Genomic DNA, 123063 nt, shown 5'->3' on the forward strand with positions numbered 1-123063 from the left:
AAACACCATCAGCGTTTCTCAGATGTGACTTGAACTGATGAGCTCAAATCCCCCATCACATCTGCGACAGTCTGCAGTGTAAGATACTGTGTTATTTATGGTTTGAACAGCTAATATTAACGCTAAACCAGTGATACTAGTTTGTAGAGAATAAGTGACACCTTTGGACGCCCTCTAGTGGAGTTCATTCAGAGATGGCCAAATCAAAACATGGGAACATCAAAACACTTATTTAGCTGACGCTTAATGTAAGAAGCTTTAACGACTCTTAATTGCTATTTATGTCAGAGGTCGCACAGCATTGGAGCAACCAGGGGTTAAGTTTCTTGCTCAGGGACACATTGTTGAATGTGTCGAACCCAGGTCTTCCATACCAAACACATACATCTTATCCACTGCACCATCACCACCCAGTGTACCCGCTAAATGAGCCATTCTTGGGCAGTATGAGGCACTGCCACTCAGTCTGGAGAAGATGGCCTCATCTGGGTCCTCTGAAACAACATTTGAGTGTTTCCCACACATAAGCTTTACTTGGGTGGGCAGGCCAGGTATATTAACAGCCTTCCAACTAAATTTGGCGACCCATTATTTTAAAATTGTTTTTGCACATAATCGCTCCGCACCTCCTCTATCTCTCTCTCTCAAATTGACAACGGACCCGTCTGTGAATAGTTAGTATCGTAAACACTGCTGCACAAATCTGTCCAACACAACGCTATCAATGTCACAGACCCACCTTCAAAAAAGTTATTAGAAAGCATGTAAAGGGCCTAGCTAATTAAGATAACTATGTTAACGTTAGAATACAGCTGGTAGTCAATAGGTGTGTTTGAGATGAATGTGACTGACTTTTGTCGACTTGATAGTCTAACGTGAGCTGCGGGCGACTGCAGGGGTATAAATAACAGCGCCATCGAGTTGGACACATTCTACCTCCGGTAGACTGCGTGAGGTTACAGTGAGCTTAGAACAATGATCGGGCAAAAGGTGGTTCCAACTTTGTGCAGCCAGAGAAAAGTCCCGCCTTGCTCCAGCCCAGTTGGCTGTGTTCATTTGGATGGTGTTTGATAACTTTTCCACCAAAGAAGAGGTTTTTCAGATTGCTTCCCCCGAAAACCACAAACAGATGAGTTGATATCCACAATGTTTTGAAGGATACTTTGTGGAAAAAGATGTGCCCATTAAAAACCTGGTGTCTAAAACAACAGACGGAGCCCCTGAAAGGACATAGGATTAATTGCTAATTGCAAGGCAGACCCAGACTTTCCTAAATTTGGTCTTTTTTTTCCTTAAATCAGTGCATCATTCATCAGCAAGTTATATGCTGTTAAGAGCATCATCTCCATTTGAGCAAAGGCAAAACAACACAGAAACTTCAAACTGTTTCTTGAGAAATTTTCTGCAATTGGCAGTCTTCTCTTCCACACAGAAGTCAGATGGCTGAACAGGGGTAAGATGCTACAGCACTTTCTTTCCTTACTGAAAGAAATCAAGGCTTTAATGGAATCAAGGGTTGCTGCTTAATCTTGCGTTCCTGACAGATGTCAGACTCTCAGGGGAGGCTCCGTTGATAGCCCATAGCTCTCCTAACGAGATCTCCCCTGGATCCTAGGCCTCTTCTCGTCCATCAGCGAGGTCAGGAAATCGAGGCCGCAGGCATGGTGCAGGAGTGGGCACCAACCCTGTCCTTGCCAGCAGCCTCTCTCTAGTACAGGCAACCGCTACTCTTCACAGCATGACGTCCCCTTCCCAGCAGCATGGCTGTCTTCACCTCCACAAACGGAGTCCGACATAAGAGACTGAACCGTCGCCCGCCTCCAACGATTCCTCAGAGGGAAAGACAAACAATCAAATAAGTTCCATCTCTACTAACAATACTCCAACAACAACAACCAGCGCTTCTGGCATCCCCGCCAGAACTGGCCACAGCCAAGGCGTCACAGGGCCCCCAAACCCCTGTGCACACACATCCTTTCATCCCATCATACATTCCTTCAGTCACCATACGTAAATCTAGTTGGTGATCCTCAGCTTTCTTCTTCATCTCCAACTTGTCTGTCCTTACCCCAAGCCTCCCAACCGTCCACCCCCCCCCCCTTTTCCATCACCCAAATGTTTTTTTGCTCCTTGTCTTAACTACTTTACTCTAGCCACAGCAACAACACCCACTCTGTCTATTCATAGAACTTCTCCCGTCTGTTCTGCATTACACCAGCAGATCCTCTCTGGCAATTATGCATATTTAGCCCAGCTTCTTCAGCCATCCATAATTGGCACTAGCCATCCCAAAGAGATGCAGACCACCCTCAGTTCAGTGCAGCTCCGTCACGCTTTCCCTTCCAGGTCAAGGGATTTAATTCCGGCAGAACTTGTTTTAGCCTCACTCTTCCGCAACATAATCTGCTCAGCCTTCCCTGCATGGAGGACTGAGCTTAACAATCACCTTTTCATTGCCCTGGACATGGCCTCACATTTCAAAGGGACAAGTATTTTACAGCTATCACATGCATTTTACAAACCAGGCAGCTGGCTGTATCCAGCAATTTAACCAGGAGACATACTGGGGCGCTCTCGACTCCGAACTCTAATGTTGCATCTTTGCAGCCCATACATCCCTCTCCTGCAAGTTACGCAGAGCCCCCTCTCACCCTGCCACAGCATACAGTGGGTACGGAAAGTATTCAGACCCCTTTAAATTTTTCACTCTTTGTTTCATTGCAGCCATTTTCCAAAAGTCAAAAAAGTTCATTTTATTTCTCAGTAATGTACACTCAGCACCCCATCTTGACAGAAAAAAACAGAAATGTAGAAATTTTTGCAAATTTATTAAAAAAGAAAAACTGAAATATCACATGGTCATAAGTATTCAGACCCTTTGCCGTGACACTCATATTTAACTCAGGTGCTGTCTATTTCTTCTGATCATCCTTGAGATGGTTCTACACCTTCATTTGAGTCCAGCTGTGTTTGATTATACTGATTGGACTTGATTAGGAAAGCCACACACCTGTCTATATAAGACCTTACAGCTCACAGTGCATGTCAGAGCAAATGAGAATCATGAGGTCAAAGGAACTGCATGAAGAGCTCAGAGACAGAATTGTGGCAAGGCACAGATCTGGCCAAGGTTACAAAAAAATTTCTGCTGCACTTAAGGTTCCTAAGAGCACAGTGGCCTCCATAATCCTCAAATGGAAGACGTTTGGGACGACCAGAACCCTTCCTAGAGCTGGCCGTCCGGCCAAACTGAGCTATCGGGGGAGAAGAGCCTTGGTGAGAGAGGTAAAGAAGAACCCAAAGGTCACTGTGGCTGAGCTCCAGAGATGCAGTCGGGAGATGGGAGAAAGTTGTAGTAAGTCAACCATCACTGCAGCAATCCCCCAGTCGGGACTTTACGGCAGAGTGGCCCGACGGAAGCCTCTCCTCAGTGCAAGACACATGAAAGCCCGCATGGAGTTTGCTAAAAAACACCTGAAGGACTCCAAGATGGTGATAAATAAGATCCTCTGGTCTGATGAGACCAAGATAGAACTTTTTGGCCTTAATTCTAAGCGGTATGTGTGGAGAAAACCAGGCACTGCTCATCACCTGTCCAATACAGTCTCAACAGTGAAGCATGGTGGTGGCAGCATCATGCTGTGGGGGTGTTTTTCAGCTGCAGGGACAGGACGACTGGTTGCAATCGAGGGAAAGATGAATGCGGCCAAGTACAGGGATATCCTGGACGAAAACCTTTTCCAGAGTGCTCTGGACCTCAGACTGGGCCGAAGGTTTACCTTCCAACAAGACAATGACCCTAAGCACACCGCTAAAATAACGAAGGAGTGGCTTCACAACAACTCCGTGGCTGTTCTTGAATGGCCCAGCCAGAGCCCTGACTTAAACCCAATTGAGCATCTCTGGAGAGACCTGAAAATGGCTGTCCACCAACGTTTACCATCCAACCTGACAGAACTGGAGAGGATCTGCAAGGAGGAATGGCAGAGGATACCCAAATCCAGATGTGAAAAACTTGTTGCATCTTTCCCAAAACAACTCATGGCTGTATTAGATCAAAAGGGTGCTTCTACTAAATACTGAGCAAAGGGTCTGAATACTTATGACCATGTGATATTTCAGTTTTTCTTTTTTAATAAATTTGCAAAAATTTCTACATTTCTGTTTTTTTCTGTCAAGATGGGGTGCTGAGTGTACATTACTGAGAAATAAAATGAACTTTTTTGACTTTTGGAAAATGGCTGCAATGAAACAAAGAGTGAAAAATTTAAAGGGGTCTGAATACTTTCCGTACCCACTGTACATAGCCTGCACTCTACTACCTCACTCATGTTCCCTTTTCCTCATGACACACCCCACCGTTCAACTGTTTACATACATCCTTCTGTTATTGTCCCCACGTTAAAGGTATTAACAAACAGGGTAGGCTAGTTTTCTATCAGGGGGGCAGGATGTTCTGCAATAATTTCACCTGGGCTGCACTCTTGCGAACGGCTGGCTCCTGCAGGTCTGCTCCTTCCGCGGAGGAGCTCACACCAGGAGCACATGTCCCCATAATCGAACCACACCAGCAGACTGACCAGCACTGCACCTCAGTAAAATCATTCAAGTATAGCAGTCCTTCCAGACATTCCTCACCAGTGCCACAACCACATTAGAGTTCAGACCTCTAGACATCGAGTCCAGCTTGCTTGGTCAGCACTCTCAAACTTTACCTTATTGTCATAGCCATCATTCTTTGGGGATATTAGGGTTCTAGCAAGTCCAGACACTTGGCCTCAGAATCGTATTTTCATCCCATACTAGTCTCATTTTCAGCCATATCATTTGATAAGCTCCACAGCTGAGAAACTTCTCTACGCTTCACAAGAAGCCATCCTCGACAGCCTCAGCGGGAGCTTCTCTCAGCCTGCATAACTGGCTGGAATCGCTTCAAGGCCTCATGTCACCTTGCAGTCATCATTGTCCTCTCAGGTCCTCATGTCCAACCACAATTTCAGCATAAAACCCTTTTTCAGTCCAAATCCGTTCCTCCACTATAACATGCCAACCAAGGCTCGAGGAAACTTAAACCTGATCTTAATCTGGGGGCTTGAAATAAGCTCGGGTGAAAACACTTCCGAGACGGAACCCCCACACTGAAGCTGATGATACACAGGGCAACTTTTTGAGCAGTGTTGTTGGGCAATGTTGCTGGGCAATGTTGCTGGTGGCAAGTCCGACTATGTTTTGAACGGATAGCGGCGGTGCAGGGAGGGTGGCGGAGTGGCGGGGGAAGGGGATTACAGTAGTGATCTTTACTCATTACCATTAACAGTAACATTCCCAGCACCATTGCTCTAAAAGTTGCTCCGTGGATCATCAGCTTTAGACTCCTCCGCCTGGTCTTCTGTACACCCTCCCAGACCAGCCTATCAGACGACATCCTTCTTCCACCATCACCCTTCCGCTCTAAATGGATTAATCCGTCCTCTATAATCTGTACATTTGGCCAAGGCTTTCTTCATAGCCTGTCCTATGTGTGCCCAGAATAAGGAGTCTAGTCAGCCTAGTTCTGGTCTATTGCATCCCCTGCCCATCACCTTCCACCCTTCATCATATCTGGCATTGACTTTGTGACAGGACTCCTTTCTTCAGATGGTTAGACGGTCATTTTCATAGTAGTTGACTGTTTCAGCAAATCTGTCCACACCCCTGTCCAAGTTAACTTCTGCTAGGGAGATGGTGGATACTAGTGAGAGATGTGTTCTGCATCCATGGTCTTCCTGTGGACGTCGTCTCAGACTGTGGACTCTTGGTGGTTTGGAAGGACTTCTGTAGGGTTTTACATACATATTGTAACCAAGGTTATTATCCATCCAGCCATCGTCAACCGCTTATCCTGCGTACAGGGTCGCGGGGAGCTGGAGCCAATCCCAGCTGACATCGGGCAAAAGGTGGAATCTAAGTGGATACAATAAGAAATAGTGAATGCACTTATCACACACATGTTGACCATAAAATGATACTAAGCTTTTGATGTGTGAATGGAGGTGCTGTGAGAAAAAGAAAAAGTTTAAGAGAAAAGTAGAAAATAATGTTTCTACGACTTTGACGTGAACATAAGATGTTTTAAAAGCTTGACACGTTGGAATTTGAAGCGTGGATACAGAACATACATTTGTCATTCTATCGGTGTGAAATGAAGATGTTCTCAAAATGTGAGCTTTGGATATTGGTATTTTGATATACTGTAAGTACAAAAAAAGTAGCTTAAGTCAGCTGGTTAATTTGAGTGTTTTGATATGTTATGTGAATAAATGTAATAAGAAATTAGTGGCTCGCCATTTGATCAAAGTAGCTCTTTTAAAAAAAGGTTGAAGACCCCCTGGTTTAGACAGAGCAACAATATGAGAGCAGTTAATCTCCCCGAAAAATCAAAGAATACAAAAATTGCTCCTACGCCCCTGCACTGAGAGGAGGAGCAACAGCGAAAGAGGACGCCATAGTCAATCCCCACTTAGTCTGGAAACCTCCGCTCCCTCCCCAACCATCTGTTTTACTCTTTTAGAAATAAACCTGCTTGTGTTTCTGACATCTGTCTTGTGTCCGCTTTTGAATCCTCTAGTGAAAACCGAAAAACAGTATGCTGAGGAACAATGTTTCAATATTTTTGATAATAGTTCCATTATTATACCTGAGTTTTGGTGCTGATACCAAAATTAATCAGATTCAAAGAAATATAAACCAGTTTTATTTCAACAAAAGAAGACAAAGTTCCCAAAGGGTAAAATCTAACAAAAGACACAGAGAATAAAGGGAGGAGCAACAGCGAAAGAGGAGAGCTGCAACGTCACGTTTCCTCAAATGAAGGTAAACGCTTGTCTGAGCAACAGTAGAGCTGCAGTCCAGACAGGTCTCTCTGTTTCTCTCTGAAGAAACATTCAACTGAATCCGTCAGGTTTTTCTCAACAAAAGCGCAGAATCTCTGCCAAACAGGTAAAAACCAAACCACAGTGACTGCACTCCGGTCAATAGCCTATGGGTTAGACAGGATGTAATCAGCTAACATTAGCTTGAGCTAATTTACATTTTTTTTCCCTGATCCATTTCCTGGAGATAAATCCACAGTCTTTCAGTAACTCAGACTGAATACATGCAGATTGCAGCCGCAAATTCATTGACAACTACATCTCATATTTGTGTTGCTCCATTTCCTTAGTAAATTTTTCTCAGAACTCAGAATGACTCTCCTGATATTCCACTAATCATTGTTTGATTTTATGAAACAAGAGATGTGATTGCAGTTTTGTTTTTCACACTTCTTGTCCTCAGAGTGTGGATCTGTCTGCTGCCAGCTGTCTGCTGACTGAAGATCAGTTTCTGTGCTCCATCTGTCTGGATGTGTTCACTGATCCAGTCAGCACACCATGTGGACACAACTTCTGTAAAACCTGCATCACTGACAGAGACAGAGAAACAGGCTGAAGGCTTCATCAAAGAGCTGGAACAGGAAATCTCTGAGCTGAAGAAGAGAAGCTCTGAGGTGGAGCAGCTCTCACGCTCTGAAGACCACCTCCACCTCCTCCAAAGCCTCCCGTCCCTGAACGCTGCTCCACCCACCAAGGACTGGACAGAAGTCAGCGTCCGTCCACCTTCATATGAGGGGACTGTGAGGAGAGCTGTGAATCAGCTGGAGGAGACGCTCAGTAAACAGATGAAGAAGCTGCTTGAGCTGAAGAGGGTCCAGCAGTATGCAGTGGATGTGACACTCGATCCTGATACAGCACATCCTAAACTCATCCTGTCTGATGATGGAAAACAAGTTAAACATGGTGATGTAAAGAAGAATCTCTCAGACAACCCAGAGAGATTTGATCATGGTGTTGTTATCTTAGCAAAGCAGAGTTTCTCTTCAGGAAGATTTTACTATTCAATTCAATTCAATTCAAGTTTATTTATATAGCGCCAAATCACAACAACAGTTATCTCACAGCGCTTTTCATAAAAGAGCAGGTCTAGACCGTACTCTATGATGCTATTTACAGAAGCCCAACAGTTCCCACCAAGAGCAAGCACTAGGCGACAGAGGCAAGGAAAAACTTCCTTTTAAGAGGCAGAAACCTCGAGCAGAACCATGACTCAGGGTGGGCGGCCATCTGCCTCGACCGGTTGGGGGTGAAGGAGAGAGAGAGAGAGAGAGACAGATGTAAGGAGAGAGAGAGGGGAGGGAGGCAGCCTACACAATATACACACAGAGGTACAGACAGTGAAGGTGAAACTCATCCTGTCTGATGATGGAAAACAAGTTAAACATGGTGATATAAAGAAATATCTCCCAGACAATCCAGAGAGATTTGATTATTGTGTTTATGTCTTAGCAAAGCAGAGTTTCTCTTCAGGAAGATTTTACTATGAGGTTCAGGTTAAAGGGAAGACTGGCTGGGATTTAGGAGTGGCCAGAGAGTCGATCAACAAATCACAGCGAGTCCTCAGGATGGTTACTGGACGATATGTTTGAGGAATAAAAAATAAGTACAAAGCTTGGACTGACCCTCCAGTCCGTCTCTCTCTGAAGTCTCAGCCTGAGAAGGTGGGGGTGTTTGTGGATTATGAGGAGGGTCTGGTCTCCTTTTGTGACGTTGATGCTGCAGCTCTTATCTACTCCTTTACTGGCTGCTGCTTCACTGAGAAACTCTACCCATTCTTTAGTCCTTGTAATAACGATGGTGGTGAAAACTCTGCCCCTCTGATCATCTCTCCTGTCAATCACAAAACAACCATTTGATTTTCTACATTTAATGTAACAAGTACATTTGTTGCTGATGTAATACATTGTTGTTTTTCAGATTCTAATCAATTTGGATTTATTCTGTAAATGTTTTTTCTTTGTGTCACGTTGCTACTTGCTACTACAACACATCAATTTTACCACTCTGATTGATTTGATCTAATTAATTTTAATAACTGCATTACCTGTCTTCAACACTGTTAAACCATCAGAAAACAATGTCCTCAGAAAGAAGAGGCATTTAAATGTTCCTTAAATTTCTGGGTGCCTAATTCTAAACTTTTAATTTTCTGATCATTGTTTCTATAAGAAGTGTTGCATACTGGCACAAATTACTGAAGAGAAGTTCATAAATGAGACAAAAGTATTTTGCTTTTCTGTCTTTTTCTTTTTCAATGAACAAAATTAAATTAAATTTATTATAATGTCTGATTAAGTTATTTTGTTTTTGATTGATATCAAAACTGAAAAACAGCTGATGGTATTTCTAATGACACCAAATCAATGGATAAAAAACACCATCTGCTGTTCTCAGACGTGATTCGATTATGCTTCTACTGTTGTCTTGGGCCCAAAAACCCATTTCCTGTGTCAGCACTGTGGCTCAAATTAAAAACTAAACTTTAGATTAAATCAAGATTCAGTTTTATTGCCAGTAAGTATCACAACACTGAAATGCAGCTTAACATCTAAATAGAAAGACAAAACTGTAGCAAGGTGCATAATGTATACATTTAAGAGTTATTCCTTAGTCAGAACATGTGTAGAGTATAAATTAATGTCTATGAAGATTTTCAGTCATCCAGGTCATAGTTATCCAACAAAGGTTAAAGTCAAGTGCAACTGGACTTGGTTGAAGATACTGGAAGACGTTTCGTCCCTCATCCAAAGGACTTCTTCAGTTCTGACTGACTGGCAGGGAAACTCAGCTATTTAACCTCAGTGGGGTCGTTATCCCGGGTCATCGATACTGCTGGTTCGTTAGTTTTCCCGGTTGCTGTAACGACAGTCGTTACAGTCGTTAGGACTACAGGTGGCCAAGATTGAATGACCATCGTTGGTATCTTCACCTGAGGCCAAGAGGTTACGTTTGTTGAGTTTCCTGGGAAGAGATGAAAGGACAGCATTGTAAGTGGGGGATAAGTGGTGGCGTAGACCCCCTCCCCTGTTCAATGACGGCTTCTCGACCCTGGTGTAGATGCTTCCTTGATACCTCTTTCAAACCATCCATCTTCTCTGTCTAAAATGTGCACCTGGTGGTCCTCAAAAGAGTGTCCTCTGTCTTTCAGATGTAAGTAGACTGCAGAGTCTAATATAAATTAATGTAACTTTGTTGACTATGTTCAGAGTAAAAACAACCCACTTAAAAGGGTCAGAGCTACACTAATAAACTAATAATACAGTGTCGTGAAGCTGAACTTGGTTCGGACACACACATTTTTAAATCCTGTGATTTGAGCCTGAACGCTGGTGGATAGCTGACTGTAGATACTTTACTGAAAAATTTCTAGAATTCTGTTTAAGGATGAATTTTCCCTGCAATTCTTATCAAAAACAAATACCTTGATAAACTTGAAGGTTTCGTGGTTTGACCATAAATGGGGCTGCAGGTGTGTATTTTATTCAGAAATACTTAATAGTCCACAATCATGCTAGTAGCTCTGTGAGGCTGCACTTGCTAAATGCTAACATTAGCAAGCTAACATGCTCATAATGACAATGCTAGCATGTTGGTGAGTACACGGCCCTACAAAGCCAAAATGCTCTGACTCAGTATTTGGTCAAAGTTTAGTTTAAACCAGAATCTGAGTTTTTTACATCTGTTTATACTATTCAATTCAATTCAATTCAAGTTTATTTATATAGCGCCAAATCACAACAACAGTTATCTCACAGCATTTTTCATAAAAGGGCAGGTCTAGACCGTACTCTATGATGCTATTTACAGAAGCCCAACAGTTCCCACCAAGAGCAAGCACTAGGCGACAGAGGCAAGGAAAAACTTCCTTTTAAGAGGCAGAAACCTCGAGCAGAACCATGGCTCAGGGTGGGCGGCCATCTGCCTCGACCGGTACTAGATAAAAGATATGCCATAGAATTGTGTTGGTTTCCATTAAAAATGCATGTAATCTGCAAAACAAAGGTAAACACCAAACCACAGTAACTGCACCCTGGTTGCCAGTATTGACTAAAAACCTGAGGTCTACTCAGACAGGAAATTCCTCTCAGGGCCGTAGCCATTTTTAATTAAAGGGACTATATGTAGTTTTTCTACTAAAATGAATCCTTTTTTTATTGCCTGTGTGTGAAGGGATTGTAATCTGACAGTAAAATGATCCACTTGCCGGGTTTGGCTATTAACTCTGAAGGCAAGTATTCCTATGCCTATTTGAAGGCTCCCGGTCGGATTTTCCGCGAAATCCAGTGACTGAAACCTGCATATGCGCTCTGCCTCTGCTTTGTTTTGGGTATAAAAACAGACCCAGAGTTGGCTTTCATCCTATTGGACAGGTAAGCTAACATTACTACTTACATTCAGACCGCAAAGAGGCTCAACTCCCACCAGGCACGTTGGGCTTTATTTTTTGTCCGATTCAACTTCACGCTTACCTACAGGCCAGGCTCAAGGAACATGAAACCCGACACCCTCTCCAGGATGCACCACTCACCTGCGGATGCCCCCGACCCGGACACCATCCTCCCTCCTAGTGGTGTGTTGGCGGCCATTTCTTGGGAAATCAAATCTGTCATACGGGAGGCTCAAAGAACCCATCCAGACCCAGGTAACCCTAACCGTTTGTTTGTTACTGACCCTGTCCGCTCTCAGGTCCTGCAGTGGGTCCATAGCTCACGTTTCGCCTGTCACCCTGGCTACTGGAGAACCCTGTCCCTGCTCAAAAGTGTTTCTGGTGGTCCAATATGGAGGCCAACACACAGGATCGTGTCAGCCTGCACGGTCTGCCCTCGGGGAAAATCGTCACATCGCCTGGCCGACCCTGGTCTCACATAGCTTTGGTCTACGTGACCAGTCTGCCCCCGTCCCAAGGTAATGGCACTATACTCACTATTGTAGACTGTTTTTCCAAGTCTGTCCATTTCATTGCTCTGCTCAAGTTGCCCACAGCCTGTGAGACCGCTGACCTCCTCGTCCAGCATGTGTTCTGCCTCCATTCCTCAGGATATTGGGTCTGACAGAGGCCTGCAGTTTATTTCTAAGGTGTGGAGTGAGCTTTCCCAGTCTCTCCGTTAGCCTTTCAACAGGTTTCCATCTCCAGACCAACGGACAAGTGGAGAGGGCTAACCAAGATCTGGAGGCGGCCCTCCGGTGCATCGCTGCCCAGAAACCTAATTCTTGGAGCAGCCACCTGGCTTGGGTTGAGTACGCCCACAACTCCCTCACCAGCGCCACTACTGGCTTGTCACCGTTCAAAGCCTCCCTGGGCTACCAACCGCCCGTGCTCCCTGCTCAAGAGAGTGACCTCACTGTGCCGTTGGTCCAGCACCATCTCCGCCGCTGTCGCAAGGTCTGGAGGGATACCCGGGCCGCACTCCTCAAGTCGGTGGAGAACAACCGTCGCCTAGCAGACCGACATAGAGTTCCCTACCCCTGAGTATAAGCAAGGTCAGAAAGTTTGGTTATCTACCAAAAATATTCCCCTAAGGGTGGAATCCAGAAAAATGTCACCCGGTTTATTGGCCCCTTTGCTATCGAAAAAAGTCATTAACCCTTTAGCTGTCAAACTTCAGTTGCCCCAGTCCATGAGGATTCACCCTACTTTCCATGTCTCCCAGTTAAAGCCAGTGGTTCCCAGTCCCTTGTGCCCTCCTTCCACACCTCCTTCTCCCGCCCGGGTCATCAACGACCATCCTGCCTACTCACACCTGTGGCTCATCAAGCAATCAACCCATACTACTAATACTCCGGTTCAGCTTCCACTCTTCGCCAGTTCGTCAGTTTACCTCCCATGGTACAATTGCTCCGGCTTACTCTTAGAATTACAATTTTGTTGAGTGTTTTTGAAACCTGTGCTTTTTGTCTACCTCAGTTACCACCTGAGTGTTGAGACGCTGCCCGCCTGCCTACCTGTCTGCCTGCCTACCAGTCAGTCTGCCCAGAACTGAGCTGAAGGACGCCATAGTCAAGCCCAACTTAGTCTGGAAACCTCCGCTCCCTCCCCAACCATCTGTTTTACGTTGTGCTCTTTTAGGAATAAACCTGCTTGTGTTTCTGACATCTGTATTGTGTCCGCTTTTGAATCCTCTAGTGAAAACCGAAAAACAGTATGCTGAGGAACAATGTTTCAATATTTTTGATAATAGTTCCAATATTATACCTGAGTTTTGGTGCTGATACCAAGATTAATCTGATTCAAAGAAATATAAACCAGTTTTATTTCAACAAAAGAAGACAAAGTTCCCAAAGGGTAAAATCTAACAAAAGAGACAGAGAATAAAGGGAGGAGCAACAGTGAAAGAGGAGAGCTGCAACGTCACGCTTCCTTAAATGAATGTGAAAGTTTGTCTGAGCAACAGCAGAGCTGCAGTCGAGACAAGTCTCTCTGTTTCTCTCTAAAGAAACATTCAACTGAATCCATCAGGTTTTTCTCAACAAAACAGCAGAATCTCTGCCAAACCCTGGTGAGTACACGGCCCTACAAAGCCAAAAATGCTCTGACTCAGTATTTGGTCAAAGTTTAGTTCAAACCAGAATCTGACTGTTTTACATTTGTTTTAACAGATAAAAGATATGATGTCAGAGATTTATGTTAATGTTGAAACACAGTAAACATTATCAGCTGTACTTGTTTGACAAAGACTCTGCTGTGTTGTTAAGTCAGCTTAACTTTTCTTTTAGTGAGAAACAGACTTGTCTCGACTGCAGGTCTGCTGACACTCAGACTAACTTTCACTTTCATTTTTTGGAATGTAACATTTAAACTGTCGTGCTTTTCCAGTGCTGCTCTACCTCTTTCTGCTCTGCAGGTGAGGTTTTGCTGCCCTTCAGGTTTGGATCTGATTAGTTATTCTTTTGGCACAAGGTGAATTTAGTTTGGAAGAAAGCACTGAAGAATTGTAAGGGCACCTTGTTGTGACAGGAGACTTTTATTTTTATTTTTCTTATATTGGAGTCTACAGCATGCTCTAACAGTCAAACAACAGAATAAAAGAGGTCAATGCAACACATGTAAGAACATCCTGTATCTATGGCTCAGTGGGCTACAAAACTCCCGTTACAGTAAAATTCACTTTTCAACCTTTTCACACCACATGTAACCTACAGAATGAGTTTCTATAAAGGACACAATAACTCTTTGGTCAAAGTTTAAGATAGTTCAAGTATCTTCAACAAAGTCCAGTTGGCCTTGATTTTAACTGTTCATTTTTTTTCACACTTCTTGTCCTCAGAGTGTGGATATGTCTGCTGCCAGCTGTCTGCTGACTGAAGATCAGTTTCTGTGCTCCATCTGTCTGGATGTGTTCACTGATCCAGTCAGCACACCATGTGGACACAACTTCTGTAAAACCTGCATCACTCAACACTGGAATATTAATGTCCCGTGTCAGTGTCCCAACTGTAAAAAGGTTTTCAACACAAAACCTGAGCTGCAGGTCAACACTTTCATCTCTGAGATGGCTGCTCAGTTCAGACAGTCAGCTCAACAGAAAGCCAGCAGCAGTAGCTCAGAGCAACAAGCTGCCAAACCAGGAGAAGTTCCCTGTGACGTCTGCACTGGAACCAAACTGAAGGCCCTGAAGTCCTGCCTGGTGTGTCTGGCCTCCTACTGTGAGACTCACCTGGAGCCTCATCTGACAATGGCAGGCCTGAAAAGACATCAGCTGATCGACCCTGTGGAGAACCTGGAAGGCAGGATGTGTACGAAGCACGATAAACTGCTGGAGCTGTTCTGTAAGACCGACCAGATGTGTGTCTGCATGCTCTGCACTGTTTCAGACCACAAGACACATGATGTTGTTCCTCTGAAAGAAGGATATGAAGGAAAGAAGGCCGAGCTGGGGAAGACAGAGGCTGAAACTCAGCAGATGATCCAGAAGAGACGTCTGAAGATTCAGGAGATCAAACGCTCAGTGGAGCTCAGTAAGGAAGATGCAGACAGAGAGATAGCAGGTGGTGTTCAGGTCTTCAGCGCTCTGAAGGAGTCTGTTGAGAGAAGCCAGGCCGAGCTCATCGACACGATCAAAGAGAAGCAGAGAGAGACAGAGAAACAGGCTGAAGGCTTCATCAAAGAGCTGGAACAGGAAATCTCTGAGCTGAAGAAGAGAAGCTCTGAGGTGGAGCAGCTCTCACGCTGTGAAGACCACCTCCACCTCCTCCAAAGACTCCTGTCCCTGAACGCTGCTCCACCCACCAAGGACTGGACAGAAGTCAGCGTCCGTCCACCTTCATATGAGGGGACTGTGAGGAGAGCTGTGAATCAGCTGGAGGAGACGCTCAGTAAACAGATGAAGAAGCTGCTTGAGGCCGAGCTGAAGAGGGTCCAGCAGTATGCAGTGGATGTGACACTCGATCCTGATACAGCACATCCTGAACTCATCCTGTCTGATGATGAAAAACAAGTTAAACATGGTGATGTAAAGAAGAATCTCCCAGACAACCCAGAGAGATTTTTTCCTTATCCTTGTGTCTTAGGAAAGCAGAGATTCTCTTCAGGAAGATTTTACTACAAGGTTCAGGTTAAAGGGAAGACTGACTGGGATTTAGGAGTGGCCAGAGAGTCGATCAACAGGAAGGGAAAATTCACAATGAGTCCTAAGGATGGTTACTGGAGGTTATGTTTGAGGAATGAAAATGAGTACACAACTGACCCTGCAGCCAATGCTTGTACTGACACTTCAGTCCATGTCTCTCTGAAGTCTCAGCCTGAGAAGGTGGGGGTGTTTGTGGATTATGAGGAGGGTCTGGTCTCTTTTTATGACGTTGATACTGCAGCTCTTATCTACTCCATTACTGGCTGCTGCTTCACTGCGAAACTCTACCCATACTTTAGTCCCAGTCCTAACTATGATGGTAAAAACTCTGCCCCTCTGATCATCTCTCCTGTCAATCACACTGAGTAGAACAACCATTTGAATAGCAACATTTATGCAATTAATTTGTTGCGGATGTACTGTGTATATATATAAAAATGTTATTTTTTTGTAATGTTTTTCTTTGGTGTGTCATGTTGCTACTTACTACTACAACACACCAAATTAACTGCTGTGATTAATTTGATCCAGTGTCGTCTAATTTATTCTAATTGCATTACCTGCCTTTAAGATTGTGAGCTCTTACTAGTATTTATTGCTGCTCTTACTAGTATGTATTTTCAGTTGTAGATCTGTAGTTGATGCTCTGTTGATGCTTGTATGTTGTTCCTCAAATGTAAGTCGCTTTGGATAAAAGCGTCTGCCAAATGAGTAAATGTAATGTAAATGTTAAAGATGGCAAATCATCAGAATCCTCAGAAATAATAAGCATTTGCACGTTCCTTAAATGTTTGGACCAAATTCTGAACTTTTCATTGTCTGATCATTGTTTCTATAAGAAGTGCTGCATACTGGCACAAATTACTGAAGAGCAGTTTATAAATAAGACAAAAATATCTTGCTTTTCCCCGACACATTTCTGACAGATCGCAGAGGCCTGCCAGATATGTAGTATGCCAAATGTCTGGAGGAGTCGACATAAGCTCTGTGGTTCCAGAAACGGTGAACCCCTTACAGTTTACCTACCGTGGACGAGTCGGTGGCTCTGACGCTTCACTCTACACTTGGACACTTACAGAACATCTGCACATATTCTCTTTTTGGATTACAGTTCTCCAAATATTAATCAAACAGATTAGACATATTTTAGGCTACTCATGAACCTGTGATTGTAAAGTGATAGTCCGACTCAGTAGGCCTATGCCTATTAATGATTTTTTGGCAGTGGAAAATGTGTCTAGGTTCAAACCGAATGTGAAGTTTTAGACGTCTATGTTACATTAATAAAATCTTGCTCATTTCGGATTTCATGAAATGCTGTCAAAACACATTCAGACTATCAGCAGATAATGACAAACTCACTTTTATACTACATCATTTGTTTCAGCTGCACCACAGTCATCCTCACTCAGAAATATTCACATCATATCCAGTTGATTACTACGATAGGAATGTAATTACAGTGCAATCACAATATGAAAGGTTACTGTTCATTGATCAGATTAGTTTAAACAGTAGGCTAAACTGCAGCAATGTTGCGCACAGTAAGTGTTTTTGTGCAACTGTTGCCAACCTGACAGCTGCCCCGCGGGGTCGCTCTGTGATTCTCATGAGAACACCGAGACAAGCGCTCCGCGAATAAACGGAAGGCGGTCAATAGATAGTAACCACGGCAACGGCTTCTGTGCGCCACACTATTCCTTCATAGCCTAGCTTGAAGTAAAACTATAAGTAGGCTAATGTTAGTTGATAGGCTATGTTATATATATTATTCGTATTCAAATAGCTGATAAATCTAGTCATGCAATCGCCCTCCGGTTAATGTCCCGGTAATTGTTCACTGAACAAATATATTTCAGGGAAGTCACAGACGGCGAGGTCTCTCATCCATCTTCTTTTTGTGTTGCACGTTGCGTAGGCTACAAAAAGTTCAAGTCAATTCAACTTTGGCAAGGTGTGTGCGTGAGACGAGCACGACCGTTACAGTTTCACGGAAACACGCCTGCTTGTCGCTATGCTTGTCACAATGCCTCCCTTCCGACGTGCTCGCCTCTCATTGAAAATGAATTACGAGGCGCGTAAATCGCTTCCTGTGTGAAAAGGCCTTTAATGTCTAAAAAGTCACTGTGTTATAAAGGACAGTGTAGCTTGTAGATTTTATTCTGTGCTGAGGATAAATTTATGTCGTCCAAAGATAACTCTCTGTCCATACATTGATGACAGATTGATCATAAAAGCGTTCAAGATCATGTTTGGGTAAAAAAAACAAAAACGAATAGCCTATTTAACCGCAATTTCGATGTTTCTAAAAACATAATTGCGTTCCAATATGTGCTTTGATATGGACAGTCTGAATGAGGAAATGTCAGACAGCCGCTTCAGGCTCCGCAGGAGGAGAGAAACTCAGCGTTAGTTGAAGTTTTTGGGATTCGCAAACTTCTACCGCAGATTTATCAGAGACTACAGTAAGATAGCAAGCCCTTCAACTCAGTTGACCTCAACTAAGTCACTTTTCTCCTGGTCCCCTAAAGTCCAAGCGACCTTTGACAAGTTAAAATCCCTGTTCACATAAGCTCCCATCCTAGTCCATCCAGATCCCCCCAAACAATTCTTCGTTGAGGTTGATGCTTCAGACAGTGGGGTGGGGGCTGTGTTATCCCAGCGTTCTGGCCCTGATCAAAAGATGCACCCCTGCGCCTTTTTCTCACGAGAGGAATTATGATGTGGGGAATAGGCAACTCTTAGCGGTTAAGTTGGCATTAGAGAAGTGGCGGCATTGGCTTGAGGGCACAGAGCAACCCTTTATTGTTTGGAAAGATCATAAAAACCATGCTTACATTCAGACTGCAAAGAGGCTCAACTCCCACCAGGCACGTTATTTTTTGTCCGATTCAACTTCACGCTTACCTACAGGCCAGGCTCAAGGAACATGAAACCCGACACCCTCTCCAGGATGCACCACTCACCTGCGGATGCCCCCGACCCGGACACCATCCTCCCTCCTAGTGGTGTGTTGGTGGCCATTTCTTGGGAAATCAAATCTGTCATACGGGAGGCTCAAAGAACCCATCCAAACCCAGGTAACCCTAACCGTTTGTTTGTTACTGACCCTGTCCGCTCTGAGGACCCCTTCAGTGGGTCCATAGCTCACGTTTCGCCTGTCACCCTGGCTACTGGAGAACCCTGTCCCTGCTCAAAAGTGTTTCTGGTGGTCCAATATGGAGGCCAACACACAGGATCGTGTCAGCCTGCACGGTCTGCCCTCGGGGAAAATCGTCACATCGCCTGGCCGACCCTGGTCTCACATAGCCCTGGACTACGTGACCGGTCTGCCCCCGTCCCAAGGTAATGGCACTATACTCACTATTGTAGACTGTTTCCAAGTCTGTCCATTTCATTGCTCTGCCCAAGTTGCCCACAGCCTGTGAGACCGCTGACCTCCTCGTCCAGTATGTGTTCTGCCTCCATTCCTCAGGATATTGGGTCTGACAGAGGCCTGCAGTTTATTTCTAAGGTGTGGAGTGAGTTTTCCCACTCTCTCCGTTAGCCTCTCAACAGGTTTCCATCTCCAGACCAACGGACAAGCGGAGAGGGCCAACCAAGATCTGGAGGCGGCCCTCCGGTGCATCGCTGCCCAGAAACCTAATTCTTGGAGCAGCCACCTGGCTTGGGTTGAGTACGCCCACAACTCCCTCACCAGCGCCACTACTGGCTTGTCACCGTTCAAAGCCTCCCTGGGCTACCAACCGCCCGTGCTCCCTGCTCAAGAGAGTGACCTCACTGTGCCGTTGGTCCAGCACCATCTCCGCCGCTGTCGCAAGGTCTGGAGGGATACCCAGGCCGCACTCCTCAAGTCGGTGGAGAACAACCGTCGCCTGGCAGACCGACATAGAGTTCCCTACCCCTGAGTATAAGCAAGGTCAGAAAGTTTGGTTATCTACCAAAAATATTCCCCTGAGGGTGGAATCCAGAAAACTGTGACCCGGTTTATTGGCCCCTTTGCTATCGAAAAAAGTCATTAACCCTTTAGCTGTCAAACTTCAGTTGCCCCAGTCCATGAGGATTCACCCTACTTTCCATGTCTCCCAGTTAAAGCCAGTGGTTCCCAGTCCCTTGTGCCCTCCTTCCACACCTCCTTCTCCCGCCCGGTTCATCAACGACCATCCTGTTTTTGAAACCTGTGCTTAACATCCTGTTTTTTGTCTACCTCAGTTACCACCTTAGTGTCGAGACGTTGCCCGCCTGCCTACCTGTTTGCCTGCCTGTCTGCCTGCCTACCAGTCAGTCTGCCCAGAACTGAGCTGAAGGACGCCATAGTCAAGCCCCACTTATTCTGGAAACCTCCGCTCCCTCCCCAACCATCTGTTTTGTGCTCTTTTAGGAATAAACCTGCTTGTGTTTCTGACATCTGTCTTGTGTCCGCTTTTGAATCCTCTAGTGAAAACCGAAAAACAGTGTGATCTGCTGCTGTCACTGTTGTTTTAGTCATCCGCTGAGTCCAAAATCATTAACAGTTCACTTCATCATGTGTTCATCATTTCATATTGTTGTTTGAATGTCTGCTGACAGTCGGAGAACTAAGCACTGACCTTTGCGTGGTAGGAGTGGCACGACTCCGGCCGCCGCTGCACCTTCCGGGATTTCATCCTGTTGCACTTCACCGTGGCGTTATGTTCACTACCATTAAGGAAAACGGACCACTCGCTGCTGAGGAACAATGTTTCAACATTTTTGATAATAGTTCCAATATTATACCTGAGTTTTGGTGCTGATACCAAAATTAATCAGATTCAAAGAAATATAAACCAGTTTTATTTCAACAAAAGAAATCTAACAAAATAGACAGAAAACGAAGGGATGAGCAACAGTGAAAGAGGAGAGCTGCAACGTCACATTTCCTCAAATCAAAGTGAAAGTTTGTCTGAGTGGATTCAAGTCTGTTTCTCTCTAAAGAAACATTCAACTGAATCCATCAGGTTTTTCTCAACAAAACAGCAGAATCTCTGCCAAACCCTGGTGAGTACACGGCCCTACAAAGCCAAAATGCTCTGACTCAGTATTTGGTCAAAGTTTAGTTCAAACCAGAATCTGACTGTTTTACATTTGTTTTAACAGATAAAAGATATGATGTCAGAGATTTATGTTAATGTTGAAACACAGTAAACATTATCAGCTGTACTTGTTTGACAGAGACTCTGCTGTGTTGTTAAGTCAGCTTAACTTTTCTTTTGGTGAGAAAAAGACTTGTCTCGACTGCAGGTCTGCTGACACTCAGACTAACTTTCACTTTCATTTTTAGGAATATGTAACATTTAAACTATTGTGCTTTTCCAGTGCTGCTCTACCTCTTTCTGCTCTGCAGGTGAGGTTTTGCTGCCCTTCAGGTTTGGGTCTGATTAGTTATTCTTTTGGCACAAGGCGAATTTAGTTTGGAAGAAAGCACTGAAGGATTGTAAGGGCACCTTGTTGTGACAGGAGACTTTTATTTTTATTTTTCTTATATTGGAGTCTACAGCATGCTCTAACAGTCAAACAACAGAACAAAAGAGGTCAATGCAACACATGTAAGAACATCCTGTATCTATGGCTCAGTGGGCTACAAAACTCCCGTTACAGTAAAATTCACTTTTCAACCTTTTCACACCACATGTAACCTACAGAATGAGTTTCTATAAAGGACACAATTGCTTTGTGGTCAAATTTTAAGACACTTCAAGTATCTTCAACAAAGTCCAGTTGGCCTTGATTTTAACTGTTCATTTTTTTTCTCACTTCTTGTCCTCAGAGTGTGGATATGTCTGCTGCCAGCTGTCTGCTGACTGAAGATCAGTTTCTGTGCTCCATCTGTCTGGATGTGTTCACTGATCCAGTCAGCACACCATGTGGACACAACTTCTGTAAAACCTGCATCACTGAACACTGGAATATTAATGTACCGTGTCAGTGTCCCAACTGTAAAAAGGTTTTCTACTCAAAACCTGAGCTGCAGGTCAACACTTTCATCTCTGAGATGGCTGCTCAGTTCAGACAGTCAGCTCAACAGAAAGCCAGCAGCAGCAGCTCAGAGCAACAAGCTGCCAAACCAGGAGAAGTTCCCTGTGACGTCTGCACTGGAACCAAACTGAAGGCCCTGAAGTCCTGCCTGGTGTGTCTGGCCTCCTACTGTGTGACTCACCTGGAGCCTCATCTGACAATGGCAGGCCTGAAAAAACATCAGCTGATTGACCCTGTGGAGAACCTGGAAGGCAGGATGTGTACGAAGCACGATAAACTGCTGGAGCTGTTCTGTAAGACCGACCAGATGTGTGTCTGCATGCTCTGCACTGTTTTAGACCACAAGACACATGATGTTGTTCCTCTGAAAGAAGAATATGAAGGAAAGAAGGCCGAGCTGGGGAAGACAGAGGCTGAAACTCAACAGATGATCCAGAAGAGACGACTGAAGATTCAGGAGATCAAACGCTCAGTGGAGCTCAGTAAGGAAGATGCAGACAGAGAGATAGCAGGTGGTGTTCAGGTCTTCAGCGCTCTGAAGGAGTCTGTTGAGAGAAGCCAGGCCGAGCTCATCGACACGATCAAAGAGAAGCAGAGAGAGACAGAGAAACAGGCTGAAGGCTTCATCAAAGAGCTGGAACAGGAAATCTCTGAGCTGAAGAAGAGAAGCTCTGAGGTGGAGCAGCTCTCACGCTCTGAAGACCACCTCCACCTCCTCCAAAGCCTCCCGTCCCTGAACGCTGCTCCACCCACCAAGGACTGGACAGAAGTCAGCGTCCGTCCACCTTCATATGAGGGGACTGTGAGGAGAGCTGTGAATCAGCTGGAGGAGACGCTCAGTAAACAGATGAAGAAGCTGCTTGAGGCCGAGCTGAAGAGGGTCCAGCAGTATGCAGTGGATGTGACACTCGATCCTGATACAGCACAGCCTTGGCTCCTCTTGTCTAATGATGGAAAACAAGTTAAACATGGTGATGTAAAGAAGAATCTCCCAGACAACCCAGAGAGATTTTTTCCTTATCCTTGTGTCTTAGCAAAGCAGAGATTCTCTTCAGGAAGATTTTACTACGAGGTTCAGGTTAAAGGGAAGACTGACTGGGATTTAGGAGTGGCCAGAGAGTCGATCAACAGGAAGGGAAAATTCACAATGAGTCCTAAGGATGGTTACTGGAGGTTATGTTTGAGGAATGAAAATGAGTACTCTGTTCTTGCTGACCCTCCAGTCCGTCTCTTTCTGAAGTCTCAGCCTGAGAAGGTGGGGGTGTTTGTGGATTACGAGGAGGGTCTGGTCTCCTTTTATGACGTTGATACTGCAGCTCTTATCTACTCCATTGCTGGCTGCTGCTTCACTGCGAAACTCTACCCATACTTTAGTCCCAGTCCTAACTTTGGTGGTACAAACTCTGCCCCTCTGATCATCTCTCCTGTCAATCAGAGTAGAACAACCATGTGATTTTCTACATTTCAAGTTATAAATGTAGAAAATGAGTGTATGTATCTGATGTGTCATGTTGCTACTTTCTACTACAACACACAAATGTTAACTCTAATTGATTTTATGAAAAAAAAATTCTGTCGACATAGCAGCACAAAGGAATATAAAAGAAAATATGCAGTATTGTAGAAGTATTAACGTATTACTTACACTATGCAATTGATAATTATTTTCATCCTTCTCTGTCCTTTCCTGTAGAGGACCTCTGTGTTGTAATAACGGCATTTTGTTCCTTCAACACTGTAAAATCATCAGAAAACAATGTCCTCTGAAATAAGAAGCATTTGCATGTTCTTTAAATGTCTGGCTGCCAAATTCTAAACTGTTTATATTCTGATCATTGTTTCTATAAGAAGTGTTGCATACTGGCACAAATTACTAAAGAGCAGTTTGAAATTGGGTAGTAGTATTTTTTCTTTTTAGATAAACAAAAGTAAAGTGAAGTTTTTCTTGTGTCTGATTAAGTTATTTTGTTTTTATTGGTATCAAAGCTGAAAAACACTTGATGGTGACACCAAATCATGTGATTAAAAACACCATCAGCTGTTCTCAGACGTGACTCGAGCTGACGAGCTCCAATCCCCCATCACATCTGAGACAGTCTGCAGTGGAAGATAATGTGGTGTTATTTAAGGTTTGAGTTGTGTTTGAGCAGCTGATATGAACACTAAACCAGAGCTACTAGTTTGTAGACAATAATTGACACCTGAGGACGCCCTCTAGTGGAGTTCATAACAAACTGCAGCCTGTGGCCATATGAATATATATTGCTGTGGTGATAAAGTGCTACACGTACACAAACATACAGTCAACATAAATAAATGTAGAAATATATAAATATGGAATGGAAGAACAACGTTGCAGATAAATACATGTGCATTATTCTGGGTCTGTGCAGAAGTAACGCAGCAATGAGAATATTGTGTACATATAAAAATATAAACTGATAACATAAAAATATACAACAACAAAGATCAACAATCAACAACAAATATGTGCAACGTGCCAGGTCTGTGCCCGACATGAAATGAAACGGTATTTACATGGTCAGAGACATTTGTATCATTTGCAAGGGGGGAGTGTCAGTGGGGGACCTGGGCCTTGTTGATGAGGCTGCAGATGGGAAGAAACTGTTTTTGTGGCGAGAGGTTTTGGTCCTGATGGACCGCAGCCTCCTGCCAGAGGGGAGAGTCTGAAACAGTTTGTGTTGGTGGTGGGAGGAGTCAGCTGCAATCTTTCCTGCTCGCCTCAGAGTCCTGGAGGCGTACAGGTCATGAAGAGAAGGAAGATTGCAGCCAATCACCTTCTCAGCAGAGCGAATGATGCGCTGCAGCCTGCCCTTGTCCCTGGCAGTGGCAGCAGCGTACCAGATGGTGATGGAGGAGGTGAGGATGGACTCAATGATGGCGGTGTAGAAGTGCACCATCATTGTCTTTAGTAGGCTGAACTTCTTCAGCTGCCGCAGGAAGTACATCCTCTGCTGGGCCATCTTGGTGAGGGAGGTGATGTTCAGCTCCCACTTGAGGTCCTGGGAGATGATGGTGCCCAGGAAGCGGAAGGAGTCCACAGTGGTGACTGGGGAGTCACACAGGATGATGGGGGAGGGTGGGGCTGGGCTCTTCCTGAAGTCCACGACCATCTCCACGGTCTTCAGAGTGTTGAGCTCCAGACTGTTCTGGCTGCACCAGGTCACCAGATGGCTGATCTCCCACCTGTAGGCGGACTCATCTCCACCAGAGATGAGCCCAATGAGGGTGGTGTCATCCGCAAACTTCAGGAGCTTGACAGACTCGAAGTGCAGCTGTTGGTGTACAGGGAGAAGAGAAGGGGGGAAAGAATGCAGCCTGGAGGGGAACCGGTGCTGATGGTCCTGGAATCAGAGACATGTTTTCGCAGCTTCACGTGCTGCTTCCTGTCCGTCAGGAAGTCTGTGATCCACCTGCAGGTGGAGTCAGGCACGTTCAGCTGGGACAGCTTGTCCTGCCGAAGGCCCGGGATGATGGTGTTAAAAGCAGAGCCGAAATCCACAAACAGGATCTTGGCGTAGGTTCCTGGGGAGTCCTGGTGCTGGAGGATGTAGTGAAAGGCCATGTTTACTGCATCATCTACAGACCTGCTGGCTCTGTAGGCGAACTGCAGGGGGTCCAGGAGTGGGTCTGTGATGGATGTTAGGTGGGACAACACAAGGCGTTCAAAGGCATATGAGGATGGGCTCTGAATAAATAACTACACAGTCTGATGCTGCAGCAGATTACATTTAGTTCAATTCAATTCAATTTTATTTATATAGCGCCAAATCACAACAACAGTTATCTCACAGCGCTTTTCATAAAAGAGCAGGTGTAGACCATACACTGTGATGTTATTTACAAAAGCCCAACAATTCCCACCAAGAGCCAATACTAGGCGACAGAGGCAAGGAAAAACTTCCTTTTAAGAGGCAGAAACCTCGAGCAGAACCATGGCTCAGGGTGGGCGGCCATCTGCCTCGACCAATTGGGGGTGAAGGAGAGAGAGAGAGAGAGAGAGAGACAGAGAGAGGGATGGAAGAAAGGAGAGAGAGGGGAGGGAGGCAGCCTACACAATATACACACAGAGGTACAGACAGTAAAGGTGATATTCAGCCTTCCAGCCTAGAAGTAACAAATGAATGGACTAGTTTTTCTGCATCATTTTTAGACAGGATATTCCTGATTTTCGCAATATTACGTGGGTGAAAAAAGGTGGTCCTTGAAATTTGCTTAATGTGAGACTTAAACGACATGTCTTGATCAAAGATAACTCCAAGATTCCTCAATGGTGCTGGGCCCCAGAACAATAACTTCAGTTTTATCTGAGTTTAACATAAAAAAAATGACAGGTCATCCAGGTTTTAACATCCTGAAGGCACATTTGAAGTTTAGCTAACTGATTAGTATCATCTGCATAAAAATGAAAGTTTCCTGATAATATTGCCTAAAGGAAGCATATATAATGTGAACAGGATTGGTCCGAGGATAGATCCTTGAGGAACTCCATGACTAACTTTGGCATGCATGGAGGACTCATCGTTAACATGTACAAACTGAAATCGATCTGATAAATAGGACTTAAACCAGCTTAGAGCGGTTCCTTTAGTGCCAATGAAATGTTCCAGTCTCTGTAATAGGATCTGATGGTCAATAGTATCAAATGCAGTACTAAGATTTTGTAAAACCAGTATAGAGACAAGTCCTTGTCCTGTCTGATGCAATAAGGAGGTCGTAATTTTCACCAGTGCTGTCTCTGTGCTATGATGAACTCTAAATCCTGACTGAAAATCCTCAAATAAACAATTGCTCTGTAGAAAGTCACACAGCTGTTTAGCACGAGAGGGAGAACCAGAGCGGACAGTACGTAGTCTCTTGAGACGCAAGCAGGTCCACCGCTACTGGGCCGAACCTTCGCACAACCACCTCGTGGTGAAGTCTCCATTCCCCGGGCCTCAGCCCCTGTCGCAACAGCAGGTCTGCTCCCTGAATCTGGGTCCCAGGGATATACATCGCTCTGAGGGACAGCAGTCTCTGCTGGGACCACAGGAGGATGTGATGCGCCAGCTTGCATAATGGGCACGAGCGCAGACCCTCCTGGTGATTCAAATAGGCCACCACTGCCATATTGCCGGTCCTGACAAGGATGTGGCGGAGGGCGGGCAGAAAGATCCTCAGAGCTCTGAACACCGCCAACATTTCCAGGCAATTTATGTGCCAAGAGAAATTATGCTCCTCCCAGGAGCCTCTCGCAAAGCAGCCGTCCATGACCACGCCCCATCCCGTGAGTGAGGCGTCTGTCGAATAATTGTTTGGCGACATGACGCTCCCAACCCGGGACCGTGGGACAGGAACCAAGATTTCCTTCATACTGACAGGGAATGAAGGCACCTGCTCGTAACCTTTATCAGACGAGCGGATTTCCCCTAGGGGAGAATCCCTTGGATTTCAACCCCCACTGCAGGGCTCTCATTGTGCAGCAGGCCAGAAGGTACGCTGGATGCTGATGCCAGGAGACCCTCTGAAAGTGTTTTACAGTGATGATGCGGCCTAACTGCACTCACTGTGGACAAAATGGACCCGACTCGTGCAGGCGACAGGTGGGCACGCATAGCCGTCGAGTCCCACACCACCCCTTGGAACGTAGTTCGTTGGGCAGGCGTCAGCACGCTCTTCTTCGCGTTGAGCCGCAGCCCCAAATGCTGAAGGTGTGCGGGGACATCTCGATGCCGAACCGCTAACTCCCGAGACTGAGCCAAGTCGATGTAGTTCAGTATGCCCCTCGGGGCTGGTGTTTGGTGTTATGCGTAGGTCCCCGGTGGCACCCCGAAGCGGAGGACCGCTCCGGAACACCAAGATGGCGGGAAAAACAGCGCCTGTTGCCTGAGCCGCCACAATGGAGGGGACCTTGGTCAGCCTCTCGGGGGGCTGTGGGGCAGAGCGCCGCCTCGCGTCCCAGGTTTGTTGAGAGTGACTAAGGGAAGCGAAGCTTCACTTGTGGCTCCTGCGGTAGGAGCTAGATGAGGGCTGAGCTCGTCTCTCTTCAGCCATCGCTGAAGCTCAGTCAGGTCCTCCTCAGAGGGACCTCCCCCTAGGTCACAGTCTTGGGAAGATCAGCCTGGTACGCCTGCAAGATGGCCAAGGTGTGCAGGCTTGCACCAGCTCGACCCGCTGCCATGTAGGCCTCGCCAACCAATGCGGATGTCGTCTGACACGGCTTGGTGGGGAAGCGCCAGCGTCTGAAGGAATGAAGCGAGGGTGGGAGAAAGATAGCTCGCAAGATAGAGCGCTTCCTCCACCCGAGGCATCGTTCCATAGCCGTGCTGCTTAGTTTCTGTCATGCTGCTGTAGTCCAGCAGAGGGGACGCAGTCAGCAGTGCAGAGCAGCTTTTTTTCTCTTCAGTCTGTTCCATGATTTACACAACTCATTGTGTAAATCAGGAAAGAATGGCAAGGATCGACGCGGGGGTGGCGCTCGGGCTGCAGAAAAGCTCATTGAGGTTACTGCCGGCCTGCGGCTCCTGCCCCGCCTCTCATAGCTGGGCGCGGACTGATGGCGTCGACCCAGCCTCTCCACACAGGAAAAGAGAGCCGCACGGGACCTCAGCACCCTCAGGGGCAGGGCCTCGCAATGGCTGCAAGCAACCCCCTCGGGCATGCGGCATCCCCAGACAGGAAACACACAGGGCATGAGTGTCCCCAGCCGTGATGTAGCGCGGGCATGGGAAAACACACTGCCTGAACTGCTCACCAGCTATCTCCTCTGCCAGACTTCCTTCCAGGTAAAAAAACTTCCTCTCGTGGTTGCTTTTAGTAGTAGTCTCGAACATGCCAGAGTGCCTGCTGAATAGAAAAAAGCTAATGTGTCCGGTGTGCCGGCGTGCTTATATACGCCTCCAGTTACGCCGTCATACACTACCGTTCTAGCAACGCCAATAGGATTGGAGTAGTTTCATTCATGATTTCAGCCCTGCAACGCCAAGAGGCGTTCCCATAGTGTCGTCACCGACGCAGTTCGAGTTCCCTTGAAGGGGAACAGATACATACTGACATGGTTACAGTTAGAACGACACACTGGCAGAGGCAGGAAGTAACTAAATACTTTTACTGACGTACAAAAATCAGGTTGCTATACCTCTGATTTTTCCACCACTACATCTAAGAGGAAATATTTAACTTTTTACTGCATCACATCTGTCTAACAGCTGGATTTGCTGGTTACTTTGCAGATTCACATTTTACATTCAACAGGAAATAAACTGGTATCACTGTTTGTTAATCTTTTTACTTACTTTGTTTCGGGTAACTGTAGGCCTTTATTTTTTAGAAAAGTTAATTCTAAACCCGTAAAGGGACTTTATGTTATTCATCATATCATCTGATGATGTCGTCCCCAAAAAAATTGCAGTTGCAAACTTTCTAATAAACAGTTGTATCATGATGATGATGATGATGATGCACTCACATAAAAACTGCTCATTAACCATCTACTCCTCTCCTGCTGCTGCAGCGACTGACTGAGAAAGCAGACACTTCTGATTTTGTCCACTAGGTGTCACTGCCGGCCTTTCCAACACATACAGTTGATCAATAACTAATATCTAACCAACTCACCAAATAAATAAATAAATCGATCAATATCCATCTTGTTGTGTGAAGTGTGAACGAAATAATGACACTGATGTCAGAGAGAAGCTATTAGTGATGTGAGCAAAAGTCATTAGTTGGCTAGTTTTCATGATGTTGATAATTGGAAGTCTGTTTAACATCTGTGGTGTGTATTCAGAGGTCTGCATAGAGCTGAACTCTCATTCACGTTTGATATTTATGACTGCAGAAATATGATTCCTCCACAAAGCAATAACAAAGAAAAAGAAAAATAAGAGGATTCAGGGAGACAAATGTCCTGCTGTTTTTCAACAGCTTAGTGCTTTCTTGGCACTAAATAACTGTTTTGATGTCTTCCAGTCAGGTTTTTGACCACACCACAGCACTGAGACGGCTCTTGTTAAGGTCTTCAATGACATCCATTTAAACACTGACAGTGTCAGAATTTCAGTCTTAGTATTATTGGACCTCAGTGCTGCATTCGACATGGTCGACCACAACATATTACTAGACAGACTTGAAAACTGGGTTGGACTTTCTGGCACAGTACTAAACTGGTTTGAATCCTACCTAAAGGACAGGGACTACTTTGTGTCTATAGGTAATTACACATCTGAGCTGACAAAATTGACATGTGGAGTTCCCCAAGGCTCCATTCTGGGACCTCTTTTGTTTAACATTTACATGCTTCCACTGGCTCAGATTATGAAAAACAACAAAATATGTTACCATAATTATGCTGATGACTCACAGATTTACATAACCATTTCACCAGGGGACTATGAGTGAGTAACTGTATTGAACAGGTCAACGATTGGATGTGCCAGAATTTTCTTCAGTTAAACAAAGATGAAACTGAAGTTATTGTTTTTGGAGCCAGGAAGGAACGATTGAAAGTCAGTGCTCGACTTCAATCTGTAATGTTAAGAACCATAAATCAAGCCATAAATCTTGGTGTGGTCATGGACTCAGACTTGAATTTCAGGAGCCATATTAACACAATTACGAAGTCAGCCTACTATCACCTGAAGAATATATCAAGGATTAAAGGATTTATGTCTCAGCAGGACCTGGAAAAGCTTATCCATGCATTTATCTTCAGTTGACTTGACTACTGTAACGGTGTCCTTACATGGCTCCCTAAGAAATCCATCAGACAGCTGCAGCTGATTCAGAACGCTGCTGCTCGAGTCCTCACTAAGACCAAAAAGTGGATCACATCACTCCAGTTCTGAGGTCTTTACATTGGCTTCCTGTATGTCATAGAATTGCTTTCAAAATCCTGCTGTTAGTTTACAAAGCACTAAATGGTTTAGGGCCAAAATACATTTCCGATCTTCTGCTTCGTTATGAACCATCCAGACCTCTCAGCTCGTCTAAACAAGGAACAAACTCCCAGATAACTACAGGTCTGCTGAAACAGTCAGTTCTTTTAAATTAAGACTGAAGACTTTTCTTTTTACCATTGCTTTTAATTAAATATTTAAGATTTTTCTTTTTACCACTGCCTTTCACTAGTAGATTGATAACTTACACTGCACTGTAACTTTTACTGTCCTGTTTTCTTTGTCTTTGTTTTTAGCTTTTTACCATTGCTTTTAATTAAATATTTACACAGTGGGAAATGAGTAGGTAATTGAGTTCGGGGATTATGGGAGTAAGATTGAAGAAGGAAGTGGTCTTAAATCTTGCGCCCGAGTGATTTGTAGGAACCTCTTTCCACCTGTAAACGCGCAGGTGGGTCTAGACTATAACTGGATCAAAGTGGCCTGCGGACAGACATGTCCTGGTTTCTCTGTAGTGTCCGAGGGTTTTTGGAGTTTCAGTGGACCCAAAAATTGCTATGGACCCGAGTACAGACTAGCTAGAGAGAGTAGATTAAGTGTACTTCTCTGTTTATTCTCTTTTCAAAATAATTGTAACCCAATTATTTGCTCAACCCCTCAGCCTGTTTTATTTTCCATTTAATTGTTTTAACCCTGATTGTAACACTGTAACTTTTATTATATTTTATCTTTTCTTCTTCTTTTCTTTTTAAACTTTTTTATATTTCCCTGTTGCTTTTAGGTTTTATGTAAAGCACTTTGAATTACCTTACCAAATAAACTTGCCTTGCCTTGCCAGTCAAAGATGCATCCACAGTCATTCAACCAGCTCTGTGAGGCTGCACTTGTTCAAGGCTAACATCAGCATGCTACCATGCATCGGTTCAACAACCTGGCTGTGATGAGTTAACGGTACACTGGTGTTAAACAAACAAACAAAAATACTGAAATAAATCCTTCAGCTGCATGGCTGCAGTGTCTCATGTCCCTGTAACATCCTGGATCCAAACCAGCCTGTTTACTTTTAGTTTCCCGTCACTCTCCACTGATAAACTGATGAAAAACAGCAGTTCACACATGAGAAGAACCATCCATCTCCATAAAACGGCTGCAGGAGAAAAAGGAAAACAAGGAGTTAATAGAAGAACTGCTAAAAAAGTATTGACAGACAATAAATATTTTCCACAGTTTGCGAAAATGAGCTTCTCTGGGACCTACTGACACATTTTTACCTCTCCCTCTCAGGCTGAGCCACCCGCTCTGTAGGCTACTTACAAATCCTCATATGGATCCTCTTTTTGTCGATGTTATCTGTTTATGAGGCTATAACAGGGTGCGGTTCGTAAAAAAAAAAAAAAAAAACAACTGATAGGGGGATATTTTGAAATGTTTGGGGTTTTTTGGCATGAAAATAACGCCCACCTCCCTCCGCACGGTTCGGCATGCAGGTGAAATGTGGATTGATTGCAAAGTTTAACCATCACAGTATGAGAATGGTTTTACTTTCTATTATTTGCAATGTGTAACCAACAGGGGTGGACTGGGACAAAAATTCAGCCCTGGCCCACACCAGCCCACCTTACCACGTATCCCCACAAACACATTTTCACTATTTTAGGCTTTTTGTTTACAGATGATGAAATCATATAAGCAGTTGGCCGACTGTATGTAACAGCAAGGGCGTCACTTTGTGTTGAAAAGAGCTGGTGACATAAGGTCTAAAAATAGGGGTGTGATGAAATACTTTGGTCACGAGAACAAGATATTTTAACACTATTTTGTATTCGATGATAAAATGTATGAGTGGGGGATCTGGGGGTCCTCCCCCAGAAGATTTTGAGCATTAAACAGTTCATTTCCTGCATTCTGGAGACATTTTCTGCACCAATTTGTAAATGTCTTTATTTATATGAATGGCAGCACAAAATTCAGCAGGTGACAATTCAAAATATAACAATAAAATGGAATATAATGCAGTAAAATCAGTGGCTTTTTTTGTTGCTTAATTATTAATTATTTTTGTTGCTTAATTATTAAATCATCAGAAAACAATGTCCTCAGAAATAAGAAGCATTTACACGTTCCTTAAATTCTAAACTTTTTATTGTCTGACCTAGATACACTTCTAGGTTAAGACATTGGTTCAATAGTCTGTACATCCTAGGCTAATATGGAATTTTTATGTATGTATTTTTTTATGTATACTTGTATTGTGTACTGTATGATGTGTTATATGGACCTGTGTCTGCAATAAAGTTATTACATTGTTTCTATAAGAAGTGTTGCATACTGGCACAAATTACTGAAGAGCAGTTTATAAATGAGACAAAAGTCTTTTGTTTTTCTCTCTTTTTCTTTTTAAATAAACAAAAGCAAAATAAAGTTTTTATTGTGTCTAATTAAGTTATTTTGTTTTTGATTGGTATCAAAGTTGAAAAACAGCTGATGGTGTTTCTAATGACACCAAATCATGTGATTAAAAACAACATCAGCTGTTCTCAGACGTGACTCGAGCTGACGAGCTCCAATCCCCCATCACATCTGAGACAGTCTGCAGTGGAAGATAATGTGGTGTTATTTAAGGTCTCCTGCTCCTGGAACTTTTGTGTGTGCCGTTTAATTATTCTAAAATTCAAGTGGATTTGTATCAATTTTTTCCATCTTGTTACACAAAGAAATTCAAATAAGAAAAGTTCCAGAGAAGAAGGAGAGGATAGGATGATTCATTAAATGTTGTGGAAGGCTGTTTTATCTTTGAAGTGGAAAAAGACAAGCAATCTTCTGCACTCGATGTTTGAATGCTGCTCTTCGCTCTGATTGGTTGGATGAAGGTCTGCAGGTCTGATAAAGCCAGTTATTCTAAAAACTATTAACAAGCTAAAACTGAGAGCTGACATTTTAGTATGAAAGGTTGTTTCATGCAGCCGAGAAGCAGATCGAGCCAGGAGAGAGGAGAGATGACCACATTTGACACTTTAATACAAACACACCTGTCGTCATGAAGAAACTGCAGTCTGTGTTTTATTAAAGCGTCTCTTTTATCAACAGACGCTGGTGATTCTTCTTTCTGTGAATGAAGTAGTTCAAACTAGCTCCACCTCGACCAATGACAACATTAAAGTACCGCTTACATATTAATATATCAATAATAATGATCAATACTATAATAGTAAAACACTGACAGTAGCCACTCTGCATTAGTACTTTTACTTTTGATACTTTAAATACATTCTGTGTACTTTTACTTGGACGCAGGACTTTTACCTGTAATGGAGTATTTTTATACTGTGGTACTGCTACTTTTAATTCAGTATATGAGTTGAATCCTTCTTCCATCGCTGGTTACTGCCTGTAAATATTTAGTGAACACATTTCTACAAAGGAGCAGCTGGTTGGAGGAATGTGTTCATTTAGTGACGCATAAACCTGCAGGAGGATGAGTGTGATCAGCTGCTGCAACTGGCTGCTGTCACTGTTGTTTTAACTTTTCACTCTGAAGCCGTTTAACAGTCGTTCGCTGCTTCAGAGTCCAAAATCATCAACAGTTCACTTCATCATGTGTTCATCAGTTCATATTGTTGTCTGAATGTCTGCTGACAGTCGGAGAACTCAGCACTGACCTTTGGCTGGTAGGAGTGGCACGACTCCCGCCGCCGCTGCACCTTCCGGGATTTCATCCTATTGCACTTCACTGTGGCGTTATGTTCACTGCCATTAAGGAGGCCGCTCGCTGCTGAAGACCATTGTTTCAAGATTTTTATAGTAGTTCCAATATTATACCTGAGTTTTGGTGCTGATACCAAAATTACTTTTTATAAACCTGAATTCAAGGAATATAAGCAGTATGATTTGATAAAAAGTTATACCTTACTTTTACACTGAGAAGAGGAGCAACAGTGAAAGAGGAGAGCTGCAACGTCACATTTCCTCAAATCAAAGTTTGTCTGAGCAACAGCAGAGCTGCAGTGGATTCAAGTCTCTCTGTTTCTCTCTAAAGAAACTTTCAACTGAATCCATCAGGTTTTTCTCAACAAAACAGCAGAATCTCTGCCAAACCCTGGTGAGTACACGGCCCTACAAAGCCAAAATGCTCTGACCCAGTATTTGGTCAAAGTTTAGTTCAAACCAGAATCTGACTGTTTTACATCTGTTTTACCAGATAAAAGATATGATGTCAAAGATCTGTGTTAGTGTTGAAACAGTAAATATTATCAGCTGTACTTGTTTGGCAGAGACTCTGCTGTGTTGTTAAGATTCAGACTTTTCTTTTCCTGAGAAACAGACTTGTCTCGACTGCAGGTCTGCTGACACTCAGACTAAAGTTTAATTTTGAGGAAATGTGAGACTTAAACTGTCGTGCTTTTCCAGTGCTGCTCCACCTCTTTCTGCTCTGCAGGTGAGGTTTTGTTGCCCTTCAGGTTTGACTTGATTAGTGATGTTTTTCTTTTGGTAGAAGATGAATTTAGTTTGGAAGAAAGCACTGAAGGCTTTAAAGGGCAAGTTGTGGTTACTAGAGACTTTTCACAGAGTTTTTATTTCTTATTTTTGAGTCTACAGCATGCTCTAACAGTTAAACAGAACAAAAAGGGTCAATCCAACACTTGTAAGAACATCCTATATCTATGGCTCAGTGGGCTACAACACTCCTGTTACAGTCTTTCATCAAGCCCACAACATCAAGTCAATGTTAACCTTCACTTTTCAACCTTTTCACATCACATATAACCTACAGAATGAGTTTCCACAAAGGACACAATGACTCTTTGGTCAAGGTTTAAGATAGTTCAAGTATCTTCAACAAAGTGCAGTTGCCTTAATTTTAACTGTCCATTTTTTCCCACTTCTTGTCCTCAGAGTGTGGATATGTCTACTGCCAGCTGTCTGCTGACTGAAGATCAGTTTCTGTGCTCCATCTGTCTGGATGTGTTCACTGATCCAGTCAGCACACCATGTGGACACAACTTCTGTAAAACCTGCATCACTGAACACTGGAATATTAATGTCCTGTGTCAGTGTCCCAACTGTAAAAAGGTTTTCAACACAAAACCTGAGCTGCAGGTCAACACTTTCATCTCTGAGATGGCTGCTCAGTTCAGACAGTCAGCTCAACAGAAAGCCAGCAGCAGCAGCTCAGAGCAACAAGCTGCCAAACCAGGAGAAGTTCCCTGTGACGTCTGCACTGGAACCAAACTGAAGGCCCTGAAGTCCTGCCTGGTGTGTCTGGCCTCCTACTGTGAGACTCACCTGGAGCCTCATCTGACAGCTTCACGCCTGAAAAGACATCAGCTGATCGACCCTGTGGAGAACCTGGAAGGCAGGATGTGTACGAAGCACGATAAACTGCTGGAGCTGTTCTGTAAGACCGACCAGATGTGTGTCTGCATGCCCTGCACTGTTTTAGACCACAAGACACATGATGTTGTTCCTCTGAAAGAAGAATATGAAGGAAAGAAGGCCGAGCTGGGGAAGACAGAGGCTGAAACTCAGCAGATGATCCAGAAGAGACGACTGAAGATTCAGGAGATCAAACGCTCAGTGGAGCTCAGTAAGGAAGATGCAGACAGAGAGATAGCAGGTGGTGTTCAGGTCTTCAGCGCTCTGAAGGAGTCTGTTGAGAGAAGCCAGGCCGAGCTCATCGACACGATCAAAGAGAAGCAGAGAGAGACAGAGAAACAGGCTGAAGGCTTCATCAAAGAGCTGGAACAGGAAATCTCTGAGCTGAAGAAGAGAAGCTCTGAGGTGGAGCAGCTCTTACGCTCTGAAGACCACCTCCACCTCCTCCAAAGACTCCCGTCCCTGAACGCTGCTCCACCCACCAAGGACTGGACAGAAGTCAGCGTCCGTCCACCTTCATATGAGGGGACTGTGAGGAGAGCTGTGAATCAGCTGGAGGAGACGCTCAGTAAACAGATGAAGAAGCTGCTTGAGGCCGAGCTGAAGAGGGTCCAGCAGTATGCAGTGGATGTGACACTCGATCCTGATACAGCACATCCCAACCTCATCCTGTCTGATGATGGAAAACAAGTAAACTGTGGAGATGTAAAGAAGAATCTCCCGGACAATCCAGAGAGATTTGATTATTGTCCCTGTGTCTTAGTAAAGCAGAGTTTCTCTTCAGGAAGATTTTACTACGAGGTTCAGGTTAAAGGGAAGACTAAGTGGGATTTAGGAGTGGCCAGAGAGTCGATCAACAGGAAGGGAAAAATCACAGCGAGTCCTCAGAAAGGTTACTGGATGATATGTTTGAGGAATGAAAACAAGTACCAAGCTTTTGCTGGCCCTGCAGTCCGTCTCTCTCTGAAGTCTCAGCCTGAGAAGGTGGGGGTGTTTGTGGATTATGAGGAGGGTCTGGTCTCCTTTTATGACGTTGATGCTGCAGCTCTTATCTACTCCTTTACTGGCTGCTGCTTCACTGAGAAACTCTACCCATTCTTTAGTCCTTGTAATAACGATGGTGGTAAAAACTCTGCCCCTCTGATCATCTCTCCTGTCAATCACACTGAGTAAAACAACCATTTGATTTTCTGCGTTTAATGTAATAATTATAATAATTTATAATTTATTATAATAATTAATAATTTATTGATGATTTACATTGATAGTTTTTCAGATTCTGACCAATGTATTTTTTCCCCTTTTTTTCTTTAAATGTTTTTCTTTAATTTGTCAAGTTGCTACTTACAGTTCTGATTGATTTGATCTAATTTATTCTAATAACTGCATTACCTACCTTAAACACTGTTAAATCATCAGAAAACAATGTCCTCAGAAATAAGAAGCATTTACACGTTCCTTAAATGTTTGGACAATAAACTTTTTATTGTCTGATCATTGTTTCTATAAGAAGTGTTGCATACTGGCACAAATTACTGGAGAGCAGTTGATAAATATAATAAATGAGACAAAAGTATTTTGCTTTTCTCTCTTTTTCTTTTTAAATAAGATTTTCTACATTTAATGTAATAAATGTATATTTTTTCTGATGTATGGTGTATACATAAATGTGTTTTTTTCTGTAAAACAATTTCTTACTACTTACTACTACAACACACCAATTTTAGCACTCTGATTGATTTTATAATGTCGTCTAATAACTGCATTACCTCCCTTCAATACCTTTAAATCATGAGAGAAGTATGTCCTCAGAAATAAGAAGTATTTGCACATTCCTGGAGTGTTGCATTCTGGCACAAGATTAGTTAAAGAAATGAGACAAAAGTCTTTTGTTTTTCTCTCTTTTTCTTTTTAAATAAACAAAAGCAAAATAAAGTCTGATTAAGTTATTTTGTTTTTGATTGGTATCAAAGCTGAAAAACAGCTGATGGTGTTTCTAATGACACCAAATCATGTGATTAAAAACACCATCAGCTGTTCTCAGACGTGACTCGAGCTGACGAGCTCCAATCCCCCATCACATCTGAGACAGTCTGCAGTGGAAGATAATGTGGTGTTGTATATAGACATTTTTTACGTTATAACAAAATATGTTTCATTTTTTTTTTGTAATTTCACAAAGCCAACATATTTCATTTAAACAATCTTTTAACTTTATAACGTGATATGTCAGTATGTTCATACAACAAGGAGTGCAAAGCGGAAGCATTTTTCCAGCTACACGTAGCACAACAACAAAAAGATACGTATAGACCTAAAGACATTTCACAGTGATTTGATTATTGCACAGAGTAACAGAAATGTAAACTTGACACTATTAATATTAATAAAGTTTAAGAGACAGTTTCTGCCTCTTAAAGGGAAGTTTTTCCTTGCCTCTGTCGCCTAGTGCTGCGCGTGGGAATTGTTGGGTTTCTGTATATAACATCACAGAGTACGGTCTAGACCTGCTCTTTTCTGAAAAGCGCTCTGAGATAACTGTTGTTGTGATTTGGCGCTACATAAATAAAATTGAATGGAATTGAATTGAATAAAGTGCTCAAGCGATAATGCAATGCATTTCACATATTCTTTTTTTTTTAGTTTCTTGTCAATTTAATATTATATACATTTATATATTTTATCTTTATTGTTATGCACAGTTTCAAAGGCTAAATGAAGAGCCGCTTGGGAGCAGAAAGAGCCGGTTCTTGGAAAGCAATGAAACCAAAAGATCCGGCTCCCTCCAAAGCGCAGTAATTCCTATCACTAATAGTTTTTAATCTTTTCTTGTATTGCACTGACTGGTGACCTGTCCACAGGTGTGCCCAACCAGGTCGTCCTGGCAAGCAGATGAAGAAGCTGCTTGAGGCCGAGCTGGAGGGTCCAGCAGTGTGCAGCGGATGTGACTTGATCCTGATACAGCAAATCCTGATCTCATCCTGTCTGATGGTGGAAGTTAAACATGGTGATTTATTTACACGTACAGGTGAGACTGGTGCAGCAACGGTTAATTGAGCTGTTGAAATAAACATTCAGAGAGGATTAAGATGGATGCTGCAAGCAGATTCTTGGACATTGTGGACATATGACACACTGAGGGAAGGATTTGCAGCAACTCTGACAAGGTTTTGAAAACTTTGGTTGGACACTGTACATTTATTTATGTGCACTGGGAAACTGTTTGATCCAGAAGGTGGCGGTAATGCAACATTTCTGGGTGTCAACCGCCATTAACACCCAATGAAGAAGAAGAAGAAGAAGAAGCGTGGTTCTGCGTTTGCGCAATGACAGGAGTCCTTGGCTGGTCGGCCTGCTGTAGGTTACAGATCCTGTGAGGGGACACAGACAAAATGCAGAGCTGGACGCAGATATACCGCTCTCTGGCCACGGTAAGAGAGGCTTTTATTAACCTGCTAACCAGCATGTGTTGTCCGGAAAGCTTTCTAACTGGTCTCACTGGTTCCTGCTCCTGTTGATACTGGTGTTTTCACACCTGCGGCCCTGCAGCGGCTAGCGGTGTCAGCTAAACCGCTCCGGTCCGATGAAGTCGTACGTGGAGAACATTACGCCAGACTCCACTCGGAAAACGTACAATCCAGAGTTATTGTGCTTATAAGTGCGAAAAATATGTCTCTCAGTATGTATATTATATGTTATCCAGTTTTATATGCTTCTCTTTTTAATTCGGCATCAACAAAATTAACACAAGTGTCCATATTTAACCGAAATTTCGACTTTTTGTTTTTTTGGTTAGCTGTTGAATCACACTTTGTAAAGAGGTAACGTTAACGTTATAATGTCATTTCGTGTGCAAATTGTACACGTTACGTGACATACGTAAGCTAAGGATAAACTTTCAATAGATGTAACGTTAACATTAATACACTCACAGATGACAGCTCTCTCTAAGCCATGTTAACATGCTAAGGTTAGTTAGCAGTGGTTACCTAACTCTTACTGTAGTTTATGTTAGAGGTTCGGCAGCTTATGGCATGTCGTCTCACAGCTTCACATGCTAAATAACATATTGTTCCTAGTTGTTCCTCTTATTTGAGAAGCTGTAGTCACATTATCGTCTGTAGATCACATATTTTGTCAGCTGGTGGTATGAAAACGTGTGTTTTAAAGAGTTGCTGTGTCGCTACGCAGCACTGACAGATGAATGTGTCCGAGCTGAGAGCCACTTTACTGGGCTGAACATCAGCTGAGCGCCTCTGAGCAAGACAGTGTACTTTATACTTTCTTTAGGGGCTCAAAAGATTTTATTCTGTGTTAAAAGTAAAGAAAGCAACGTGTAAAAACTCATTTCATCTGACGGTGACTTCTGTTCTGCAGTAATATTTTAAATCAGCTTTTAACTTTCATAACTGGGATGCTGACAGTGTTATGGTCGATTCTGCATCTTCTCATAAAATCTGCAATTTACTTACTAACAGTGGTTGCAGCGTCTGGTTTGTACCCTGGACTGAATTCAAGGCAAGGTGCTGCAAAATGTCAGCGTGTTTAGTTTTAGTAGATTGTTTGACTGTGTGGCTGTATTATAGTTTTTTAATATACTTGTATTTGTTTGCCTTTCAGCGGAGCCACCACCTTCCTTGCAAACTGCACGGCGCTGCAGCTCTGTCCGTCAGAACCTACGCTGACAAAGCAGCGAGTAAGACCACTGCATGTCTTCTGCCTTCAGTAACAGTTAGAACTTTAGCCAGACGTGTGACGGTTGTTTCCCCTTTCAGCAGACTCCTTAAAAGACAACCTGTCATATATTTTGTCTTGGGTACAAAGAAAATTCACAACTGGTCCAAATCTTTTCACTCTTGAGTGACATTTTTGTGAATAAAACTTGATTTTACTAATGATGAAATGTCACTAATGCTGAATTTGACTTTAATCAAAGAAAAGAAATGAAGATTTAAATTTGTGTGGATTGATTTAAAACTCAAGTCTGCCATTGTTGTTTCGCTTTTCATTATTTACTAGTGTTTAAAGTATTTTGGGGGTCTTTTATTACTGTTTGCCTGCGGTAGGGAGGTGAGGAATAACCTGCAACAAAGGTCCCGAGCTGAGCACAGAGGCCACCAGGGCGCCACCTCTTCTTCTTCATGATCAATCAATGTTCTGCTTATCCTTTTAACTACATAATAATTGTCTAACTTATAAAGAAATGTTATAAATAATCATTAATTACCATCCCAACTTATGTTAGAATAGTAAATGTAGTCTGGCAATCAATGTCAAAACCTGTAATGACATCAGTGAGTTAAAAATTGTCATATTCAGAAACTTCCTGAAGAAAAGCTTCTCTTCCTGTGGGTCCCGCTGATCTCACCAGACTTTTCGCTCGTTCTACAGATACAGACTTTTATTTTTGCTGTAGTTATACTGAGTGAGGGTTTAAATGTCTCCAGCGTCTCTCTTACTTGAGCTGCTGTTGTGAATTCATGTTAAACGTTGCTGTGTTGCCTCTCTGCAGTTGATGCAGACATCACGGTCGTAGGCTCCGGCCCAGGCGGCTACGTCGCTGCCATCAAAGCCGCACAGCTCGGCTTCAAGGTAAGCTGCCTTCAGGATGTCATTTTATATTCATATTCTACATACATATTGTATTTCCTGGAAAGTAACTAATGAAAGTGGTACTTTGGTGTAAAAGTTCTTGATGGCTGAAATATTTTATTTTATTTATTCATTTGATGCTGAAAAAGTTGATAATTGTTTTTAAGGATTCATTTAGAATAAGAGATTTCTTCAGTGTGCAACTGATCTCAGGTCTCTTGACATTTTAAAATCATTTTAATCAACAATGTGGTCTTCAAATTGTTCAACCCTCGCTGCATTGAAAGGTTATAATTATTGGCAACACCTGGGCCGTTATTTATCAAGATTCTCAAAGAGCAATTTTAGTCTTAAGTGCTGAGAATTCATGAAATGTACTCCTACTTTTAAACTTGGGAATAAAAGCAAGTTATCAAATGTCTTAATGCTAAGAATCACTCTTACTCTCCCAGTTATTTAAGCTCGAGAGGTCTCTCAAGTGGTTAGGAGCTGCCAGTAGGGCTTGTGATGGCGTTGTGGAGACAGAGACATGCACAAATCTTTCAGAAGAGGAAAACTGTTGAATTGAATTATTTGACGTGCAGTTAATAAGACGGGTTCGGACAGCGCGGGACGTCATCTCACCACTGACTTTACGCAGTAATGCGTTTTCAGTTAAACTGAAGGTGGTGACATTTTGTTTCTCTGCGTCAGGACGAATGCAGCAATGCTGATGATTTTGGCTCGTCACAACCGTCAAAAAGCCGAATAGTCACGGAAACAATTATGGCACTTCTGTTAGAGCTCCACACACTCCTCGAAGTCATCGACTTCCCAACAACACGCCCCCCCCTGTAATGCGACAGAAGCAAACACAGTTGATGCAAATAGCCGGCTTCCCAGGAGTAGTAGGCGCATTGATGGTGCTCATATAAAGATAAACTTTTTCTTTATCTTTCATTTATTAATGTTTAGGCCTATATCATAATGTATTCTCTTGAAAATTCTTTAGTGTTAAATGTGTGTTGAATATAAACTCTTTTGAGGAATTTCACCATTCAATGTGAAATTGTCTGAGAATATTCTTAAATATGACATCTCTTCAGTGCTTGGTGACATCATCATCCAAAATCCTGTTTGCGGCACAGCAAAGTGTCGTAAATCAGCACTAAGACTGACACTTAAGATTAAGTCCTACACTTTAATGAAATTAGGAATATGATGCTTGATAACTAACTTTTAAGCACAGCTTTGAGCCAAGACTTTTTTTAGTCTTAAGTCAGTTTTTAGCAGAGTTGTTATGAGTAATTCTGAGAAGTTTGATAGATAAATACGGGCCCTGAGCTAAGATCTGTGCAAGACCCAGTTTGAATTTCCACTTTCACGTAACTTTCTTTTTTTTAATAAATGAGCATCTCTACAACTTTAAAACTCCAGTTATGGTTCATGTCACCACATCTATGATACATTAAAACTTGATAAATATACTTCACATAGTGCAAAAAAAAAATTCTTTGACATGGATTTTATTAATAAATTTTTATGGCTGGAAACGTTTCATCCTGGATAAAGTCTGCAGACAGCAGGATATATTGCTGTAAAGAGCTGTAACAACGATTATAATAAACATTTAAATGATCTTACTTTAGTTAACTACCTCTTTTTCATCTTTATAATTGGTCGGTTTGACGTGAGCTGATAGAAAAGCATCTTAATCACATTTTAATGTATAGTGGGTAATGCAGGTCACCTTTTGAAGGGCTAAACATATTAAGGTGGACCTCTCTTCTGTACATCTTTCCTTTGACAGACGGTGTGTGTGGAGAAAAATGCCAGTCTGGGTGGGACCTGTCTGAACGTCGGCTGTATCCCCTCAAAGGTAAGAAATTCTAACTAATCAACATGTTCTGTAGTTTCAGCAGTGGAAGAGACGGTTGTGAAAACATTAACACTGATATTTCTGTGATTAAGAGCAACTCAATAATAATAATAATCATCAGTGTGGTGAATGTCTGCAGTCCTAATGGTTCATCCATTAGTTAAACTATCCTGTAAAGCAGATTGTTCTGGAGTTCTTCTTTAACTCGTGTTTCATAAACTAGAACAAGCTCAGACTAATATTTAAACTGGATTAATTGCAGATCAGTGTCATTTTAGGGACATTTGCACTTGGTAAACATGAAACACACAAAGAGAACAGAAAATACATGAAACAAGAAAAACAAAAACAGTGAAAATACATGAAAACTTTTATTAAATGTATTAAAAAAAAAAAAAAATTCCTCCAGCTGTGTAAATTAATATTTTATCTGTGCAGGCTCTGCTGAACAACTCCTACTTGTACCACATGGCTCACGGCAAGGAATTTGAGAGCAGAGGCATCGAAAGTAAGAGTCTTCATTGGACTTTAAAGGGACATTTTGTGTAGCTCAGTTGGTCGGCTGTCAAGCAGAACAACGTTTTCTGGCTCCAGCCTCTCAAATGTGAGGATTTTTTATCAGTGCCGTCATTTGTCCTTGCAGCTGTTATAAGCCATTGTAGAAAATGACCGTAATTCTGTAGTGTTTTTCTTATATTTATATATATTTTTATTTACCAACTTTCTAGTATTATTTCAATCCCTTTATGCCTTTATGTTCAATGTGGCCAATCTGGGGTCCAAGTCAGGGAACTGAATTTCTTCAGAATTGCTTTCCCTGCCTTTTAATTACATTTATAGTTTTAAACAAAAGTACAAATGATAACTAGCCAATACAAATAGTTATTCATTCAATGATTATTGATCAAAGATGATGACTGAAGTGTGTCTCTCTCAGTTTCAGGCCTCTCGTTGAACCTGGAGAAGATGATGGCTCAGAAGAGCGGAGCGGTCAAAGCGCTGACCGGAGGAATCGCGCATCTATTCAAACAGAACAAAGTCAGAACCTCTTTCTCTCTCGTTTCACTCGTCGTTCTCTCGCATCACCATTAGGAATCTGAACCGCTGACTATGGCGTTCACGGTGTGACATCACTCTCCTCAGGTGACCCATGTTAACGGTTTTGGGAGGATAACTGGCAAAAACCAGGTGACGGCCATAGCAGAAGACGGCAGCGAGCAGGTCATCAACACTAAGAACATCCTCATCGCCACAGGCTCCGAGGTCACGCCCTTCCCCGGGATCCAGGTACAGCGCCATTTCACTGTGTGCTGGCAAAACAACTACAGTCGCTTAGCTTTTTAGCCCAGGGGTTCACACTGTCTCCACCCTGCACTGTGAATGTTTACACGGTGTGTTCAATAAAAACATGGAAATGTTTGTGTGGTATTAGTTTCAGCAGACTGTGTTTGTCTGTTGTTTTGACTTCACATTTTATGACCAAGTTATGCAGAAATCCAGGTAATTCTTGGGTTGACATATTTTTTTGCTACCACCGTGTGTAGTTCAAGGTCTTTTAGAAAATGTATGGAAAAACCACAGAAGTAGTATTTGTAAAAATGGAAATAGAGGAAGGATTTTGCTGTTGGTACACGTGCAAGCGCAGAGACGTGTCAAAGTTTAAGTCAACATGCATTTGTAAAGAATATATAAAGACCTTCTCATCAACGGACTTGATTTAAAATAAATGTGTAGCTGTGTTTAAACGTGTTACCAGTCTCAAATGTTTTTCTTTTGTTTGTTTTTTAGATTGATGAGGACTCTGTCGTGTCGTCAACAGGAGCTTTGTCCCTGAAGAAAGTTCCAGAAGAGATGATTGTGATCGGAGCCGGAGTCATCGGAGTGGAGCTGGTCAGCATCAATTCAGTCCGGTTCAGTGTAGAAGCCGCCCAGTAGCCGTTAAATTAAGCCCAATATTTATATCCCATATTTAGGCAAACTTCAAACCACGGTTACAATGATGAGAATGTTTTTAAAATAAAAGTCAGCTGGAATAATGTTGCGTGGCTCAACAGACTTCTGTCTTTGGTATGAGCTCCTTGTGTTTAGCTTGCACGGTCTGAGTCCGATAGACGTTTTTCTATCATCAAACAGATATAAATGGTCACATCGCAGCCCTACATTGAATGCTTACTAACTGTCTGATTCAAGATGTCTTTCGTTTTGTTTTGGAGCTCTTGAATCTGTCCTCTTGCTCTGCGTTCAGACATGCAGATAAAAAAAAATAAAAAAGTAGTCTGCGGTCTCTGGCCTCACATGAAGCTGCAGCTTTCACAATGAATGCATCATGTCGCTGTCCCGGCTTTTGACTCCATAGGTGTGAACAGCCTGTAAGTGTTTGTCCTCGCTTCCTGCAGGGGTCAGTGTGGCAACGTCTGGGCTCTAAAGTCACAGCGGTGGAGTTCCTGGGCCACGTGGGCGGCATGGGCATCGACATGGAGATCTCCAAGAACTTCCAGCGCATCCTGCAGAAGCAGGGCCTCAAATTCAAGCTCGGCACCAAAGTCTTGGGAGCCACCAAGAGGCCTGACGGCAAGATCGACGTGGCGTGAGTACAGCGCCGCCGAATCTTCAGATCCTGTTTAGATATCAGGGTCTGGATTAGAGTTCGTGAAATATAAATGATGTCAGCCGTTTGTAACCCTGCGTGTGTGTTTCAGAGTGGAGGCGGCGGCCGGAGGGAAGAACGAGACGCTGACGTGTGACGTGCTGCTGGTCTGTATCGGCAGACGACCTTTCACCCAGAACCTGGGTCTGGACTCTGTCGGCATCGAGCTGGACAACAGGGGCCGCATCCCCGTCAACAACCGCTTCGAGACCAAAGTGCCCAGGTACCACAGAGCTCGGGCTGCCTGATATAAACTGACCTGTCAGCATCTCTGAAGCTAGATTTTTAAAGCTTCTACAGCTTATTGATTATCTAAAACGGTGCAGACCGATGTTCTCATACAGACTGAGGAGGAGCTGCTGGACCACCATGTTCTAATAGCCGCTAAATAAGACCAGCAGTCTACCATGACAGTTGGAGGTCGAGTTCAAGAGGTCAAGAGAAGTTGTTAGTCATGTTTTTTACATCCAGCTGTAGAAGGAACGTGTATTAACAGAAGCAGGTGTAATTACTATAATTTATCATGTTGTTCTTCCTCCATACATGACGCATGTTTTTCCACAAATGTAATGTAAACACTGAATATAAAATAATTTTTACCATTCATTCTTATTTAATACGACATATAATTATTAATTGACTGAATAGAAGCTGTAAAAGGATCCACTCCTTGAAACTTTGGTTCTCCCCCCCCCCCCCCCCTCAGCATTTTTGCGATCGGTGACGTGATCGCGGGGCCGATGTTGGCTCACAAGGCCGAGGACGAGGGCATCATCTGTGTGGAGGGCATGGCAGGAGGCGCCGTGCACATCGACTACAACTGTGTTCCCTCCGTCATCTACACGCACCCCGAGGTGGCCTGGGTGGGCAAGACAGAGGAGCAGCTCAAAGAGGAGGTGAGAGTCGAGGCCGGGGTCGGGGGGGGGGGGGGGTATAACAGGAGGTGGTTTGATTACAACCCACTAGAGTTTCAGTATCATCAGGGCTGCGACTAACATCCATTTTCATAATTCTTTCAATCATTTAGTTAATCAAATGTCAGAAAATGTCCATCACAAGTTCCCAGTTGATGTCTGTCAAATGTCTTGTTTGTTCACAATAATCATATTATGTAGAATTTGAGAAGCTGGAATCAGGATTTTTTGGGGGGAAATTTTTTTGCTTGATAAATTATTTGAACGATAAAATGATTACCGATATAGTTTTCATTTTCTGTTCAACTGTTGTGTTGTTTTTGAAAAAAGGGACTGGGACAGAATTTTGAGGTGCTGCTCTGAGGACAGAGGTTAATCTGACATTATCTATCGACTACCAGTGAATGTCAGAACAACTCTTTAGTAATCTGAAAGGAACAAATGGTCGAATTCATCTGACTCTGGCTTTTCTCCAAAGGGCGTCCCGTACAGAGTGGGCAAGTTCCCCTTCGCAGCCAACAGCCGAGCCAAAACCAACGCCGACACTGACGGCATGGTGAAGATCCTCGGCCACAAGGAGACCGACAGGATGCTGGGAGCTCACATCCTCGGAACTGTAAGAGGAACATCAGTATCTTAGCTTGAATGTTAACAATGAAATGTGCTTATAGTATTCAAGCTTACAGTGTTTATTTTGGGTCTTTTCATACATGACAAGTTATGGGAAAAAAATCTGAAAATGTTTGTTTTCAAACTCTGGTACTAGTTCAGTATTGATAACCTGTATTTTATTTATTGGCTTCTTTAAAAATGTAGAAATGCATTGAAACCAGCACAGAGCTGTAGCTCAGCAGCCTATCTGCACTACGGACGTTACTGTATTTGTAAACCGCACAATACTTTTTTAGGCTACAGCCCAATTATAATTTGAACTACAGTAAACTATATTTTATATGCAGTACTGCAGTATTTATACACAGTACAGTTTAGTTAATTTGTACTGTAATTTGAAAAGCATTTAGAAACAGGTGCACAGGTAATAAAATTCAGTACATTTACATTTAGTGCATTTAGCAGACGCGTTTGTCCAAAGTGACTTTACAATAAGTACATTTGTCATAAGAAAGTGAAACAGTAAGGATGTCAATACAACAAGTTTCAAGCGCTCATAATTGCTGGGTTAGTTAATAGTGAAGCTGTCCTCTTCTTTATTTTATGTTCATGTAATAAATCTACAAACGTCAGATCCATTAGAAGCTGTTGGTTTGTGTGTTTCCCTGCAGGGGGCAGGAGAGATGATCAATGAAGCTGCTTTGGCCATGGAGTACGGCGCTTCCTGTGAGGACATCGCCAGAGTCTGCCACGCCCATCCTGTATGTCCTGCTGCAACACACACACACACACTCCTAAACTAGTGCATCATAATATAACAGTAACCCACATCAGTAAAATAAAAAGATGCCTACTAGGGACGCGACGATTACAGATTTTGTTGGTACGATTATTGTCAGAGAAATAATCACGGTTTCACGATTATTATGCATTAATTAATTTCACAACACCAGTAATGACTTAAGTTGATTTTTAATATTTAATTACATCAACAATTATATTTCTATAATATAAGTATTATTAATATAAGAGGAATGTTTATCAACCAGGGGAAAGTGTTATAAAGGAGGGGAATAAACTGACCTGTTCATCCGTACATGTGTTTTAGTGAAAATGATAGAAAGAAATTGAGTGCAGTGTTAACTGAATTGCAGTTAATTGGTAGCCTACAGTCCTGAAAGCCTATAAGCTCCTGACGTATGTTAGTGTTTTACACCTGGCAACATTTTCACAGCACAGACAGGAGGAGGCAACATAATATAATGTTAAATGTTCAGTGACTGAAGGTCTGCAGAGGATTACGTTCTGTCTTCCATAAAGGCCCTTTCAGGAAAATTATATTATTCAATATAATGTATTAGGCCTAACTTTATTTCACGTGCAAAGCTGGGTGGTGCAAGTTTAATGTAATTATTTTATATATATATATATATATATATATATATACCCGAAATGCTCCCACACACTGCCGACTTCAGCCGTTTCTTTGGTGGAAATAAAGCTTCAAAGTTTGGTCCCTCTACAATAGTTTAGCCAGTGTACAGCAGCCTCTGATAAGCACGACACTTAAGCTGGTGCACCGCTCCTGTAACTTTGTTTTATGCAAGTTGCCACAGTTTCGTTCCGTGCAACAGAAACACTCGGTGTAGCGGAGCCTTTACGATGAATTAACCGTGACGTTTTAAAGCGCGGTTAATAGTGAAATCCGGTAATCGCTGCATCCCTAAGCCTTCTCCCTGATTTTTGGTGTTTTAAGATATCAAAAGTTTGAAAATATTTATATTCCCCTCAAATTCACATATATTAAATGTTTATTTGTTCCTTATAAATACTAAACTGTTAAAGTAACAGTGGAAAAATAAAGGTTCATAGTCTGCAGAAAATATCAGAAATAAGTTAAAATTCAAGCTGAACTCTGCTGCTGCTTCGTGATGTTTTTCACTCTCCTCCTCCTGCAGACGGTGTCTGAGGCCTTCAGAGAAGCAAACCTGGCCGCTTCATTTGGCAAAGCCATCAACTTCTGATCATCCAGCCGCTGTCGCACCTTCAGTGTACATAAGAGGAGAAACGGGATGCTGTGTCTGCGTCACAACCTTCATCCACCCCGCCGGTTTCCTCTGTGTACATCCAATCTGTACCACATTTAGTTCTAATGTTATTTAAATGTTCTCAATAAAATGATAAATATGGGGGTTTTGGGGCAGTAAATAAAAACTGACTGCAGATCAGTCTTTTTGCTTTTCGAAACGCAAAGATCCCGGCAGAGCATACTAGTCATTATTCATCCACAATACAGAGAGAGAGATAAATATTATTTTGGCTGCGGGAGAATGAAGTGTTTTTGTTTCTCGTTTTTTTTTTTTAAAGTGTGAAAGATTTTAACAACACGACGACGATGTGTAACCAGAGCAGGGAACTTTAGCTGCTCACAGTTCCACAGTTTTGACTTTTAAAGGTTAAATTCACTCTTGCAGTTCAAAACATTTGGGTGAGTCCCACCTCTGTCCAAGATGGCCGCATAAAAGGTTGTAGACAAAACAAAATCATTCGTACGTGGAAAGTTTTTATATACTAGCTTCATGTTAGAACAACCAAACAAAATCCATTTGCTGAGATGTGGTTGAAGCTCTGAAAAAAGCTACTAGTGTCTGTTGCAAGTTTGTGGAGGACAAATGGAGGGAAGGTGACGATTTGAGGACACAAATTGAGGAAAATAAAGAAAATCTACCTGCAGATTGTGAGCTCGCATTACCCTGATGTAACTTCTAAAAATTTTATTTAACACAGCATTTGACAACTTTAAGGTTCTAGTAGCACTATGGAGATATTTGTCTGTGAGCTGGTCCTTAATTTTGTGCACATGCAGGTGATGCAATGCACAGATCCCCTGATCAACAGGTTGAAGTAACACTGAGAAATGTAGCAAAGCACCAACAAAGGCAGAGAAGAAGACTGCCGGCTGCTAAACATGGATGTAAACAGTGCGGCGTTTTAGGAGAAAGGACGAGAATACACGACTTAAGAGTTTGGGAGAGCACTGTGACAGCACTTATTGGTTCAAAACCAGCTGGTCAACTTACTGAAACGTTTGTGCCAACAGAGCACGAGAGCAGCAGCAGTTGCCTATAAATCTTCAGTGTTTATTTACCCTTTAAAAGTCAATATAAATTTAGTTTCGCAGAAGCGCTTTTGATAATGGCCAGGAATCTGTTTCCTGCTCTGATTACTTACTGTGATTGGCTCTGGCCTTCTCTCACCATTTAAACCCAATAAATGCAGTAAAACTAGAACAAGACTCCGGTGTCTAACTTTACATTTACTGACATCCACGATGATTATTTATCATTTACAATAACTTTCAGTGAAGCCCTCAGTATGCTTCAAACAAAACCACATCTGAAGTGTGTTCCAACCTTTTAAAATGTTATTCCCTTCTCTCTATGGCACACGCTCCATAAGATACTGTATCTCTGTACAGATATTACAGTAGTAGTATACAGTAGTGTTAATGATTATAATAACAATAGGACTAGCAACAATAGTCGTTGCAGCAGAGGGTGTCGAGCAGGAACACGGGGGCAACAGGTGACCCGCAACCACAGATCCAGACTCCACAGCTCCAGAGCCAGAAAACCTGCAGGAAGTGATAGGAGGAGAGAGCAGAGGGAGAGAAAGTAGAGGAGAGAGGAGCTCAGTGCATCATGGGAAATCCCCCGGCAGTCTAGGCCTATAGCAGCATAACTAAGGGATGGTTCAGGACTACCTGAGCCAGCCCTAACTATAAGCTTTATCAAAGAGGAAAGTCTTAAGCCTACTCTTAAATGTGGAGATGGTGTCTGCCTCCTGAACCCAAACTGGAACCTGGTTCCACAGGAGAGGAGCTTGATAGCTGAACGCTCTGGCTCCTAGTCTACTTTTGGAGACTCTAGGAACCACAGGTGCATTCTGGGAGCGCAGTGCTCTGGTGGGGTAGTAAGGTACTATGAGCTCTTTAAGATAAGATGGTGCCTGACCATTAAGAGCTTTGTAGGTAAGAAGAATGATTTTAAATTCTATTCTGGATTTTACTGGAAGCCAATGCAGAGAAGCTAAAACAGGAGAAATGTGACTAATGTCTAACATTAAGAAAGACGAAGGAAAACAATTGATATGTGAGGTAGAAGGCATCCGACTGCAGCAAAGTCACATCATGCGTAAAGGTGGCAGTGTGCTTCATCAGAACTGCTGCTGTCCATCCATTTCTGTAACTTTAACAAGCCAACAGTCGTTTTTAAAATCACACCCGCTCAAGCTGTGATTGATCACCTGTGTGAAGGGACAGGAATCGCAGTGTGAACTTTTCTCTCTAGCTCTTCCCCAAAAACAACATGTAGGAGTGTCAGCAAGTACCTGTCCAGTGACAGACTTTTAGGAGCTTAAATACATTACATAAGTCACGTGACCTAAGTTATATGAAGTTTAACACGTGATAAACATGTAGTTAGGTTTAGGCAACAAAACCACTTGGTAAGGTTTATTAAAAGATCATAGTTTGGATTAAAATAAGTACATTATGAAAGTCACCTACGAAACGTAAAACTTTTCTCTTTCATTACATGGAGTTTCTTACTTATACTACATCACCTGACTTCTCCCTTTGCTCCTGACATACAGCCACTAGAGGCTAACAATATAATAAGTATAAATATGAGTCGTAGTTATCTGCTGCATAATCGACCTGTAGGCTACAGTGTTTTTTCTCATGTCTCACCTGGAAACTGTCGCCACAGTTGTTTATGTATAAAGTGACAGATATAGAGAGAGAAGTTCAAACCCTGCCTTCTTTCTCACCCCCACACAGCTGACAAATCAATGCATAAAGGGTTGGAGTATCAAGTAAAGGCTTGAACATCAGAATGCTAATTACTAAACGCTGTTTAGCTAATTTAGTAATTAGCACTAAATAGAAGCTGATCAGTACTGAGGCTGGTGACTTTTGCAGGTATTCAGTCATAAACCAAAGTAGGCCTATTGGACACCTGATGGTGGCGCTACAGGAAAAGTAGGGAATTGCCAAAGCTCTTAGGATTCAACTTCTTGGGATCATGAATATCTGTACATATATTCATCTGAATCCACCCAGGAGTTGTTGAGATATTTCAGTCTGGAACGACCGACTGACATTTCCCTCCATGAAGCCGCTAACAAGACCACAAACTAGAAAATTACGAGTGAATAAATTTGGAAGATACAAACATGGATGGATTAAATGGTAAAAAAACATAAAACAACATCAAAAGATCTGTAGTCTAATAAGGAACGCTATCAACCTGCTTAATCTTTGCATCAAAAGTACTCCTTAATTAAAGGAGGTCCTTTATTCCCTTTAATGGCCGCAGCAAACACACTTAATTCTTGTTTCAGTAGCTCTAGTTCTGTTCGATGACACATATTTGAATAAGTCCTATTTTAGCAGCAGCGACTCCACCTCTGTTTGAATACTGACTGCGTAGGTAACTGAGTGTGTGTGTTCAGCAGGTGTGGTGGCTGCAGGTACAAGTAGACAGACTTGAAGAGAGGTGAAGATGGCCGACTGAAGTTCAGCAGGACAGAAAAACAACATTTAACAGCCGACTGAACAAAAGGAGAAGAAATGAGATTTAAATGAAAGAAAATAAAACTTCTGGACAGAAACTCTCATCGTTACACTCAGGTACAGTCGGGGGAATCCATTTAATGTTGTTTTCTTGTTTAATAATGTCATATTGACAGATAAAGTGTGTAAAAGTATATGATACACAGTAACAATACCTAGTTAATACTACAGTTTATACATGTGTCTGATGTGGAAACTGGCTCATGTTGTGTTGTTTGTGGTTAAATCCCCAAAAACACAACAAACAGTAACTTTTTCAGTAACTAACTTTCTTTATTGCTTTTTCTGTCATCTCTTCTTGCCTCATGTTCATCCTTCTCTTAAATTTGTTATGTTTCTTATGAGTCCTTTTTTGTTTCCTTCCCTATTTCCTTACTTTCCTTTCTTACCTTCTTATTTTTGTTTCAAATGCAGCTTTTCTGGCTGTTATTTACTCTTTTACTTTACATTTCTATTTTCCTTTAATGGACTGATTAACTGTAACATCCACACAACACGATAGGACCTTATATAACACTAAACTACGACTAAGATCAGCCTGATGGTCTGTTCCACAAATTGAACTAGAAAACATTTCAAAAGAAGCCATCTACAACAGAACTAATCCACGGTGTTATCTTTAAATCTACAAATGCTTTGTCAGTGTGTGCAATGTGTAAACAGCTTTTAGCTGTTTGTGGACTTCCAGCGAAGGGAACTTGTTTTTCAGCCACATTTACGTTTCATCTGTGTGATGATAAAACTCTTTGAACCTTTAACGAACTGCAGTGAAACTCTACAGTTTAGAGTTTCTCTTCTTGTCATGAAGCAGCAGCAGTGGAAATTATTACTTACTTATTTATTTGAGTTCTTCAGTACATTTCTGAAGTTCTTGCACTTTATTATTTCCACTTCATGGGTCTTCATACAGCCGTGAAACCACTGAGGTTTCTTTACTAAAGATAAAGAGACCTTCAGATGACATTTGTAATAAAACATATTGAGTGGCTCTTTACATGTTGATGCGTGGGACCGAGATCCTACACAGAAAATCAGTGTTTCACTGCCCTCTCTAGTTGAACCTGAAGTTAAACCCAACAGTGCTGTCACTGTGCACTGATACACGTCTACATCAAGATGAGACGTTAAACCACAGGAGCACAAAGAAGACTTGCAGCGGCTGTTACCTTTTAAGTTAGTAAGGCAATGCTTTTTTAATAAATGTCACTGAAGCATCTCCATTCTTTGCCATGTTTCAGTATAAGATGTAAGATAAGATGTAACTTTATTTTAAACATTAAACATTTTTTAAAAATGATGCACACGCTGCCTTAATTATTGGGCGTAGGATGATGGTGTTCATACCTGATACGGTCACACTGGAAGCTCATGGAGTGTGCACATTTTCCCACATGTCGCACGTGTCTCCTACATGCATTATTTTGTTCACATGAAAAGTGACAGAAATCGTTGATGAGCTAGAGTGGAAGTTCCACTCAGAAAAAGAAAATTCACACCGCTGGTGGGTTTACGATTGTTACACTTTACCCGTGTTCTGCCTTTAGAAACTGAAACTGTTTGTTTTTTTATTTACAGTAGATCCCCATTAGCAGTGGCGGTTTTAGACCAGTTTTATTGAGGGGGCCAGGCGGGGCCCAGTTGTTTTGTCAGAGGGGCCACATTCAATCCGTGACAAAAGAGACAATGGCAATGTTCAAGCTTTCAAAATGTCTTGTTATATAGTATATAATGTGATGTTTTAGTATGTTTCAGTAACTTACAGTTATTGTTTCAGTAACAGGATCTTTTCAGTGACTTAGTTATAGTTTTATTAAATTACAATTATACAAAAAAAAGATGCAACACTTCTTTGTAAGGCTTAATGAACAGTATAAGCTCTAGTGTACTAGACATCCTCTGGATCCCCGTTTGTATTTTGTATCCCACTATAATTTTTGTTAGGAAAATAGAGACTTCTCCATATTCACCCCTGTTATTAGTCCTGATGGGAAGTATGAACAAAACAAAATACTTGACAGTAGGCCATCATCTGTGCAGTATGGAGGGGGATACATAGTTTGGCAGACTGCATGTCCAGCCTGGTAGGACCAGTAGGCTACTGTTATGGCTTTCTGTGTATGAAAAGTGCAGTTTAAATGCATTATTAAATTGTTATGATAATAATTTACCCTTTAAGGAGGAGGACAAAATATTGTCAACAATGCTGCATTCAGTTTAATGTACATTTTGAGTCCAGTAGATGTAACGTTGAGGCGAGCAATGGGTTAAACTGATTAACGTACAGTGATGGCGTAGATATTTGTAGGAGCAGCTTACTTGAAAAATGTGACAGTCTGGATGCCAAACAGTAACATGGATGACTAAGTGATCAATTACGTGGTCAGTTATAACATCGCCATCGTCGCTTGCTGATAGGGAAGACCTATGAATTCCGTAAAGATCGCCATCTTTCGGGTTCATAGACTTGAAGGCTGCCTTTGACACCGTCTGCCACACTTCACTGTGGAGTATCCTACACGCCCTTGGAGCACCACCCAAGATCATTACCCTGTTTAAGTTGCTTTATAGTAACGCAGAGAGCTGTGTCCGTATTAACGGCAGAGACTCAGACTGGTTTCCCATCTTCAGCGGCATTCGACAGGGCTGTGTGGCTGCTCCTGACCTTTTCAACTGCATCATTGACCGTCTGATGTCTAGGGTTTGTGAGCGGGTCCCCGGAGTGGCCTTCGGCAGTTATTATCTGACTCACCTGGAATACGCTGACGACACCATCCTGCTCAGCACGTCCCTCAGCCAGCTGAGAGGAGCTCTGGGCATATACAGTGAAGAGGCTGAGAAGCTTGGCCTCCAGGTAAGCTGGACAAAAACCAAGTTCATGTATGTTGGTGACGGACCGTATCCAACTCCCCTGCGGTTTGGCAACGATACAGTAGAACCCGTCAGCAATTTTGTGTATCTGGGATCCCTAGTGACAAACAACGGGGACCTAAAACCAGAGATTACCCGCAAAAGAGCCCTGACTGCGTCAGCTCTGCAGTCTCTCTGGAAACCACTCTGGCGGCACCATACCATCTCACGCAGGACGAAGCTCCGGATTTATAACTTAGCATACTCCCCATCCTGCTCTATGGCTCCGAGACCTGGCCTTTAAATAAGACACTGGCTGCAAGACTAGATGGCTTTGACAGCAGGGCCCTCAGGACCATAGAGAACATCAGGTGGCCCCAGCGGGTTTCCTATCAAGTGCAGCCAGCCCAGAGCATCTGGCCGCACAACGCCGCACCCGCTGGTTTGGCCATGTCCTCCGCCTCCCTCTTGACCATCCAACGAGAGCCATTCTCCAGTTTGATCCGAGAGCTGCAGGCTGGAGACGACCACGAGGTAAACCCCGCACCCGATGGCTCGACGTCCTCGCGGGCGACTTCCAACAACACGGAGTTGCTGTGGAGGATGCAGAGCAGCTGGCTCAAGATCGTCAGCACTGGAAAAAAACGGTTCATCTGGTCGGCTCAACGCACAGGGATGGGACGTCCCCATACCCATTGCGGGAGCCAAAATAAAAAATAAACATAACATCGTCCGACTATCTTGCTTTACGAGGGAAACTGAAACTGCTCTTTTTGTTTAGACATTCTCAATTCAGTGCAATGAATAATACAAAGTTCAGTAACACATAATGCTCCTCCCACAGCAGGGGGAACACTTTCTATCAGGGATAACTACCTTGGTACGACAGTGGCGGCGTAACGTCATAAAGGATCCGACTAGTTGAGACACAGTTGTTCCACCTTTCGCATCAGCGCCATATCATCGCAAGGAAGATATATTACTATGATTATTGTAGACTTTTTGTTTAGAGGGGGGCCATAGGGAGGTCCAAGGTCTGTGTAACCGGGGTACTGGCACCTGTTGGCGCCCCCCCAAAACCGCCACAGCCCACTAGTTACTATAACAATAACAGTAGCTGCTGTTCCACAACAGAGGACTTTCAGCGGGGTCCCTGTGAAACAAAGTCAACGTTGACTTATTTAAAGTTTTGTCACTTATGTCATGTGACTTCCAACTACATAACCAAGTAGTTTTGTTGCGTAAGCCTAACCAAACTTCTAAGTTACAGTACGTCAGGTGATTTCTTACGTTAAGTAGTTTCTGAAGGCATCCTGTACGGATGCTTAAGGGCACCTTATGCGTCTGCATAGGTGTGACAAAACAATGGTGTTTGACGACCTGGCTATACTCCGATTACAAATCAACCAGGATGTACAGCTCTGTCCATCAATATTCTACATTTCTGGTGTATATAAATACAATCTAAACATTTTGTTAAAGTGTGTTACTGTCTGAATTTTGAAAGTGGGCAGGGCCACTCTTTGTTTACATTTTGAATCTTTAAGTAAAGATTTGGACTCTAGTTTCTCTGCTTCAGAACAGGAAGTGAACTTGTTTTGTCAACGACCACTTTCACCGTTTACAGACAAAAAAACGGACTCCTGCTGAAGCCTGATGGAGTGTTGATTATGTGTTTTCCTGCTGATTACAGCAGATGGAGATGGAGGGAGGAGATGTTTCCTCCTTATGATCAAACAGTTTGAAGGTTGTTTTTAGGAAAAGTGCAGGCCAGTCTCTCTGTTGGACGTCACCTCCTTCCTCTTCACTCGTTCTCCAACACGGCTCCTTTTTATTCTGAGCAGCACAGACCAGGAACACTTTAGCCCTAGCCAGTCCCCCGGTGGAGCGAATAGGGATGTCGACGTTTCTGTAACATCATTAGTAAGTAAAATATTTCACTTACAGCTTTTATCTATAAGACACTTGTTTATCTTGTAGGTTTGGACTTCACCAGGCGAGTGGTTGGTATTGGCTGTGCATTTAGTAGTAAAGACACTAGATGTAGACTGGGATTAATGGCTAATAACAGATGAAAATAGCCACATCATGGCAGGGAGGATGGAAATGCATCTTTTGTTCATTATGTTTAAAAAATTTTTATATATATTATTATGTGGGGTTGGTAGTGGAGGATCTTCCTGCAGGTGTACAGGTGTTATTGTTTTCTGTTGATTGGTGATCACATGTCCTTTAAAAAGAGAGCTCACTGCTGTCATACCAGCACTTTCTTATTCCCAGAGTATCATTGTCATGTCCTTCGGCGTCTAATACCAACGTACATTGCAACCTTTAGCGTCACAGTTCAACGTACGGGGGGGAAGCCCTATAGCATCTTTATTAAACAGTAAAAGTAGGCCTATTAGAGCTAACAGAAAGGTCTGAGTAAGGAGGTGGATGGGGTGGACGGGTGGATCGGAAACCGGACTTCCACCCAGAGACGGGTGTTTCTTTTCCTGTGTGAAACAAAAAGTCAACTTTGATTGTTTTTAGTTACGTGACTTAACTCACGTAAGTTAAGTCACATAAACCACGATCTTTTCCTGACCCAAACTTAGTAGTTGCCTAAACCAAACCTCAATGTGAAGTTTCACGACATTAACCACTAGCTCTATTTAGAAAGTCTAACCAGACGTTGTATATTTATTCTTGCTAACTTGACCGCATAGCCCTACATATAGAAAAACGATGCTAAAGAGTACCAGGTTGTCAAAAGGCAACACTAAGTGGTCTTGACCAAGTGTCCATATGTGACACCCTGGGATGAGAACAGGTTGGTCATACATGCTTTAACCCCGGTCTCTGCCTCTCATGTATACCCTTTATTTCTCTAAAACATAATTTGTTGGCAATGAAAACCCCAGAAAGTCATCCAAAAAACAAAAAAAGCGAGGTAAAAACTGTTCCACAAAAGAGCAATGGTTTGCAGACAGTTCCGAGACAGGAGTCGACAAACGTATTTATCTTATTTTCCCATTAGATTCTTTCCCCCTCATCAATAACTTTTGTTTCTAGCAAAAATGTCAGGGGGAAGTAAAAGAAAGTGGAGAGAAGCTATGGGAGCTATTGTGACTGAGCTAATGGTTAGCTCGCCAGCGACAGCCGTTCCCCACTAACCCCGCGAGTAGACACGACGTCATGAAGTTCGCAGCAACCGCTTACTTCATGTGAACGAACGACCGCCACTTTAGGCTTGAGAATTAAAATATATGACTGGGGCATGGAGCTGAGGGGATTTAACATGCAGGCAGGAAACAGTCATTAAGAGATGTCGTTAGTTGCATTATGGGAAATGTAGGAACCAAAGATTTTTTTCTTAGGCTTGACCCATTGTGACAATTGTTGTTTTAATCTGCCTCTTGTGAGTACCCTGACTTTATGAAAGTGTAATACTACATCACTGTGGTACTCCTTTAAAACACGTGACTCACTTAAAACTATGCAAACTATATGTTGTTATTGTAAAAATAATTGATTAACAAACTTTAATTTAATCAGAAACACTTTATGCTGGCTGCACACTAGAGGATTGGGCCTATCACGGGTCAGCTTCACCTCCTGACAATCGTGAGGTGTTTAACGAGCCGAGGCTGGCTGGAATTGATTATCGGCCCAAATGATGCTGTAGTTACGGGGGACTGACTGGCCTCCATTTAAAATATTAAACAATGGTAAATTCTGTCGTTAAGATTTCCTGTAGTGTGCACCAGCCATTAGCAGAGTTTAGGAGAAAAACATCTCACAGTACTTTTGAAACCAATGTAGATTTTTTTCCTGTAGTTAAAGTATGTTTTGTGTTCATGTTTACGTGTAGTCTTGAATATCTACATTGGAGAGGACCAATAAAAATGTTTGAACAGTGAGGATTGCTTTTGGAAAGTTTTTTTTAGAAAGGGAGGACATTTGGAAAGAGGGGACAGTCCACACTTTTTAGTTTGAGTGTTCAGACTTGGTTTTACAATCAGGATTAGATAGGGCTAGGTAGCAGAAGCAGCAGTACAGGTACAGTTATGTGTGTGTGTTTTGCCTCCAGGCCCGTTGATTTGTTAAAATGGATTCCTCAGGCGGGCGACACAGGAACAGTGTTGAAGCATTGTGAGGAGAGTTGTTATCAGAGTTTGAATCAGACTGTGAGTTAATGTGCTGCTACTGTTTGTTCATGGTGGAGGCTCTGATGTTTGTTTGATTTTGTATGTCACTGTTGTTGGGAAACCTCAAGTTCAGGAGTTTTCACGGTCCAACTCCTTCACTGCACAAACAAAGCGCGACAGTGAAAGGTTTTACAACATTTATAGCGGTATTTTCTTCTTCTTCATCTATGTCAGTGCTCGGTGACCTTCATCCTTCATCTTCTTCCTCCTTGCTCATGTGTGAAAGTGAAAGGAGTCTCTGTACTAGAGGGGCGTCTCTGGTGACTCGTCTCTAAGAAAAATATATATTGAATCATTTGTAGACATCATTTGTTTCCCTTCGGTATAAAAGGTGAACGTCAGCTCACCTGTGTTTTGTACCTGAAACGTTGCCGTTAGCGTTAGCTGTATCTGGGGCGTCATTGTAGCTGGGAGAGCGCGACACGTTGAACACTGTGCGTTCCTTCAGATTCACGCCATGTTGACGTAAACGCTTCGTCGTGTTGGAGCTGCATTTTTTAGTTAAGCTAAGCCGAACTTGGCCTTGGTCCAGGAATGCAAACAGAAGGAGGCTCTTCTTCATGCTTTATGGACTGTAAAATGCTCACTGCAGTTCAGTCGAGAGCACGACAATATTCGAGAAGTGGGGAAAGAACCGATGAGCAGAATCAAAATGCATGTGTCTTATCGAATCCACCACACTTGGAAGTTTGGTTTTAACATGGAACTGATTCCTTATACCCAAACCTAGCAATGGCTGGAGAAGCACCTTTGCAACTGACTCTAACATCATATTAACCCTGACTGTGTGTTTCAACAATTATACATGGTTGAAAAACATAACACCGCAGATTTATCATTGTGTGAGAGAAAAACAGGGCCAGATGCCTTCAGGTCGTCTCACACACGTCATAATTCGTTTCAGTGAGTCCAGTAGAGTTTAATGCAACATGAGTTTACTGAAAATCCAATATAGATAGTTCCCTTAGTGTGAAATGTTTTAAATAAACATGCAGTTTGTTGAGTTAAATGATTGGAGGTATGTTAACTTGACACAAACACAAATCCAGTGGGATGAGGATGCTGCTCTGTGTCTGCAGATAACCAGAGCAACTTCACAAAGTGATTATACAATCAAAGTTGTATTAGATTTTTTTGCATCACGTAAAACCAGGCAATAAAACAGCAACAAAGTTTTTTCAAAACTGAAGAATAAACTTCCAAATCACCGAGTTAAAAAACATACAAGGCAGCAGGTAAGACTTGTGACAACACCTCACGGTTTCTGTAGAGATTCAGCACACTTTCAGGTGTTTTCCAGGAGCAAAGTCAGAAAAAACACTGATAAACCTCAGACTTCAACACAGACTAAGACGACCAAAATCCAGACTGAGCACTACTCCAAGAACTATCTGTCACACCTTGATGCTGCAGCTTTATATTATTTATTTATATCATTTCAGTCACTTACTGCTGATGTCAGTTTATATTTATCATATTTTATCACAAGCTAAAACTCTCTTCTCTTTCTTTCAGAGCTCCTCTCCTCCTCTTCCTCCTCCTCATCATGCCTACCATCCACCCACATCTAAATTCCTCTCATCCATTACCTCATGCATCAGGATCTCATCCTACTGCTCACCCCACCTCTGCCCACACTAACACCACCGCCAACCCGGTCGCCGTCGCCGCAGTCCACTTCTTCAACGACCTGCTGGACAAGATCCCCTGTAAGTCACAAAACAGCAGCTTCACCTGAACCCTCCTCCACCTCCAAACTATCCACGCCACCCAAGTAAAAGCCATGCATTTAAAAGCCTACGTATACAGAAGGTGCCCTGTGTCAGAATAATATATAACTGGGTTATAATTATCGATGCCTTAATGTGTCCATCACTTTATGTTGCAGCTGGTCAATGTGGAGCTAATTTCAATTACTTTATAAACTGCTGGGTAACCCCCCCCCCCCCCCCCCCTCCGGCTCGCAATCGCAGAATGAGGGCAGTTAGTACCGGATGAACTGGAAGAATAATTACAACAAGAAAAAGCAGTTTCAGTACTCAAGTGGGATCCTGTCCTTTTAAGAGGCCATGTAATGCTTTTTGGCCTTTTTCCTTTCCTTTATTGTGTTATTTATTGTATATGTGTATGTAATAGTTTTGCTAATCCTCCCCAAAGGGAGTTACCATCTCCCACTCCTGAAATGCCTGATTACAGCTCAATTGTGGTCCAGCTTTTACTTCCGTAAACTATCTGCGTCACTTTGTAACATGCATCATAATGCTTGCCTAGCGGTTAGTGGGGAACACCATCAAACCAGGCTAGTTAGAGCGGAGGTCCGAAGCGTTCAGCTAGTGGTATCTGTGGTAGGAGACGCTGTATTCGTTGGTGTGAGGGAGAATTTCCTCTGTGTTGAGGAGTCAGTGGGTAAAATTTAGGAGCAGTATAGTGGAAGTATGAGTAGTGGAGTATGAAATTTAAATAATGTTAGCTACCCTGGACATAAAGTTGTTATTGTGATGTAGAGACAGAGCTCAGGCAAAACATTAGGTATGAAAAATAAATTTGTTTTGGAATTAATAACTTCCCACTCTGAAACGTCCTGCTCCAGTCTAGGTTAAGAAGCCGGTTCGGGTTGTTCTGCCTGTGTTTCAGGATCATGTACAGCTGGACTGAAGCCATACTGCACAATTGCAGCTACCAAAAAAGATCTTTTAGAAGTGAGATGCTTCACTCCGTAGCTAAAACAGAGCGTTCAACACACAGGGTGAAAAGAAGTGCTGCAGCAAAGTGCAGTGTGACAAAAATATGGTGTTTTTTGAAAATTACAACCATGTAAACCTACTCTATCCTAACCTATTCAACCCCTAAATAAAAGCTGCATAATGAGCACAATTCGACCACTTTAATGTTTTGGTGTCTTATAAGTGCCTGTGGGCTGGACACTTGAATGTGCATGACACAATAAATAACGTATCTTGTCTCCTGCAGTGCCTCGATGGGCGATTTACACCATCTTTGTGGCCGGTGCTCTGCTGATTCTGCTCTGCTGTCTGTGTATCTGCTGCAAGTGCTGCTGCAAAGGAAAGAAGAAGAAGCAGAACAAGAAGAATGAGAAGATCAATCTGGATGGAGTGAACGGAAAAACCACCACAGCTCTGGTGAGTGACATCGCCCTCTGCCAAGCTGATGCAGGGCTCCAGACAAACTTTTTTCCACCTCCGTCCGGGAACCGTCCAGAAAAATTATTTGAACCGTCCTTTACTTTATTATCCTCTATAGTTGTTAGTGACATAATAAATGATAATTATATAAAATAAATAATATTTTCTTTACTTGATTCAAACAAAAATATTTAAAAACAAACTGAAACGTTATCTGTTTGGGGCACCTTTTTACCTCAATGATGAATGATTTAATTTTAATTCAGTTAGAAACTCCTGCACTTTAATAGCTTCACACACTGTAGTAACAGCATGAGGTGTCCCACAGAATATTTCTCTTCATCCCAAACATATTTTCTATCGTCCCCAGGACGACAGGACGCCATTAGTCTCGAGCCCTGGTCTGATGATATGTACAGTTTAGTTGTTAGTGAATCATTCATTTAGCTTGGACTAACACAAACATAAACAGAGAGACTCAATCCTGCATGAAGATGAATGATTTATTGTATCTCTGCATGAAAAGTATTGCAATTCTATATCAATCAATTATTGTATAATAACAATCACTATGTGAACCGGTTGGAAAGGTCTAAACTGATGTGTTCCCTGTGCTCTGATAGGTTCAGCCAGGTGTGGGGGACGTGGACTATGGATCGGCCAAACAGCAAAGGGGACAGCTGCTCTACTCTCTGGAATACAACGGCGCTCAGTCTGAGGTGATTAAACCTGGAATCAGTTGTTAACAGTTCAGCATGTCTTACCACAGAGCCTCCACCGGTTTAGCACTGCACTCCTGTAACATTGTCCGTCACACGAAGGACAGTTTTTAAATCTGAATCGATGCAGCAGAAGCAGAGATACGTTTTTCTTCCTTGTGAAATTCTGTTGCCTGCATTACCGACACTGCAACTTGACCACCGACAGTTTGGTCAAAGATTTAGGTGTGTTATCTAGTAGCTAATGTACCCTGAAGAATGTAGCCTGCAGCCGAAGCCTGGTGATCTCACTTCTTTCTAACTGTTGGTGAAGGTTCTCATTCATCCAGCTCACAGTTATCCAAGGATGGTTAAAACCAAGGGCAACTGGACTCGGTTGAGTCCTCAGAGGTTTTGTCTCTCATCCAAGAGATCTTGCTGACTGGTGGGGAAACTCAGCGACCTCTGTGGGGTCATTGTCAAGATGACTGATTTCGGTGGTTTGTTAGTTCTTCTTTTTTTTTGTCTCTACAGCTCACTGTGGGGATCAAACAAGCCAAAAGTCTGAAGGCCATGGACCTGGGAGGAAGCTCGGACCCGTACGTCAAAGTCTACATCTGCCCAGACAAAAACAAAACCTGCGAGACCAAAGTGTTCAAACACACGCTTAGCCCCGTGTTCAACGAACAATTCAACTTCACGGTAGGTACTAAAACTGCTCCCAAGCTTTTCCTCTGATACAGATAAGCCACGGTCCGACTGATGTTTGACCAGTATTTACAATTTGTTCCTTTTCACAAATAATCTTCTTTTGACCAGCAAACACTGTGAAAAACTGAAATAAAATGATTACAAACACAATCGTTTTCAGTATGAAGTATAATATAAACAAAAAGTATTATCTGTTCAAAATAAAATATGCGCCTTCTCCACAGAAATTTAGGAGCTGTTACAATCCTCTAATGTCGCAATATAGTCTTCTGGAACTCTCTTTTCTTCTTTTAACGATCAGTTAATCTTAATTGATCATGTGAGGTCCTTAATTTGGTTGGATGAAGTAGCTAAGAATTTAAAAACAGCACAAAATGCAGATGCCAAGGCGGGTCTGGTACAGTTTATAGTGTTTGTTAATCAGTTCAACGCAAAATGAACAAGCTTACAATTGGGTGAGGCAGGCCAAGGTCCATAATCATGCAGACAGTCCAAACAAAGGGCAAACAAATCCAGAATGGCATAGGTAATAATCCAAATCCAACAGGCAACACAGGAAAGACACAAGGAACAGGGTTGGAACGCTTGACATAAACAATAGGTATGACTTGACAAAAGACAAGGGGGAAACACTGACTTTTACATGGAGACGGGTGATGATAACAAGGGACAGGTGAAACTAATCAGGACAGAAGTAAATAATCAACACAAGAAGGAAAGACAGAGACCGGAAGTGAAGAGAACAGAAAGGAGAAGAAAGTAAAATAAGAGAGTCTTCTAACCTGAATGATCTTTTCCCAGATATCGAAGTCTTCCCTCCAAAAGTCGACGTTGGTGATGCAGGTGTATGACTTCAACAGATTCTCCAAACACAACATCATCGGTGAGCTGAGGCTGCAGCTCTGCGACGTCGACTGGAACCACGTTATCGAGGAGTGGCAGGACCTCGCAGAGCCCGCCAAGTTTGAGGTTTCCTCCATCCCCTTTTCACACTCTGTACATTTCACTTAGCGAGTGATGGTGGCTGGCGAGGTGTTCAGCAGTCCTTTTTCTGCAACCAACATCTTGTGTTTGGTAGTGTGGGCGAGCCTTCCTATAAGTTACTGTACTCATCGACGCCTTTGCTGAGATCATTACATTTAATCAGGAGACCTACAGTTTTTTTTCCTGAAAGACAAACAGGTCTTCTTTCCAAAACCCTTCCAGCAGAAGACTTACAGCTTTCCATTCTGAAAGTATTTCCAGAATCTGTATTAATTAATCTGATCTTGCAACTCGATTTCCTTACTCATCTCCATGTGTCATGTTGTGCTATCAAGTACATTTACCTTTATCGGTTACTTATTTTACTTAAATTGTTTGCTGATCTTTTTTTTGTCTTTGCCGATTGTCTCGTCTGTGCGACGCAGGATGAAAACCTGGGGGAGATCTGCTTCTCCCTGCGTTACGTTCCCACTGCCGGCAAACTGACTGTGGTGATCCTGGAGGCCAAAGACCTGAAGAGCATGGACATCGGAGGAAGCTCAGGTCAGACTGAGACAAGATCTCCTACCGAAATCATTCAGTTCTCAGATGATTAGATTAGCTTAGAGTTACCGTCAGTGGCTTCCGGTCAAAAGAGGGCGCTGCACAACACCAGCCACAAAGCTTCACTCAGACTCAATAAATTATTATTAAATATTTCAAATGAGCAAATTAATTAGTTTTTACCATTTCAGCATTTTAACATTACTTAATTAAGTAATTTTTATTCTCTCCCAGCTACAATATATATACACACACTAATAATTCCTGACCCTGACACCTTCTAATACAAGTGGACGGCTGTAAAAAGAAACAATAAAACAATGAGACAGTGAGTGATGGTCTGTGCAGCTTATCGTTAGAGAAGCAGAGAGACTTTTAGACGCTCTTATTCCACTGAGAAATAAATAATTGAGGGGGACACACAGTACTTTCAGCTCGTACATTATTTAAATTCTTCCTGTTTACATCTAGCTGTCCAACAGTAGCCCCTGTAGGACCCACAACAGTCAGAACCACAATATTAGCCCTTTCCAGCTCTACTGGTCCAGCGGTAGGGTTGGGTATCAGGTATCTGATTTTAATTCCAATATTGTTTATTATACTGTTATACAATAAAAAATGTTTAGATTACAGTATATCTTTATTCTTAAGCTTTACCTTGACTTTTATTGTTTCATTAAAATAAGTAAATTCAAAGTATTTTTAACTGAACATTCACGAAGTAAAAATATACAATAAAAACGTCAGTCCATATGTTTTGTTGTGGATGCTGTGGTTTTTGACACTCTTCAGCTTTCTTTTTAGTAATTTCTCCCTTTATTGCCAAATAAAAAGGCTAGGAGGCCACAAGGCATCAAACACTCCTTCACATCGACGCCGTGCTGTCTTATATGTTTGCTCAAGTTTAATGTGAAACCAGACGTGCGGCTGATGAGCTTCCCACATGCACTGCACTTTGCTTTGTTTTCTTTAATGAAATGAAACCACACTTTTGAGCGGTCCTTGCTGTGAGCCATGCATGCTTGTATAAACCTGTTTTCGGTTCCCAACCTTATCAGCAGATGGCAACAAAGCGACAACAAAGAAACGGTCAATAAAAAGATGGCTGATCTGCTAAACTAAAGTCTGTTGACATTATGTGAACGATTGCATATTTGCATTTTTGTAACTATTACTGGCAGAGAAGTAGAATATGACAACAAATCAAGAAAATATTATAATATATATAATAAAAACAGGAATGAGTTACAGCCAGCATTTATGTTTAAAATTAAATTATTGTTTCTCTGATACAAGGTTTGTTTTGTTTTGTAGAGGATCTTTCTAATTTGTTTAGTGAATGTAACATTTACCTATTTAGTTTAGTGCACCGAGCTAGATAACATTGTTAGTGTGTAAGCAGAAGCCCTCAGTGCCTGAAGCCCAAATAAATCACCAGCTGCACAACAATTTAAATTAAATTCAAATTATTTCTTAACATTGTGAGTTGTTTAATCATTAATTAATAATATGTATTTTTTGGGGTTTTTTGCGCATGAATTTAACCTCCACTTGGTATTTGCAGATCCTTATGTGAAGGTGCAGTTGGCTCTGGACAAGAGAAAGTGGAAGAAAAGGAAGACGTCTGTTAAAAAGAAGACGTTGAACCCTTATTTCAACGAGTCCTTCACCTTCGACGTGTCGTTTGAACAAATCCAGGTGAGTGTCATGAGATAATAAATAGAGAGGATGTTTTAGACTGATATCGATAATAATATTTATTTTAAACCTAAACATATTGTGTACATATATGCAGTATATCTGAGGATGAAAGCAGTAATCTCAGAGACAAATAAAACCCAAACTTTCTGACTGGATTGAAACTACTAGAGTGAAATGAGAAAATGGTTTAAGTTGTAATTTTTATGAATTCTGTCCTGACTGATAAAATACAGAAATAGAACAGAAGAGCAGCGGGTGCATCTGTTTACTGTGAAGCCAAACTATCTCAGGTTGTTTAAATAAAAAGTCAGTCAATAATATGCTTTTTCCATCATGACATGAACAATCGTGATCTGATTTCATGCAGTAACAGTAAAAGGAGTTGGTGAGCTCGCTGTGGCTGCTCCCGACTCTTCGTTTAATCCCTGACAGAGTTACAACTCATCCGCTGTTGAAAAAATTACCAAAATTGCCATTTTTGATGAAATATTGCAGTTAGCACCAACCTCGGTGACAAAACATTACATTTGCTTAATGTCACTTTTAATGGGAAGCAGCAGAAGCAGGAAATGTTGTGTTAGCATTAGTAATAACATAATCCAGCTCTGATACAGCACAGGACAGTGAACAGCGAGGCTGATATTCCTGAGGTACAGTTACAAACAGTAACCCTCTCTGCATCATTTCCTGTCAATCCCATGTGTGTAAAAAATTTATATCCAGCGTAGGGATGGTGGGCTCTGCCAGTAAATATAAAAACTACGAAAAACAGAGATAATTCATCATAACAAACTGATTTATTGTGGACATATTGTGATCAGCTAAAAGAGAAGACGTCTCACTCTGTTGTATTTGTTGGACCTACAAAAAAACTTGGGGTTGTTCCTTCACAAATAATCTTTGTTGGAGTACAGACCCCGGCTGCAGGGAGCACTATAACGAGAAAACAGCGAGAAACATTTGATATTGGCTACACATAAACACTCGCTTTCACCTTTGACATGAGAGCAAGGTGGTGCCCTCCAGCTCTGTGCAAGAGTAACCACTTTCACACAGAAATCCTGCAGTAAACGCAGAAAAAATATTAAACCCGCAACCGTAACACTGTTAAAACAGACTTAAAAGTAACCATTTAACTACGTAGCCTACTTAATCATAGTAGAAGCACTAAAGCAAGCACTACTACAAGTACTACCAAATAAACAAAATCTAAACATGTCAGCAAAACTGGGCAGGCAAAATGCTCTGATTCTGAAATGCTCCCTGTGGATATGCAGCCTGCAGGCGACGGAACAAAACACGCTCACGGAGATCTGTGAAGAAGCTAGTAGAAGCACAAAAATGACAAATAAACAACAGGTCAATGCTGAGACACTTCCAGTGGACGTTGATGGGGACCTAACAAAACAGTGGACTTTCAGTATTAGAACGTGACCGCGACTTGAAACATAACAGTGTTGAAGCGTCACTCTTGTTTCAGCCTGCCGACCGTGGCTTTTCACACAGACATTGTTCCGCCTCTGTTACTACCAACATTGCCGGCTGAAAGGCGGATCAAATCGGACCCCCCTTTCCGGTGTGACACCAAAATGTGTGACCTATCAGATTCTGTGACCCCAATGGGAAGTTAAGCGCCAGAGGCTTTGTTGACGATGTGAAGCGGTGGCTGTTTGGTTGGGTTGGGCATTATTTGCTAAAAATACTCAAGTAAAGTACAACTACGGGAAAAAACTACTTAAGTACAGTAGCAAAGTATTTGAACTTTGTTTCTTTCCACCTCTGATTATGAGTATAATTAGGAGTTAGGAGCAAATCTGTGTATTTTGTTTTGTGGGTGTCAGAATAATGTCACTTTTCATTCACCTATTTTGCAGCGAAATGCTCGCATTGTAGAGCGCTGCTAGCATGGAGAGCAACACCAGCAGACTGAGGTGGGCAAACCACCAGATAAGTGAATTAGTTGAGTGAAATGAGACTAAAGACTTTGTCCTGTTGTCCGCAGAAGGTGAACCTGGTGATCTCTGTGTGGGACCACGACACCATGACGCGGAACGACGCCATAGGGAAGATCTTCCTGGGCTGCAACGCGTCGGGGAACCAGCTGAAGCACTGGGCCGACATGTTGTCCAACCCACGGCGGCCGATCGCTCAGTGGCACAACCTGCTGTCGGCCGAGCAGGTCAACTCCGAACTGACCCTGAAAAAGAAGATACCCCTCGTCAACAAATTACCCTTCTGAGCGGTGGTCCTGTCAAACATGGAAATATTTCAAATACACCAGTACAAGGACATTTAAATAGGCCTACTGTGTAAAGATCATTTGTCAGATGCTCTTCTGGGACAGAAATTGTTAAATTTATCTGATTACATTTTAGAATTATATTTTGGTATTAAATTTAAGTTATGAATCGTATTTTGATTTCTAACCTGAGGACTTTTTCTGTATGAATTGTTTCATACAAAACAAATTTAATCCCACAAATTTATGAAAGTAAAGTTTGCTGTAATACATATTAAACATATGTTATCTCATGTAATCACATCTGTGTGTTGAAGATCAGGTTATCTTCTGTCTGTAAGTTATTTCTTTGAGGGGACTATTTTATCTGTAGAATTTGAAAACACTTTAATGTAGCGCCATCTGTTGGTCGGGTTGCTTGCTAATCAAGAATAACACTTGGCAGACATCAGTAGAATTTGTGTTTAATCCAATGACCTTTCATCACATCATCTATCGTCTAGTTATGACATCACGTACGCGACTTTTGGTCTTGCATATTTTCACAGTCTTTACAACAAACTCTGACCTTCTTGACTTGCAATATCTTCTTTTAAATATACAAACAGCATGTCACAGTTAGTGGAATCAGGCAACAGAGGGGAGAGGACACAAATGCAGAAACACACACTCACAAAGAAGGCAAGCAGTTAGAGGGAAGGCACATTTACTGAAGGCAACGGTCAGAAACGGCAACGGGATGGCAGTCTGAACGAGAGGGCATGTGTGGTGAGCAGGTTAGGAACAGGCAATAGGTGGCTGGATGCGAACGCTGAGAGCAACATGGCGGATCTGGCCAGGAGCAGGCGGACGTTAAGATAACTACTGTAGGGAAACAGGTGCATGTAGGTGTCAGGTGACTGAAATCTGAGGGCATCTGATGGACAAGTGGAGGATGGCGATGATTGCAAAGCTTCATGGAGATGCAGGGTCCTGGGGGAAGTGGGGATGTAAACAATAGAATAACCTGATACCTACATAAGTAAAATATTTTCATCATGAAAGCTGGAAACACACAGAACGATTTCCTTTGTGTCCTTTGGAGAAAGATTTCCTCGCATTTCTGTGGACAATAGAATAAATAATTGGACTTGGGTCATTTTTAATATTGACTTTTACCAATTTTCAATCCATAAAGATGAAGGCAAGTAAATGTGAAACTCTCGGGCTTCCTCAACATGCACTTCTGAGGTGCCTTTTATCTGTGAAGGTTCTCAGTCATCCAGGTCATAGTTATCCAAAGAAAATTGAAGTCAAGGGCAACTGGACTTGGTCGACGATACTAGAAGACATTTCGTCCCTCATCCAAGAGACTTCTTCACTTCTGACTGACTGACTGGGAGGGACACTCAGCTATTTAACCTCGATCCCGCTGGTTTGTTGTTGCTGGATTGTTGGACAGATACTGGTACACCCCAAACACAAGAAAAGCAATCTAGTGTATGCGGTCCAATGCAGTGAGGAATGCACAGACCTGTATATTGGGGAGACTAAACAACCACGACACAAACGCATGGCTCAACACAGAAGGGCCAACTCCTCAGGTCAAGACTCTGTAGTCTACTTACATCTGAAGGACAGAGGACACTCGTTTGAGGACCACCAGGTGCACATTTTAGACAGAGAAGATGGATGGTTTGAAAGAGGTGTCAAGGAAGCCATCTACACCCAGGCTGAGAAGCTGTCGCTTAACAGAGGAGGGGGTCTACGCCACCACTTATCCCCCACTTAGGAGGTGCCTTTTAGCAAGGCACTGGATCCCCAGCTGCTGATTCGTTAGCAGGTTCTGAGTTTGGAGCTGCGCGCTGCGTTTACTCATCTTTCCCCAGATAGATGAAGGTTTAAAATGAGACTTGAAATCAATCAAGCTGAGGTCTGCAGGTGTGTCTTCCTGCTGTTTCAGACCTCCAGAGACCAGACTCCTCTTCATTACACAGTCCCTGAGCTCTGCACTCAAACAAACCAGGAGGAACCTGAGGGCTTTGGTTTCTACTCTGTAGGCACCTGATGCGATCACAGTTTACCTGGAGGAGAGAATAACCATGTAACCAAGGGACACACTCAGAAAAAAATTTAATTAAATCAAGACAATCTCCAGAGGTGATCAGTTTTGTTGTTTAGTGCTTTTGCAGAATTAACCCAAGTGCTCTTTTCTTCATCTGTTCAGCGACGATGGCTGCTGTTGCAGGGATGAAGGAGTCAGAGTCAGAACGGAACAGAAAATAGAAAAGGTTTCATGAACCTAATCAGACTGATCTCACAAGAAACAAACGCTATAAAATACAAAATCTGTGTATCAAGCAAACTCAGGAGACCGAGGTTCCAATCCAATATTAAGAGTTGACATGTTTTAAGTTCAGTAACAATTTGTAGATGACAATTGAGGATTTACAAAAAACAAGTTTTGTAGGTTTCTTTAAAGTCAATTCCCAAATTAGAGGCCTGGTCTGGTTTTTATAGAAGTTCTCCGGATGTATAAAACCTCTTAAAGCCCACCTGGTTTCCAGCTTGAGGAAGTTATAATGACTAAAAAAAATGTTGTTAAATTGTTTTCATTTTATATTATTAATCTGAATCTGCAAAGAAAATGTGGAGTAAAAAGTACAATATTTCCCTCTAAAATGTAGTGAAGTATAAAGCAGCAGAAAATGAAAATATAGGATAAACTCTTCTTCCCTCTGGCGCCACCTTCAGGACTTCCTCTCTTGTTATGCTCTTTAACAGGTTTTGCTGTTTTCTGCTGTTTAGTGCATGTTACACTTTCTGGTTTGGTGATGCTCCTGTTAACTCAGGCAGGTGTTATTAATATCACAGGGGGGATTCAAGGAGGCGGCAGGTCACTGAAGGTCCAACGCTGATGAACTAAAGAGCTCAGGGAGTCTCTTTGAAATGCAAATATCCCGCCCACCCATGCAGCTCTGAACACATCCAGTTCTGACATGCTATACACCGTAAGATGTGTTTTTAGGCTTGATGTCTTTCACAGCTAATGTACATCAATCAGCATCGCCTTATCCACAACTTGTGCCAAAAACCTAGTAGCTAGCAGCGTTCCACAAACAGCCAAGTGATCGAAGAGAAGACTACCAGACTTAGTCCATTCTGAATGTACCCTAAACCCTGATCCCTTCATTAAAAAAAACCCTTCATTAACAACTAAGAAGATTCTAACGGGTACATGACCTCCCCTTTAATTTACACATTCATTTTAAAAATGACAGATTCATTGGTTATCAGTCTAAGATTGTATTTGGCGTCCATACCTCTACACATTAAATGACATAAGAAGTTTATTTTAAGGGTGTGTGAATATTTAAATTATTGTGTGTCAGTCAGGGCCATTTCAATTGAAACAGGTGAAAAACAGCTAAGGCCGCCAATGATCCCCACAGCATGATTGGCTGGCCTACTTACCTGCACACACTCAGCTCGTGCACTCACACAAAGTCTAGCTGCCTCTTGCTAGTTTCTCCAAAGTTGCCTACCCCAGCTTTAAATGTGTTACAATCCGAAGATTTATTCATTGAACAATATCGACTTAAAATACCTTATTAACACTGTTAATAGTGTGTCTGTAGGGAAGGAAGATTGGGAAAAAATTAAAAGAACTCTGGTCTACAGTAAAGTATCTTATCAAGTCTATAAAAACACACCAGCATCGTCCTGTTTTTGCTTTAACTAAAGGGAATCTGACAAAACTAAAAACATATATGTAATTTTTGTAAAAGTAGAAAGAAAATACGTTGAGGTAATGACACTGTAATCTGTGATAATAACCTGAGACTGAGAAGCTGAGTGTGTCCCCGGCACCTTAAATCACATCATGACCAGACGTGGCCTTCATTGTCGCTCTTATCTCCTGTGAATTTTCCTGCCTGGTTATTGACAAAGGCAGCTAGATACACTCACACTTCATTATGGAGAGCAGTGACATCAGCAGGTCGGTGGGTTACCAGGATACCTGGAGAGAGGCGCAGCCATCCAATTAAACACAAGAAGAAGAAACAGAAGAGAAAAAAAACCCCTCACCGTTCTCCAGATCAGCTTCCAGATAATTGTTTTCTGCCGCTGCTTCAGTCGGTCTGCTGACACACAGCCGAACAACCAGCTCCACACACACACACACACACACGGTGAGTGCATTTAAAAAAACTGTGATGCTTTGACATGTTGTGAGTTATATTTTGAGCTTTAGACATAAATATGTGACTTAATTGCTGGTCAAATTGTTCTTTAAAGATTAAAAGCATATATTGAAACTGTTAATGATGTAAAGCAAAATGGATTTTCTCTCGAGGGGTGAGAGGGGAAAATGGAAAATAATACTAAAAAATAACGCTAGATGTATAATGTTCCATGTTACAGCTGTTTTGAACAGGTGGAGAACACATCTAATGGTCATTATATCAGAGTTATTCTTTGTTTTTGTACAGATTTAAGTTAATATGCATGTCCAGTTATTATACTGTTCTCTCACATGGCTGAGCTTTACATGTAATCTAGCTACATTGTTCTGATGCAGTTTGGCAAATAATCAAGTATCAACTATTTCTAGTTACAGTTTCAAACTCTGAAGTAAATGTCAATCTCTCTAGCTTCCTCAACATTAGGTATAAAAATACCAAACATTTATTGATTTTGTTTCTCATATGTGTTCCTGCTTTTATTCATTTCACTGTAATGTGAATTTGAGTTTTGTGACAGATTAAGTATTTCCTGGCTGGATGTAACAAACTAGTCCATTACAACTTAAAGTCCTGCATTTAATATTGTACTAATAAGAAATATCGGGCCCCTCCAAAGGGTTACCAGATAAATCTGAGGGGTCTTGAGATGATTAATGGGAAAGGAGAGACGGAAACCAAAGTTCTGATGCACAAATGTGGCTGGTTTTTCAAACATTCACTTATCTTTGTAATCTGAAATGTAACTATAAGTGTGTGTAGTGCAGAACAATGCAGAATATTTCCCTCACTACAGCTGTAAAGTAAAGTACAAGTACCTCAAAGGTGTACTTCAGTAGGCCTACAGTGCTTGAGTAAATATAAGCCTACTTATTTCCACCACTGCAAACATCCATAAAACTAGTGACTGCACCGAAGTTTTGGTTGACAGTAAAGTAGACTTTGTTTGAGAGGTGCCGGTGTTTTTCTCAAGCGATCCCCAGAATCACAATCAGAAGGAGCTTTATTGCCAAGTAGTGTTCTACACATAAGAGGAATTTGTTTTTTTAGTGATAAGGTGCTACACGCAGACAAACATACAGTTGACATAAATAAATGTAGAAATAAGTATGGAATAAACAAATGCATGTTATATAAGAAAAATAAAAGAATAGAGAAAAATAATACAACAATTTGCAGAGAAGGAACATATTTACATGTGCAATACTCCGGTTTGTATTGAGCAGACATATTGCAAGTATTGACAACAGACTCCTTAGCAGTTCTCCTCTGAAAAAATCCTGCCTCACAAGCTATAACCTTCAAATAACCTTCATCTCATTTTATGAATTCATTACCTGCACGTTTTGGTTGATATAGAGGAGGTTTAACCATAGACTGTATCTTAACCTGGAAGGCGCTGCTCAGGGAATAAAAGTCCTCCGCACTCAGACCGCATTAGAGACCGCGCGGCAGGGGGTCGGGCTCGCGCTGATGCTGCTGCTCGGCTCGGCTCGGCTCGGCTGTTTGGTAGCCAGCCAGCTAGTCAGTCACTGCAGCTCCGCGTTAATGATCACATTTGTGATGTAGGTCGTGTTGTGTGGCGGCTGACGACCACAAGACGCCGCGGTAGTGGATGTTTATGCGCAATGAGCCGCAGACAGTAACGTTAGTTAACGCTAACTAGCGGCGGTTAGCTCGCTAACGTTCAGCAGCGTTTTGCTTTATTTTATTTTTTATTAGCGATAACCACTTCCGTCGTCATGTTAGCCCTGCTTTCCAGTGTGGATGCTTTAGTTTGTTGCGGACTTACTTCCCCCCTCGGGGCAGAAATAACCGACGGTTAGCGCCATGACTCACACACACTGAGCTAGCAGGCTGATTGGCTAAGTTAGCCTGCCGTTAGCAGCTAACTTAGCTGGCGATGCTAGTAGCGCCACGCCGGTAGGCTGCTGAAGCAATGTCCGTCCGAAGGAGCTGAAGTGTTGCCCGGCTTGCCGAAGATGACGGGTCACCTGTGCCGGGTTTTTGTGCCTCTATGTCAGCAGGAGGCGGAACATGGAAGCCGAGGAAGAGTGGAACAAAGACCTGAGTGCGCACAAACTACTGGATAAAAAGGTGCTCTGCAAGCAGAATGGAAGGATCGGTAAGACCGGTGTTATTTCAAGTCCTCTCCAAAGCTGTGCATGGTAAATATTTTGTCAAGCTTACTGCAAGGTGACCTCTCATCTACAGGTATAGTGAGGACTCTTCACAGCCTGTTGAAACCTCAGAACACACTGCAGATTCAGTCCATCACCCGCTCAGAATGTGCTGGTAGGTGAAATGAACAGCTGTAAACTGCATTTTGTCCTCTGGAAGGGTTATTACATCCTATGGTTACCTTTTTAGCTAGGACTGAGACTGTAGGGATGAAGCTGTTTGGTGCAGCATCAGCTGAGGCCTCTCAATTCAAAATGCTTTACTATGACAGATCATGAAAGAATGATTATGAAGGACATGTCACCTTTCTGGATTGTACCTCATGTGTAGCAGTAACAGAGCATCTGTTTTTCTGAAAGAGACCTAGATATTTCCAAAATCCAGAAATATTCTTCTAACCATTTCAATGGGAAAAGTGTTTTCTTGGACCTTGAGTAAAAATGTTTTTCTCAAACTGTTGTTTACAAGGTCACGGAATAACTTTCATAAGTATAAGTGGGTTTTTCTAATACTGTAAAACTTCCAATTAATAGCCCAGGCTTTTATTTGCTTCAATCACTCAACTCACCCTGCCTGTATTTGGGTCTTTAATTCCTTTAACACAAAACTTATGCTCAGCAAAAATGGGAAATAGGCTCTATTGACAGAAATGCAATAAAAGATCCATAACTATGTTTTCAGTGGTGTATAAAGACCTTACATAATGAACCGTTATGTTTTTACTACCTTTTAGAATGAGACATTTCTATCTACATACAGGTACCTTTACATGGAAGTCCCCATGTTGCGCCACCATGTTTAGGGTTTCCCATACATTGATTTATTTTGTGGCAGCCCACCACAATGTCAACACTGACTGCCACATATTGATTATCATTTTTATATTATTTATTTTTTTAGTAGGCGTATTTAAAATTGTATTTCATAGCAGAGCTGCGCTGCACAAATCTCTCCAACACAGCGCTGTCAATGTTGGCGACCCACCTTCATAAAAGTCATTAGCAAGCATGTAAGGAGCCTAGCAAATAAGGAGAGCTATATTAATGTTAGAGTAAAGCTGGGTTGTCGAGGTTAGTACGCTGTATAAGCTGGAAGTCAAATTGACTACACGCAGTCTGATTTTTCATATTAGATTGTGAGATTTTATCAGCTTTACCACACATGATTTAGGTATAAGCTATTGTTTCTGAATGTGCAGTAAGAGTTTGTAAAGGCAGGTCCAGCCAAGTGCCGTTGTAAATGACACATTATCAGGATTTGTTAACAAAAAATCAACCATGTATGCACATTTTTACAGCTCTTTTCCAGGTTTTTGCAAAACTTATTTTCCTCCCTAACAAGCTAGGTTTATATACCGCATGTAACTAAGACAATTAAATCTGATCAACCAGTGTGAAGATGTTTTGTTAAAATGCTGTTGATCTCTGACATGTGTGACCCAGGCTCCTGTCCAAATCTGATGATGAGTAGGAGCGAGCACGCCGATGCAAGGGCCGTCCCCGTGGCCCTCACCCCCCAGCTCCCCCCCAGAGCTCACCGGCCCCTCTGCATGTCGGTCTCCTCCGACAGCAGCGGACGCTTCAAAGCTCTGGAGACGCAGGAGTGGAAAAACAACCTCAAAGCTCAGGTGCTTCCAAACATACATCTGCTGCTGAGCTCCGTCTTCATGATGTAGGACCAAGCAAAACAAGTTACTGAAATTAAAAGACGTTTACAGAAAGGTTTACAATCTTAGTACGTTTGTGTTTACCTTGCTGACTAGAAGGTCTTCTTGCTTCAGGTGAAGAGTTGTGGCAGAATTACATAGGTAGGGTTAGGGATGCACCGAAAAGAGAATTTCTGGCCGAAGCTGAAACCGAATATAATGAAAAAATTTTTCCAAATTACATTTTTGCCATATTTTGTTTACCACTGCATAAATTAGTCAAAATGTGCTTTTTGTTAAGTGTTTCCCACAGGATTTGGAGAGACTATGGTGGGTGGGTCAGAGGCCCAAGAGGTAAAGTAAATTGCATGTGTCCATTTACATGCCTGTTAGCTCTCACTGGTCTGTTTCAGTGGATTTACCATAAAGGCTTGAACACGTGTGCACTCCAAATGTAGGTGCCGCTAGCTTAATCGCCTTCTCACAAACGAGTGACAGGAACAATCAAAGCAGACTGTTTGTTGGAGTGGATGTGCTGGGAGACGATTAAGCCGAACAGTATCCACAAATGGCGATTTTTGAGTCTTTTTCGGACACTTTAAAATGCTTCCACACTGCCGACATGTCAGCGTAATTGTTCGGTAAAATTTATTCGGTCTTTTGACTTATTAGGCCGAACACCGAAAGTGTTTGTTTTTTTTGTTTGTTTTTTTTTTTGCTATTTTCAGCCGATTTAATTTAGGTGGCAGAACATTCGGTGCATCCCTAGATGGGGTCATAGGAGACTTTTAAAAACTACACAATCATTATTTCTCGTGGGGAGGTGGGGTGATAAAAATAATGGGGCAATAAAACAATAATGATGATTATCACAATAATAATTTTCCTCAACATCAATAAAACAAATGTTCAAAAAATGTAAATCATAAAAGAATTAGTACTTATTGTTTTTTACACGTGCATATTTGTTGAAATGTTTTTTTTATTATAATTGATTACCTCAGATTTATAGTTGTGGTCCACTGTTTGTCATGTTCTTTCACTCAGCCTTTAGCTTGAATGGTAAATATCAAATCATATGAAAATCTTTACCGCAACAACATTTATGGCCAGCCCTAGTGGTGTGATGGTAATAATACATGCCCATGTCATTTATTTAAATTATTATTTGAGCTTATTTGAGCATGTACTTTGTGTGTTAGATCCTCATTCCCTATATCAGTTATAATTACTTAGGAGCTCGCTTCATGCTCCTAAAAGTATACAAAAGTGGGTCATATTCAGATTCACAAAAGAACTTGACATCTTGACTCCTTGGTCATTTAAAAAGTCAGTCGATCACGTGTGTGTGTGTTGCAGATGGAGCAGGCACACAGTGCAGGAGCTGCAAGCAGCACAGGTTCTCTGGAGCGAGCGTCTTTATTCTGCGCCTCGGCTTCCACCGCGGCGTCCACCTCCGCCCTGTCCAGCCCAGTGGAGATCCTCAACAAGAGCAAATCCTCCAGCCGCTTCTCTCTCTTCTCTCCGCCCTGGAACAGCAGCTCTGAGTCCGACTCCAACCCTCCATCCCGCTCGGGCTCCAAGAAGCTGCGTAACTACAGCAGGAGAGCCGCCACAGGGCCGGCCGGTGCCAGGGGCCCAGATACGCCTGAGCCCAAACCCAGTGGCCCTGAACACTTCCAATATTCTGAACCCGTCATCTCTAAGGTGACAGACTACATCTATGTTGGCAACCTGAATGCAGCGTATAACGGGCGCACCCTGTGCCGCAACAACATCGACAGCATCATCGACATGAGCAGTGTGCCGGGAGAACCGGGCCCAAGCCTCAACCTCATACCGTGCACCTGCTCTCGTGGCACCCGCCACAGCTGGTCCCGCCTCAAGGTGGACATCGGAGACGTGCCGGACGCTCTGGGCGACGGCCCGGCCCTGAAACAGCGCTGCTTCGAGGACATCAACGAGTGCATCAACGCCTCCACCGAGAAGAGGAAGCGCGTCTTGGTCCACTGTCGGGACGGTTTCTCGCTGGCGCCGACGTGTATCATCCAGTACTTGATGGTGAAACAGAACATGAGGCTAATCGCCGCCTACGAAATACTGAGGGCCAAATACCCGGTCAACATCAGAGAATGCCACCAAAACGTGCTGGTGAGCCTGGAAAGGGCTCTGCGGCCCGGAGGCAACGTCGACCCAGAGTGCTTCAAACAGGCCATCTCGCGCAAAGTGGCGTGGACCTGACTCGGTTTCCCAACATGCTTGGCTTCTGCTCAAGGCTCTCTTTATTCCTCCATCCTCCCGTGGTATTACATATTTTCCTAAAGACAACCAAGGGCAGCTGTACTTTCCCCTGTAGACTGGTCAACTGGATATTATTGTCTCCTCTTGAGTTCAGTGGTTGTAAAAGTTTGGTGTATTTCCTCCTATGAACCTGTAAATGTGACCTGGCTGTCATTATGCCCCTCCCCCTCACCGAACAGGAGACGCAATAGACTTCACTGTAATGTAAACAGCTTCTTGGTATAACGATGTAATAGTGTTGGCTGTGTAGTTGATATAGTCCTGCTTCAGTTCTGTGCCATGCAGTCGTGGTGGTGTTTTCTATCAGGGGAATTTCATAATGGGAGATCTCAGGAGATTATTGATGTCATTCCAGTTCAGGGTGGGATATTACTCGTTAGATTAGCTCCCGTTCACAACTGGCACTAAAATGCATCTTGGTGAGCAGTGTGTGTGTGTGTGTGTGTGTGTGTGTGTGTGTGTGTGTGTGTGTGTGTGTGTATACCACACGGGGTTGGGTTATATGTCCAAAAGGGCTGGAAGGCTCTGTGCAGCAGGCCAATGTGTGATAGACGAGTGAAATTGGAAAGCTCATATGGAAACTTGGTTGATCAGCCTGACCAATGCAGGGTTTTTGGGAGGGAGGTATTTGTTTCTTGATGCACAAAAATGCTCCAGTTGGCACTAAATGTTTAGAAATGAAGTATGACATGCCAAAGTGTGTTCCAGCTGTCCGTCCACAGGTGAACACTTTAGGCTAATACTCACGTTCCACATCACCTCGTATCCTTAATACGGCTATAATCAATATTTTAGTCATTTAAATTTTTGTAATTTCACAACTTCGTTAATGTTGGGTCGCTGCCGCTCTTTTCTTAGGCCCCATCCCCACTGCTACTTTTTCGTTTTGCACCTCCCGTCCAAACTAAAACGGCGCAAAGGAAGACTTAAAACGGAGAAGTTTGAAAACGCTTTTAGTGCTGACGGGCAAAAACGGAGGGCTTTAGAAACGGTGACGCAGAAGCTCACGTTTGGCTCTCTGATTGGGTCTCATAAGTCATGCAAAACAGAAACATGATGCAACTGACAGAGTTTTTGATTTGGTATTTCTATGATAATGTTCTGTACCGTGCAAATAACACTTATAGCCTACGTTTGTATTCTGCTTGTCACCGTTTACTTTGCGACGACTCCCAGTTTGTTTTCCACCGCCACAGTCTCTCTTAACTCCCGTGTTCCATTCAGTAACAGTCTCAGTCGTTTTAGATGTGATCAGCTGTGATACACAGCTAAAACGCTGGTGTGGACGGAGATCGTGTTCGTTTTTTAAACAAAAATGGAGTAGTTTGGATGGGGCCTTATACGCTCTCTTTCGCAGGAAGGTATACGCGTGTGCGTGTATATATAGGTATATATCAGTCATTTTCATTTTTGGCAGCTTTTCCAAGAGTGTAAAAAAGAGCCAGAGCGACGTAACATTATCTATTTAAAATGTAAAAATCAATGTTGGTTCTACATTGACGGTTATGTTCTCTACGTGGATATCAAAATGACAAAAAAAACCACTATATAAAAACAAACAGTAAATACTACTAACAAAAGTGAAGTAAGGTTAGAAGCGGCGCTAACGTTACTGTGGAGTTGACCGGAAGTAAAAGTCGCACTACATTGTGAAGGTAGAGAATTGCTGCGGAGGCTGAATTCTGTTTTTAAAAGCGGTTTCACCTCCCTCACAGATAAAATCTCATTTCTAATGTGAACGTGAAATCGCTTGAGATGCGTTTCAGAAATATGATGCCAAGTTGGAACCTCAATCTGTTTCATATCGACTAAGGTCTGACACCGTTTGTTTGGAGCTTTTGTTTTTTTCCCCTAAAAATCTATTTTGCTGGTAAAATGGTTGTTTGAACGTACTAACCTTTGTTGGTGGGTAAAAACAAAACAAAGCTGCGCCTCTGCTGCTCATGCTCTGATGATCGGAGGACGTTCTCGTGAGTTGTCACCATTGGATTTAACACCACTGACTGGATTACATTACTGATTAATCTGCTTCTATTGCAAGAGGGAACTTTGCACACGGACATGTTTTAACCCGAGTCTGTTGTTTGGGACCTTTTCACGCTGTTTTTCTTTCTGTATGTGTGTTTTCCAAGGTCATACTTAAAAGGAAGATGAACGGGCCAGCCTGTCCTCTGTGAGGAAGACTCTACGCCCATTTTTCAGCCACGGTTTGTTTGGTTAAATCTCTTCGGTTGGTGCTCAGACTGTGGCTGTGTTGTGAATTTGAACTTCAGTGTGCGCAGTGAAGCTGGGTGATTGTCAGTATTAGTGAATCAGTGCCACTGTACTGCGATTCAGGGTTTTCACTGCAAAAGATGATTTGCACTACTCACGGGGTTGTCCAAAAATGCAAGGTATTGCCTTTTATTATTTTAATATTGTTTTTAATTATTATTTTGGGAGTATTGCTGCGAGTCTGACGGTTGCCACGTTTACATGCTCATTAGAATAACCAGATTTAAGTAATGGTTTAATAAAATGTGTTTACATGGTTCACCCGATGTGATTTCCCTGTTAACCTCAGTTTACATTATTTTATTAATTAATGTATAGGACTGTGTGTTTATTCTCAATATGATTCTTTTTTCAATTTCTTGTACTTTTGTCCCCCTATTACTTTATTTTGGTCCCACATAAATTTACCCAAGAACAATTTGACCACTGCCAGCTAAGGCTGAGACTAATGACTTTGTTCATTATCGTGGAATCTGTGGAGTATTTTTCGATGAACTGTCTATATTAGGGCTGCAAGTTATGATTATTTTCATTGTGGATTATTTTCTTGATTAGTTGTTTTGTCTATAAAATGTCAGAAAGTTATAAAATATGACCATTACCGTTTCCTAAAGCCCAAGAAGACATCCTTAAATGGTTTCCGGTTTACTGTCAAAGAGGAGAAAAGAAACCAGAAAAGATCTACATTTAAGATGCTGGAATCAGAGAAATTTTCTTTAAAAAAAATGACTCAAACCAATTAATCGATTGTAAAAATGGTTGCTGATTAATTTTAAAGTTGACAACTAATAGATAATTTGATTAATTGTCGCAGCTCTAGTCCATATGGCTCTTCAGATCTCTCTCTCAGGTGACCCACAATATTCAGCTTACAGTCATAATAAAACAAAAAAGCAGCAAATCCTCACATTGTTTAATATTTCTGCTTTTAACAAATGCCGTAAAGATGAATTGATTACGAAAATTCTTGCGGATTTAATTTTCGTCTAATTGATTAATCAACTAATAGACGGTCCCTCCTTTCTACTCCATGGGATCTTATTTTGGAAAATATATGCGAGAGACAACTAATTATTTGATCACTTTTGATTTGTGCCCTGAATTACACACAACGATGTTCCTCCACAGAAGCCATGGTGCTGTTTTTTGTATAGAAAGACCACTGCATCCCAGATAGATGTTGTAATAATTCAATAATAATAAGATTTCACACCAGATTATATGTGAGCAGCATTTCCTCATCTGCTTTATGACGTTTGTCCAGGTGAGAGCTGTGTCACTGAACCAGATATTGGCAATAAGACGATCGTAGTGTTCTCACTCTTGAGTTTTTCATTTCCTCGCAAATTAGTAGGAAACTGACTAATCGGGGTTTTTTTTCCCCGAGGAACCTGAAAATGTGTCCAGCTTAAGTTTGTTTAGATACCAGTGCCAACATGATCCACACCAGTTACAGAAGGCGGTTCCAAAATCAAATGGTTCAGGCCAGGTTGGTTCTGCGAAAGGGTTGGGTTACCAAACGCTACATGTTTGGTTCAGGTCCAGTTTAGTCGTTAGGATTTTGGTTCCCGTTCTATCAATTAACCACCTCTAGTATAAAACCCAGAAGCTCTGTTGTCAGAGCTAAAAGTATAAAACACACACCGAGACACACATTAGCCCATTGTTGGATTTTTACCCTTGAACCATATTTGTTCAGTAGAGACACTTCTGCTCTTAATTTGTTACTAAACCAGAACTAGACTAGGTAACGGTTCAATTAAGCAGCTAAATCTTTGGTTCAGGTTAGTGGTTAAAATGTTGGTGATGATTGAAACTGTTTTTGTCCTGTTAAAGAAGAAAATTTCCCCCTTGGTCGGAGCTCATCGTGATCTTAAAATTGAAGCTGTGTCGTCAAAACATTGTTTAGGTAAATTGCTTTAGATCCCTCATATAAAACGCGTCACGCTCTGAATTTTGAAGCGGTTTCATCAAAACTGGACCCGACAAACCAACACTAGGATTTTTCTCTTGAATTATTCAATAAATTGAGACACTTTTATTCTAATTAAGTTTATTACCTATTGGTGCTGCAACTAACGGCTATTTTCATATTGGATTAATCTGTCGATTATTTTCTTAATCAGTCGATTAGTTTTTAGGTCCAGGAGATTGTGAAAAACGGCATTCAGTGTTTCCCAAAGCCCAAGGTGATGTCCTCAAATGTTTTCTTTTGCTGTCATAGAGGAGGAAAGAGACCAGAAAATATTCACATTTGAGAAGCTGAGCTCGGATGATTTGGTGATTCTTTTTAAAAAAGGACTCGAATCGATTATCGAAATAGTTGGCAATTAATTTAATGAGAACTTATCGATGAATCGACGAATCGTTGGAGCTCTAATTCAGACAAATCAGGCTAAAACGAGCGCATGGCAAAAACCTTCTGTCCCTAAAGATCATGCAAATATTGATTTGATTTGTCTTGAAATGGCAACATGAGTGACATCTGTTTTTAGATGCATTTGTTTATTTTGATATTTGTTGCCCCCCAGCAGCACAGTTAAGTCGTCATGTGAGCGGTGTGGTGGGAGAGGAAGTATGGTGCCTTCATTTGGAGTCGTCTCGTGACCGTACGGTGACATTTGCACACTTTGTCTGATTTTAACTTCTCTCGATATACATGTATGTAAAATCTTGAATATTTTTTGATGTTTTCTTTTGAGCAAAAAAAGTATGAAAATGACATTTGTGTAAAGTGGTCCTTGCTGTAATATATTTGCTAGTCATTCGTGTACAGTTCCGGTGTTTTACTAATGCAGGAGGGTGATGAGACTGAAGAAGAGGATATGTTTGTCAACACGAGGCACTGTAGTAGGCAGAGGATTCGCATATTTTGGTTCATCCCTCGTTGTAAATGCTCCCGAGTCAAAGGCACGATATCGAACTGAATAGGTTTTCTAACTCGTTCTCTCAGGTGATTTCTCAGTGGCCCAGAATGTTCTCAATGAATATGATACTCAGAAATGTGAAGCGATGTGTTTCTCATGTCATGTTTCTTAAGTCGAGATTTAATTTGTACTGTTGAAATATTAAAGAAAAGGATGTACTTAACAGTTGTTTTTGGTGTTGACTTACCAAATGACTCCTGCAGGAAAAAGTAGTAAAAGTACAAGGCAGAATACTCAAAGTCAGTACGACTGACTTAAGGTCTTTTCAAAGGTGTCCAAACTTTGTCTGTTAAAGCCAGTTCAGATCAAAAATTTGCGACCAATTCGGTTACCCGCCAATGCGACAAGACGAGACGACTCTCTGTGCTTCTGTTCTAACTGCCGGCTTTTGCAGCGCGTTCTCATTACCGACGCTTTCAAACAGCGTGACAAAGCGTAGATTTGACACCAAACGCAAAGGAGGCTACGCATAGCCGGTCGACACGCATAAAGTGGCCGTCTTAGGTTTAGGTACAAACATTTCTGATGTTAAGGGTAGGGGGGCTTCGGGGGGGCTGTCAACACCTTCCGGTCTGTACGAAAACACCCAAATAACTACTCTTTGTCACTTTTTCTGAAAGCTGCTGCTTTTCAGGCTTTTACGTAGCTGGGTATAATTTGTGGCATCGTAAAATATGAATGGGAATCAGTGAAATCTAACTTTGTCTGTGAAGGTCTCAGCCATCCAGGTCATAGTTATCCAAAGAAGGTTAAAGTCAAGGGCAGCTGGACTTGGTTGAAGATACTAGAAGACGTTTTGTCCTTCATCCAAGAGACTTCTTCAGTTCTGACTGACTGGTAAGGAAGCACTGATTTAACCTCTGTGGGGTCGTTTGCCAGGATTATATTGTTGAACACCTTTTACAGAAGAGTGGAAGCTATTATAACCAACTCCATATTAATGCCTATAAATTTAGAATGGGATATAAAAGTAATGCGCAGATGTCTTTAGTACCTTTTGTCCGTATAAGTTTACATTTCTTTAAGCTGTTGCCATTAAAAACCACCCACCAAATTAGCTAGACACGTTAGGTAGCTGTTGTGCTACAGACTCCTGGTACATGAACAATAAGCACACGCTAGAATAAAACTATTTTTACTCCTATTGAAGCCGATGACCTGTAATAGACGTGTTTGTGGTCGCCAGGTCTTTCACTTATCACTTGTGTGTTTGTGGCTTCACATGGTGCAGTTTGTCTGTCGCCACCCCTCAGCCCGACCCCCCTGTTTGACTCAGGGAAACACCAGAGCAAAGGCTGTTCTGCTTTCACGTCTTTAGGGAATACATTAGTATTTCGGGGGGTAGCATATTTATTTATTTATTTATTTATTATTAATAACAATAACTGCAAACATTTGGATCTTTACTGTGTAAAGTTAACACTAAAACACAAAGTTATCTCCTGCTTAGTTAGGGTTCATTTTAATCAAATATTGGGAATTCATTCATCTTTTAACTGGATAAATGACAAACACTTGAATGGATTTGCTTTTTTTCATTTATTTGCTTGTATACTTATTAATTTATGTTCTTACCATTAATAGTCTGGCAACTTTCTGCATTGTTTGTGCAACTTAAAATTAAGCAACTGTACATATAATTAAAACAAACAAACAGATTTATTACAATCATTAGGACAGTATTTACTACCACTAATTATTGTATTTCCACCTATATCCGAAGTTCAGTTTGGCTTCAGATGCCTTGCTGCTGTCATTGGCATCAGATATTACTGCTGACCTTTTTTATATTATCGTATTTCTGCTCTTTTCACTTCTTCCCCCTTTTTTCAGTTTTTCTTTCTGCACGGCAAATCCTGTGTGATCTTGAGTTCAGAGATTTTCCCATCTGCCTCTTCACTCCTCTCGCTGCCCAGCTCCTGTTAACAGCTTCTTAATGGCATCCACTTAGTGTGTCTTAAATGACCGTCTTGAAACTGCACTCCCACCTGCTCTCCCCTCAACTTTCATCACTGCTGCTCGCTGGTTTCCTTCATCGAAAAGCTGCCTCAGCGGCCAGCCTTGTTTCTTACGGTCATCCTCATAGTGTTCGTATATGAAAATAATCTGTTTTATTGAGTCATATACTACTAATTGACTGGTTTTCACCTCCGGGTTCATGAGAAGATTCCTTTTGGGGGTCGGGGGTTGGATAATGCAAGCAGTGAAACAATCCAGAAGGAAGGGGTTGTTTATAGTGGTCAGACAGGGAGGAGATTTGGGGGTGAAGGGGGGGTCAGGATATAATATTTCAGGTGCTTGTGAGCCCATTGGTCTGTGAGAAAATCGACTTCCATAAACAGAAAGATGAGGTTTCCCTTGCCTTCGGGAAATGCAATAAATACCAACTTATAATGTCAAAACCGAGCCGCTTAACAAATCCGTCGCTCCGATCTGTTTCAGTCCTCAGCTAAAAGGTAAGAAATCTTTTCCTTCCCTCTGCTGCTGCTGATTTCCATAAATTTAATTCATAGAAAAACTTTTTGTCCCTGTCGTTATGCGGTTCAGTAAATACGTTTTTTATTCTCTCGTCAAAACACAGCATCCTTTGCACTATGCTTCACTACGCTGTTGTCTTGCTCTATACAAATGTTTTGTTTATGTGTTTGTACTGTACTCTGTAGTTTATGTCTGCTGCGTTGAGGCTGTTGTCCTGTTTGTTAATGCTTGTTCTCTGTATGCACATTGAGAGCACTGTGGAGTTAAATTACTCGAACATGTGCACATATCTGGCCATTTAAAGTGATTCTGAAGTTGTTTGGATGTTTAAATTGTCACTGACGAGTCGGTAAAACACAGCAGCTCTTTAGAAACTGTTGCGGCGGGACGATGAAGGTCATTGATGGTGACTGAGGAATTTTTGGATGCTGAATATGATGAATATTGATCATTTTGGCTGTGAAGCTGCAGGTGTGTGTGTGTGTGTGTTGGTGTAAATGGACTCTAGAAGGGGAAAAGTGGTAGTCCCAGTGTTTATCACTGTGTCAACACAGACTGTTTAAATAGATCTAATGTGTCCTCAGTGTGACCTGCTGTGTTCATGTGTCTTTGGCTTCATGTTCAGCCCAAGAAAACACAAAATGTGAAAATTAAGGAATAGCTTGAGTATGTTCCAATACAGTTAGCTTATAAATACATGCATAAGATTGTTTATAATGTAAATTTAGTTAAGAACTACGCAGACACAAAGCCCCTTTACCGTTTGTTCCCCGTTCCCCCGACATTTTAATACAATAAAACATCTCAGATCCATTTTGTATTTTAAGAAAGAACGAGACTTGAAAGAGCCTCTACGTGTGACTGCTAAATGTATCTCAATTTGCCCGAGGATTAACCTCAACTGAAGCTGTGATTTCGTTTTTATTTTATGTATTTGACATATCAAATGTATGTAACAGGTCGTACACTTAGACAAATACATATTCATTGATAATGATACACTGTAGCATCACATTAAAATAATACGTACTTCCATATAAAAGGATAAAGCAAGGCAAAAATAAATGTATACAGTATATCTCTAATATATGTATACATCAACGTAGGCTACCTGAATACATACCTGCACACATTCCCAGTCTTACATCAACAAACACATACTAGCTGGTATTTGATATATAATAATTTAAATTAACTGAAAGGTTACAAAGATTTCCTTATGTGAAGAATATTAAATTGGTAACATTTTGTTTTGGATAAGGTGTTTTTAAGCAGCAAAACCTACATACGGATAATTAATTTAAAACAACTGTATTATGTGTCTGACACTAAAAATTTATTTTAAATCTTAATTTGATCATTTCAAAGCAGTGTAAGTCACCTTAAAGTAAATGGGTATAATACATAAGTAAGCATTTCAAATGACTTATGATAAATCTAACATGTTATTCAACAACATATTAACAACATCGCATCATTTGAATATTTAAACACAATAAGCCTACCTAAATGTCTTTTTGTACAACCTGGGTCTGCTGGTGGGCTTTGTTGTTTGTAAACTGTCAACAATTGGTTTCGTTTTGAAAAAGGCACCTATTTGTTTGATTTGAAAGATAAACGTTTTGATTTTGTTACGTCGCTAAATGTCAAAAATGTCTTTTGTTTATGAACTTTCACAACATCCATGTTGATCCGAGGATTTCGATTTCATGTTCAGTGTGTCTTTAAATTATTAATTGTGCTTCTTTTGAGGCAATCCGTAGTTTAACTGATGATGTGCTTTATATTTGTACAGCATCTGCTCCCTTTTTTGTTTTTTGTTATTCTGCTGGATCCACTCAGTGTTGTAAGAAGAAATATTAGATCAGATTCTACGTCGTTATTGGCCGATATTACCAGAAAACCTCAATTAATAGCCCGGGCTTTTATTTGCTTAAATCGCTGAACTGTCCCTTCCTGTTTATGCAAGCTTTTAATTCCTTTCTCACAAAACTCTTGCTCAGCAAAGGTGTGAAATATGCTGCTACCAAATTGTTTATTTCAACCACTATCAATATTATTTGTATAAAAATTTTGGCTTTTCTCGTTTACCAAACCAGTAAATCTGAATTGATGATTAGTATGTCCATATTCACAAAGACTGAAACATTTATATTTGAATGCACAATCTAAGCAGCTCAAGCAGGTGACCCGTTTGGCTTTAAGAGGTTTTATACATCCAAAGAACTTATAGAAAAACTAGACCATGCTTCTACTTGAGACCTGCGTGTAGCCACACGTGTGGTGTAGCCTAAGGGACAAGTTTTACGGTAAATGTCTGACTCTCATTGGGAACAGGAGTAAAAAAAAATCACTGTTGGAACAACCTTTAGACTTGGAGAGCCAATAGTTTTTTCTGTTTTCCGTTTCTAAGCAGTGATTGTTGATCTGGATTGTTCTGGACGGCCTCTATTTTCAGAGAAGACGATACCGTCTCAGTCATGTCAGAGATGTTTGTACCAACAGAGGAGGTATCAGGTGTTTCCTGGTAATCTTCCAGAAGACAGATCTTTCATGAAAGGGATGCCCAGGGGGGGACAACTGGACCCTAGGTCCTTGTCCTAATTTAGACTTGAGGTCTTTCTTCGAGGCAGACCGCTGATGGTCACAGTTGGTGTCCCGTTTCATCTGACTGTTCGGAAAAGAGCTTTCAGAAGCATTCCAGTCCAGCTCCTCCTCAGCCTGAACCCATCTTCACCTAGTTTCCAGTTCCCCTGTTTGTGTATCTGGGATAATTCTCTGATTAATTATGAAAATAATGTCTGTGTGCCTTGTCCGTGAAAATGTGTGTTTCTCTGCAGGCGTTGTAGCTAAACAAACTCCAAGATGTCTGAGTGAGTAATTCTCTGGTCTCATTCCTCCATATGTTCAGATCTCTTTATTTATTAAGGACCGACAGCACTTGAGGTTAAACTTTAAAATGTCAAACTTTTTAAACTTAAATAACCAGATGTTGTATTAAAAAGAGGACTCCCCATCTCACTGACATGTAACAAAAACATAGGTGCAAATATTTGATACATAAATCAATGTTTTAACCATTTGGTTTATTATTGAGTCCTAAAACTCTCCAAAATGTTTTTGGAAACAAAGTTAAAAGAACTGCCAGGGATTTGCAATATTTATTTCACGTTTAAGAATAAGAATCAAGTCACGTTTCTTTCATTAATAATTTCTTTTTTTTTTTAAATCCGTCATAACAAATAGTTTTTTCTTAAACTCCTCAGGAAAAAGATGTCTTCGAGTCGCAAGCATCATCTCAAGGTCAGATTCCTTTAAAATGTTTTACAGCGTTTCAGGAAGCAAAGCCAAACCGAGTAATAAAAGAAAAGAGGTTTCTGAAACATTAATGTTCACAGCAACTGGCAAAAACCTCTTCACATACTTTTCAGTCAGAAATAAATACCTTCTGCTGCTGGGAGTTGTGTCAATGTGCGTCGATATGTGACGCTGTGTGTGGCTGCTGTCTGGCAGAGCTTGATGCTGTCCATCGCCAAAGGTTTGCTGGAGGATGAAGAGAGGGAGCGAGAGGAGGAGAGGGCGAGGTACATGGCTGAGAACTGTCCTCCTGTGTCCATGCCCAGGAGCATGCAGGAGCTGCAGGTGTGTCCTGTAACGCACAGTTCAGTATGACACAGGGTTCACGGTGCAAGTGTTTCTAATAGTTTGTCTTAATGTGAACCAACATGTTTATAATAGAATCAAAACCCACCTGAATTTAATGTAAATGTTTGGAATTTAACTCTCTACCGGTGAGAGCTGTGATCAGATTTAGTTGATATTATGAGACATGTTTTTTTGGTCCACAGTGAATCATTTTGGTATTGATGTTTGTGTTCAGGAGCTGTGCAGAGAGATCCACCACAAGATCGACGTGAGCGATGAGGAGCGATACAACCTGGAGATGAAAGTCAATAAATGCGACAAGGAGGTAGATTTTATGATATTATTTAACAACTTAATCCAATTTCATCGTTGTCTTTGGTGTTGTCAATCTTTTGAGGCCAAATGCCAGAGCTGCTAGGCCACAGAAGTAATGATGGATGCTTTTATTTTTATTAAAAATGCTAAAGCTAAGTTCTAACTTATCAATAATCATAACCATTCATGTGCATCAATGAACTTCGAAAGTTTGCTGTAGCATGTCAAACTTTTTTAATGTCCCGCCCCCTCCAGGCTGTGATTGGTCGGTTCACGAAAAGTGACTTTCACTTGATGTTGCCCAATACGAATTGAGAATCTCACCAAAATACACTGATGTGTAAATACCGTATTGATAGACAGAGGACGAAACGGCGAAATCAAGTGTAATTCCTGTCTTGACATAATCCCTGCAAAACCTTCAGCGGGCCCGTCATCATAAACTCACATTATGTCTTTATATTTTAAAATCTGGTGGAGGTACCAGAGTTTTCTAAATATATTACACGATAGCGAGTATGTCATGTTGAATTTTGGGGAAATGTGTATAAAATGTTTCAAAATCACACGGCTCCACAGAAGGTGAACCATTGAGTTTTTAATTACTTTCTCCACTCCCAACCTCGGGACAAACATGACATGTTTAACTCCAGTTTTTACTGCTAAGACATTAAGAATCAAATAAAGGGATATTTTCCTTTCTGTCCATTTCGCGGCGTAATGACAGCGTATCAGCAAACCAACAAAGCTATGTTTGAAAATTGCTAAAATTCATATGAAAACTTGTCAGGTCTCAGATTTTTGTTATCTAAAAGCACGATCATGGTCCAAAAAAGTATTTTTTTTTTTGCTAGGCTGTACTTGGTTTGTAAATATGAAGTTCCTGATGGCTTTCAATCAAACATTCAGTGCTGAAGATGTTTTCATTAAATCCAGACTTAATTCTCCAACTCGGCCTCTGTACCGTCTCCAGATTGACGACCTGAAGATCAAAGTTCAGGACCTGATGGGCAAGTTCAAGAAGCCCGTCCTGAGGAAAGTGCGTATGTCCGCTGACGCCATGCTGAAAGCTCTGCTGGGCTCCAAGCACACGGTCAACATGGAACTGAGGGCCAACCTGAAGCAGGTCAAGAAGGAGGTGAAAGAGGAGGTGAGGAGAAGAGACTGGCCTCGTTTTATAAACCTATTTGGACGGAAACTACTTTCTTCACCCGTCTAGTAGGATTTATACCTCCGTCCGTTCTCTCCAACATCTGACCATCCTGATTAGATTAATTGTTTTAGAACCCACTTCCATCAACCTGCAATAATTAGAGTAGAAAACCAAGGTTTTGATGTTAAATTCCTCACAGTCTGGATTCAGCTTTGGTCTTTCTTAACAAATCATGTTATGTCTTTAATGTCAAAATCATCCAGAGAAGGCTCTACATACTGTAGAGTGTTGGAAATAATATAAACCTGTTTTCATGCCTTTATTGTTAAGTATGCTATAAACAAAGTCCTCCCTAATCTTTTCATTCATTATTGCACGGTCTATTAGTATCACTCCTTTGTATTTCACAACAAACATGATCAATACGCTGCATAGTAAAACAATTTTTGCAGTTTTTCTGCTCCATCAACCCTCACTATCCCCACTAATTTACAGTAAAAGTCAAGCTAAAACTAGCAGAACTAGTGTCAGGTAGGTCTTCAGCCAAAAGGAAAGCAGGATTACCAGACCAGTCGTCGTGTACTTGCATCTTAATGCGATACGTTGCATGAAACCTCCTGGTCCAGCTCTGATTGTTGGTCCTCTTGATGTTTCAGGATAAGGAACTCCGTGACGTTGGTGACTGGCGCAAAAACATTGAAGACAAATCTGGCATGGACGGGAGGAAGAAGATGTTTGAGGGCGAGGCTTAAATCAGTGTCTTATCTGACAAAAACTGCATCGGCTTTTAATAAACCTGCAATATTTTTAATTCCTGTTTATCATTGCCTGGCTTAATCAGAAAAGTATTGAGATAGCACAAATACATTTTTTTTTTAAACTGCCTTGTGAGCTGTAGACACTTTGACCGAATAAACAAACACCTGCTGTTTTGTCATGCTTACTTGGATTTGTTGGAAAAACTGTATCAAATTAGGGCTTTCGATATCGATAATTATCACGATAAGTATCAAATCTTTATTTGTTTTGAGTTTAAAGGCTGATTTTTGCTACTGAGGGAAAGTTGAAGAAACCTGACGGTTAATTGTGGTTTAAACTCGTCTTTACGGTCAGCACTTGAGGCCAAACACTGGATCACTTCACAAATCTGAGGTAGAACATTGAAAACAATTATAATAAAATCAACACACATGCTTGAGTAAAATTTAGTAAAAGCTTTTTTTTCAGTCCTTTTTCCTCAACAAAAATCTTAATAAAAAATTAAGTCCTAATTCGTGTATGATTCAAGTGAATAAAATCAAACATTTATTGAATATTTATTGAACATTTGTTATATTGTTATTGAAAGAAATTATATTGCGATAATTATTGTTGTTGTTTTATTGTCCAGCCCTATATCATATCAAATCAAAGATTATCATAGAAAAATGTCGTCACCCCAGAGCTCAAGAGAGGACTACCATTTTTCTTATTGCCTTTTTAAATAATACATAAATCTCTTGATAGCAAACATTTGCAGTGGTGGATCGAGTACTGAAAATCTTTACTTAAGTTAAAGTAAAATTACTCCCATAAAAAAATTGCCCATGTAAAAGTAAAAACTAAACCTACTCAAGTAAAAGTATAAAAGTACTTGGTTAATAAACTACTCAAAGTTGATGTTTTTTTAATATTGTTTAGTTTGTGCAAGCCAGAGAGCTTCACAAGTCATTTTATGCAAGTCCAAAGTAAGTCTTTGGTCAAGAGACCGAGTCAAACTCTCAAGTCCCTTTTTGGAATAAAAAATGTTTCATCCACTGTGCATGAGATTAGAAATAGCTGCTGTGCTATTGCGTGTTTAAAAAACCTGCATCCACAGTACGCACTTCTTTTGGTGTAAAAAGGGAATATGACAACTTTGACCATTCAATTAGTTTTTATTGGCTCTCTTGTATGACACACACTTTAGTGATGACTGCATCTTTAAGTGCTTAAAAACATACATGAGTTTCAACCTGATTATGTGAACTGCGAATATTCGATTTTCTTAACTTGGAGGAAAAAAAGAGGCAGCGTGTCCTCCGGTGATCCGGCAGCACGGTTTCGCCCTCCAATGCCACAAATGTAAACTGCATGATGTGAATTCAAATAGTGAATGTTTTTTATTTATCTAATTTAAATTAAAAATTAAAATGTTAAGTAAATATATATATATATATATATATATATATATATTTTTTATTCCCATCCTTGTGCACAATCAAACTGAGTGTTAAAGATGAGTATAATTACAACAGGTGGATGGAAATGAATGAAGCAGCATCTCTTTAGCTTGTGGGAATGTTAAAAATCAGTGAACATGATCCAACGCGGAGCTACAGACTGACTCTGGTTTCTTACTTGTTGCTGTTTTATGACGTGCGAAGTCTCTAACGGTGTCATGGTGATGCATTAAAGTCCCAGTAAGAGGTGTCATCTTCAACACATCGTTGATGGAGACCAAAGGTGCAATTTTATAGTGAGACGGAAAGAAATATGACTCCAAATAATTTCCCATAAAAACATTTGTCCCCTTTAAAGGTGGTCTGTTTAGTGTATTTATCTTTCTACTGGGTGACTTTTAGCACTGAGTCATAAATCTCTTTTCCTGTTCACCCAGAAATAGAACTTAAAGGTAAGTGACAACTTTTAAAAATAATGTACTGTTTAATTTGCTGTTTTAATTGATTTTAACCTTTTATCTTAAATGTTTATGTGGTGAACATGTTGCATTTATACACTTATAAATGTTGGCCATAAGGTTAATCACTCTATACTGTAGATTTAATCAGAAATAAGAATTTATTCATGTATTTCTCAGCAAACTGTGGACACTCATAAGTGGAGGCTGTCTGTCTATCCAAATATACAGATATATATGCTGATAATGACAGATTCTTTATATTAATGAACACTTAAAATGTCCTTATGCCTATAACTACACTGCATTATAAATCATTTATTAAACTATTACATGCTGCTTATTAATGCTTGGGATGTAGGTATGTTTTTTTGACCTTTATAGATTCATATGATTTTGATATTGACTCGAGTTTACATTAACGGAAGCCGTCTGTTTTGTCTTACAGTTTTCTTTTTACATTGCAGGTATTTCTCTGCTGAGTCTCTGGGCTGCAACAGCATAACGTGAGTTCACCTTCCTTCTTTAAAGGCACGATCCATAATCAAAATGTAAGTAAAAGGGTTGCTGCATTACCAAAATCTAGAAGATTTGAAAAATTGTCAACCTGACCTTGTTAATTAACGTGTCATATCTCGGTCATCAAGTCACAGTTTACTTTATTAGTATTTAACCTCGACCATCATCTTTTCTGAACCTGAACCTGAGTGCCTGAATGTAAAAATGACAAAAGTGAATCATGTTTTAGTAGGTTTTAACAAACATGGTATTTTGGTGCATAACAGTTAAAATAAGCACAGTAAGAGAAAACAAGTCAAGAATCATGAATATAAATTAGACATTTACAATAAAAATATGTCAAATTTATCTGTTATTTATGAAAAGAGCTGTAGAAAAGTAGCTGGTCACAGTATGAAGAAGATTTACAATGTGCAAAAATGAAAACCCAAGATTTGCGTTAATGACTCGGATAATTGTGGATTTTAAGAGCGGATATTGCAGGAAAAACAAGTGAAATACGTTTGTACATTGTCAGCGAACATTATACTGTTGAATATGTTCTTTAAAAATGTATCAAACAGCTTTACGTCTTTTCCAAAAAGAATTGCTATGTTGTGTATATAAACATTTCCAGGAGACAGGGTTGAATTAATGAATGAGGACAAACTGATAATGTTTCTGAATGTATCTAAATGATAAGGATTCAGCATCACCTTGAGACCAAACTGAATACGTTAGCTGTGTTGAAATATCAGCTTTCAGATTCCAGCCTCTGCAGTGTTCACTCTGAACACTACAGAGGGCGTAAAAGTAATAAGCTGCATTCAAAATAGCAGCCAGCTCTGCAGCTTTTTAAAAACCATTGGAATGAAACAGTTTGATGTCGGTGAAAAGCTCTACACCTGAACTAGAATATAAAATAACTGCAGATTAATTTTCTATAAATTGACGTCATTGTTTTAGCTTTAGTTTGTATAAAAAAAATCAACAACCTATACTGTATTAATTTGCCTTTGCTTTATCTATCATCAATATAGAGACACATATTTGATCCAGCAGCCTGTCAGTGAGAGTTTTATTTTTAAATCCCTAAATGATCTCTGTCTCTCTCTCTACATATATTAACTGTTGATTATAAAATGCCTCTGTGGTTTAATCACTTTCCTGAATTCTGTCCGTCACAAACTCGATGGCACAAGATAATACAGATAACAATCTTAAAGGGCGGGTTATTTATAATGAGGGGAGTCTAGGAAGGGTGCAGATGACACTGTACTGTATTTCATGACCTTGCCAGCTCATTGGTTTGACCAGTAATCCACTTCCATAAAGAGAAAGTGGAGGATTTAGAGGGCTATCAGAGATTGCAATATATACCTTCTTAACACTTGGTCTGCCTGAGACTCGGTCTGTGTCTCTGGGACTCTAACAAGCTGACAACTCTGCTCGGTTGAAGTAAGAACTCTTGATGTTGTTTAGTAGATGAAGTTGAAAAGCATGTAGTATTTCAGTTGTTTGCATGACCAGCAGTTGTAAATACTTCATATTGGGTTGATAAGAACGTATTTTTTGTTTGTTCAACTCAAGTTTGTTTTTGCATTTGCTCACACAGTCAAGAGACTCTGCAGAGTGTGACTGGCTGATCTTGGTGTTGGACCAAGTTTTATATCTGTCAGTTTGTAGCTTGTTGCTAAAGTGTTTTACTTTAAGGTTGGTGTTTAATTAGTCTACTTTAATATACTTTTAGTGTTACATAAGGTGAAATTGTAGAGAAAAGGTGGTTTCTATCCTGCTTCTTTCAAGATTACAACTCGTATTCTTGTGCCCTGAGTGTCTTTTCTGTACTGTTAAGGTTAAAGGAGTCAATTTTTGAAGCGTTTTAAGGAACAGTTTGGACATGCGCTCGGTCTACAGCAGTGGCAAACCGATGATGTACGTTCTGGTGATGTGGCACGCTGAAAGGCAACACCACTACAAGGCATGAACTTGAAAGTCGATCCGTCAGTGTTTATCCTCCTGTCAGCGCCGAGGGGTTCGGAGGAGAACCTGGTCTGCTACGGCTGCCAACTTCAGTCGATGTCTTCACTTTAATCCCCACTCACCAAATTTAGCCTGTTTTTATTCACAGGCATTCAAATGTTTGAGCTCTATTTTGTCGAACATTTTGTTTCACTCTTCTGCTCTCTTTTGGTTTCTGTTTTCTTTTAAATATATTTTTTCTCTTTAAAGTAGATCTTTAGGTTATATGGAAATTTAAAGACGCATAAATGGATTTGTTTTTTCGCTGTGTCTTTCAGAGAATCAGTGACACTTAACAATTATAGTTTTCAGTCTTTGGTCCTGAAACCTGGTTTCAACCTTAGTGTTTATCTTCACTTTACACTCCAGTTTAATCCCCAGTCACCAAATGTAAAGTGTTTAAAGCAGCTTTTTTTTTTAATGTTTGCTACAATAGAGAAGCATTTAAGTCAGATTTTGTTTCGGTTTTTGGCTTCCACATCCGGACTTTCACGCCCTGAACAACACGTATTTTTTTCTCTTGACGGTTTTAAAATGCTGTTGTACATTCTTGTCTGTATTTTGCTCAGTGTAAAGCACATGAACTCTGCGTGCATGTGAGGTCAGCCCAACAGCGAGTTATTTTTGCGATATGCTCTAACGTCCGTCCGAGGGATGTTCTGTGGTGTTGGGTTACTGCGAACCCTTCCACCCTCCCTCCAGAGACAATCCTACCCGTAACATTCACACACAGACACTTACTTAAGACAAAAATCAGGGCCCCAATTTAACCCTGCAGATATTATTCCATCCCCAAAGCAACATGTTGTTATGCTGTTATGAGATTCGAGTGTCCTAAAATACATTGTCAGCCTTGGAGATACCCCTCTTGGTTTACAGATGATGGCCATTTGTCCCTGGGACAGTTATGTGTTTTGGGATGCCTGCAGTGGTTGTCAGACGTCTTTTCTTTCAAGATGAGCCTGCGGTAATTTTTTCCCTCTCCATAATGAAAATGTTAGGGGCAGCTGTGGCTCCAGGAATAGAGTCTTAATCCGCTGCTCCGTCACAGCTCCTAAACAAACAGCGACTATCTGGCCTCCGAGTACCTCTGGATGTGGCCTCAAAGTCCTCCAGCCTGGTTCTGAAGGGATCACTTTACCAAGTCTAGTGGCCTCTATTCATGCAGATAGCAGTGGTGGAAAGTAACAAGTACATTTACTCAAGTGCTGTATTTAAAGTACAATTTTGATTGTTAGTTAGTTGAACTTTACAAGTACAAGGTAGGTTTAATGGACACATCACAACAGGGCTGTAAATTTAAATCTTTCTAACTCCCTTCTGCTACATAGCAGACAATATACAGTATACAGAAACACAGAATGGTAAAACAGAAGCCAACTATAAACTATTTTCCATGGAGCAGTGCTGAGGATGTTAGAGTTTAAAAGTCTCATATCTTGGGGGGGGGGGGGGGAGCTTTATACTTATTAGTTGCTTCCCAGATTTTACGTTAAAAACAGACGCTACATTTATAAGATACAAACTATTAAAATCTTAATCACTGGTTCCCAACATTTTTGTCTTGTGACCTCTTATAAGAACGCAGTGTGTAGTTGTGGCTCCCTGTCACGTTTCAGGTCTACGAGTTATCGGTTCCATCAAAGAGACATTTTCCCTGTAAACCTTTAACATGCTTTCGTTTCACTAACTGTTTCAGGCCTAAAAACAAAGATGAGATGAGAGAATTTAAAATAACATACATTTGTGTCTCAGAACCTTTATCCCTTAATCTTATGACCCATAGCTTTATCTTGAGACCCTGAGGAAGGGCCTGACCCCTATGTTGGGAACCACTTGACTAAACTAGCTAACTCTACACAGAGTAAAACTAGTTAACTTTATATATAAGGTGAATATCATATGAATCTTTTTGTATTTATTTTGAAAGGTTAACCTGATTTGTTGTGAATGTTGGAGCACTTGTGGATGGAAATCTATCAAAAATCTAAATTTTCTCTCAAAGTATAACTATTGTGCGGTGATTATTGCTGTGTTAGTATTGCAGCTCTTTTATCTTCCGCACTGTAAACATTACACTCGTCTGTTGATGCATATGTAACAGTGATGTGGATAGAAGTCTAATCTTATCTCTGAGGGATCAAAAAGCACAAAGATATTTCACAAATCTTTTTGTTACTAAAACCTATTAAATAGTGGCTGCCGGTGGACCCAGTGGTGGAAGAAGCACTCAGACTTCACTTAATTATAAGAAGAAATACCACAATGACAAAATACTCAGATACAAGTGAAAAAAGTCCTGCATTCAAAGTCTTACCTAAATACAAAAGCATTAGCAGCAAATTGTACTTAACATACTCATTGAAATGGCTCCATTCATAGTGTTATTTATTTATTATTATTATATAGTATGAGTATATGTACTAATTGCACCACTGTACAGAACTGTGTGTAAATGAGACACAGTACGGTTTTCTGTTAGTTTCAGTACAATTGTTTTGTGGTGATGCAGCGCAGACAAAACTAAAGTCTCCTGAATGGTTAGAAATTAATCCAAAAACATAAAATTTTTAAGAATAGAGAGCATTAATGCCAAATAATGATTATTAAAGGTTCAGTGTGTAAGATTTAGTGGCATCTAGTGGCGAGGGTTGTGAATTGCAACCATCTATCCAGTCTACCACTGCCCCCTAAGGACAGCTATGGTGGCTGACAACAGCACAAAAGGTATCTCTTCTGAGACAGCAGAGAGTTGCCAGTCAAGTTCATTAGGTAGATTTATTATGAAATTATATTTACTTAATTATTCAGTAAACATATGTTAAACATATGTTATTGTGACTTGGCCACTGACAGACAACATGGAAAATGTAAGCCAAGAGTGTGAAACACTGTCACTGTTTCTGCACCACAGTCCATTATAAACCACATATTAGATAAAGTTTATACAAACACTGACAAGAGAAACACATTAATTCTCTCTGTGATTGTGATTATGGACCCTCGGCAAAACTGCCCGCCATCAATAATATCTGGCCCGCTGCCAGATTACGGTGCTTTCATAGCAGCAAAAAATATAAATAAATAAATACTTTGATAGCGGTGCTGAAATAGATCTCAGTCATGACAGCAACAGTTACTCACATAATCACTTCCTCTTTAGTGGTTTTGCCTACAAAATAAAAGTGCGAGAAGCTTATTTGCTGTAATGCAGTATTGGAGTTGAACTGAGCTTTTACTGTAGCCTGCTTGACACACCTCTGAAAGAGCCATCAGAAAACGTGATTCCCCTAAATGTCCTCTGCCTGGAGGTAGAGGGGAAATGCAAAAGCGTCCGTAGGTTGATGGATGTGGATCAAACACTGAAACAAAAACATTGCAGCACATGCTGTGGTCTGCGAAACAATCGCTGCAGAATCCATTTGTTGAAGAGAGAAAAAAAAAGTTATCTCAAGGTGCAATTGAACCCTCAACCCATAGTTTTTGAGTCCTGCACCTTACCAACTGAATATCATGTCAATACAAGTTAATATTATGGTTTATATTCTGACCCACCATCTAATGGTTGAAAAAATTGCTCCGATGAAAATCTTATTTGCAGACCCCTGGAGTATATTATTATTATTATTATTATTATTATTACTTCTTCTTCCCCTAACCTACATATTCAATATAGTGATGAGTGTCTGCACTGCGTGAATTCTAACAGAAGTAGAACAAGAAGAACGTAGTGACGAAACACGCCCTGTAGCGCTATTTGTCCGTTTTCAGCTACTGTGGAAACATGACAACGCCACGTGGCGACGTCCATGGAAGGGGGGACCCGCGGTTATGGAGCTATAGATAGTTATGTAAGGTCTTTACACACCACTGAAAACATAGTTATGGATCCTATATTGCATTTCTGTCTATGAATCCTCAGAAATATTAAACACTGAGCCCTTAACAGTCAGTGGAGTAAAATGCTGTATGTAACACCAGTCAGCTGCAATTATACAGCAGAAAAAAAGATTATTTGATGCTCTAACACAGCAGGGCACTAGCTTTTAGCATGACACGGTTACTGTGCTAAATGTAAGCATGAAAACTTTCCAGCAAGCTGAAATTAGCATTTAGCATATTAGCATGTGAGTAAGTAAACTTTATTTATATAGTCAAAAAGTGCTTCACAACATCATTACCATTTACAGAACAAAAACACAGATGAAGAAAATAAAAGATGATAAAATAAGATAAAAATTACCACCTGAAGGAGGGAGCTATAAAACAGGATGTAATAAAGCAAACCAGATAAGTACATAAAATGCAGATCCGGTGCACATAGGTGTCCACAGAATCTACATAGTAGTTCAGCCACATATGCAGGAGCCTGATACGATGTTGAACTGGACCCTATATGTGACAGGAAGCCTGTGAAGGGATCTTAGTATATGGGTGACATAAGGCCATCTGTTTGTCCTGGAGAGTACAGTAGTACTGCAGCAATAATCTGGATTACTTGCAGAAGATCAAGGGCGGACATGTTAAGGGATGATAATAGTGCGTTACAGTGGTCGACGCAAGATGAAATAAACATGTGCAACACGTTCAGCTGTTGACACTACAGATCTCAGTTTACTAGTATTTATTTCTTATTTGGAAAAAGATAAGATCTGTTTAGCTGCCCAACTTGACTGTCAAATGATGCGGATTGGTAAAAATATTACCCCTAGTTTTCACAGGCGTTGGCATTATGTTAGCATTAGAATCAAAGTACAGCTGAGGCTGATATTATGTACCGGGGGTCGGCAAATAAGTCAGGCATTGGGTCAAATTTCTTTCAAGTCATTAGATGGCGGGCCAGAACATCGTCAACTGATGATTGATGTTCTAACAGTTTCTATGTGTGCGATTAGCTCAGTATTTTTTTCTTCCTTTTTCAACAAAAAACAACAAACAACAACAAATTGATTGTGAAGAGATTGTATTACATCACAATTAAGCATGTGCAGGAGTGTGTACATCCCAGCAATTGGTCCACATCAACCTATGGACGCTTATTGTTGTGTCCCCAGTATCTCCAGTCAGAGGAAATTCCTGCTTTTCTCACTTTTTCTGATGTTTTTTTCAGAGGTATTAAGCAAGCCAGAGAATCTAGTGAATTTCCTTCAGAGCTTTTCAAAGTGAAATCACTTTTATTTTGTAGGCACAATCACTTAAGGGGAAGTGATTATGTGAGTAACTTTTTCTGTCATGACTGAGATCTGTTTCAGCATTAGCGCTATAATTCTTTTTTTTTGCCGCTATCGAAGTAACCTCCCCCCGCCTATTGCCGACCACTGTTATATACAGTTTATTATATACTGCATAAATACAGGATGCTACACTAAAATGCTTAATAAAGAGAATAAAAAGATTTAATATGTAGCATTTAACTTGCTATATGGCTACTTTTAGCATCTAACATTTAGCTTTTATAAGAAGTTATATTAATATGTAACATGTTAGCATGCTAGTGTTAGCATGTTAGCATTCAGAGATGCTCACAAGTCTTTGAGCTAGAGTCCAAGTCAAGTCTCTCGTGGTTATAATGAATGTTGTATCACCTGCTGCGTTCAAACCAGGCTGCTTATAAAACTGCTTCGCAATAAGGGATTCTGTAAATGTGACCTGTTCTTCATTTACAGAGCACAACCAAGTAATGTGCAATGCAATTAATGACAGCTTATTAACTACTGTATGTCAAGACCAACAGCAGGCTCTCAAACCAGTGTAACGTTAATTAAATACAACTGCAATGTTGCATGATCAACAATAAACCTGTAACCTGTTTTTCACAGAGCACAACTATGTAGCCTAATGTACAATGTGTGTACAACTAATGACAGCTTATAAACTACTGTAAGTCAACACCCCCCCCACCCCACCCCACCCCCCAGACTCTCAAACCAGTGTAACGTTATAGCCTAACTAAATAAAACTGTAATGTTACATGATAAGCAATAAACCTGTGGCCTGTTTGCAGCCAGCGTTAATAACTAACGTGATGGCAGCCAGCGGGACGTAAATGATTACGTTAACCGTGTGTGAAGTTTTTGTTACGTAGGCGGTTATAGGTAACGCAGGGAGGGAACAGCACGCTCATCAGACGTTTCCTAAAAATAAACATTGTTCATGAGTCCCGCACCTCGAGTCGGAGTCAAGTCTAAAGTTCCTTGACGACGAGTCTCAAGTCAAGTCTCAAGTCACTGTGTGTGCGACTCAAGTTGGACTCAAGTTCGAGTCTCTGTTAGCATTGTCCCCCAAGTTCAGGTTAGGCTGAGAGGAATTCGCCATCATTTTTAGTTATCCTATCATTAAGTGAAACGTTGGACAAGTATAAACTTTGACCTGTTGGTGGCGCTGAAAGAACAGTCAGAGGATCACCAAAGTCATTATGAGTCATCCTCTGTGCCTCGTAAATGTATGAATCAAATGTAATGGCGATCCATTTAATAGTTGTCGAGGTATGTCACTGCACCAGAGCGTTGGATCAGCACAGAGCCTTGCTGCTAAAAATAGCGGTGTGGTGCTTTAAGGTATTAACGCGGCCTCAGTTACAAAGTCCAGTGCCATGAAATTTCCTGGAATTAAACATGATGTCTTAAGATAGAATTAACGAGAGCCAAACATGAAATGTGAGACAGGTGAGATTCTAAAGCAGGAAACATGAAGCAGTTACACATAGAAAAAAAACATTTGAAAGTAAAGATTTGGTGAGTTTAACTTTTACCTTTTCACTACCTCTGAACAGAGGGAGGAGTGGTGGAACATTTGCACCGTTTGGACAACGTCACAAACACTTTCCAGATATTTTTACAACGGCTGTCAGCAGAAAAGCTGCATAACTTTTATTGTTTGTATTATTCCATTCATTATATTGTTTTTGCTCCACCAAAGTGAGAGAATAATCATTTCAGACCAACAGAAAGTAGGATATTAATCTTTAGATCTGAATCGATGCCTGGGGGTTAAACTTCATAAATGCACAGAAGAAGAAAAACACACCTGTGTTAAATCCAGAAAGACATTTGTGTGAAATGTTATTTTAATGCTGACTTTTATGTTTTGTTTTTATCAGATAACATCAGGACCCGCAGCAAAGATGGCCACTGAGTGAGTGAACAATTTGAATTAATCACTGTCAATATGCTGTTTTAATTGTTCTGTTTGTTAGATAGCAGTATGTTTTCTTGTTAACAGATTTCAACATTTCGTGGGATTTTAAGCCAATGGGCTGAGGAAGAAGTGATCTTTAGTGCAGATTAGAGCCAGAACGATACAGCTTTTGATATTTAAAGGATTTTAAAACCTGATGTTTTGATATATCGGCCTATATATGAAACACATTTCAAAAAACATTTTTATTGATTTAAATAGTACTTTGAACCAAAGTACAGCTGACTGCTGTGTTTTGTGGTGGATTTGTGGTGTTCTGAACACGTGTTGGCAACAGGGGAGTTGCAGAGCGCCCTCTGGTGGACAAATTATGCACTGATAACACTCATAACATGATTGAATGATCCATCTTCCGTCTTTTTTTCCCCCCGTCATTTATGCAACCCATTCTCACTCCCAAATCGTCACATATGGAGGCATGTTCAAGACCCCTTGGCGTCACTTTTCAACGCATTGGGAAGCCTTTTAGCAGCATCCTTTTTGAGCGCTAGAAGAAGGTCCAATATAAAATAACAGAAAAGTCAGAGTAAGGAGTTGGACGGGCCAGGAGATCCGTGTTCGTTTACTGTGTGGACCAAATAAGTCAGCATTGATTCTTTTAGTCATGCAACCTGAGTTACGTTACTTACGTAAGTTGGTTAGGTAAGTTAAGTTACGTAAGTAATGTAACTTAACTTATCTAACCAAGTAGTTTTGGTGCCTAAACCTAACCAAATTGCGATGTTTCACAACATTAACCTCTAGTTTTATTTTGAAAGTGACCACAGAGCCCTACACATACAAAAACTACAATAAAGGGTGCCCAAGGCGTTAAAAAGAGATGCTATCAGTCGGGATTTAGTACAGAACAATTAACTTTTCAAAGGATAAAATATTTTATTTTGTATCTTCTCGGTAACTGCAGCACTCAAGAACATCTGTCACTGAATGTTGATGAAAATCCAGATGCAGATTAAAAATCTCCTTTCTAATGCTTTAAGATTTTCATACCATTAAACTAACAATTGTATAAGATTGTTTTGTTTTTTTTAGTTTATCACTATTTCACTGTCAGTATTGGTGATATCTGCTCATGTGACAAAATCATTTTTTGCAAGGTAAAATGTCCCATAACATAGGAAAAAATGCCAAATTGATTCAGTTTATTTCCAGATATCAAAATGTGTTAAGTTGACCAAATTGGTCAAAATGTATTATGAGACATTTATTTTCATCATGACTTCAATATGATTAATATAACACAACAAATACCCATAAAAACAGATGCATGGATTTATTTACAACATAATGACCCAAATGAACTTTAGCCTCATAGTCTGAGTCATGTTTCGTGTTTTCTTCTGCAGGAAAAGACTGTCTGCGAGGCGTAAGCATACTCTGAAAGTAAGAAATCAGTATGTTTTTATTCTCTTGGCTTTGAACCGTTAGCTGAAAATACTGACAGTGCTATGACGGTGTAATTTACAGAGCTGTATGCTGGTGGTGGCCAATAATCTGTTGGAGGCTGAAGCAACAATGAAGCATGGGGAGAGGGAGAAGTTCCTGGCAGAGAAATGTCCTCCTCTGGAGCTGCCGTACTCCAAGGACGAGCTCACGGTGAGACAGAAACAGGATAGTCTGACCCGGGTCGGTCCGGGATAAACTGCTGTCAGGGTTATTGCTGTATGTTGGAGTCACGTTATATGATACTTCTGTCAGTAAAAACACATGTAGAATAGTTTTCGTAGATCCTACTGAACACTTATCTTATTCATATCCTAGTGAACATTTTGAAAGAATTCTATAGTTTTTGTCAAATACCAGAATTGTCCGCGAACATTTGAGCTCATCCTGCTTCTATATTTCTGGGTTTTAACACTCAATGCAATACGGTTTTCTCTTCAGGACCTTTGCAAAAAACTCCACCAGCAGATCGACATCGGTGAAGAGGAGAGATACAGCATGGAGTTCAAACTGAACATGGTTCTGAACGAGGTGAGGCCCTTCTCCAGGTCCATTAACGACACTGATATAGCCGGTTTGTGAGGTCAATAAACAGCAGCTCTATGTGGCGTTCACCATGACTGACTTTTGTAGATGTTATTTATGAACTCATTTGAAAACACCTGATTTTATTTGTGTTTTTTTGATTGGAGTCCAGACATTATAGATTGAGTAACCTGTCACAGCAGGTTGATCACACATGCCCGAATAATGACTCCTCTATTTTTAAACACATCGTGCATCAGTGTTTCTATTAGTGGGCTGTGCTAATTTATAGGGCAAATGTTAACCAATCCGTCCAAGCGGAGCGCCGGGCATGTGTTTACTTGAGGCTTGCACGCAAACCAATTGGTTTATCTCTCTGTCAGTCTACATACTAATAACCCTGGTCCTATGAGCACAATGAGCATAGGTGTCATTTACACTGGGGACACTAAGGACATGTCCCCACCACTTTTTGAACATTTGCTAAAAGTTGTCTGGAAATTAGCTCGTAACAAGAAATGCTAAATAACAAATGAAAATTCTTTGAGAAAGGTTTACTTGCACAATAGGAAAACATGAAATGCAATGTAAACATAGAAGAAACAGATTTGCCTTGAAAAACAAGCTGCTGATTACCGCATTATATTCAATAATATTTTTATATTCTGAATAGTCACCCGGCCACGTGAATTTTGTTTACCTTCATATAAATAAAGACATTTCCACCATAAATTGGTGCAGAAAATGTCTCCAGAATGCAGGAAAGTAGGAGTTTTACGCTCGAAATCTTCTGGGGGAATAGGCTATTTCATCAATGAATATTTATTCTAAATAGCATCCCGTGTCATGGACTTGTTTCATCACACCCCTAATATAAATGACGCCCTTGACAGTGAGCTACGATGCATGCTTGTAATCCCACTTTGTGTGTTATCGTGACAATCCAGTTGACATGTTAGCATCAAAGTTGCGAGCTGGTTGTGTCCCATTCTTCTTAATGGGTGAAGAGACTTTAAAGAGTTCACTGAAAAGTTGCCTCTGTAATTCACTGGTTATGATACCTTTGTACATAAAGTTGTCGTCAGCAGTCAGAAAGGTCACCGATATTGTTTGATTTGAGTAAAACCCGCGTGAAATATTTTTTTAATTAAATCTTTACTTTATCAATTCTCACCTATAAAGTTAAAGGTGTGAGGCTGATGTAAGGTCATGGTTCCTGTCAACAAATGTCACTGATTATGTTTAAAATGACTGGCTTTGGAACAGAAGACTCATTTTCTTGAGCGCTTTTACATCTGCACAAGTATTCTAGTTTTTAGATGAGGTTTTTGGAGTTTAGTGGTAATGTGTTGCGCATATAAACACCATATCCTGGTTTCAGAAACATGGATATGCAACCTGAAGTACTCCAGAAACCAGATTAGTGTGAGGTCCAGGTTTCTGATCCTGACACTTCTAGATACACTTCTAGGTCCCTTGTAAAAAATAATTTCTAAAATAATCCAGGATACTAGTGCGCGTCTAAATGATTTTATCCATTTAAGATATTTTCGTTAAACATGAATTGGCCACCCAATTTGGGCAAAATTGTAACAGGCTTTTATTTGGAAGTCCTGTTTTTAAAAATGTGGTTGACGGCTTAAATTGTGACTGTTCCTTCGTCAGAATCTTCCCTGTTTGAAGTTAAATGTCTGTAATTGTTCCTTCTGTCCTGAATCCTCCTGAAGGTCAGAGACCTCAACATAAAGATTGTGGATCTGAGGGGAAAGTTCAAGAGACCCCGGCTGAAGAAAGTGCGCATGTCCGCTGACGCCATGCTGAAAGCCCTGCTGGGCTCCAAGCACACGGTCAACATGGACCTGAGGGCCAACCTGAAGCAGGTCAAGAAGGAGGTGAAAGAGGAGGTGAGCTGGTTCTTCTGGACGTCTCAAACTCAAGAGCTTTAACTTTAAAGTGAAAGTTTGCTTTTTACTCACCAAGAGTTGTACGAACTCGTAAGTAAATTTTCTGCCCCACCAGCAGGCAGGGCTGAAGAGAGAAAATAACCCAACTTGTCTGTTGTAAACATCCATCACAGTTTGTAGATGGACTTCCTGCTTCAGTTTACTGTATTAGTGTCCTTTTTTTGTGCAACGAGTGCAAGTGGTTTACATAATCTAGATAAACTGTTGGTTCAACACGTCCTCATACATAAATGTCAAAATACGTAGTTTTACGTTTTCCCAAAACAACACATACGACCGTTTTCCAATGTCCACATATCTGTGGGAAAGTACAACAACACATATGACCATTCCCAAAAACGATATGTACGAGCATTGGTAAGTGTGGCCCAGCAACAAGGCGTACTGGACCTTAAGTACAGTGGGTACGGAAAGTATTCAGACCCCTTTAAATTTGTCACTCTTTGTTTCATTGCAGCCATTTTCCAAAAATCAAAAAAGTTCATTTTATTTCTCAGTAATGTACACTCAGCACCCCATCTTGACAGAAAAAAAACAGAAATGTAGAAATTTTTGCAAATTTATTAAAAAAACAAAAACTGAAATATCACATGGTCATAAGTATTCAGACCCTTTGCTCAGTATTTAGTAGAAGCACCCTTTTGATCTAATACAGCCATGAGTCGTTTTGGGAAAGATGCAACAAGTTTTTCACATCTGGATTTGGGTATCCTCTGCCATTCCTCCTTGCAGATCCTCTCCAGTTCTGTCAGGTTGGATGGTAAACGTTGGTGGACAGCCATTTTCAGGTCTCTCCAGAGATGCTCAATTGGGTTTAAGTCAGGGCTCTGGCTGGGCCATTCAAGAACAGCCACGGAGTTGTTGTGAAGCCACTCCTTCGTTATTTTAGCGGTGTGCTTAGGGTCATTGTCTTGTTGGAAGGTAAACCTTCGGCCCAGTCTGAGGTCCAGAGCACTCTGGAAAAGGTTTTCGTCCAGGATATCCCTGTCCTTGGCCGCATTCATCTTTCCCTCGATTGCAACCAGTCGTCCTGTCCCTGCAGCTGAAAAACACCCCCACAGCATGATGCTGCCACCACCATGCTTCACTGTTGAGACTGTATTGGACAGGTGATGAGCAGTGCCTGGTTTTCTCCACACATACCGCTTAGAATTAAGGCCAAAAAGTTCTATCTTGGTCTCATCAGACCAGAGGATCTTATTTATCACCATCTTGGAGTCCTTCAGGTGTTTTTTAGCAAACTCCATGCGGGCTTTCATGTGTCTTGCACTGAGGAGAGGCTTCCGTCGGGCCACTCTGCCATAAAGCCCCGACTGGTGGATTGCTGCAGTGATGGTTGACTTACTACAACTTTCTCCCATCTCCCGACTGCATCTCTGGAGCTCAGCCACAGTGACCTTTGGGTTCTTCTTTACCTCTCTCACCAAGGCTCTTCTCCCCCGATAGCTCAGTTTGGCCGGACGGCCAGCTCTAGGAAGGGTTCTGGTCGTCCCAAACGTCTTCCATTTGAGGATTATGGAGGCCACTGTGCTCTTAGGAACCTTAAGTGCAGCAGAAATTTTTTTGTAACCTTGGCCAGATCTGTGCCTTGCCACAATTCTGTCTCTGAGCTCTTCAGGCAGTTCCTTTGACCTCATGATTCTCATTTGCTCTGACATGCACTGTGAGCTGTAAGGTCTTATATAGACAGGTGTGTGGCTTTCCTAATCAAGTCCAATCAGTATAATCAAACACAGCTGGACTCAAATGAAGGTGTAGAACCATCTCAAGGATGATCAGAAGAAATAGACAGCACCTGAGTTAAATATGAGTGTCACGGCAAAGGGTCTGAATACTTATGACCATGTGATATTTCAGTTTTTCTTTTTTAATAAATTTGCAAAAATTTCTACATTTCTGTTTTTTTCTGTCAAGATGGGGTGCTGAGTGTACATTACTGAGAAATAAAATGAACTTTTTTGATTTTTGGAAAATGGCAGCAATGAAACAAAGAGTGAAAAATTTAAAGGGGTCTGAATACTTTCCGTACCCACTGTATGTTTCCTAAGTGACCTCAGTCACATGATGTTTAACACGCGGAAAACGTTGTGAAACAGTCACAGGAAAAGATTGTGGGTTACATTACATAATTACATCATCTACAAAACGTTATTCAACTTAAAACATATAACCTCTGACTTTCTTTCACACAGGACTCAAACCTCAGTCTGCTGAGTTTACTTGAAACATCCATCCCACTATGTAGCTCTTTATACTATGTCAAATATGGGTCGTAGTAATCTATATAATATCCTACCCAATGTTTTTCTGGTGAGGATGGGCTGGTTGGTTTGTCTCCAACCTGACTGTTGGCAACTGCCAGATCTTAGCAGTTACTTTACAAAGATCAGTCATAAGTTATAACCCATATAAACAATGGCCAAACCTGTGAAAACAGGATATTGGTGCGTCTGTCTTGTAACTCTTTCACAGTTTTTTAACTCCTGGCTACGTCAACTGGGATAAAGATTGTGCACATGTGACATTTATTGATATACCAGTCAAAAATAAAGCTTTTCACCATTTTACTCTTGGTAAACGTTCTTAAACTGCTGCTTTTTTTTCTCCCTTGTATTTGATCATTTCACTGATTTGTTATCGAAACTAAATTAAATATCGTCTGTGTTTACAGGACAAGCAGCTGCGCGATGTGGGAGACTGGCGTAAGAACATTGAAGACAAGTCTGATAGGAAGAAGATGTTTGATGGTTAAACATGAATTGAAAGAGTGATTTTCAGGACAGAATTCAGGTCTAATGTCTTTGTAACTGAAGAGTTTTATTCCAAAATGCTATCCACTGTAAACCTACCTGGTACTTTTGTTAAACGGATAAGAAAGCAGTGGATCTTTTATTGATTATCAGTGTGAATCTAGAGATCTTAAGAGAACGATGATTTTAAAGTTGTAGTATGGAACAGTAGGTGATGAATAATAATCTCCTCATTTTTGTTCACAGGATTTTAAAAGTTATGCAAACATATACATAACCTTGGTGTCACCTTCTGATTGGTTTCTGCTGTTTTAAATTAAGATCATTAAACGTTTTTTTCAACAAATTAAAGGATTGTTGTTTTTAGTTGTACTGTTTTTACTTTCCAACTGTAGGAAAACTTTCAGTGTGGGCTGAGGTAGATGAGGCAGGGTTTCGGTGGCTATTTTGGAACAAAACTCTTCAGTTTAATCTAAGCTGCCTTCTGCTTTCGCCTGTATTGACACTGTACTGTGATGTATTTGTATGTCCTGATGTCAGTTAGTACATTAGTGGTGAATCAAACCTGCTTTTGTTCTAAGGAGGCGGAATTATGCTTCTGCATCAAAATATTGCTCTAACTGCGACATACCTTCCTTAAACCTACACTGCAGCTGATATACATGTTGTAAGTTGTTGTAGTTAACAAGTAACAATTTGTAGTTGCAAACCTTGTTAAGTAACAACAAGTGAGCAAGAAGTTTAATCTGAAATCCAGAAAAAAAAAAGCACCTTAATCTTCACTTTATTGTATTGACTGAGAATAATAGTTAAGATTTTCATCTTTAAGCTTATTTGATTTATTTTTTATTAAAGTTTTACTTTTAGTGCAGAAGCGACATCGTGCACACTTACTTCGGCGAGTGTGCTGTGTCTCTTCTGCATTGCAATATAAAAAATAAAACTACAGTATCACGTGAGCTTAGAGCTGAAGATGTAAACTTTTAAAGTGTGTAATATTAAAAATTATAATAACGCCTACTTCTGTTACCTGACCTACCTTACCTGACCTGTTTTTCAGGTAATATTTGGCCGTTTTGTTCCGAAAAGTTTCAGGTAGAGTTCAGATTCGGATATTTTCAAATGTTAATTTTCATAATATATTTTTCTCAATCTCACTTTGACTATGTTTTACGTCTGCGTCCATTTTTGTCCCAAATGCCGAGCGGAAAGAAAGAGTGTAGACAATATGTTGCGTTAACCTGTCAAATTTAGCCCTCACTGCTAGCAAGAGCGACTCCTCTGTTGCAGAAGTATAATTCAGCCTACAGTCTGTACTAAACTACATCATGTTATATTTTCCAAACTGTTCAAACAGAAATGTGATGTACTTTTCTCGTCTTGTTGCTGTCACATTAAATACAAAAGCATCATCTTGTTCAAAGTCTTGTTGAATTTGTAAACACTCAAGTTCATTTTTTTTAAATGCTCTGAATTTAAATATTGAATGAATCTTACATTGTTCAGTTAAAAAGCTACTCTGACCTTTTGAGATGTGAGGTCTGTTCCTCAGCTCACCACATATTTAAGGACATAAGCACAGGATTGTACAGTAGGCCACGTTAGCACATTACGCTAAAAGTGAGAAAATTCCTGCCAGGCTTTATAAAAGATGACTGGTGAAGAAAAATGTACTTAAAATGATGGATTTTCTTTCATCCTGCACAACTTGACTTACAACTTAACTTCTTTACACTTAACGCTAAACTCTTGATGCTAACATTAAATTTAATCCCTTGCAAATGATTCATTTTATGATGAAGATTGGGCTTTTGAAAGTAAATAATTCTCAACTCGAAAAATGTAAACCGATACCGATTTGAGATATTTGAAAGGTTTGAATACGCACTCAAGTCAACCGATAACTTTTGTTAGCTAACATTACTAGTTGTTAGCATGAACAACATAGAGAGCTAACTAAAGACAGAAATGATTTTGGTGCTAATCTTGATATAAGCTGGGTTACTTTACGAAAAACTCAAAAGAAGTCATCAATTAACCTTTATAGAAACAAACATTTTATTGAAATTATTGTTATACTACAAGCACATCAGTTGATTTACACAGCTGAATCCTTATTATGATTATTAATATGCTGCTAATTGAAAATTATAAATGGAAGTCTCAGCCTTTTTTGCCAGTTGGAGAAGTTGAGGTGAGTTATTGAGTCGGGTTTTATTATTTGTTGATCTTAAACTTGTGTTTTCCCCCCCCCCACACTAATTACTTGATTTGATCTCTTTTTTTCTCTTCTTTGCAGATGAACTTAAAGATTTCCTTGATGGCAGCTTCATCCAGTTTCCCGTTGCTGTCAGATAAACCCTCTTCTCTCTGATCCTGTATGCTCACATTGGGCCCTAAATCTGAAACCCTTCTTTTGGTTTGAAAGCCAGTAAAAGGCAATAAAACAAACCTAACAATGCTGAAAAGTTTTTTTTAAGTGGATGCAGAGCGAGGTAAGCTGCTGCTTTGGTCTGGAAGGTGCAGATGTTTCCAGGTCTATAAACTGTCACAGAACAGGCAGCAGGAAACCCAACATTTGAGAAGTATGAGGCTTCAGCATTGAACCTCCCTCAACTATAGGCTCCATAACTGGTTCCAACTTATAAAAATAAGTGACTTGCTATATTTCTGCTGAGCGAACAGTCATTTATTATGTAGAATGATGCCTGAAGAATATGAAACAGGATTGCCACCTCATCTCAACCATACAATGTGACAGCCCTAAGATAATCTTGATCACATCTAATCTGCGCTGACAGTTAAGTATGTCATGGCTCTGTTTTATGGGCACACTGCGTGGCTGGATATTATCAATGAGACGTCACTAATTTGTATGGTTTACTGGTCTCATTCTCCAAACAGTAAAGGCTTTGCAGCCTCAACATTGTGTTTGCCATCTCATTCCCCAGAGTTACAGCAGGTTATATTAAACCTCTGCTGACGGCTGTATCATATCCTCAGATAACAGCTGCTTCTTCACTTAGACATCCGCCCGAATTAGAAATGAGTGAACAGAGCAGGAGAGTTACGGCAGTTTTTTATTTTACAATGTCCACTGCCCTGACCTTTGTTTTAACCTGTGGGAACGCAAAGTGATAACTTCTGGAGACATAAACATTTCCCATCTGCTTAATGAAATAGTCTTTACATTTTTTTCCTTTCAGGCAGGAGGTGGGCAGGAATCTCTGCCCTGAACATGAATGAAAACTGTCTTCAGGACTTACAGGTAAGAAACAGCCGACTATTTGTCTTCCTTTACCTCTCTAATAAAACTTGTTTGTTGGCCAGATTCTCAGGGAACTTTTATTGTATTTGAGCAATCGGCAATATCAACTAATATCAGCCGATTGCTTGTCACCATAGAAAATGGACGTAGTCATCATGATGTCACCCGTTGGTTTGTGGACCGCCGCTTTGAAGCCTCGAGTTTGGATGATAGCCATGTTGATTTTTTTGCAACCAGCTGCGGCGGACGTGACCATATTTGGACGAGACGGTGAAGCTAACAGCCATTGCTTAGCTAGGTCATTTTAACCAGGCTGACAATTTTGTCTAGCGAGCAACATGCTTAAAACTAAATCTACTCACCAGAGAAAGTGAACAGCCAACTTCTAATAAGCTTTTTCAACGGCGCTGCGGCACAGCATGTTAAATTTACACACTACTTGTCGATCACAGATAGTCCCGCCCTGAAGCACACTCTGCTTTATGGTCTATTTTCCTCTAGATGGGAGATTTACTAAATGAGCAAGGTACAAGGTTGTTTATTAGTCATTGTACAGCACAAGGCTGCATAACGTAATGAAATTTGTAGAACATCATGCTGTGTAGAAGAAGACTTGAGACTATAAACTCATTAGGAAAGTGTTTACTGAGGGAATTATTCTGCTGAGAAGTAGCCTCATTTTACCATTATTTCTAACGGAACCTGACTTCGTTAGTGTCGGTCCACCTGAGACCACTAACACGTTTATGTTTTTAACTGTAAAATCAGCAAGCTCAGCACATATTCATGTCCCAGGTAGCAGGAAAGTTGCTCTTAGGTTACATCAGGCAAGGGACAATAACAGACAAGGTCAAAGTTGTGGTGTCCTGGTGACCAAGGGGTCTGGGGTTATTATTAAGTCCCACTATATAAGTCTGGATCTTTGGAACCTTTATTGCATGTCTATGATTATTTCCTGTCACCTTTCTACTATCAACTCTCCAGCAAAGGCATAAAACGCGCCCCCAAAAGTTCCCTCTTTTATTTGGCTTTTTAAACATTTCTCCAGACCTCTGAGCTTGATGACACTCGGGTGAAATATACAGCATGTTTAACAGCATTTTGAAACATTTTGCTGTCTACATACACAGTTCAACCTGCAGGTTTCTGCACAATCAAACCCTGCAGCGTTGAACTGATTAGTTCTTCGTCTCTCTAAATGAAGGTTGTTAATGAGTGAAATCAGCTGCTCTCAATGTCACATCCTGTAGCACTTCTAAATAAAATAAGAAGTTGCAACAAGCATTGGCGTTAAAGTGTGACAGTATTTGATAACACTTTCAATTACAGTGAGAAATACACTGATCAGCCATAACATTATGACCACCTGTAGGTCATAAGGTAGGTCTCCAAACAGCCCTGACCCGTCGAGGCCTGGACTCCGCTGTGTGTGCTTTGTGTGTTCTGACACCTTTCAATCAGAACCAGCATCAACTTTTTCAGCAGTTTGACCTACAGTAGCTCGTGTGTTGGATCAGACCATAGGTGTCATTTACACTGGGGTCCCCACCACAATGTCCCCATCACTTAAAACATGATTTGTTAAAAAACATTCTGAAATATAGCTTGCAGTTAAATAACAAATGAATGGTTTATTTGCACATTAAGACAACAAGCAATGCCATTAAAATATAGAAGAAACAAATGGGATTGGTCCAGACCATTTTGGAGATCTGACCCAGTCGTCTAGCCATCATAGTTTGGCCTTTAACAAACTTCAAATCCTTTTGCTTCCCATTTTTACTGCTTCTAACAAACCAAACACAATGTTCAGTTGCTGCCTAACATATTCCACCCACTGACATGCTCCATAGTAATGTGATAATCAGTGTTATTCACTTCACCTGTCGTTGGTCATAATGTTATGGCTGATTGGTGTACTCCTTGAGGCTCTTACAAAGAGTCTGCAGCGCAGCCGATGTCACCAAGACATTTTGGACTGCAGACTTTTCTACGCTTGTTTCCATGTCGAGTAGAAACATTAATTTAAACCTTTTAGTAGGAAAATGCAAAATGTTATCAGTGAATTGGAGCTGAAAGTTCAAGCCATTACAGCGCAGCTGATGTCCGAGCAGGTGACATGAACATTTAAGCTCAGAGCTAAAGTTCATGATCACAAAAGCGACCGTACATTTACGTTTCGGTAAAAATTATTTATGCTCATGCTGCAGGTCGCTGGCCGGCAGCTCTGGCCATCCTGGAGTGAGAGAAGAAAGAGTTTTAAAGGGAGGTGAGTTTCCTCTTTTGAAGGTGGAAACTGACACCAGACACATGCTGGGTGTACTGCGGAGGGAATTTTCTAGTCCAGTCCACTGTAGGCTTCATGTTTTATTGCTTAGAGGTGTGTTAGAAGGACGTTGGTGTCATTTAGTCTTACAGGCCTTTCATGATTTTACCTTGCATGATTAAATTTGGGGGTCAGCCATACAAATAAAATATCCAAAGTTTATAGTATAAAGTATTACAGATTAATCACTCATTGTTAGAAGTCATTTTCTTCAGCCGCAGGTTCTCAAATGACCACTAGATGGTGCTCCAGACTCCACTTTACCTTTTAGAAAAAGACTGAAAACACATTTTGAGGCTTGGTGGGTATTTTTTTTACAATTATTAATGGTTAAAAACAGTTAGCCTAGATTTGAGACAGCTGTTAAGGTTTCTGCTTGCTTGTCGCTATCCAGGTGAACATATAACACCCAGTATATAATTTCCAAATGATGATACTCTCCCAGGTCTGAACCAGCAGAACATATCAGAAGTGTTTCCAACTGTGAGGCTGTAATGTCTGCTGTATGCAAAGTTACAGAACATGACTTGCTAGGTGAATCCTGCCATATTGCGGTTTACTGACACTCTCTTTATTAGTGCATTTCAGACAGTAATATAATACCCAGATTAAATGTATGAGAGATTATACAACGCTTTAGCAGTGCGTCAGCTGAGTTTGGACTCTGTGTGCATTCACAGTATCTTTTAGGCTTTAGTGATGTTTTTGTTTCTTTACATTCACTGCACTGCAGATCAGTTTAATTAGTTTTCAACCCAGTTTGTTTGTATTGCTGATATTGCATCATTGTCAGAAGTTTCCACAGTACCAGGACTGTAAGGGCAGGATCACACCAGCATTTGTAACAACAAAGTTTTAGACCAAAAGCAATGTATTTCAGTGCAACTTTCTGAGTGAAAGTAAAGTGTTTTCATGCATTGACCAATTCCATGATTTCTTCGAGTAAGTAAATTTTAGATTTTCTGGCTACAGCAACTCATTAAGATGTCTAAAGTAAAACTGGGGCATAAGTCAGTATTATAGAGCTGCCCCTTAAACATTCTCGATTTGAATCAGTCGAGGAGCTCCTGACTTAAACCTCATTGTGTACACTTAATAACACAGGATAACAACAAGACACAAGAGTACTTCCTTCTGTATCTTGGGAGACTTTACTTTCTGCCTTTTTGTTTTCCTGCTAGTTTTGATTGTCTGCCTTGCCCTGATTGCTTTCACTTTTATCAGTTTGGCTTTACCTCCTCCCACTAGTATATTTTGTTCCTTTGTTTCAGTGCCACTTCGTCCTACTCCTTGTGTCCAGCGTTTCAGCCTAGTGTTTAATTATGTGTTTTGAATGATTGTTTTCTTGAACCCTGCCTATTGAGGACTGCTTGCTCTGGACTCGACCTTTCTTGAACCTGCCTCATCATCTCTGTAAGCGTATAGGAGTTCAGAGTTTAGGAAATCTACCCCCCCCCCCCCCCAGATATTAGAATCATCGGCTCAAACTCGCCAGCTCGGATAATTCAGATTACAAACAACCAGATGGTGGATGGATGTAAACAAACTTCTACTACATCAGGAGTAGGAATCAAACTCCATGTAAACATACACATATAGTTATTAATGCTTTCAGATGGTGAGGAAAGGCCACACGCTTCTCTCGGTATTTCAAAACTCAGACCTCTGACAGAACCTTGAACCTGACCCCCCCAGCATCACCCTCCATCGCTGCATTCCCTGCATGCCTCAAACCCGATCATCTCCGTAGGCTCCGCTTCATTCAGACCTGTCACCACTTCCCCTGCCCTCCTATAGTCTGACCTGCTACATGCTGATAGCTCTGCTGACACCTTTGCTGGTCGGTGGGTCTGAGGTGTTCACAGGTGAAGAGTTATCTAGGAGATCAATTACTCCTATTGTGACATCAATCCATCATCCTTCTTCTACCCAATCAAGTAGTTCAGCAAAACTCAAATGCAGAGGTTGGAAGAAATACTCAGAATCAGAAGGACCTTTATTGCCAAGTAGTGTTTTACACGGATGAAGAATTTGCTTTGGTGACAAGGTGACAAACATACAGTTGACATAAATGTAGAAATATATAAATATGGAATAAACAAATGTGATTTATATACAACAGAAGAGGATATTGTGTGTATAAATATATAAATTGAAAAAATATAAAAATATAGAACACAATATTAACAATTAACAACAAATATGTGCAATGTGCCAGGTTTGTGTATGATATGAAAGAAGTAATATTTAGACGTGCGGAGGCATTTATTTGAGGCTACAGATGGGAAGAAACTGTTTTTGTGGCGAGAGGTTTTGGTCCTGATGGACCGCAGCCTCCTGCCAGAGGGGAGAGTCTGAAACAGTTTGTGTTCGGGGTGGGAGGAGTCAGCTGCCATCTTTCCTGCTCGCCTCAGAGTCCTGGAGGCGTACAGGTCCTGAAGAGAAGGAAGATTGCAGCCAATCACCTTCTCTGCAGAGCGAATGATGCGCTGCAGCCTGCCCTTGTCCCTGGCAGTGGCAGCAGCGTACCAGATGGTGATGGAGGAGGTGAGGACGGACTCAATGATGGCGGTGTAGAAGTGCACCATCATTGTCTTTAGTAGGCTGAACTTCTTCAGCTGCCGCAGGAAGTACATCCTCTGCTGGGCCTTCTTGGTGATGGAGGTGATGTTCAGCTCCCACTTGAGGAGGGAGATGATGGTGCCCAGGAAGCGGAAGGAGTCCACAGTGGTGACTGGGGAGGCACTCTTCCTGAAGGCCACGACCATCTCCACGGTCTTCAGAGCGGTGAGCTCCAGACTGTTCTGGCTGCACCAGGTCACCAGATGGTCGATCTCCCACCTGTAGGCGGACTCATCCCCACCAGAGATGAGCCCAATGAGGGTGGTGTCATCTGCAAACTTCAGGAGCTTGACAGACTGGTGACTGGAGGTGCAGCTGTTGGTGTACAGGGAGAAGAGCAGAGGGGAAAGAACGCAGCCTTGAGGGGAACCGGTGCTGATGGTCCTGGAATCAGAGACATGTTTTCGCAGCTTCACGTGCTGCTTCCTGTCCGTCAGGAAGTCAGTGATCCACCTGCAGGTGGAGTCAGGCACGTTCAGCTGAGAGAGAGCTTGTCCTGCAGCAGGGCCGGGATGATGGTGTTGAAAGCAGAGCTGAAATCCACAAACAGGAGGATGTGGATGTAGGAAGAGCTGGAGGATGACGTGAAGGGCCATGTTTACTGCATCATCTACAGACCTGTTGGCTCTGTAGGCAAACTTACTTTTAAATTTACTCAAATAAAATAGCAATACCACAAATTCAATATGTTTTTTAATAATTTTTTTTAAGTAAAAGTATTAGCATCAGAGTGTACTTATAGTACCAAAAGTAAAAGTATCCATTTCAGAATAATATACGTCATGTTATCGTTGATAGAAAATAATGTACATATCATTTTATTGTTGCAGCTGGTAAAGGTGGGGCAAGTTTTAACTACACAGTAGAGGAGGCTACACTCTGCTTGTTACAAACACAGGGACACCCAGCAGCACTCATCCTCCTCAGCTAAAGATCATGTATTTGCGTGTAGTCAAATACAGTGAATGGCACACAGGATTGAGTGACGGTGGATGTAGAGGGTCACCAGCCAAGGACAGCATGCCTGTCCCTCCATAAAGACAAGTCTACTCTTCGTTTATCCTACCAGGCTGAAAAAGACATCTGTAATTGCACTCCCTGTTGTTGTCAAAGTCACCGCTGCGCTGCATTTCTTTGCAAGAGGGTCATTCCAGCATTCCCTATTAGACGTGTGTCACAATCAACCATAAATTTGCCATACACGCACCCATCTACCTAATCTCCGCAACACAATCTTTCGTGCCTTCTGGCTCTGCCATCCCTACACATGAAGCAAAGTTAGTCCCAGCTGTTCTCATCTGTGACACCATGGTGGTGGAACGAGCAGAGGGGGCCCTCTCTAACTAAACTCTTGTAAACTCATTCCTCTTCCAAGAATATTTAGTTCATGTTACGCCCAAAAAAAACACCTATGATTAATTAAGAGACTAAATACAACCCGCCTTGCTTTGCGTCCAGATTATGCAACTTATAACTATCAGGTAGAGTTGGACACGCTCTAAATGCTCTTGAGCCAAATTCAAAGTACAGCTGAGGATTTTGAGAATTTGGTCATAAACCCAAATATTGGACAAATTCACATTTTCACCTGGTGATGGCGCTAGATGAAGAGTCCCGGCGTCACAAAAGTTTTTATCCTGAGGTGAACATGAATGTGTGGATCAAATTCTATGACAAGCCAACTAATGGTTCGTGTCACGTGACATTAAACACGTGGTTAATGTTGTGAAACGGTCGTGGTTTGGGCAACAAAACTACTTAGGTTCAGGAAAACGTCATGGTTTGGGTTAAAGTAAGTACAATATGTGAATGGCGTGATTGAGGTCAGTAACGCTATTTAACTTAAAACTCCAAATAACTCAACCTTTACTTGGTTTTGTAATGGGACTCAAACTGAAAGTAAGCCTGGGGTTTGACCCATCCTGCCTTCTAATATGGACTTTCTGCCTATTGAGAATACGACACCAGACTTCCTCCTTTTCTACCGTTGCACGGCCACTAGAGGTCGCGGCCACAAAAATAGTAAATATGGGTCGTTTATTCGTTGTTTTTCTAGTGAGGACGGTCTCAACATTTCACAGCATTAGCAAAAACTTTGACCTGCTGGTGGAAAAAGTCAGAGGATCACTAAAGTCAGTAAGATTCATCCTCTGGGGATCATGAGTGTCCACAATATCTTGGTGATCCATCCAATAGTCGCTGAGATATTTTAGTCTGGACCAAAGTGGAAGACGGTCATTCCAACCGACATGACCTTCTGTAGAGCGTGGCTAAAAATGATAGCATCGGTTGTTCTTCTTCTTTTTCCTGAACCTTAAACAAGTAGTTTTAGCTGCCAGCTGCCTAGAGATCAGAAAGCCTCTCATGAATGTAGAAATGGTCATAAAGTTTGTTTTGAAAGACAAGTTTCCTATTTTGTCTTCTAATATTTTGAATCTTTGAAAAATAAGATAAAAATGATTGCGTATTGAGCAACAACAAAAAAGCTAGATGATTTAAAGAGCCTCCCGTGTAAGTACTGTCACACATTGCAGGAAGCAGTCTTGTTCAGGTAAATTCTGCCTGAGAAGCATCTGAAGCACAGCAAGAAT

At 41.3% G+C, this 123063-nt stretch overlaps 8 protein-coding genes across 10 annotated transcripts; all 8 read left to right on the plus strand.

Moving 5' to 3' along the window:
• Window positions 1–13288: 13288 nt before the first annotated feature.
• Window positions 13289–16738, plus strand: LOC119893287 (E3 ubiquitin-protein ligase TRIM11-like). The gene is made up of 2 exons (XM_038705328.1): window positions 13289–13408; window positions 14177–16738. Exon 2 carries the CDS (start codon window positions 14186–14188, stop codon window positions 15845–15847), a length of 1662 nt encoding a protein of 553 aa, XP_038561256.1. The 5' UTR covers window positions 13289–13408; window positions 14177–14185; the 3' UTR covers window positions 15848–16738.
• A 3644-nt stretch (window positions 16739–20382) lies between these two features.
• LOC119893288 (E3 ubiquitin-protein ligase TRIM21-like) lies at window positions 20383–23064 on the plus strand. Its single transcript, XM_038705330.1, has 2 exons — window positions 20383–20494; window positions 21264–23064. Exon 2 carries the CDS (start codon window positions 21273–21275, stop codon window positions 22923–22925), a length of 1653 nt encoding a protein of 550 aa, XP_038561258.1. The 5' UTR covers window positions 20383–20494; window positions 21264–21272; the 3' UTR covers window positions 22926–23064.
• Window positions 23065–34360: 11296 nt separating this feature from the next.
• Window positions 34361–36946, plus strand: LOC119893290 (E3 ubiquitin-protein ligase TRIM21-like). The gene is made up of 2 exons (XM_038705332.1): window positions 34361–34468; window positions 35263–36946. Exon 2 carries the CDS (start codon window positions 35272–35274, stop codon window positions 36913–36915), a length of 1644 nt encoding a protein of 547 aa, XP_038561260.1. The 5' UTR covers window positions 34361–34468; window positions 35263–35271; the 3' UTR covers window positions 36916–36946.
• Window positions 36947–39020: 2074 nt separating this feature from the next.
• On the plus strand, window positions 39021–50655 carry dldh (dihydrolipoamide dehydrogenase). Its single transcript, XM_038705790.1, has 14 exons — window positions 39021–39173; window positions 40363–40438; window positions 41255–41334; window positions 43124–43192; window positions 43631–43700; window positions 44130–44230; window positions 44336–44479; window positions 44981–45082; window positions 45589–45779; window positions 45892–46062; window positions 46546–46735; window positions 47232–47369; window positions 48037–48126; window positions 49324–50655. The coding sequence occupies exons 1-14, from the start codon at window positions 39135–39137 to the stop codon at window positions 49387–49389; spliced, it is 1527 nt and encodes a 508-aa protein (XP_038561718.1). The 5' UTR covers window positions 39021–39134; the 3' UTR covers window positions 49390–50655.
• A 2251-nt stretch (window positions 50656–52906) lies between these two features.
• syt8 (synaptotagmin VIII) lies at window positions 52907–70359 on the plus strand. Of its 3 annotated transcripts, none has more exons than XM_038705209.1 (9): window positions 52907–53057; window positions 61553–61746; window positions 63008–63177; window positions 63804–63899; window positions 64413–64580; window positions 65391–65558; window positions 65999–66116; window positions 67681–67814; window positions 69820–70359. In XM_038705209.1, exons 2-9 carry the CDS (start codon window positions 61584–61586, stop codon window positions 70054–70056), a joined length of 1254 nt encoding a protein of 417 aa, XP_038561137.1. In that variant the 5' UTR covers window positions 52907–53057; window positions 61553–61583; the 3' UTR covers window positions 70057–70359. The 3 variants fall into 3 exon arrangements, with proteins under 3 accessions (XP_038561137.1, XP_038561138.1, XP_038561136.1); XM_038705208.1 differs by lacking the exon at window positions 52907–53057 and adding an exon at window positions 57701–57770; XM_038705210.1 differs by lacking the exons at window positions 52907–53057; window positions 61553–61746 and adding an exon at window positions 57692–57770.
• A 5365-nt stretch (window positions 70360–75724) lies between these two features.
• On the plus strand, window positions 75725–83103 carry LOC119893213. The gene is made up of 4 exons (XM_038705211.1): window positions 75725–76404; window positions 76494–76574; window positions 77903–78087; window positions 79465–83103. The coding sequence occupies exons 1-4, from the start codon at window positions 76317–76319 to the stop codon at window positions 80344–80346; spliced, it is 1236 nt and encodes a 411-aa protein (XP_038561139.1). The 5' UTR covers window positions 75725–76316; the 3' UTR covers window positions 80347–83103.
• Window positions 83104–87940: 4837 nt separating this feature from the next.
• On the plus strand, window positions 87941–94141 carry LOC119893214 (troponin I, fast skeletal muscle-like). The gene is made up of 7 exons (XM_038705213.1): window positions 87941–88063; window positions 90926–90958; window positions 91352–91388; window positions 91599–91727; window positions 91966–92055; window positions 93019–93195; window positions 93855–94141. Exons 2-7 carry the CDS (start codon window positions 90951–90953, stop codon window positions 93948–93950), a joined length of 537 nt encoding a protein of 178 aa, XP_038561141.1. The 5' UTR covers window positions 87941–88063; window positions 90926–90950; the 3' UTR covers window positions 93951–94141.
• A 3538-nt stretch (window positions 94142–97679) lies between these two features.
• On the plus strand, window positions 97680–113679 carry LOC119893215 (troponin I, fast skeletal muscle-like). The gene is made up of 7 exons (XM_038705214.1): window positions 97680–97813; window positions 105477–105511; window positions 106921–106957; window positions 107042–107170; window positions 107459–107548; window positions 109270–109446; window positions 112178–113679. The coding sequence occupies exons 2-7, from the start codon at window positions 105501–105503 to the stop codon at window positions 112256–112258; spliced, it is 525 nt and encodes a 174-aa protein (XP_038561142.1). The 5' UTR covers window positions 97680–97813; window positions 105477–105500; the 3' UTR covers window positions 112259–113679.
• The last annotated feature ends 9384 nt before the right edge of the window (window positions 113680–123063 follow it).

Source organism: Micropterus salmoides, unplaced genomic scaffold (assembly GCF_014851395.1).
Source record: "Micropterus salmoides isolate LMB-PRFRI ecotype aquatic unplaced genomic scaffold, ASM1485139v1 Ms_hic_scaffold_8, whole genome shotgun sequence".
Taxonomy (NCBI): domain Eukaryota; kingdom Metazoa; phylum Chordata; class Actinopteri; order Centrarchiformes; family Centrarchidae; genus Micropterus; species Micropterus salmoides.

What these genes read in the sequence shown, in the direction of transcription:
- LOC119893215 (XM_038705214.1), top strand. An exon ending in ACTCCAAGGACGAGCTCACG is followed by an intron (nt 107,171 to 107,458) that starts GTGAGACAGAAA and finishes TTTTCTCTTCAG; the next exon opens with GACCTTTGCAAAAAACTCCA. An exon ending in AGAAGGAGGTGAAAGAGGAG is followed by an intron (nt 109,447 to 112,177) that starts GTGAGCTGGTTC and finishes CTGTGTTTACAG; the next exon opens with GACAAGCAGCTGCGCGATGT.
- LOC119893288 (XM_038705330.1), top strand. Translation starts at nt 21,273, where the DNA reads ATGTCTGCTGCCAGCTGTCTGCTGACTGAAGATCAGTTTCTGTGCTCC.
- LOC119893287 (XM_038705328.1), top strand. Translation starts at nt 14,186, where the DNA reads ATGTCTGCTGCCAGCTGTCTGCTGACTGAAGATCAGTTTCTGTGCTCC.
- LOC119893213 (XM_038705211.1), top strand. Translation starts at nt 76,317, where the DNA reads ATGGAAGCCGAGGAAGAGTGGAACAAAGACCTGAGTGCGCACAAACTA. An exon ending in CAAGCAGAATGGAAGGATCG is followed by an intron (nt 76,405 to 76,493) that starts GTAAGACCGGTG and finishes TCTCATCTACAG; the next exon opens with GTATAGTGAGGACTCTTCAC. An exon ending in CACCCGCTCAGAATGTGCTG is followed by an intron (nt 76,575 to 77,902) that starts GTAGGTGAAATG and finishes TGTGTGACCCAG; the next exon opens with GCTCCTGTCCAAATCTGATG.
- syt8 (XM_038705209.1), top strand. Translation starts at nt 61,584, where the DNA reads ATGCCTACCATCCACCCACATCTAAATTCCTCTCATCCATTACCTCAT. An exon ending in ACGAACAATTCAACTTCACG is followed by an intron (nt 64,581 to 65,390) that starts GTAGGTACTAAA and finishes ATCTTTTCCCAG; the next exon opens with ATATCGAAGTCTTCCCTCCA. An exon ending in CAGAGCCCGCCAAGTTTGAG is followed by an intron (nt 65,559 to 65,998) that starts GTTTCCTCCATC and finishes TGTGCGACGCAG; the next exon opens with GATGAAAACCTGGGGGAGAT.
- LOC119893290 (XM_038705332.1), top strand. Translation starts at nt 35,272, where the DNA reads ATGTCTACTGCCAGCTGTCTGCTGACTGAAGATCAGTTTCTGTGCTCC.
- LOC119893214 (XM_038705213.1), top strand. An exon ending in TCAATAAATGCGACAAGGAG is followed by an intron (nt 92,056 to 93,018) that starts GTAGATTTTATG and finishes TACCGTCTCCAG; the next exon opens with ATTGACGACCTGAAGATCAA. An exon ending in AGAAGGAGGTGAAAGAGGAG is followed by an intron (nt 93,196 to 93,854) that starts GTGAGGAGAAGA and finishes TTGATGTTTCAG; the next exon opens with GATAAGGAACTCCGTGACGT.
- dldh (XM_038705790.1), top strand. Translation starts at nt 39,135, where the DNA reads ATGCAGAGCTGGACGCAGATATACCGCTCTCTGGCCACG. An exon ending in GAGCTCACATCCTCGGAACT is followed by an intron (nt 47,370 to 48,036) that starts GTAAGAGGAACA and finishes GTTTCCCTGCAG; the next exon opens with GGGGCAGGAGAGATGATCAA. An exon ending in GAGTCTGCCACGCCCATCCT is followed by an intron (nt 48,127 to 49,323) that starts GTATGTCCTGCT and finishes CTCCTCCTGCAG; the next exon opens with ACGGTGTCTGAGGCCTTCAG.